The 144,179-nt window shown below is 44.4% G+C and overlaps 3 protein-coding genes, 1 non-coding gene and 1 pseudogene across 12 annotated transcripts; 3 read left to right on the forward strand and 2 right to left on the reverse strand.

Moving 5' to 3' along the window:
• The first annotated feature begins 7,037 nt into the window (after positions 1-7,037).
• LOC145509100 (cytochrome P450 4F3-like) lies at positions 7,038-27,154 on the forward strand. Of its 3 annotated transcripts, XM_081497054.1 has the most exons (14): positions 7,038-7,087; positions 7,422-7,649; positions 10,586-10,660; positions 11,199-11,343; positions 12,371-12,424; positions 12,517-12,644; positions 15,041-15,162; positions 15,589-15,859; positions 22,933-22,999; positions 23,183-23,312; positions 25,944-26,077; positions 26,173-26,237; positions 26,424-26,506; positions 26,896-27,154. In XM_081497054.1, exons 2-14 carry the CDS (start codon positions 7,452-7,454, stop codon positions 27,071-27,073), a joined length of 1,650 nt encoding a protein of 549 aa, XP_081353180.1. In that variant the 5' UTR covers positions 7,038-7,087; positions 7,422-7,451; the 3' UTR covers positions 27,074-27,154. The 3 variants fall into 3 exon arrangements, with proteins under 3 accessions (XP_081353180.1, XP_081353181.1, XP_081353182.1); XM_081497055.1 differs by lacking the exons at positions 7,038-7,087; positions 10,586-10,660 and having other exon boundaries at positions 7,431-7,649; XM_081497056.1 differs by lacking the exons at positions 7,038-7,087; positions 10,586-10,660; positions 11,199-11,343 and adding an exon at positions 9,478-9,622 and having other exon boundaries at positions 7,452-7,649.
• Positions 27,155-37,523: 10,369 nt separating this feature from the next.
• On the reverse strand, positions 37,524-37,595 carry TRNAM-CAU (transfer RNA methionine (anticodon CAU)). Its single transcript has one exon. It is a non-coding gene; the product is annotated as a tRNA-Met (tRNA).
• A 10,716-nt stretch (positions 37,596-48,311) lies between these two features.
• LOC145509099 (cytochrome P450 4F2) lies at positions 48,312-65,938 on the forward strand. Of its 3 annotated transcripts, none has more exons than XM_081497053.1 (13): positions 48,312-48,375; positions 48,759-48,957; positions 50,908-51,052; positions 53,846-53,899; positions 53,992-54,119; positions 56,995-57,116; positions 57,974-58,244; positions 59,703-59,769; positions 59,935-60,064; positions 62,995-63,128; positions 63,224-63,288; positions 63,445-63,527; positions 63,933-65,938. In XM_081497053.1, the coding sequence occupies exons 2-13, from the start codon at positions 48,760-48,762 to the stop codon at positions 64,108-64,110; spliced, it is 1,575 nt and encodes a 524-aa protein (XP_081353179.1). In that variant the 5' UTR covers positions 48,312-48,375; position 48,759; the 3' UTR covers positions 64,111-65,938. The 3 variants fall into 3 exon arrangements, with proteins under 3 accessions (XP_081353179.1, XP_081353178.1, XP_081353177.1); XM_081497052.1 differs by having other exon boundaries at positions 48,327-48,375; positions 48,593-48,957; XM_081497051.1 differs by having other exon boundaries at positions 48,341-48,512.
• Positions 65,939-75,103: 9,165 nt separating this feature from the next.
• On the forward strand, positions 75,104-95,956 carry LOC145510807 (cytochrome P450 4F2-like; annotated as a pseudogene).
• Positions 95,957-99,608: 3,652 nt separating this feature from the next.
• Positions 99,609-131,367, reverse strand: LOC145510331 (cytochrome P450 4F6-like). Of its 5 annotated transcripts, none has more exons than XM_081501174.1 (13): positions 131,300-131,367; positions 130,613-130,846; positions 122,565-122,703; positions 121,889-121,942; positions 121,678-121,805; positions 117,268-117,389; positions 116,040-116,310; positions 115,384-115,450; positions 115,060-115,189; positions 101,129-101,262; positions 100,982-101,046; positions 100,787-100,869; positions 99,609-100,576 (listed from the first exon to the last, which is right to left on the reverse strand). In XM_081501174.1, exons 2-13 carry the CDS (start codon positions 130,814-130,816, stop codon positions 100,402-100,404), a joined length of 1,572 nt encoding a protein of 523 aa, XP_081357300.1. In that variant the 5' UTR covers positions 130,817-130,846; positions 131,300-131,367; the 3' UTR covers positions 99,609-100,401. The 5 variants fall into 5 exon arrangements, with proteins under 5 accessions (XP_081357300.1, XP_081357295.1, XP_081357298.1 ...); XM_081501169.1 differs by having other exon boundaries at positions 122,565-122,709; XM_081501172.1 differs by having other exon boundaries at positions 130,607-130,846.
• Positions 131,368-144,179: the final 12,812 nt, after the last annotated feature.

Here is a 144,179-nt window from a genome sequence, read left to right on the forward strand (position 1 = left end):
AACCAGAATTGAAAGAGACACATGTACCCCAATGTTCATCATAGCACTGTTTATAATAGCCAGGACATGGAAGCAGCCTAGATGCCCATCAGCAGGTGAATGGATAAGGAAGCTGTGGTACATATACACAATGGAATATTACTCAGCCATTAAAAAGGATGCATTCGAATCAGTTCTAATGAGGTGGATGAACCTGGAGCCTATCATACAGAGTGAAGTAAGCCAGAAAGAAAAACACCAGTACAGTATACTAACACATATATACGGTATTTAGTCAATCGGTAAAGATAACCCTGTATGGGAGACATCAAAAGAGACACAGATAAATAGAACAGTATTATGGACTCTATGGGAGAGGACGAGGGCGGGATGATATGGGAGAATGGCATGGAAGCATGTAAATTATCATATGTGAAGTGAACCGCCGGCGAGTCCAGGCTCAATGCATGATACAGGGTGCTCGGGGCTGGTGCACCGGGATGACCCGGAGGGATGGGATGGGGAGGGAGTTGGGAGGGAGGTTCTCGAAAGGGAAAACATGTACACCCATGGTGGATTCATGTCAATGTACGGCAAAACAAATACAATATTTTAAAGGTAAAAAATAGAAAATAAACTAATTTAAAAAAAAGATGTTGGGTGGCGGTGGTTTAGTGGCTAAGTGGTGTCTGACTCTTTGTGACCCCATGGACTTTAGCCCACCAGGCTCCTCTGTCCATGGGATTCTCCAGGCAAGAATACTGGAGTGGGTTGCCATTTCCTTCTCCAGGGGATCTTCTGGACCCAGGGATGGAACCCACATCTCCTGCATTGCAGGCAATTTCTTTACCTACTGAACCATCAAGGAAGCCCCATTAAGATGTTAAGCCTCCTCAAATTGATCTACAAATTCTAAGTAATCCCAATCCTAGAAAGACTTTTTGTAGAAATAGATAAGCTGATCACAAAATCTACATGAAAATGCAAGGGACTTAGAATAGCCAATATATTTCTGGAAAAGAGCAATGTATAATAATTGAAGGATTTATAAGACCCCTTTCAAGACGTACAATAAAACAGCAGCAATCATGGCAGTGTAATACTGATCAAAGACTAGACACATAAATCAATGCAACTGAATATAGAGTCCAGAAATTAAAAAAAAAAAAACATGCAGGGCAAGTCAATGTGCAAATGATAGTCTTTTCAATAAACAGTACTAGAAAAATTGTACATCCACATGTAAAATAAAATCGTCAACACATACCTCACACCTTATACAAAACTTAACAGAACTAAATGACATAAAATTGTATAACTTTTAGAAGAAAATATATAAGGGCATCTTTGTGGCCTCAGGTTAGACAAAGAGTTCTTATATTTAATACCATAAGCATAATCATACCTAGAGGAGGGCATAGTAACCCACTCCAGTATTCTTACCTGGACAATCCCCATGGATGGCAGGCTGCAGTCCACGGGGTTGCAAAGAGTTGGACATGACTGAGCGACTAAGCACAGCACAGCACAAGTATAATCATAAAAAGAAAAAAATTGGACATTATAAAATTTCTGAATGTTTCTCTGTGAAAGAAACTTAAGATAATGTCAAGACAAGCCATACACTGTCAATAAAGATTTCCAAATTGCATATCTCATGAAGGACCTTTATGCAAAATACAATAATCAGAAGGTAAACGCCCCAAAATTAATGGGCAAGCATAGGGAATTCTACTCAATACCCTATAATGGCCTATCTGGGCAAAGAATCTACAAAAGAGTGGATATATGTATAACTGATTCATTTTGGTGTGCATTTGTAACTAAACAAAACATTGTAAATCAACTATACTCCCATAAAAAAATTTAATTAAAAAATTTTAAAAGTAAAAATGGGCAAATAGGTGCTTTACCACAGAAGATATATGGATGACCAATAGGCACATGAAAAGCTGTTCAACATCATTAGTCATTAGGAAATGCAAACTAAGATTACAGGAATGTATCATTGCACACCCATAATAATGGCTGGGGAAAAACTGAGTGACAGTACCAGGTGCCAATGAGTATGGGGAGAAACTGGAAATCTTATACTTAAATGACAGATGTTGTAAATTACATGTACATCTATGAAAAACAGTATGGAGATTCTTTAAAAACTTAAAAATAACAATTACCATATGAACCAGTAAAATTGAAATTAATGTCATTAGATATATCTGCACTCCCATCCTCACTACAGCATTATTCACAACAGACAAGATATAGAAACAGCCTAACTGTCCATCAACAGATGAAAAAAATATGGTATACATTAGAATATTATTCAGTCATGAGAAGGTTGAAAGCTTGCTCCTTTGTGACAACGTGGATGGAACATAAGGGCATTATGCTAAATTAAATGTTAGAGAAAAACAAATACAGGGAGCCTTCTGTATCTGTGGATTCTGCATTCACTGATTCAACCAACCATAGTTCAGAAATATTTCTTCCCCAGATATTTAATGAGTAGGTACTATGTGCCAGGCTTTGCTGTCACCCGTCTTGTCACATTTACCTAAATTGCTGGTGGGGTGGAGCAAGTTGCTTCACCTCTCTGAAATCTCCAGCTCCTCTTCTGTAAAAACAGGCAGTGAATTTGATCTTACAGGGCTGTCGGATGATTACAACAAAAACAATGACAACAGCAATAATGACTTCCTTTATTGAGCCCTTCCTCCATCCTATGCGTTTTACATGTGTTGTCTCTTTCAGTGATTTCCACCATCTTGGAAAGTGGTGCTAGTGAAATGCCCATTTACAGATATGGAAGAGGCTGAGCTTAGTGGTTCAGAGTATCCAGTGTGAAGCCTGGGGCAGAGCATGGTTCCACCAGCTGTATGGCTTTGTGTGAGTCACTCACATGATTTTCACGTCTCAGTTTCCTCAACTACATAAAATGAAAGCTGTTAATATACTTGTGTGTGTGTTAGTCGCTCAGTTGTGTCCGACTCTTTACAACACTATGGGCTGTAGACCATCAGGATCCTCTATCCATGGAATTCTCTAGTCAAGAATACTGGAGTGGGCAGCCAGTCCCTTCTCCAGGGGTCTTCCCTACCCAGGGAAGGGACTTAAAACAGATTCAGTGGCTTATGTTGGAAAATGCTGGTGTTGTGGCTACAATTACTACTCTAGGCTGCCTGCCTAGTTCCAGCACACAGTAGGTCCACAGTGAGCTGACTCCTCTGAGCACTGGGGACTCTTTCTCTTGCGTGTCCCAGGACGCTGCTTGGTTTATCATATTCTGGCTTTGCCTGCCTAACCCTGATGTGAATGGAACTGTCAGGAGGTGAAATCTACAGAGGGGAAGGAAATTCTGGGGGCAGCGTGCGCCCCACCCCACTGACAGTTTTAGGATCTTCCACTTGATTCCCCTGGCCAGTGTTGGTGGAGGAGGTTTAGGGTCTCCCCAGCATCCTACCAGTGTCAGGAGGACTCCTTCCTCTCTGCACTACTTTCCCAATCAGTAGCTCTGCCGGGAGCCCCATCCTTCAAGTTCTCTCTCACCAGAGACCATCCCACAGGGCCAGGAAGAGATGGTGCATTCATTGGAGATCCTTTGGGTGGTGCATCCTGAGTATGGCTGTATGATCCATGTGATGATACAAAGACCTCAACGTATCTCCCCACTGGGGTCACCATTTTGCCCGAGATTACATCTTTATAAGTATCCATGGATTAATTTGGGCTTCCCTGGCTTCCCCAAATTAACCCTCATCTTTAAAAATAAATTATTGGAGTATAGTTTATTTACAGTGTTATATTAGTTGCAGATGTTGAGCAAAGTGAATCAGTTATACATATATCCACTCTTTTTTTTTTCTTTTTAAAGATTCTTTTCCCACATGGGCTATTACAGTGTACTGAGTAGAATTCTCTGTGCTGTATAGTAGGTTCTTACTAGTTATTTATTTTATGTATAGTAGTGTGTATATATGACTGATGATGGAACCAAGGTCTGATGTTGTGAAGAACAATATTGCATACGAATCTGGAATGTTAGGTCCATGAATCAAAGCAAATTGAAAGTGATCAAACAGGAGATGACAAGAGTGAACATTGACATTTTATGAATCAGCGAACTTAAATGGGCTGGAAAGGGTGAATTTAACTCAGATGACCATTATATCTACTACTGTTTGCAAGAATCCCTTAGAAGAAATGGAGTAGCCATCATGGTCAACAAAAGAGCCTGAAATGCAGTACTTGGATGCAGTCTCAAAAATGACAGAATGATCTCTGTTCGTTTCCAAGGCAAACCATTCAATATCACAGTAATCCAAGGCTATGCCCCAACCAGTAATGCTGAAGAAGCTGAAGTTGAACAACAACAAAAAAAAGTATCCCTGGATTAACAGGGCATTGTCCCTTGTGAATGAGGGTGGAGCAGCGTGGCAGAGGGGAAAGGCTTAGGCCTGCTGATATGACAGACATGGGTTCCAGTTCTGCAACTTAGGCTAGAGGCTTGCCCTCTTTGAGCCTCAGTTTGCTCTTCCATTCATAGGTATCTCCCCATTTGTCATCACTTGGGTCTCTGCCTGATCCCAGAGTGTTGACACAGAGCACTGAGGGGAGGTTGATGTATTATCTTGCTGACAGAACTTCTGGCACACAGCAGGTGTACTCTATGTAGAGCACCTGACTCACAGAGCGAATATTTTATATACAGTACCTGGCACATAGTAGGCATGATTCTTTTAGAGCACCCAGCACATAGTAGATGTTCTTTGTGTATTATGTTGGGCATTCAACAGTCATGCTTTATGTAGAACACACTGGATATGATAGGCAGGATTTGTTTAGAGTACCCAGTATGTAGTGAGCTTCCCAGGTGACTCAGTGGTAAAGAATCCACCTACCAATGCAGGAGATGTGGTTCGATCCTTGGGTCAGGAAGATTCCCTGGAGGAGGAAATGGTAACCCATTCCAGTATTCTTGCCTGGAAAATCCCATGGACTGAAATCCCTGGCGGGCTACAGTCCATGGGGTCGCAAAAGAGTTGGACATGAGTTAGTGACTAAACAATAACCCAGCATACAGTAAGTACACTTTGTGTAGGATATCTAGCGTATATTCAATATACATGTGTCTGTGCTAAGTCGCTTCAGTCGTGTCTGACTCTTTGCGACCCTTTGGACCATAGCCCGCCAGGCTTCCCTGTCCATGGGATTCTCCAGGCAAGAATACTGGAGTGGGTTGCCATGCCCTCCTGCAGGGGATCTTCCTGATCCAGGGGCTGAACTCATGTATTGTAAGTCTCCTGCATTGGCAGGCGAGTTTTTTACCACTAGGCCCACCTGGGAAGGCCACATAGTCAATATGTTTTATGTAAGTACTTTGCACAGAGTAGGTTTATTTTATGTAGAGCAGTTGACACACAGCATGTATGCTTTATGTAAGGCATGTGGCACACAGTAGGCATATTTACATAGAGCCACCCACACATGGTAGGTGTGCTTTACATAGATGACCAAGCTCACAGCAGGCATGCTTTGTGTACAACACCTGGCATACAGTAGACAAGATTTATGCAGAGTACATGGCACAGTAGATGCACTTTATGTAGAGCATCTGACACATAGTAGGCATGCTTCATGTAGAATTTCTGACCCCCTGTAAGCATTCTTTTTGAGGTACCCAGCACAGAGTAGGCAATCTTTACATACAGTTGTCTGCACAGAGTAGGCTTACTAGATGTGGGCTATTGGCACATGTCATGGTCTGTGTATGGGTTGGAAAAGAGTTTCCAGACATGAGGCAGAATGAGAGGACAATAGTTTATTAGAGTAGGAAATGCTTTTAGAACAGCGGGCAGGCTCAGGGGAGAGCTGAACCCTTTCACAGGCTAGTAGCCAATTTTTATAGCCTCAAGACAGAAAATTCCTACTGCAATGGTGGCATTAGGTGATTGGTTAGGATGCCATGTGTGTATTCAGTTGTGTCTGACTCTTTGTAACCCCATAGACTGTAGCCCGCCAGGTTTGTCCATGGATTTCCCAGACAAGAATGCTGGAGTGGGTTGTTATAGAGTGGGTATTTTACCTAACATGGTGTCAGGAAACCGGTCAGTTTAGGTCCAGAGGTTCATGGCAACAGTTGCTATGAGACTTGGTCATTTGCTGAGCTTTCTGTCCTGTGACCTTGGCATAGGGCTCCACAACACACACTAGCACGAGTAGTAGTAGCTAGCCCTTTTCCTTCATTCCATCTTTTTGGGGGCTCTTGATCCTTACCATCTTCCTGTAGAACCCTTCTCAGTCCCCCTCTCAGAGTCTTATCCAACATCCCATTTCCCAGATGGGAAGACTGAGCCCACAGAGGGTACACATAGCCCACAATCAGAGCGAGGGCAGGGCAGAACACTCCCAGCTCTGCCCTCCCCTGTGTGGACCCTGCTCTCTCTAGGCCCCTCACAGCCTCCAGGGGCCCTCTTCCAAATGGGCCCTTTATCTTCTGAGTCTGATGCAGGTAATCCCCAGTCAGGCAGGTTTCTCTATTCCTATTCTGCAGCAGTCACGCCTCACCCCAGACCCTGGGCTGCTTGGAGACACAACCTGAACTCCTGCCAGGCTGTGTGCACCCCAAAAGCCAGAATTTTAACAGTTCTGAGCTTCCTGATTCCAGGCCTGGAAATGGTGTGTGAAGGCTTCCTGGCCCATGTGTGGAGAGGAGCTGCAGAGATCTTTGCCCTGCCCTCCTGTACGTGCTTTTGCCTGCCACACACTGGCCTAGGAAGTACAGGGGTGGCTGTGAACCTGGAGGCCCAGAGTCACCTTTGTCTGCACCACAACTTGCTCACATGGGAGGTGCTGAGTCCAGGAGAGCCAGTGTCCACACGGGGGCGGATCCTGAACTGATTCACAGGCAGCTCTTGGTAACACTGTGCTCCCCCTCCCCCCACCCTCTATTCAGACAGCTGCCAGGTGGGGAGGAAGTAAGGAAGCTGTGGGGATTGGCTGGCTTAGCCCTGCCCCTGGCAGCTTCCTCTAGATCTGGGGTCAGACCCAGCCATTCCAGGAGGAGGGCAGAAGAAGTTGTGTGGGACAAGCAAGCTCTTGACAGAACGTAAGGGGCTGGGTGAGGGTCCTGGCCCAAGGTGGGGAAGGCAGATGCCCAAGGCAGGGTGGCTCCAGGGAATGAGATGACCTGGGAGATTAGTGGATACCAATGTGTTTGTGTGTGTGTATCTATCTGTCTGTCTGTCCGTCTGTCTCTGTCTCTCCCTCTTCCTCTGAATTTCTGTTTCTCCCTCCCCTCTCCCAGCCCCTGTCTGTCTGTCTCTGAGCCCTTCTTGCCCGTCCCCAGCACTCCCCATCCCTGCCCCTCACTCCCTTGCTCCTCTCCATCTATTTGTCTCTGCCTCACAGCTCACCATCACTGCCTCTTCCTTCATCCTCAGGATTCACCCTCCACCCCATCTGACCACAGGATGCTGGAACTGAGCCTGTCCTGGCTGGGACTTGGGCCGGTGGCAGCCTCCCCATGGCTGCTGCTGCTGCTGGTCGGGGCCTTCTGGCTCCTGGCCCGCGTCCTGGCCTGGACCTACACCTCCTACAACAACTCTCGCCACCTCCGATGTTTCCCACAGCCCCCCAAACGTAACTGGTTCTTGGGTCACCTGGGCCTGGTGAGTGTGGGCAGCAGATTGAGTCTGGGAAATCAAGGTAGACGGACTTCCTGAGGGATCAAGAATGGGGCTCAGGTTTGGACTGGGGTCTAGGACAGCAAAGAAGATAGGGATGCCAAGGAACCCCCTCTTCCCTCACTCATTCACTCCTCTACTCTGCCATCAAGACCTTCCCCATATCCTGTCCTTCCAGTCCTAGCCTAATTTGGGGTCCATTCCCTGCCTAACTTCCATACATTATGCACCTGATAAGATTCACCGTCCAGCGTCTGCTCTGCACATGGCCCATATCCTTGTGTCTTGTTCTGAGCCACAGCTTTCCTAAGGGAAATAACTACCACCTCCCCACTCCCACCTACAGGAGCACAGATGCCTACCCTCTCCTCTTTCCAGGACCCCTTCCTCTAATTTAACTCTCATCTCTCCCCCAAAGATGTCCCAATGGGCCCGTTGCCCAATCTAGATAAAGTCAGCTACTCACTTCCTCTTTTAGAAGCCTTCTTAGACTTACCCCACCTCCACACCTGCCTAGCTTGTGCCCCAGATTGTGACTTATGACTTGATCCCACTCATAATTAATGAAACGGATAATTGTCCAATTACTTAGTAACCACTTCCCAGTTTGATGATAGTTTGGGGGGAGCAGACACTACAGTGCACAGTCCAGGACTGGAGCAATATAAGCACTCAAAATAAATGCTTGATGACCGAGGTGATCAACTTGCCATCATCTCCCTCTATCAAGGTCAAAAAGGTTATATTCAGCTCCCCCTATCTCCCAGACAAATTTTCCTTTCATGCCTGGGATGAGAACTACAACTTGAGGGAAGACTTATTGCAATTATTATTCATTAAGGCAAAGTTCACAGCGGAGGGTGTCCAAAGCTCACCGTGAAGATTTGCTGAGGTTCCAGATCTTCAAATGCCTCAGTGAGCCCTGGAAGCAGCAGGAATGTTAGTTACAAAGTTCTCCAGTTCTGCCCTCCCTGCCTCCAAGGGCTTGGCCGTGGGGACAGGTTCAGTCACTTTTCTGTGTGACTTCAGCTGAGAAACGCTCCCTCTCTGGGCCAATCTCATCTAGTGCTTTGAATCCTCACCTTAGAGCCTTGGGAGAGGGGAGCAAGTCAAAAAGGTGAAAGTGTTTTATGTCACCTGCCTAGAGTACCTGGGGGTATTTGTCAGGTTTGAATGGAGCATCATGAGGGAGAGGGTGCTTCACTAGGAGGTAACCCACACTTGTTCCCCTTTGAGGGGATATGGCATCAGTTTCTTCTTTTGAAAATAGCACAATTGAAGGGCATGCCCATAACTCTCAGAGAAACAGACAGGATGCACTCTGCACCAAGCCTGACCAGCAAAGGTTATAGATCATGTTCCCCTTTTGGTTAGTAGGCAGAGTTCATGTCTGTCCCTGGGGGATGGCCAGGACTTTAAGGTCAGAGGTCTGCAGAACCCTTTCCATGCAAGAAATCAGAAGCCGGGTGGAGCAGGAAAAACATGGGAGGGTGTTGGACCAAAGCCCAGTCACCCTGCTACCCACACAGCTGCCCACTGGGATCTCCTTCTTAGATTGCCCTTGTACTGGGACCACTCCCAGGACAAGAAAAATGTGTCTTATCAAGCCAAGATCTGCCTCCCTGTGGGCAGAGAGCCTGTCTTCTCCCTGTGCCCTGGGATAGACCCTTGGGACTTGGAGAGCCTCCAGGTCCCTCCCTCCCCCAGAGGGAAGAAGGAAGCAGAGATTCCCTCTATCTGTGTATGATCCCACACTCTGTCCACCGCAGTGGACTCTCCTTCTGCAGAGTGATGGCCCTTACCTTGCTTACAGGTCCCCCCCACGGAGCAGGGCTTGAGCAAAGTAACTGAGCTGGTGACCAACTACCCCCGGGGTTACTTGATGTGGATGGGCCCCATCATCCCCATGGTCATTTTCTGCCACCCTGACTTGATCCGGACTTTTGCCAGTGCCTCAGGTACCCAGGCAGAGCTTGTGGTGGTGGGTGCCGTGACTCACCTCAGGGCTTCCAGCCCCTCCCTGCCAAGCTTCCATGCAGCCCCTACAGGACCCCAACCCCCCTCCCCTCCTCTCCCACCATCTTCCTCTTTCCTTCATGTATTGATCACCACCATCTCTCAGCCTCCTCCTTCCTCTCACTGCCATTTACACCCCAACCTGGTGTCTTGGGTAAAAGACAGGACTTGAAGATTCAGATTGAGGCAGAGGGACCTGTGACCTGGTGTAGTCAGGAATTGGCCAGAGGGAAATGAGCTCTCCAAATCCAGAGAAGAAGCAAGGGTCTCTGCTGGGGAATGCTGGAAGGCTTCCTGGAGGAAGAGTTGGAACTGGGTCCAGAATGATGAGCAGAAATTTTTTAAAGCAGGGTATGGAGTGATGCTTGGGCATCCATAATGTCCCAGGTCCCCTGCCAGACCTTCCCTCAGTCCCCACCTATCCCTGGGTGCTGAGCAATGACGGCTTATGGCTGGTGTACATCTGAGTTGCTATTCCCATGACATCCACCTCTCTGGTAGGTCACTTTCTTTTCCCCTATCTTGGAGCTGGTCCACTTCTAGATCAGTGCCCTCCTTCTCCAGTTGCCAGGAATCTCCCTAAGGAGACTCCACCCCACCCTGGCTCTCTTCCCTTGTCCCCTGCCCCTCCCATCCGCAGACAGATGACCAGGCAAGCAGGGGAACAGGCAGCGTGTAACAGAAACCTGGGTTCAGACCCAAGAATGCAGAGTGAACATGAGAAGGGCCCTGGCTCTCTCTGGCTGCTGAAGTCTCCCTCAGCTGTTAGTGGTAGAAATGCCACCCTGTATGATCTATGGAAAGAAAAAGAATTAAGTGACTATGAAGCCCAAGGAGGGGTATCTTCAGACCCAGATCTATCCATGTCTATATAATGTCGTAAGAAATCTGTTTTCATTGTTTAGTTCTCTGTTCCTCTGTGGTGGCTTCCTTATCATCTTGGTAAAACTGAATCCAACAAGCTCAGCCCCCATGGAAAGGTGAGCTCATTGACAACATTTTCAGGAAAAGACATAGAATTTCTTTTTATTTCCCTAGCCTGTGTCATAGGACCCATTCCTGTGTCCATGAAACTCTGAGTACCCAGTCTTGGAGGTTGTTTAACGGTCCTCTAAGCTGTTGTTTTGAGGCTCAGAGTGATCTGATGGTTAAGAACACAGACCCTGGGTTCAGACAGATGTGGGCACGTGTCTCAGGCTTATTGTCTGAGAGAATGTGGGCAATAGACTCCATCGTTCAGAGCCTCAGTCTCCTTATCAGGAACATGGGGATGGAAGAGAAGTCAGGGGAACACAGTGTTTGGGATCCAAACAGGGAAAGACCCTTCCTATCCCTATAGTCAAGGGACCTCAATTATCATGTATGGAGGATAAGGGGAGAGAAGGTGGCAGGAGGCTGAGGACAGAGGAGCAGCTGCTGGTGGTGAGTCATCATCTCAGCTCTGGATCACTGCCCTGCAGGTCCTTCCCTCTGGCAGCCTAGAAGAATGTGAATTGGGTCCTATTTGTTCCTCTCCAGATTCAGAGCTCAGAGGAAGGTCTCCTGTACACACAGGGCCTGGCCAGCACCTATGGGGATGCGTGCTGCTGGTGGGTGGGGCCCTGGCATGCGATCATCCGCATCTTCCACCCCACCTGCATCAAGCCTGTGCTCTTTGCTCCAGGTAGACACCTCCCTGGCCTTAGCTTGTCCATTGCCATGGTCTCTGTATTGCCTCTAGTTGTACAAGTGACCAGGGTGCAGGCAGAGGGGGGCATAGCAAAGATGCCACTGTCCCCTGCTGCAGAATCCCAACTGCATGATCTCCAGTCATGTCTGTGCAATGTCTGCTGAATGGCCACGTCTGATCAGATTTACGTTTCTATGTGGATTTTAGTTACAGTTTGTGTATGTTATACATAGTGATACCTGGTATATGTTTAAATCTGAGTTCAAAGATGTTCTCAGTCATGTCCAAAGCTCATCTGCGGCCAAGGACATTTGAGGCATCTTGGAGCCTCTCTGGTTCTTGTCTGAGATGCTGTTAGAGATTGCCTGGTTCACCAATTGTTCACTTCTGGGTGTTTGTCTGAGGTATGGAACTCCAGGGTCACTCTGAGAAATGCCCGAGACCTTATGTGAGTCTTGTCTGATGCAGGTCTTAGGATATGTTTGAGTTTTGCCTGGTTCAGGTCTGTGTCATCAGTGTATTCAAGTCCTGTCTGGAGTCCACTTGGGGCACACTGAGGTCATATCAGATTGTCTTCAGGCCCATGGCAAAGCATTCTGTCATGTCATGTTGTGTCATTCATGGTGTGGCCTTGTTAGGACTTGTTAAGACATGGGACCATGTCAAATGTCTCAGGAGTGGTCAGAGCTGGGGCAGATGTGTTGTCCTAGGTCCCCATAAAGGTGTTTTGTAAAGTAATGGACTATGCTTGGGAGGTAGCAGATGCAATGTCCAGTCATATGTCAGGTTGGGGTGTGTCTAAGTACGTTGAGTTGTGTCTATGGGCTCTGTCTTTGCTCTGCTCTGTGCTGTGGCCTGGTCTGGTCTCCTCTCCCCACCCAGCTTCCTGTGCTCTTGGTCCCATTCTGCTATGTTGGGCTTGGAGGGGGAATGCAGATTCCTGGCCAGGAGCCTCCACTCCCCATCAAAAGACCCTCCCCTCTCCCTCTCCTTGGTCCCTGATGGTCCTCATTCATATCAGCTGCCATCGCACCCAAGGATGTGATCTTCTATGACTTTCTGAAGCCTTGGCTGGGTGAGTAACTGTTCACAAAGGGGGGTGGGGACATCCCTGGTGACCCAGGGGAAGATCTTCCTTTGCCCACTCCCCGTGGCTGTCTCTGCTAGGGGATGGGCTCCTGCTGAGTGCTGGTGACAAGTGGAGCAGGCACCGGCACATGCTGACGCCCGCCTTCCACTTCAACATCCTGAAGCCCTATATGAAGATTTTCACCAAGAGCGCAGACATCATGCATGTGAGTCTCTCGAACCCAGGGTCCCAGCTGGAGTCTTGGGGACAACGGGAACTCAGAGGCGTCTTGTCTGGATTTCTCCCTCTTCTGATTGGCTCGAGTCCATCGTTCTTCCTTTCTCAGCCTCAGTGTCCTTGGCTATATAAAGAGTGTAATATGATCCCTGCTTTGCAGGGTGGTCAAGATATCCTGCAAGCTGAGCTTCCCTGGTGGCTCAGATGGTAAAGAATCTGCCTGCAATACAGGAGACCCGGGTTCAATCCCTGGGTCAGGAAGATCCCTTGGAGAAGGAAATGGCACCCAGTGTTGCCATTCTCCGATGTTCTTGCCTGGAGAATTCCAGGGACAGGGGAGCCTGGCAGGCTAAAGTCCATGGGGTCACAGTCATACATAACTGAATGACTAACATTTTCACTTTCAAGATATCATAATGAAGCCACATCCCTGGCACATAGTAGATGCTCAGAAGGTGTTAGCTTCTATTTTATCTTCACAGAAGCCTTAGAATCTTGAGACATATTTGATGATAATAATGAATATCAGGCAGTAGTTATTTCTGAGTAATGAATCACTTGAAAACAATAAGGGTTTAGTATTTACAGCAAGACTGTGAATCAGTTGGCTGGTTTCTCTGGATGTGGATGGGGCCACTCATATACCAGTAACCAGCTGTGGGTCTGGTTGTGTACAACTGCACCCTGAAGCACTGCAAGACTCAAGACTGAAGAAAGAGCTGGAGTCAATAAAACAGACAGATGTCAGTGGTTTAATGGATAAGGGGATCTTACGTGTCTGAAGCAAGGTCCTGGAGTAATACCCCATCATATGTATCTGTGACTGAGAGCAAGTATGTCGGCATTTACCGATTAGGCTCCATGAGTAAGAGGAAATGTGAATAGGGTGTAGGTGAAGCAGGGACTGGTCAAGCGTGGGATGTACAGAGAATAAGAGGACAGCTGTCTTGGGTGTCCTGACCATACAGATAGGAAACATTGCTGGTCTGGGGTCAGTCCTCTCACAGGTTTGAAGCTTGATTGGCTGTAAGCTGATCTAGCATGACCTCGGGTAGGGTCAATAAACTTGCTTTCATGTGATTCTCTCCCTTCAAAAGGCATCTCAGGCTGGTTCACATGGTAGAGGCAGGGTATGAAAAGACTGAGAGGAAGCTGCAGTGCCCCTTGGGGTCTAGGTTTGCAATGATCACCTCGTCATTTTCACCACGGTCTGTTGACCAAAGAAAGTCCAAGGCCAGCTCAGAATCAAAGGATGGGGACAGAGGCTCCACCTCCAAGTAGAGATACTGAAAAATTACATTGCAAAGGGTTTTGATATATACATAGGAAAGTAAAGAACTGGAGCACAGGCTTTTGTGAAGTGCCTACAATTTTTTTCACACTTGCACGGTGACAAGGGAGCTTATTACTGTTTCTTGGATTCTGCCAGAATACAAGAGACTCCTAGGTCACAGACAAAGGACAGTTTATTACTCTTTGCACAGCAAACAGCATGTGCTTCTTGTTGGTTTTCATTCTTCTTCCAAGTCACTAAATCTCATGCAAATAACACAGGTGGGCTTATATGGATGTCTACTCATATAGTATGTTATATCACAGGGGAGGGAATATTAGGTTTAGGAACTCTGTGACATTTATAGAAGTTAGAAGCAAGCTTGATATTTTCCAGGGGGACACATTACCTCACTTCTCAAGGTTGTTTGCTACAAACACAACTCTGAGAAATGGCCCAGGTAAAGAACATAGGGGCCTTAGAATTTTTTGGCAAAACCAAAAAAAAAAAAACAGTGCAGGAGTACTCAGGGCCCATGGAGGACTATCTCTATCAACATAGGGATCATTTTCCTAATCAACTTATAACAATGAAAATGATGAAACCTAACATTTGTCAGCACTTACTTTATGAAAAGCTGACCAATGGTGCACAAAGTATGGGCTCAACAGGTAAAGAATTTGCCTGCAATGCTGGAGACTCAGGAGATGTGAGTTTGATCCCTGGGTTGGGAAATCCCCTAGGGGAGAAAATGGCAACCCACTATACTATTCCTGCCTGAAAAATCCCAAGGACAGAGGAGCCTGGGGGGCCACAGTCCATAGTGTCAGACACAGAGTTGGACACGACTGAGTAACTGAGCACACACTCATGCACACAAAGTATAGTAGGTAGAGTCAGGATTACAAAACCCAGATCTTCTGACTCCCAGTCATGGAGACTTCATGTCCTAATAGTAACAGTTTTCACTCCTATATGAGCCTGGTCCTCCCTGGGGGTGGGTGCCTGGGACCAGGAGACAGAGTCAAGTGAGTGCATCTTGGTATATGGGGTTAGGAAGGGGCACCAAGGAGGCAGTTCTCAGCCTCAGCTGTGTCCCCTTCTCTGTCCAGGCCAAGTGGCAGCGCCTGATCAAAGAGGGCCACACCCATCTGGACATGTTTGAACACATCAGCCTCATGACCCTGGACAGTCTGCAGAAATGCGTCTTCAGTTATGACAGCAACTGCCAAGAGTGAGTCTCACCCAAGGGCCTGGGGAACATGAGCCACAGGCCCGTGGGAGTAGATGGGTGAGGGAGGATTGACCAGGACAATCAGAAAGGTCTTCTTGGAGGAGGTGGGTCAGATCTGGACATTGAAGAACAAGAAGGAGAAAGAGAAGAAGCCATCCTTTTAGGTATGTAGAACTGTTTTATAAAGGCCAGGAGGCTAGGAGGAGCATGGTATGTGCAATAGTGAGGAGACATCTTGGAAAGAAGTATGGAGACATGAGTATCCTTATATCTTAAGAACATTCTGAAACCAAAGAGGATATGAACTTTCTCCTGAGCTTTCCAAAGAGCCATGGAAGGTGTTTGAGAAGAAGAGGGTTCTGTTCAAAGTTTATTTCAGACCTCACATATTTTGAATTGTTGCATTTTCATGCTCTCATCCTGTAGGAAGCCCAGTGACTATATTGCCGCCATCTTGGAGCTCAGTGCGCTTGTGGCAAAACGATATCAGCAGCTCCTCCTGCACATGGACTTCCTGTACTACCTTACCCCTGATGGGTGGCGCTTCCGCAGGGCCTGCCGCCTGGTGCACGACTTCACAGATGCCATCGTTCAGGAGCGGCACCACACCCTCCCCAGTGAGGGTATTGATGACTTCCTCAAGGCCAAGGCGAAGACCAAGACTTTGGACTTTATTGACATACTCCTGCTGACCAAGGTGGGCTCTTCTGGGATCTGAGTTCAAGAAGCAGTGCAGACCTTGGGAACTTGATTTAATCAAGGAACTTGAACTGGATGCAGAGGGTGCTGGAGAGCCATGTGAGATTCTTGTTGAAGGTTAGGGATAAGTTTTAGAGATGATCATGAGGAATGCACATGGCTTCCCTGGTGGCTCACACAGTAAAGAATCCACCTCCAGTGCAGGCGCCCAAGTTTGATCCCTAGGTCAGGAAGATCCCCTGGAGTAGGAAATGGCAACCCACTCCAGTATTCTTGCCTAGAGAATTCCACGGACAGAAGACCCTGGTGGGCTTCAGTCCATGGGGTTGCAAAGAGTCAGACAGGACTGAGCGACTAACACACACACACACGTGGGCTGCAGCCTTCAGGGGAGTGCTAAGTCTGAAACTGTGAAGGCCTGAGATTTTACTCTACTTCCAAATTAGTAAATTAGTCTACTACAGAAATAGACTGCATATATCCATGTATACATACAAAATCCTGGATCATAAGAATCCATTTATTTACTTACAGCAGTAACAGTAACCGGAGTAGGATGGTATCTCTGCTCCTCCATTCCCAAATTCCTCTGAGAGCTCCATGATTCCTTTATCTTTATGTAGCCATGCTTGACATTACATAACAAATACGTTCAGATTTTCTTAGTTTATTTTATTTTTTAATTAATTTATTTATTTTAATGGGAGGCTAATTACTTTACAATATTGCTTTTTGCCATATATTGACATGAATCAGCCATGGGTGTACATGTGTTCCCCATCCTGAACCCCCCTCCCACCTCCCTCCCAATCCCATCCCTCAGGGTCATCCTAGTGCACCAGCCTTGAGCACCCTGTCTCATGCATTGAACCTGGACTGGCAATCTATTTCACATATGGTAAAATACATGTTTCAATGCTATTCTCGCAAATCAGCCCACCCTCACCTTCTCCCACAGAGTCCAAAAGTCTGTTCTTTACATCTGTGTCTCTTTTGCTGTCTTGTATATAGGGTCATCGTTACCACCTTTCTACATTCCATATGTATGCATTAATATACTGTACTGGTGTTTTTCTTTATGACTTACTTCATTATGTATAATAGGCTCCAGTTTAATCCACCTCATTAGACTGATTCAAATGCATTCTTTTTAATAGCTGAGTAATATTCCATTGTGTGTAAGTACCACAACTTTCTTATCCATTAGTCTGCCGATGGACATCTAGGTTGCTTCCATGTCCTAGCTATTGTAAACAGTGCTTTGTTGAACATTGGGGTAAACGTGTTTATTTCAATTCTGGTTTCCTTGGTGTGTATGCTCAGCAGTGGGATTGCTGGGTCTTATTTCCAGTCCTATTTCCAGTTTTTCAAGGAGTCTCCACCCTGTTCTCCACAGTGGCTGTACTAGTTTGCATTCCCACCAACAGTGTAAGAAGGTTCCCTTTTCTCCACACCCTCTCCAGCATTTATTGCTTGTAGACTTTTGGATAGCAGCCATTCTGACAGGCGTGAGATGGTACTTCACTGTGGGTTTGATTTGCATTTCTCTGATAATGAGTGATGTTGAGCATCTTTTCATGTGTCTGTTAGCTATCTGGATGTCTTCTTTGGAGAAATGTCTGTTTAGTTCTTTGGCCCATTTTTTGTTTGGGTCGCTTATTTTTCTGGAATTGAGCTGCAGGAGCTGCTTGTATATTTTTGAGATCAATTCTTTGTCAGTTGCTTCATTTGCTATTATCTTCTCCCATTCTGAAGGGTGTCTTTTCACCTTGCTTATAGTTTCCTTCATTGTGCAAAAGCTTTCAAGTTTAATTAGGTCCCATCTGTTTATTTTTGCTTTTATTTCCATTACTCTGGGAGGTGGGTCATAGAGGATCCTGCTGTGATTTATGTCAAAGAGAGTTTTGCCTATGTTTTCCTCTAGGAGTTTTATAGTTTCTGGTCTTATGTTTAGATCTTTAATCCATTTTGAGTTTATTTTTGTGTATAGCGTTAGAAAGTGTTCTAGTTTCATTCTTTTACAAGTGGTTGACCAGTTTTCCCAGCACCACTTGTTAAAGAGATGCTTTCTCCATTGTATATTCTTGCCTCCTTTGTCAAAGATAAGGTGTCCATTTGTGCATGGATTTATCTCTGGGCTTTCTATTTTGTTCCATTGAATTATATTTCTGTCTTTGTGCCAGTACCATACTGTCTTCATGACTATAGCTTTGTAGTATATTCTGAAGTCAAACAGGTTGATTCCTCCAGGTCCATTCTTCTTTCTCAAGATTGCTTTGGCTATTCCTAAGTATTTTATTCTTTTCGTCACAATGGTGAATGGAATTGTTTCCTTAATTTCTCCTTCTGTTTTCTCATTGTTAGCATATAAGAATACAAGGGATTTCTGTGTGTTAATTTTATATCCTGTGACTTTACTATATTCACTGATTAGCTCTAGTAATTTTCTGGTGGAGTCTTTAGGGTTTTCTATGTAGAGGATCATGTCACCTGCAAACAGTGAGTTTTACTTCTTCATTTCCAATCTAGATTCCTTTTCTTTCTTTTTCTTCTTTGATTGCTGTGGCTAAAACTATGTTGACTAGTAGTAGTGAGAGTGTGCACCCTTGTCTTGATCCTGATTTTAGGGGAAATGCTTTCAATTTTTCACCAGTGAGGATAATGTTTGCTGTGGGTTTATCGTATATGGCTTTTATTATGTTGAGGTATGTTCCTTCTATGCCTGCTTTCTGGAGGGTTTTTATCATAAATGGATGTTGAATTTTGTCAAAGGCTTTCTTTGCATCTATTGAGATAATCATATGGTTTTTATTTTTCAATTTGTTAATGTGGTGGATCACACTGATTGATTTGCAAATATTGAAGAATCCTTTCACCCCTGGGATAAAGCCCACTTGGTCATGATGTATGATCTTTTAAATATGTTGTTGAATTCTGTTTGCTAGGATTTTGTTGAGGATTTTTGCATCTATGTTCATCAGTGATATTGGCCTGTAGTTTTCTTTTTTGTGGCATCTTTGTCAGGTTTTGGTATCAGCGTGATGGTGGCCTCATAGAATGAGTTTGGCAGTTTACCTTCCTCTGCAATTTTCTGGAAGAGTTTGAACAGGATAGGTGTTAGCTCTTCTCTAAATTTTTGGTAGAATTCAGCTGTGAAGCCATCTGGTCCTGGGCTTTTGTTTTTTGGAAGATTTCTGATTACAGTTTCAATTTCTGTGCTTGTGATAGGTCTGTTGCTGCTACTGCTGCTGCTGCTGCTGCTAAGTCGCTTCAGTCGTGGTTAACTCTGTGCGACCCATAGATGGCAGCCCACCAGGCTCCTCCATCCCTGGGATTCTCCAGACAAGAATACTGGAGTGGGTTGCCATTTCTTTCTCCAATGCATGCATGTATGCTAAGTCACTTCAGTTGTGTCAAACTCTATGCGACCCTATGGACAGCAGCCCACCAGGCTCCACTGTCCACAGGATTCTCTAGGCAAGAATACTGAAGTGGGTTGCCATTTCCTTCTCCAGATAGGTCTGTTAAGACTTTCTATTTCTTCCTGGTTCCGTTTTGGAAAGTTATAGTTTTCTAAGAATTTGTCCATTTCTTCCAAGTTGTCCGTATTATTGGCATAGAGTTGCTGATAGTAGTCTCTTATGATCCTTTGTATTTCTGTGTCATCTGTTGTGATTTTTCCATTTTCATTTCTAATTTTGTTGATTTGATTCTTCTTGCTTTTTTTCTTGATGAGTCTGGCTAATGGTTTATTTATTTTATCTTCTCAAAGAACCAACTTTTAGTTTTGTTGATTTTTGCTATAGTCTCCTTTGTTTCTTTTTCATTTATTTCTGCCCTAATTTTTATTATTTCTTTCCTTCTACTAACCCTGGGGTTCTTCATTTCTTCTTTCTCTAGTTGCTTTAGGTGTAGAGTTAGGTTGTTGATTTTATTTTTCTCATGTTTCTTGAGGTAAGCTTGTATTGCTATGAACCTTCCCCTTAGCACTGCTTTTACTGAATCCCATAGGTTTTGGGTTGTTGTGTATTCATTTTCATTCGTTTCTATGCATATTTTGATTTCTTTTCTGATTTCTTCTGTGATTTGTTGGTTATTCAGAAGTGTGTTGTTTAGCCTCCATATGTTTGTATTTTTAATAGTTTTTTTCCTGTGGTTGGCATCTAATCTTATCACATTGTGATCAGAAAAATGCTTGAAATGATTTCAATTTTTTTGAATTTCCCAAAGCTAGATTTATGGCCCAGGATGTGATCTATCCTGGAGAAGGCTCCGTGTGCAATTGAGAAAAAGGTGAAATTCATTGTTTTGGGGTGAAATGTCCTATAGGTATCAATTAGGTCTAACTGATCCATTGTATCATTTAAAGTTTGTGTTTCCTTGGTAATTTTCTATTTAGTTGATCTGTCCATAGGTGTGAGTGGGATATTAAAGTCTCCCACTATTATTGTGTTACTGCTAATTTCCCCTTTCATACTTGTTAGCATTTGCCTTACATATTGCGGTGCTCCTATGTTGGGTGCATATATATTTATAATTGTTATATCTTCTTCTTGGATTGATCTTTGAACACTATGTAGTGCCCGTCTTTGTCTCTTTGCATGGGCTTCATTTTAAAGTCTATTTTATCTGATATGAGTATTGCTACTCTTTCTTTCTTTTGGTCTCCATTTGCATGAAATATCTTTTTCCAGCCCTTCATTTTCAGTCTGTATGTGTCCCTTGTTTTGAAGTGGATCTCTTGTAGACAGCATATATGCTGGGTCTTGTTTTTGTATCTATTCAGCCAGTCTTTGTCTTTTGTTTGGGGCATATTCAATGGGTAAATGGGGGTGTTACCATTTACATTTAAGGTAATTATTGATAAGTATGATCCCATTGCCATTTACTTTGTTGTATTGGGTTCGAGTTTATAAACCTTTTCTGTGTTTCCTGTCTAGAGAAGATCCTGTAGCATTTGTTGAAGCGCTAGTTTGGTGGTGCTGAATTCTCTCAGCTTTTGCTTGTCTGTAAAGCTTTTGATTTCTCCTTCATATTTGAATGAGATCCTTGCTGGGTACAGTAATCTGGGTTATATGTTTTTCTCTTTCACCACTTTGAGTATGTCCTGCCAATCCCTTCTGGCTTGAAGAGTTTCTATTGCAAGATCAGCTCTTATCTTTATGGGAATCCCCTTGTGTGTTATTTGTTGCTTTTCCCTAGTTGCTTTTAGTATTTGTTCTTTGTGTTTGATCTTTGTTAATTTGATTACTATGTGTCTTGGGGTGCTTCGCCTTGGGTTTATCATGTTTGGGACTCTCTGGGTTTCTTGGACTTGGGTGGCTATTTCTTTCCCCATTTTAGGGAAGTTTCCAGCTATTATCTCCTCAAGTATTTTCCCATGGCCTTTCTTTTTGTCTTCTTCTTCTGGGACTCCTATGATTCAAATGTTGGGGTGTTTAACATTGTCCCAGAGATCTCTAAGGTTGTCCTCATTTCTTTTAATTCTTTTTTCTTTTTTCCTCTCTGCTTCCTTTATTTCCACCATTCTATCTTCCACCTCACTTATCCTATCTTCTTCCTAAGTTATTCTACTGTTGGTTCCCTCCAGAGTGCTTTTGATTCAGTTATTGCATTATTCATTATGATTGACTCTTTTTTATTTCTTCTAGGTCCTTGTTAAATATTTCTTGCATCTTCTTAACCCTTGTCTCTAGTCTATTTATCTGTAATTCCATTTTGTTTTCAAGATTTGGGATCATTTTTATTGTCATTATTCTGAAATCTTTTTCAGGTAGACTCCCTATGCCCTCCTCTGCAACCAGGTAGCTCTCCTCTGACATTCGCTCAATCCTTTGCTCTGCGAGCTGACCAGGCTGTGCCTTAGGTTAAACCTTTTCACGGGAAATTTCTCTCTCTCTTTTTTTTTTCTCTCTCAGGCTATCCCACAGTTTGGGTTGCTATCTCACGTTAGCGCCCTCAGATTGTCCTCAGGGCATTCAGGCCAGGTCTTTACCCTAAGCAATGCGGCCCGCCCCTCCCTGTTCAGCCCTCGCTCGCTGCTGGTGGTTGCGAGCCTCTGGGCTACTTCTCCACTGGGAGTTGTGGTTAAGCGCATATTCTGTAGGTTGGTTTTTTTTTTTTTTTCCCTCCTGGTTATGTTGCCCTCTGAGATTCCAAAACTTCCCACAGACCCTCTGGTGAGAGGGTTTCCTGGTGTTTGGAAACTTCTCCTCCTTCATGACTCCCTCCCCGGGATGAGTCTCCATCCCTAACTCTTTTGTCTTTTATATTTTGTTTTACCTCCTTTCGAAGAGAATGGGCTGCTTTCTGGGTGCCTGGTGTCCTCCACCAGCGTTCAGAAGTTGTTTTGTAGAATTTGTTCAGCATTCAAATGATCTTTTGATAATTTTGTAGGGGAAAAAGTGGTCTCCCCATCCTATTCCTCCACCATCTTAGGACCACCCCCTCCCAGTTTATTTATTTTAATTGAAGGCTAATTACCTTACAATATTGTAGTGGTTTTACCTCTAGTTTTTGAAATTTGGAACATACACAGGACTTCTTCCCCTTCTTTCCTATGTTCGAGGAAGTAAAGGAGAAGGAGAAAGAGAGAGGAGGGAGGGGAAGGGAAAATAGTGGAGATGAGAGAAGAAAAGACAAGAGCAGAGCAGAGATAAGAAGAGGTTGTTTTGGAGCTTAAACAGAACCTCTTCACTGAGAAGGCAAAGTCTGCCTGTTCTGCAGGTGTACAACCCATTCCTTATCTCCAGGAGGCATTAGGGATGGGTTTTAATCTCTATTTCTCTGGTAAACTTGTCATCAGTCATCCTATAACCCAGGTTACAACATGTAGAAACATGAAAAATATTTATGGATCATTGATTCCCTGTACCATGGATGCCACAGGCGGCAAAGGGGTCAAGGACAAGGTTTGTGGGTGGGACATCTGGTGGTACTGAGCAAAGGAGGTCTAGGACTTCAGGTTGAGCTTGGGCTTCTAGATGGATAATGGAGCTTCAGAAATTGTCTTAGTTTAGTTTCAGGGCCCTCAGAACTTGTGTGAATCTGGGAATCTTGCTTTCTCTCCAGGATGAAGATGGGAAGGGATTATCAGATGAAGACATCCGAGCTGAAGCTGACACCTTCATGTTTGAAGGTGAGGGTCCCAGTGTGGGACTACACAGGGGGATTAGTCTCTCCCCTAACCCAGGATCTTGGCAAGTGGACCCTGGATCACGCCATCCCTCCTCATCCCCCCATGGGCCTTAAGGTGAGGGTGCTGTCAACACTCAAGTGCTGAAGTAGCCCAGAGACCCAAGCCTCTCTGGATGCTCCTCAGGCCATGACACCACAGCCAGTGGCCTCTCCTGGGTCCTTTACAACCTTGCAAAACACCCGGAATACCAGGAGCGCTGCCGGCAGGAGGTGAGAGAGCTCCTGAAGGACCGTGAGTCTAAAGAGATTGAATGGTGAGTGCAAGTCTTTGTGGCCTTTTTCTAGCCCCTGCTTCCTGGCTTGGGAAGAGTGAAAATATTGTTGTGGATTCTGTCCTTATTTCTTAGTGGGAATGTGAGAAGATCCCAGAGACAGAGTCTGGGGAAAGTTTGCAGGTTTGGGGGATAGAAAGTCCTGCACTAACTAGCAACAATGTGTAAGGGCAGATGATACCAGTGAGCACCTATTCAGTAAATGAACTTTCCCTCCACTTCTTTTCTTTTCTCTCTGAAACCACATGTTTTCAAAAATCTTCACTCTATTTCCTCATATCCTAATTCCTCATATTATTTAGCCCAGGATTCAAAAGGAACACCTGAGGACTAAAGTCAATCAACTCCTTTCCAAGAATATCTGCATCTTCTTCCATCCATTCCCCACTTAGGAAACACCACTAAACTGCCTCTCTCTCCCCAGTTCTATGCCATCTCCAATTCTCCCTGCCTCATTGCGTGTCCTGGAGACTCAGGAAGGACCAGTCCCAGTCTTTGCCTTCCAGGATCTCCCAGCCTGGTGGAAGAATAGTTCCAGGTCAGGACACTCCCAGTGTGCATGGACCAGGCTGGGGTTTGATATGATAGGTTTGTGGAAAACAGATTACTTAATAATATTAACATGCTATTCCAAAGTGTGGAATGGATATCCATTTTTAAATATTCACATAATCTTTAGGCTTTTAATAGAGTCTAAAATTTTAGCATAGAGATCTTAGGCAGCTTTTGCTAAACAAACCCTTAGGTACACTTGTTCCTATGGTGAATCATATAGTCTATCCAGATTGAGAAACATTTATAAGTTCGTTTGGAGTATAGACATGCACATGTCTTCCAGATATTTTATATCATCACTATCTTTTCTTTCACCTATTACATTATTTCTAACGAAAAACTAATAATTTATGGGTATAAATTTCTTGCCCTGTGAACATAGTAAGTGCTAGATATGGTCTCATACCAAGAGGACAAAGAAAGATCATTTATAGTAAAAACTCTTGTAACAACTGGAGAGATACATGGAATAAGGTTAATTCAACATGGTCTTATGTCTTATAAGAAAATAACATATACACTAATCAAAGATTTAAAATAAAAAATAAAAGAACCTTGGGACATCCCTAGTGGTCCAGTGGTTAAGAATTCACCTTGCAATGCAGGAGACTTAGGTTTGATCCCTGGTTGGGGAACTAAGATCCCATGTGTGCAGTAGCAACTAAGACCACATGTGGCTAAACAGAGTCCATGGGCCCAATGAAAGATCCTGCCGGACCCAACGAAGATCTGATGCAACTAAGACCTGCTGCAACCAAACAAATAAATAATTTTTTCAGAAAATAATAAAATAAAGGAGTCTTAAAGGCTCTAGAGGAAACCAGGGGAAATTATTTTATAGCTCCAGAGTAGGAAAGGCCTTATTTTGGACACAAGTCCCAAGAGATGTACAAAAAGAGCTTGACACACTGTTACATGAAAAAGATACAGAGCAATGTGTATGGTGTACAACATGATACTGCATAATTATTCATGCAAAAAGGTATTCCTGGAAGGATACAGAAAAAATAACCACTAGTCAAACTGTGAGGAAGGGAAATGAATGATACTGAGACATGGGGTGGTGTTTTGTGGTTTTCTGATTTAGAACGAGCTAACTATATCAGCTATTAAGAATTTAAATCACCACACAAAATTAAGGGGATAAAGAAAAAGAATTCATTCCCCTTACTGGGTCTTATCTTCAATATTTGTACAAGTTTTCCAGTGAGTTGCTTCCTTGATAGCTCAATTGGTAAAGAATCTGCCTGCAATGCAGGCAGCCCCAGTTTGATTCCCGGGTTGGGAAGATTCACCGGAGATGGGATAGGCTACCCACGCCAGTATTCTTGGGCTTCCCTTGTGGCTCAGATGGTAAAGAATCCCCCTACAATGCGGGAGAGCTGGGTTCGATCCCTGGGTTGGGAAGATCCACTGGAGAAGGGAAAGGCTACCCACTTCCAGTATTCTGGCCTGGAGAATTCCATGGACTATACAGTCCATGGGGTCACAAAGAGTCGGTCGCAACTCTCACTTTCACTTTTTCCAGTGAATTCTCTTGTTTTCTAAGTATAAAACCAGTATCTGCCAAAAATGACACATTTACCCCCATGTTTCAAATGGCACTTCTCTCTTTTTCCCCCTTCTAAGTTCATTAGCTAGTATCCCTGGTGCTGTTATAAATAAGAGTAAACATTGAATCAGACTTTTTATTTCTTTCTCATTTGCCTTTTACTTTTCTGTCTTACCATAAAGAATATTTCATTTTTAAACAAATTGGTAAGCTTTCTTTTTGGTTGGTTCTTTGATGTTTTGCTTAGAAAAGCTTCTAAAAATACGTGGCTAAATTTTGTCCGGTACTTCTGTGATTTTTCTTTCTTTTTAGGAACCATCTTATTGAGCTGTGATGGACAAAGAAAAAGTTGTACATATTTAATGTATACAACATAATAGGTTTGGCACTATTTGATCCATCTGTGATTATGTTATAGACAGAAGGGATCTTATAGGGCAGTATGAGTGCTGGAGGATGGCATGTCTATTTTTGCTCCCTGGATAATTGTCATGGGGTTTCTTTAGGGACGACCTGGCTCAGTTGCCCTTCCTGACCATGTGCATCAAGGAGAGTCTGCGGTTGCACCCCCCAGTCACGGTCATCTCTCGCTGCTGTACCCAGGACATCATGCTTCCAGATGGCCGGGTCATCCCCAAAGGTGCTCACAATAACTATGGGATGAGGCTCCTGGTCAGAAAGGGGGCCCATCAGGCAGGTTGAACCTAATTCTGACTGGTTCCTCCTCTCCCACAGGTGTTATCTGCCTCATCAGTATTTTTGGGACCCACCACAACCCATCTGTGTGGCCAGACCCTGAGGTGATGCCTCTGCTACGTCATACCTCCATCATCTTGTCCATTCCCTTTGGGGGATCCACGGGAGACTACAGAATTCTGATTGGCAACACAGATATCACCTCCCTCCCATTATACACACATCTGCCTCTCTAAGGATGGACGTCCTGGGAGATACCACCCAGTAACCCTGTCTTGTCTTGGCCCCAGGTCTATGACCCCTTGCGCTTCGAGCCAGAAAACATCAAGGGGAGGTCACCTCTGGCTTTTATCCCCTTCTCAGCAGGTCCCAGGTGAGGGCATTGGGCATTTGAGGTGAGGATGGAGTAGTGGGGGCAGGGATCTGGGGCTGAGATTCCAGGCTTAACTGTAGGGGCCAGGAAGGGGGAAAATTTAAGACTGTGTTTCCCTCCCCTCCCCCAGACATAATGGCAAGGGCCTAGGGAATGGTGGGGGTCACAAAGAGGGGTCCACAGTGTGCTGAGAGGCCAGTTCCCCTGTGTTCTGGTCTGAGTTCAGGACTGGAGTGAGGGTAAGGGTCTGGGGATATGCAAGCCCACACAGGGGTTCCTGGCACAGTTAGCTTCCTTCTCTATCACTGTGCATGTAAGTTGTGGGCCGGGTGCTGAGGCACCCAGATGAGGGTTCCGGGTGCACTTAGAGCCCCCGCTCCCGCCCACAGGAACTGCATCGGGCAGACATTCGCCATGACCGAGATGAAGGTGGTCCTGGCGCTCACGCTACTGCGGTTCCGCGTCCTGCCAGATGAGGAGGAGCCTCACAGGAAGCCAGAGCTGATCCTGCGTGCGGAGGGTGGACTTTGGCTGCGGGTGGAGCCGCTGAGCACAGGGCAGCAATGACCCACCCACTTTCTGGCCTGAGATCCACCATGACCATAGACACCTCACTGCAGATTCCCAGGAATAAATCTGGGACTTCGCTGATGGTGCAGTGGTTAAGACTTTGTGCTTCCACTGCAAGGGGCATGGGATCCTGATCCGGGAGCTCCCGTCTGTCCCAAGCCTCATTGAGAGCCAGCAGGGGGCCCTTGGGGCCTGGAAGGATCCAGGCGGGTGGGTGTAGCTGTGAACCTGGTGGGGCAGGTGGGAGGTGGGAGTGGAGGGGGAGGAGGGGGTGGGGGAATGGGGGCAAATTTTGCTATGATAGCTGGAGCTCCATCTTGGATCATGAGGACAAGATGACTTTTTAAGGAAGGTGAAGCTAGATGCAGTCAGGGTCAGATGACTATGGATCCACCACTCCCTCCTTACAAACGTTTGCCATTTTTAGCATTTGGCTGGGTTGGGGGAACTCTCTCTCTAAGCCTCAGTGCCTTTATTACATAATAGTAATCACTTTATTGCTATGTTGTGGAGATCTATAAAAAGCTTGTGCAAAATGACTGACTCAGTATCTGGTAAGCATCCCTACTCAATGCGTGTTCATTTCCACACTTGTTTTTGCATCACTTTCTCTCATTTAAAATGCTTTAAAGTCATAAAAGTTATAGTGAAGTTTGGGGACATGCGGAAATCTGCTGTTGAAGAAAATTACCTTTAGAAGATTCAGCAAATTCAAAATCTCCGTAGTTAGATCTGTTACACAGTTACAAACTGCTCTGCTGTGAAACAGACTTGAAGCTAGAAACCAAAAAGAAACTTTTTCCCTCAGAGAGGCATGACCCAGGACTTCATTTTCTTTTTTTTTTTTATTTTTATTTTTTATAAATTTATTTATTTTAGTTGGGGGCTAATTACTTTACAATATTGTAATAGTTTTTGCCATACATTGACATGAATCAGCCGTGAGTTTACATGTGTTCCCCTTCCTGGACCCCCCACCCACCTCCCTCCCCATCCCATCCCTCTGGGTCTTCCCATTGCCCCGGCCCTGAGCCCTTGTCTCATGCATCGAACATGGAATGGTGTTCTGTTTCACATATGATAATATACATGTTTCAATGCTATTCTCCCAGAACGTCCCACCCTCACCTTCTCCCTCAGAGTCCATAAAATTGTTCTATGCATCTGTGTCTCTTATTCTGTCTCGCATATAGGGTTATCGTTGCCATCTTTCAAATTCCATATATATGCATTAGTATACTGTATTGTTGTTTTTCTTTCTGGCTTACTTCACTCTGTATAATGGGCTCCAGTTTCATCCATCTCAGTAGAACCGATTCAAATGTATTTTTTTTAAATGGCTGAGTAATATTCCATTGTGTATATGTACCACAGCTTCCTTATCCATTCGTCTGCTGATGGACATCTAGGTCCAGGACTTCATTTTCATTAGGATGTTCTAGGAAGTGGAGGGGAAGAGAGTCCTCAATAGTGAGAGAAGTTGGAGGGGGCAGGAGTGGGGCCACTTCCTTCAGCACCTGGGATAGCGGCTGCTCCAGGACTAGCCCCACTGAGGTAGCAGGGGGTCCTGGCATAGTCTTAGTATCAGACCCTTTTGGGATTCTACAAGCTTGGGTCAGAAGACTTAATGGTTGAATAATAAGAAATAAATCCTATAACATGAAATTAGTAAATATTTCATGTATTCTAAGCTGAAAATTGCATATGTTTTTCTTTGTCTTCAGAGTTCTTATTAAAATGTTTTTCTTTAAAAACAAAACAGAGGGGGGGAGAGCAGAAGATGGCGGAGGAATAGGACGGGGAGACCACTCTCTCCTCCACAAATTTATCGAAAGAACATCTGAACGCTGACCAAACTTCACAAAACTACTTTTGAAGGCTGGCTGAGGACGTCAGGCTTTCACAAAAACTGCGCATTATCTTCAAAAGAGGTAGGAGAAATTATAAAAGATAAAAAGAGAGACAAAAGAGTTAGGGACGGAGACCCGTCCCGGGGAGGGAGTCGTAAAAGAGGAGGAATTTCCAAGCACCAGGAAACCCTCTCACCGGCGGGTGTGGGGGAGGATTTTTTATCTCGGAGGGCAACGTAACTGGGAGGAAAAAATAAATAAAATCGACAGATTACGTGCCTAAAGCAACTCCCAGCAAAGAACCCCAGACGCTCGCATCATCCGCCACCAGCAAGTGGGGGCTGAACGGAGAGGAGCGGGCGGCATTGCCTAGGGTAAGGACCGGGCCCGAGTGCCCCGAGGGCAATCTGAGGGAGCTAACGTGAGATAGTAACCTAAACTGTGGGACAGCGAGAGAGAGAGAGAACTATCCCGCGAAAAGCCCAACTCTAAGGCACTGCCGGCCCGCTCACAGAACAAAGGACTGAGCGATACCAGAGGAGAGCTAGCCGGCTGCGGACCGCGCCATCCCCCGCCGGACACAGCGGGCAGGCGGGGCCCGCTAGAGCCGGAAAGGGGCAAACTCGGCTCCAGAGAGGGCACCCCCTACCAAACTGCAAACAGGCTCCCAGTTTTTAAGCAAAGACTGCCTGAGATCCCGGAGGGTCGACAGCAGCCGGGAGGGTCGCAGCCAGAGACCAGCTCCCCAGAACCGACACAAAGCACACCGGAGCCGGGCGCGCCCGTAAACCGAGGCGGGGACCAGGGAGGTGATAAGCCGCACCGCCCCAACAGGGGACAGCGCCCTCGCCAAACTCCTGGCCGCCTGGGCAGCTCCGACCGGGAACGGCACAAGCCGCGGGCAAAATCGAGTCTGCGCCTTTGTGGAGTAACCGGGAGCCTGAACCTGAGCGGCTTAGTCCTGGGAAGTGCACGCAGCTCAGGGCCCGCTCCCCGGCCGAGTAACCTGAAGCCTGAGCAGGGTAGACGGGGAAAGCACACACGCCGTGAGCGGGGGCGAACCCAGTGCGGCCGAGACACTGCGAGCTTACCACACACACGCCAGAATTGCAGTGTTCCTTCCTCCCCACAGCACGATTGAACAAGCGAACCTAAAGAGATCACCTCCACCGCTTTGTTGCAGGGCGGAAATTAGATACTGAAGAGATCTCCAAACAGAAGCCAAATAAACAGAGGGAAGTGCATTGGAAGGGACAGGCCAACAGATTAAGATCCCTGTAGCTAATACCGACTGCATTAAAAAGGACCTACAGATCTTGAAAAGTATAAGCAGGAATAAGGATCTATCTAAAACTGAGCAGATCCCACACTGCTCACAACAGCTCCAGAGAAAGTCCGGGATATATATATTTTTTACTATTATTTTTTTTTTTTAATTTTTTTTTTAATTTTTTTTTTTTTAATAAAAAAAAAAATTTTTTTTTTCTCTTCTTTCCTTTTTCTTCAAGTCCTCTATTACACCTTTAACTTTCATTTTCATAACACACTATTAACTTGCAAAAAAAAAAAACAACCCTATTTTTGAAGCAAACTACATACATATATCTTATACCTTTTGTGTTTTTTTTTTTTTAATGTTTTTTTCCTGTTCTACATTTTTTTACTGTTTCTTTTTTTACTGTTTTACTGTTTTTTTTTTCTTTTTACACTGTTCCCTTTTTTCTTTTTTTTTTCTCTTTTTTTTTTTTTAGATTGTAAGTTTTATAAGAGTCTAACCTCTACTCTAGATTTTTAATCTGTGTTTTACATATTTGATATCAACTTTGTACATTTAAGAACCCAATCTTTAGGACCCATTTTTACTCAGGAGTGTGATCACTGGCCTGATCACTCTCTCCCCCTATTGATGCTCTTTCTTCTCCCCCAGGGAACCTCTATCTCCCACCCTCCTCCTTCTCTTCTCAACCCAATTCTGTGAATCTCTGAGGGTGTTCTGGGTACCGGAGAACACTTCAGGAACAGGATACTGCCCAGATCTCTCTCTCCCCTCTTAATTCCTCCCTTTCTACTCATGCTCACCTCTGTTACCTTCCTCCCCCCTCTCTATGTATCTCTGTGAATCACTCTGAGGGTTCCAAACTGTGGAAAGCACGGAGGGAAGTGCTTACTGGCTAGATTGCTCTCTCCACATTTGAATTCCCCTCTTCCCCTCCTGGTCACTTCAACCCACCCCCCCCACCTCATCTCTCCATGTAACTCAGTGAACCTTTCTGGGTATCCCTCACTGTGGAGAATCTTTTCACCATTAACCTAAAAGTTTTATTATTGAGACTGTATGGAAGGAGAAGTCTTGAGGCTACTGCAAGAATAAGACTGAAAGCCAGGGGAAACATTAATTAATAAGAGACCATCCAATAGCCTCCATAAATTCACTGAAACCAAGCTCCACCCAAGAGATAATAAGTTCCAGAGCAAGACATACCACGCAAATTCTCCAGCAACGCAGGAACATAGACCTGAGCATCAATATACAGGCTGCCCAGAGGCACACCAAATCCATAGACATCTCAAAAATTAATACTGGTCACTCCATTACACTCAAGAGAGCAGAAATCCAGCTCCACCCACCAGAACACCGACACAAGCTCCCCCAACCAGGAAACCTTGACAAGCCACCTGTCCAACCCCAACCGCAGTGAGGAACCTCCACAACAAAGAGGAACTTCATACTACCAGAATACAGAAGGGCCACGCCTAACACAGCAATCTAAACAAGATGAAAAGGCAGAGAAATACTCAGCAAGTAAAGGAAAATGAGAAATGCCCACAAAGCCAAACAAAAGAGGAGGAGATAGGGAATCTATCCGAAAAAGAATTTAGAATAAGGATAATAAAAATGATCCAAAATCTTGAAAGCAAAATGGAGTTACAGATAAATAGCCTGGAGACAAAGATTGAGAAGATGCAAGAAATGTTTATCAAGGACTTAGAAGAAATAAAAAGGAATCAATATAGAATGAATAATGAAATAAAGGAGATAAAAGACACTCTGGAGGGAACCAACAGTAGAATAACGGAGGCAGAAGATAGGATAAGTGAGGTAGAAGATAGAATGATGGAAATAAACGAAGCAGAGAGGAAAAAAGAAAAAAGAATCAAAAGAAATGAGGAAAACCTCCGGGACCTCTGGGACAATATGAAACGCCCCAACATTCGAATCATAGGAGTCCCAGAAGAAGAAGATAAAAGGAAAGGCCATGAAAAAATACTCGAGGAGATAATAGTTGAGAATTTCCCTAAATTGAGGAAAGAAATAGTCACAGAAGTCCAAGAAACCCAGAGAGTTCCAAACAGGATAAACCCAAGGCGAAACACCCCAAGACACATATTAATCAAATTAACAAAGATCAAACACAAAGAACAAATATTAAAAGCAGCAAGGGAAAAACAACAAATAACACACAAGGGGATCCCCATAAGGATAACAGCTGATCTTTCAATAGAAACCCTTCAGGCTAGAAGGGAATGGCAGGACATACTTAAAGTAATGAAAGAGAATAATCTACAACCCAGATTACTGTACCCAGCAAGGATCTCATTCAGATATGAAGGAGAATTCAAAAGCTTTACAGACAAGCAAGAGCTGAGGGAATTCAGCACCACCAAACCAGCTCTCCAGCAAATGCTAAAGGATCTTCTCTAAACAGGAAACACAGAAAGGATGTTTCAACACGAACTCAAAACAACAAAGTAAATGGCAACGGGATCATACTTATCAATAATTACCTTAAATGTAAATGGGTTGAATGCCCCAACCAAAAGGCAAAGGGTTGCTGAATGGATACAAAAACAAGACCCCTATATATGCTGTCTACAAGAGACCCACCTCAAAACTAGGGACACACACAGGCTGAAAGTGAAAGGATGGAAAAACATATTCCATGCAAATGGAGACCAAAAGAAAGCAGGAGTCGCAATACTCATTTCAGATAAAATAGACTTTAAAATAAAGGATGTGAAAAGGGACAAAGAAGGACACTACATAAAGATCAAAGGATCAATTCAAGAAGAAGACGTAACAATCATAAATATATATGCACCCAACATAGGAGCACCACAATATATAAGGCAAATACTAACAAGTATGAAAGGGGAAATTAACAATAACACAATAATAGTGGGAGACTTTAATACTCCACTCATGCATATGGATAGATCAACTAAACAGAAAATTAACAAGGAAACACAAACTTTAAATGATACAATAGACAAATTAGATTTAATTGATATTTACAGGAGTTTCCACCCCAAAACAATCAATTTTACCTTTTTCTCAAGTGCACATGGAACTTTCTCCAGGATAGATCACATCCTGGGCCATAAATCTAGCCTTGGTAAATTCAAAAAAATTGAAATCATCCCAGCCATCTTCTCTGACCACAATGCAGTAAGATTAGACCTCAATTACAGGAAAAAAACTATTAAAAGTTCCAACATATGGAGGCTAAACAACACGCTTCTGAATAACCAACAAATCACAAAAGAAATCAAAAAAGAAATAAAATTATGCATGGAAACGAATGAAAATGAAAACACAACAACCCAAAACCTATGGGACACTGTAAAAGCAATACTAAGGGGAAGGTTCATAGCAATACAGGCGTACCTCAAGAAACAAGAAAAAAATCAAATAAATCAACTAACTCTACACCTAAAGCAACTAGAGAAGGAAGAAATGAAAAACCCCAGGGTCAGTAGAAGGAAAGAAATCTTAAAAATTAGGGCAGAAATAAATGCAAAAGAAACAAAAGAGACCATAGCAAAAATCAACAAAACTAAAAGCTGGTTTTTCGAGAAGATAAACAAAATTGATAAGCCATTAGCCAGACTCATCAAGAAACAAAGGGAGAAGAATCAGATCAACAAAATTAGAAATGAAAATGGAGAGATCACAACAGATTCCACAGAAATACAAAGGATCATAAGAGACTACTACCAACAGCTATATGCCAATAAAATGGACAACTTGGAAGAAATGGACAAATTCTTAGAAAAGTATAACTTTCCAAAACTGAACCAGGAAGAAATAGAAGATCTTAACAGACCCATCACAAGCACGGAAATCGAAAGTGTAATCAGAAATCTTCCAGCAAACAAAAGCCCAGGACCAGACGGCTTCACAGCGGAATTCTACCAAAAATTTAGAGAAGAGCTAACACCTATCCTGCTCAAACTCTTCCAGAAAATTGCAGAAGATGGTAAACTTCCAAACTCATTCTATGAGGCCACCATCACCCTAATTCCAAAACTAGACAAAGATGTCACAAAAAAGGAAAACTACAGGCCAATATCACTGATGAACATAGATGCAAAAATCCTTAATAAAATTCTAGCAAACAGAATCCAACATCATATTAAAAAGATCATACATCATGACCAAGTGGGCTTTATCCCAGGAATGCAAGGTTTTTTTAACATCCGCAAATCAATCAATGTAATACACCACATTAACAAATTGAAAGAAAAAAACCATATGGTTATCTCAATAGATGCAGAAAAAGCCTTTGACAAAATTCAGCATCCATTTATGATTAAAACCCTCCAGAAAGCAGGAATAGAAGGAACATATCTCAACATAATAAAAGCTATATATGACAAACCCACAGCAAACATTATCCTCAATGGTGAAAAATTGAAAGCATTTCCCCTAAAGTCAGGAACAAGGCAAGGATGCCCACTTTCACCACTACTATTCAACATAGTTTTGGAAGTTTTGGCCACAGCAATCAGAGCTGAAAAAGAAATAAAAGGAATACAGATAGGAAAAGAAGAAGTAAAACTCTCACTGTTTGCAGATGACATGATCCTCTACATAGAAAACCCTAAAGACTCTACTAGAAAATTACTAGAGTTGATCAATGAATATAGTAAAGTTGCAGGATATAAAATTAACACACAGAAATCCCTTGCATTCCTATACTCCAATAATGAGAAAACAGAAAGAGAAATTAAGGAAACAATACCATTCACCATTGCATCAAAAAGAATAAAATACTTAGGAATATATCTACCTAAAGAAACAAAAGACTTATATATAGAAAACTATAAAACACTGATGAAAGAAATCAAAGAGGACACAAACAGATGGAGAAATATACCGTGTTCATGGATTGGAAGAATTAATATAGTGAAAATGAGTATTCTACCCAAAGCAATCTACAGATTCAATGCAATCCCTATCAAGCTACCAATGGTATTTTTCACAGAACTAGAACAAATCATCTCACAATTTGTATGGAAATATAAGAAACCTCGAATAGCCAAAGCAATCTTGAGGAAGAAGAATGGAACTGGAGGAATCAACCTGCCTGACTTCAGACTCTACTACAAAGCCACAGTCATCAAGACAGTATGGTACTGGCACAAAGATAGAAATATAGATCAATGGAACAAAATAGAAAGCCCAGAGATAAACCCACGCACATATGGACACCTTATCTTCGACAAAGGAGGCAAGAATATACAATGGAGAAAAGACAACCTCTTTAACAAGTGGTGCTGGGAAAACTGGTCAACCACTTGTAAAAGAATGAAACTAGAACACTTCCTAACACCGTACACAAAAATAAACTCAAAATGGATTAAAGATCTAAACGTAAGACCAGAAACAATAAAACTCCTAGAGGAAAACATAGGCAAAACACTCTCCGACATAAATCACAGCAGGATCCTCCATGACCCACCTCCCAGAATATTGGAAATAAAAGCAAAAATAAACAAATGGGACCTAATTAAAATTAAAAGCTTTTGCACAACAAAGGAAACTATAAACAAGGTGAAAAGACAGCCTTCAGAATGGGAGAAAATAATAGCAAATGAAGCAACAGACAAACAATTAATCTCCAAAATATACAAGCAACTTCTGCAGCTGAATTCCCGAAAAATAAATGACCCAATCAAAAAATGGGCCAAAGAACTAAACAGACATTTCTCCAAAGAAGACATACAGATGGCTAACAAACACATGAAAAGATGCTCAACATCACTCATTATTAGAGAAATGCAAATCAAAACCACAATGAGGTATCATTTCACACCAGTCAGAATGGCTGCTATCCAAAAGTCTACAAGCAATAAATGCTGGAGAGGGTGTGGAGAAAAGGGAACCCTCTTACACTGTTGGTGGGAATGCAAACTAGTACAGCCACTATGGAGAACAGTGTGGAGATTCCTTAAAAAACTGGGAATAGAACTGCCATATGACCCAGCAATCCCACTGCTGGGCATATACACCGAGGAAACCAGAATTGAAAGAGACGCGTGTACCCCAATGTTCATCGCAGCACTGTTTACAATAGCCAGGACATGGAAGCAACCTAGATGTCCATCAGCAGATGAATGGATAAGGAAGCTGTGGTACATATACACAATGGAATATTACTCAGCCATTAAAAAAAATACATTTGAACCGGTTCTACTGAGATGGATGAAACTGGAGCCCATTATACAGAGTGAAGTAAGCCAGAAAGAAAAACAACAATACAGTATACTAATGCATATATATGGAATCTGAAAGATGGTAACGATAACCCTATATGCGGGACAGAATGAGAGACACAGATGCATGGAACAATTTTATGGACTCTGAGGGAGAAGGTGAGGGTGGGACGTTCTGGGAGAATGGCATTGAGACATGTGTATTGTCATATGTGAAACAGAACACCATTCCATGTTCGATGCATGTGACAAGGGCTCGGGGCCGGGGCAGTGGGATGATCCAGAGGGATGGGATGGGGAGGGAGGTGGGTGGGGGGTTCGGGAAGGGGAACACATGTAAACCCATGGCTGATTCTTGTCAATGTATGGCAAAAACTATTACAATATTGTAAAGTAATTAGCCCCCAAGTAAAATAAATAAATTTATAAAAAAAAAAAAAAAAAAAAGAAATTATAATCAAAAAAAAAAAAAAATAAAAAAAAAAAAAAAAAAAAAAAAAAAAAACAAAACAGAAAAGTGGGGGTAACTGCCCTGGTGGTCCAGTAGCTTAGACTCAGTGCTCGCAATGCAGGTAGCCCAGGCTCAATATATAGTCCACCTGCCGCAACTAAGAGTTTGCGTTCTGTAAATAAAGATTCTGCATGCTGCGACCAAGACCCAGAACAGGCAGATAAATAAGTAAATATTTATGAATGTTTTTCCTTTCCCCCAAATTATACCTTGTCATAGAAAAAACCACAGTGAAGAAAAAGTAAGAAAAAAAAATCATATCCATAATCCAAACATGCCAAAGTAATCACTTCATATTCTCTCACATATACTGCCAAATTTTAAAGTGAAAGTGTCAATCGCATCCAGCTCTTTGCGACTCCATGAACTGTAGCCTGCTAGGCTCCTCTGTGCGTGGAATTCTCCTAGCAAATCTACTAAAATTACTGGAGTGGGTAGCTATTCCCTTCTCCAGGGGATCTTCCTGACCCAGGGATAGAACCTGAGTCTCACACATTGCAGGAAGATTCTTTACTGACTGAGCCACCAAAGAAGCCTATGAAATACACTTTCTCAGAGGCCGCATGTACTCAAGACTCTACAAAATCTTTAGCAGAGGATGGTTTCGATCCATCGACCTCTGGGTTATGGGCCCAGCACGCTTCCGCTGCACCACTCTGCTCTGACTTTTTAACTTTAAATTTCTATATAATCTTATAACAGTAAAAATTTGACTTTACTTCTGAATGTATTACATTCACATATAATCTCCCTTTTAAAATTCTATTTTACTGACTAAAAGCACATGGAAAGATACTGAACGTCATGAGTCATTAGGGAAATGCAAGTCAATGCCACAAGGTGATATCACTTCACACCCACTAGGATGATAAAATCATAAAAATGGAAGATCACAAGTGTAGGTGAGGATGCACGGGTTAATTGGAACCCTAATATATTGCTGTTGGGAATGTAAGAGTGCAGCCACTATGGAAACAGCTTGGTGTTTTCTCAATAAATTAAGCCTAAAATTGCTCTGTGACCATACCATCCTATGCCTGGGCATGTATCCAAAAGAACTGAAAACAGACGTTTAAACAAAAAGTTGTATACAGCCCTTCAGTAGTGGCACATCCACAGTTGCCTAAAGTTGAATATTTGGGAAACAATTCAAATATCCATTAACAGATAAATGAATAAATAAAATAAGTTATATCCATAACAAGAAATGTTGTTGTTGAGTTACTAAGTCATATCTGACTCTTTGTAACCCCATGGACTGCAGCACAGCAGACTCCTCTGTCCTCCACTGTCTCCTGGATTTAGCTCAAATTCATGTCCATTGCATCAATGATGCCATTCAAACATCTCATCCTCTGCCGTTCCCTTCTCCTCCTGCCCTCAGTCTTTCCCAACATTAGGGTCTTTTCCAATGAGTCAGCTCTTTGCATCAGATGGCCAGAGTATTTGAAATTCAGCTTCAGCATCAGTCCTTTCAATGAATGTTAAGGGTTGAATTCCTTTAGGATTGACTGGTTTGATCTCCTTGCCATCCAAGAGATTCTCAAGGGTCTTCTCCAACACCACAATTCTAAAGCATCAATTCTTCAGCACTCAGCCTTCTTTATGGTCCAACTCTCACAGCAATACATGACTACTGTATAAACCATAGCTATGATAAAGGAAAGGAACTGGACACAAAAAGTCACATATTGTATGATTCCATTTATATGAAATATGCAGAATAGGCAAATCCATATAGATAGATCTAGGAGCTGGAGGCAAAACAGAGGGTGACTGTTAATGGGTACAGGTCTCCTTTTCAGGTGATGGAAATATCTTGGAACTAGATAGAGGAGAGGTGGTGGTTGCACAACACTGAATGTACTAGATGGATGAAATTGAACACTTTTTAATGCTATGAATTCTATAATTGAATAAATTTTATTTTGTGTAACTTTTACCTCAACAAAAAAAATGCTATTTTATCTTACATTTTTCTTGTTAATCTGGATTTTTCATTAAACAATATATCATGAACATCAATCCACAATGGATTCCACATGGACTACACAGTCCATGGAATTCTCAGTTGGTAAAGGCAGATTCTTTACCAACTGCACTATCAAAAGGAAGCCCAAGAATACTGGAGTGGGTAGCCTATCGCTTCTCCAGTGGATCTTTCCAACCCAGGAACTGAACCAGGGTCTCCTGCATTGCAGGCGGATTCTTTATCAACTGAGCTATCAGGGAAGCCCTATAATTGAATAAATTTTATTTTATGTGACTTTTACCTCAACAAAAAAAATGTTATTTTATCTTATATTTTTCTTGTTAATCTGGATTTTTCATTAAATAAGAAATATATCATTAATCTGGAATTTTTATTAAATGATAAATCATGAATATCCCTCCACAAAGTGCAATCATCATCTTGAAGATCTTTAAAATCTCTACGTGTTAAGTATTCAATCCATTCTTTATTTTCATAAATGATATTATGATAGAAAACAATTTAGTTTGTCTTCACTTTGCAAAAAATAATCTTTATGTACCTTGACAACTTGAGATATCATTATCAATTACTTAATGAGTTACTCTTAATCACATAACCTTTGATGTAGAAATTTTATTTCTATAGCAGTAGCATCTTACATGCATTCATGTAAGATGTGGGTGTATTAAACACTTTTCATACAACACATAAGACTTGATGACTCCACAGACCTTGATGCTTTTGGTCCTATTAACAGAAGTAGATCACTGGAAGGGAGAAGGTGATAACACTTCAGCTCCCCCAGATAAACCCTGATTTCATCCTCACCTCAGTCTTTCGGATTGGAGTGATTAACTCACTTGCTCAAGGTCAATTAATTGATGAATGGTGGAGTGGAGGTAAGTTTTGTTAGCTTGGCTTCAAAGGTCATGCCTCATCTCCCAAGGAAATAATTTTCAAGATATATCTCAGCCCCAAGTGCGTTAGATCAGTGGAGAGCCCCTAAAGGTTTAGTAGATGAGACTCTTTGAAGAGTGATGCTTAACTTATTAAACGTAATATTTTTGATGGAGAATACATTCACTCATGTAGAAAATAAGATGCTCAGTGAAAAGCATTGCTTCTCCATATGTACTTCATTTTCCCATTTTTTTTTTCATCTTTAAGTAAATGCTTTACTTTTTGTATAGGGCTTCCCTTGTGATTCAGCTGGTAAAGAATCTGACTGCAATGTGGGAGACCTGAGTTCAATCCCTGGGTTGGGAGGATCCAATGGAGAAGGGAAAGGCCCAGTATTCTGGCCTGGAGAATTCCATGGACTGCATAGTCCATGGGGTCACAAATAGTTGGACACATCTGAGCAATTTTCTGACTTTTTGTATATCATTTCATAGTATATTTATGCTGATAATATATGTTCTTAATACCTTCAGCCTCATCTTAAACAAGTATGTAAGTTTATCAAATTTATAAAAAGTAAAGATTGCTCTATTTGGTGTACAGTTCTAAGTTTTGAAGTGTCTAGAGTGGTATAGCCACCACTACCATAGTCACCCTTGATAATCAAAACATTTTCATCCCAACTCCTGCCAGTGATCTATTCTCCATCCTTATCATCTGGAATCTTTCACCTAACAATGCATTAATGATTCATTTATGTTGCATTATTCAGTACTTTGGTATTTTATTGCTAAGTAATATTCCATAGTATGATGTGCCACATTTTCTTCCACAGTTGGAAAACGTGGATTGTTTTCAATTTTGTCCTATTCTAAACAAAGCTACTGTGGATATTTGTATATAAGTGTTCATTGGTCTTGGAGTGGGATGGCTGGGTCATATTATATGTGCATGTTTAACATTAGAGGAAACAGCCAAACTATATTTCAAAGTGCACCATTTAAAATTTTTAATTAAAATTCCCAGCCTTATTGTGATATAATTGACACATAACATTTTGTCACTCAAAGGTGCGCAACACATTGATTCAATAGATTTATAACTTTGAAAGTGATGACCACATGATATTAGTTACTACCTCTTACCCCATCACATTCTTACATTTATCTTTTTCTGACCAGAACATTTAAGATCCCTCTCTCAGGGACATTCAAGCTTGTGACACAGTACCATGTAGTCACCATACTGTACATTATGTCCCCAAACTAGTTAACTTATAACTGAAAGGTTGCATCCTTTGATCAGTATCTCTTCATTTCTCAAACTCCCAGTAACCACTACTCTACTCGTAGCTTCTTTGAGCTTGTCTTTTTTAGATTCCACATATAAGTATTATCATACACTACAGTTATCCCTCAGTACTTGAGGGGGAGGGGAATGGAGGGATTGGTTCCAAGACTCCTTGTGGATAACCAAATCTGGGGATGCTCAAGCCCTTCATGTAAAATGGTGTAGTACTTGTATATAACTTACACATAACCTCCTGTATACTTGAAATTATCTCTAGATTACTTATAATGCCTTGTTGTTGTTGTTTCGTTGCTGAGTCATGTCCAACTCTTTTGTGACCCCATGGACTGTAGCCCACCAGGTTCTTCTGTCCATGGGATCCTCTAGGCAAGAATACTGGAGTGGATTGCCATTTCATACTACAGGGGTCCTTCCCAACCCAGGGACTGAATCCATGTCTCCAGCATTGATAGGCTGGTTCTTTACCACTGAGCCACCAGGGAAGCCCTTTTGATGCCTAACACAATGTAAACAATATGTAAATATTTGTTGGTGCACAGCAAATTTAAGTTCTGCTTTTTGGAACTTTTTGAACTTCCCCTCCTCCCCTCCCCCTGAATCTTTTTGGATTGGGATTGGCTGAATCGGCAGATGCAGAATCCTCAGATATGAAAGGATAGCTATATTTGTCTTTCTCTAACTTATTTCACTTAGCATAATGCTGCCAAGTCCAACCACGTTGTTGCAAACAGATTTTCCTTCTTTCTCCTGGCTGAATTATATTCCATTGTTTATTATCCATTTATCCACTGATATTGTGAGTAATGCTGCAATGAAGATTGGAAAGCAGATATCTCTAGGAAATCCTGATTTCAGTTTTGCTGGGCCATATGGTAGCTTTATTTTTAATCTTTTGAGGAACCTCCATACCGTTTTCCATAGGTGTCCATGTCATTGAAAATTCTTATCATTAATGTCTGAGAGTTCTGGTTGTTCCCCATATTCACTGACATCTGAATGTGTCAGTGTTTCCCCAGCCATTCTTATGGGTGTACAATGATATATTACAGTGAATCTGGCTGCCAATGCAGGAGATGCAAGACACATGGGATAGGTCCCCGGATCTGGAAGATCCCCTGGAGTAGGACACGGCAACTCACTTCAGTATTCTTGCCTGAAAATTCCATGGACAGAGGAGCCTGGCGAGCTATAGACCATGGGGTCACAAAGAGTCAGACACATCTGAGTGCGCACACACACACACAATAACTAATGATGTTGAACATTTTTTCATGTGCCTATTTGCCATCCATATACCTTCTGTGGTAAAGCATCTTTTCAAATCTTTTGCCCATTAATTTCCCTTGAATTGTCTACCTTCTGATTATTGGATTTTATATAAGTCGTTTATAGGATATATGATTTGTATGTCTTTTTTTCCAAGTGTGTGCCATTATTTCTTTCACAAAGCAAAATTTTTAAATGTTTATAAAGTGCAATTTACCATTTCTTTCATTTTATAATTTATCCTGATGATGTTATATATAAGAATTTTTTGTTTAACTTATGGCTGCAAAGACTCTCTTCTAGTTTTTTCTTCTAAAATTTTATATTTTTACATTATTTAATTCCATGATTCATATTAAATTGAATTTATATAAGGTGTGACATATAAATTGACTTTTTTTCATGTGAATGTTCAGTTTTTCCAGTACCAGTTATTGAAAAGACTGTCTTTTGTGCTTTGACTTGCCTTGTTTTTTTTTAAAGTTATGGACTCTCTGTTCCAGTCAATTGATTTATGTGTCTAGTCTTTGGCCAGTATCTTCACCCAGTCATATTACTGCTGTTTTATAATATGTCTTGAAAGGGGTCTCATAAATCCTTCAACTTTATTTTTCTTTTTTAGAACAATTTTGGCTATTTTAGGTCCTTTGCATTTTCATGAAAATTTATAATCATCTTATTTCTACAAAAGTTCCTCCTGAGACTGTGATTTCTCAGAATTTGTAGATCAGTTTTAGAAGACTTAAGATCTTACCAATATTGAGTTTTCCAGTCCATGAACATTGTATATCTCTTCACTAATTTGGGTCTTCTTGGATTTCTTTTATCAGCATCTTGAAGTTTTCATCCTGGAATTCATGTACATATTTTGTTAGATTTACACCTGAGTATTCCACTTTTTCCAGTTAATGATACTTGAAAAAATGGCATTTGAAAACATTTTCCGATTGTTTATTGCTAGTGTACAGCAGAGTTGACATATTTTTTCTGTAGGGACCCATATAGTAAATATTTTAGTGCTTGCAGGCCATATTCAGTTACTCCTCCTCCCCTTCCTCTCCTTCTTCTACAATTCTTTTAAAATATAAAATGATTCTTTGCTTATATATCTTATAAAAAGAGGCCACAGGTCAGATATGGTCCATAGACCATAGTTTGCTGACCCCTGGAATGTAAAAATAAAATTAATTTTTTATATTGACCGTGTATCCTGAAGTCTATTGCATCATTCTCAGTGGAATACAAATAATGCTGTTATTACATCAATCTTTAAAAAAAAAAAACCTTTGCTTCATCCCACTTTCCTACCAGTTAACGCAGAGTTTTCCCCACCATGGAGCTAACTCCTTCAAAGTGTTATCTGTACATAAGCTTCAAATATTTCCTCTTCCACTACAAATGGATTTTGACTTTCCACTAAGGGCTGTGATGGTGAACGAATGAGAGAGAGGAGGAAGAGAGGCATGGGGTCATAAGCCTCCTGTTTAATTCTCAAGACTCACTCAGGCCTGGTCCAGTAACTGGCTGCTGTGGGGTACCCATTCCACTCCTGTGTGTGTTGTAGACTCATTCTGCTAGAAGATTCAGAGACAACAAACTCTAAGACATTCAGTCTCCATGAGTGTGTGTGTAACTCTGTGACTATGTGTGGGACTGTGTGTATGCCTAGGTATCAGTGGGTGATGGTGTGTGTGTGACTGCATGTATGTAATTGTGTGCATGGGTACATGCATTAGTGTAATGTGCTTTGTACATGTATGTGCACATGTGCATAAGAGCATGTATGTAAATGCAAGCACATGTAGGTACATGTCACTGTGTTTATATGTGTCTATGTGCACACAGTGTGTATACATATGTGATTGTTTATGTAACTGTGTACATGTGTATATGTGTGTAAGGGTGTGAGTGTATGTATCTTGAAGTCACTGAACCACTCTAACAGTCCATACCACGTTATGTTCCTCACATCAACAGCTGTGGGAGGCTCCTACCTCTGTCCCCAGATCTCACCCAAGCAGTACTGGAAGGACATTATGGAGAAATAACACCCTTAAAAGCAACCCTGAATAAGGACTGGTGGGTGCATGTTCTCTTCTGTCCCCCAGGGACTAAGACCCAGGTGCCCACAATGTGAGCCTTCTCGCTGAAGCACCATTTACCTACTGCCTTCCCTTCACAGTCTCTCTTCCACAGTGCCCTACTGGCATTTCCTGGGATCACTTCCAAAGAAGCAACTTGCATTAGAAGCCTTGCCTCAGCATCACCTCAAAATAAACTATTTACACTTGAACCCTTTCATCAGGATCTACTTCCAGAGAATGCAAACTAAAACACACACATAAGCTTACTCCTCCAAACACAACAGCCTATTATTATTCCCATTTTGCTGAGGAGGAATATGAGGCACAGAGAAGGCAAGTCACTTCCCCAAGGTCACACAGCTAGAAAGGGACAATTGACCCTAGCATTGACCATGAGTCATCTGTTCCCAAGCAAGCACTTGTACCTTTCAAGGGAGTAAAGAACAGTGTACATTCACAGACTTCAAGATAGATGATGTCAATGCCAGTGGGGATCAAGGCTCATGGCTTGTGTCTGTGTCCTCATTCTGTCATAAAATAAGTGAAATAAAGGCAATTATTCAGGCTTAGTGATGACTGTGAGCCTGGGAGTGTTTTTATTAGCACTTAACTCATTTCAATTTATTTGAGTTTCACATTTGATTTTATTTGTCATTACCCTCAATTTTCAGGTTAGAAATTGAGGCACAGAAAGGTAAAGAAACCGGCCCAAATTCATTCACGGGGCCTGATTTGGCACCTGACGTTCTAGTTCTCAATCTCAATTCTCTCTGGTTTCTACAGATCCCATGGATTTCTTGCTGCCACCTGGTTGGCATAGCACTAAGCAAACAGTTAGCATGGTACTATGCACAACACTATGAATTTTTCCTTTTACAAATATGATTTGTAACTGCATAGATTACCGATCATAATGAAAAATGGTTTGCAGGCTTCATCTAAGAAAAGGAAACAATTGGTTAAATGTAGACATTTAACAGAATCATTGTTCCTCCTATTCCGCCCTCCCAATCCAGGTGTCAGGTATAATTTTTCAACATTTTCCATGCCTACACAAACATGGACACTCACATGACTGGTTTGCTGAGGTGTCCTATCCCTTTGGTCAATGTAATAGTCGGGTTCTGGCAGAGACCTCAAATGAGCTACATAAGAGTTGGTTTAAGTAGGGGCCATTTACAAAGTTGCCACTGCAACCCACTCCAGTCCTCTTGCCTGGAAAATCCCATGGATGGAGGAGCCTGGTAGGCTGCAGTCCATGGGGTTACTGGGAGTCGGACACGACTGAGCGAGTTCACTTTCACTTTTCACTTTCATGCCTTAGAGAAGGAAATGGGAACCCACTCCAGTACTCTTGCCTGGAGAGTCCAGGGATGGGGGAGCCTGGTGGGCTGCCGTCTCTGGGGTCACACAGAGTCGGACACAACTGAAGCGACTTAGCAACAATTTACAAAGTATGAGCCCTACAAACAAGGGCTATTGCATGCCATTGGTTCTACAAGCATTAAGGCATTAATTGAGGAATTAAGGACTGTCTTTCCCATACTCTCCTGCTCAGCAGCTCCTCTAGGAGCCCCATCCTTTAAGTTTTCTGTCCACCTGAGACAACCTCTCAGAGCAATTCTGGACAGGATCAAGAGCGGGCCAGGAGGAGATGGTATATCCATTGGAGATCCACTGGATGGTGTGTTCTGAATATGGTTCTATGATCCATGTGGTGATACAAGGACCTCAAGATATCGCCCCACTGGGGTCACCATATTGCCTGAGATTCCACCACTATAAATGTCCCTGGATTAACTGAGCACTGTCCCTTATAAATGGGAGTAGAGCAGCATGGCAGAGGGGAAAGGCTTAGGCTTGGGGATAGGGCATAGATTCCTTCCAGATCAACAACTTAGGCTCCAGGCTTGCCTTCTTTGAGCCTCAGTTTGCTCTTCTTTTAAATAGGTATCATCCCTCCTGCCATCCCTTGGGTCTTCTGCCTGATCACAATGTGTTGGCCAGGAGCACTGAGGGAAGGAGGAAGTATTATCTTTATCTTGTTGCAGAACATCTGACTCACAGTAGGTATACTTTACATAGAACACCTGATTCACAGAGAGAGGATTTTATGTACAGTACCTGGCACACAGTACACATGCTTCATGAATACCCAGCACACAATAGATGTTCTTTGTGTAGCATGTTGGCAACTCAGTAGGCGTGCTTTATGTAGATCACCTGGGATACAGTAGGCAACTTGTTTAGAGTATCCAGCGTACTGTAGGCACGCTTTATGTAGAGTACCTGACACACAGTACGCATATTTACATAAAGCACCGAGCATGCATTTGGTGCTGTTAACATAGAGTACTTGGCACATAGCAGGGATGCTTTATACAGAGCACCTGACACTGAGTAGGCCGCCTTCTGGAGAGCATCCAATACACAGTAGGCATGCTCCATTTGCAACAGCTGGCACAGAGTGAGCCAGACTTGTGAAGAGTACCTGACACACAGTAGATAGGGAGGAGATAAAAATCAGTCAGTCCTAAAGGAAATCAACCCTGAATATTCATTGGAAGGACTGATGCTGAAGCTAAAGCTCCAATATTTTGGCCACCTGATGTGAAAAGCCTATTCACTGGAAAGGACCCTGATACCGGGAAAGATTGAGGGCAAGAGGAGAAGGGGACAACAGAGGGTAAGATGGTTGGATGGCATCACTGACTCAATGGATATTAGTTTGAGCAAATTCAGGGAGATAGTGAAGGACAGGGAAGCCTGGCATGTTGCAGTTGATGGGGTTGCATGACTTGACAACTGAACAACAGCAAGGTGCATTTTATGTAAGCACCTGACACATAGAAAGTGTGCTTTATAGAGAGTTCCTGACACACTACAGGCATGCTTTTTGAGGTACCTGGCACACAGTTTTTACATACAGTTCTCTGCACAGAAGAGGTTTACTTTATGTGGAATATTGGCACAGACAAGCAAGAATACTAGGTGGCTTCATTCCATCTTTTGGGGGATCCTGATCTTCCCATCTTACTGTGGGACTCTCCTTGGTTCCTCTCTCAGGCTCTCATCCAACATCCCATTTGCCAGATGGGAAGGCTGAGCCCAGGGAAGGTCAGCACAGCCCACAGTCAGAGTGAGACTGCCCACTCAGAATCTCCCAACTCTGTCCTCCACTGAGCAGATCTTATTCTCTATGAGCCCCTTGCAGCTTTACCCTCAAGTCTCCAAGTGCCCTCTTCTGGCTGCGGGCTCTTTATCCCATGAGTCTGATGTGGGTAATGCCCATCCAGGCTGGTTTCTCTGCTCCTGCTCCCAGAAATCATGTCTCAAACAAGGCCTCGGGCTGTTTGGAGGAAGGACTTGAATACCTTTCCAGGCTGTGTGACCCAGGTGGTAAAAACTTCATGTCTCTGAGCTTATTGATTCTGTGCTGAGAGATGGTGCATGAAGCCCTCCTGGCCCATTCATGGAGCGGAGCCCCAGACATGTTTTGGGATAAGGCTGGAGCCAGGTCCTACTTACCTGCCACCTGAATATACTTTCTTTTCCCTGCTGTACCCTGACCTTGGAAGGGCAGGGCTGGTTGTAAACTGGGAAAACAAGAGTCACCTTTGCCCATACCCCAATGTGCCCACATGGGAGATACTGAGTCCTGAGGACTCGGTGTCAACAATGTGTGATTCTGAGCTGGTTCACAAGCTGCTTTCAATAGCACTGTGCTCCCCCTCCCCCAAACTTCTATTTGGGCAGCTGCCAGGCAGGGAGGAAGTAAGCAGGCTCCAGGGATTGGCTGGCTTAGCCTGGCCCCTGGCAGCTTCCCATAAGTTCAGGAGCCAAATAAAGCCATCCCAGGAGGAGAGGAGAGGAACTTGTGTGAGACAAGCCGCTCTTGACAGAAGGTGCCAGGCTGGGGGTCAAAAGGCTGGGAATCCTGGCCCAGGGTGGGGAAGGCTGCTACCCAAGGCAGGGTGGCTCTAGGGAAAGAACTGGCCTGGGAGATGAGTGAATACCAGTGGGCAACTAACACACATTCTTTGTGCGTGTTTGTATGTGTCTTTCTGTCTCTATATTTCCCTCTTCCTCTGAATGTCTGTGTTTCTCCCTCCTCTCTCCCAGCCCCTGTCTGTCTGTCTCTGAGCCCTTCTTGCCCATCCCTAGCACTCCCCATCCCTACCCCTCACCCCGTTGCTCCTCTCCATCTATTTGTCTTTGCCTCACAGCTCACCATCACTGCCTCTTCCTTCATCCTTAAGACTCAGCCTCCACTTTGACTGCCCCGCAGGATGCTGGAGCTGAGCCTGTCCTGGCTGGGACTTGGGGCAGTGGCAGCCTCCCCATGGCTGCTGCTGCTGTTGATTGGGGCCTCCTGGCTCTTGGCCCGCGTCCTGGCCTGGACCTACACCTTCTACAACAACTGTCGTCGTATCCGGTGTTTCCCACAGCCCCCAAAACGCAACTGGTTCTTGGGTCACCTAGGCCTGGTGAGTGTGGGCAGCAGGATGGGTCTGGGGGATCAGGGTGGATGGACTTTCTGAGGGTCAGGAATGGGGCTCAAGTTTGGACTGGGGTCTAGGACAGCAGAGAAGACAGGGAGGCCGGGGAGCCCCCTCTTCCCTCACTCATTCATTCCCCTGCTCTGCCATCAAGACCTTCCCCAAATTCTGTCCTTCCAGCCCTAGCCTGCTTTAGGGTCCATCTGCTGCATGCCTTGCACACATTAGTGCATCTCTGAGGCCAGGCTGCACAGAACCTGGTTCCCTGGGCTTTTCAGTCTCCATGGTGGCCTTGAGACCTCTACAAGTGTGCTGTCCAGGGTCTGCTCTGCATGTGACCTCTTTCCTGTGTCTTTTCACTCTGGGTTACAGCTTCCTCACAGGAAATAGCTATCACTTCCCCATTCCCAACTAAAGGAGAAGAGTTCCCACCCTCTCCCATTCCAAGGACCCCTTCCTCTAATCTTACACCCCGCCCTTCCCCCAAGATGTCCCATTAGGCCCCTCCCCCCCATCTGGATAAAGTTGGCTACTTACTTCCTCTTTCAGAAGCTTTCTTAGACATACGCCTTCTCCGCACCCACCTATCTTGTGCCCCAGACTTGGACCTTTGACTCGGTCCTAGTCACAATTAATTAAACAGTTAATTACCCAATTACTTATTAACATATCCCAGTTTGATGATCGTTCTGGGGAGGAGACACTACAGTGCCCTGTCTAGGGCTGGCACAAAATAAGCACTCAAAATAAACATTTGATGACCCTGGTGATGAACATGCCATCACCTCAGTCAAGGTCAAATGGGTGGATATCCAGCTCCCCCCATTTCCCAGACAGCTTCCCTCTCCTGCCTGGGACAAGAAATAAACTTGGGGAAGGACTTATAACAATTACTGTTCATTAAGGCAAAATTCACAATAGTGGTGTCCAAGGCTCATTGTGAAAAATTTGCTGAGATTCTGAGTCTTAAAATGGTCTTAGCAGGTCCTGGAGGCAGCAGGAATGTTACAGTGACTGCAGTTCTGCCTCCCCGCACAAGAGCTTGGCCGTGGGGGCCATTCTTGTTTACACTTCCTTCCTCCAGCCCCTCTTGATAGGTGACCTTGGCTGAGTCATGCTCCCTCTCTGGACCAATCTCATCTAGTGCTTTAAATCCTCACCTTAGGTCCTTGGGGGGGGGGGGCAATGCACAAATGTGAAAATGATCTGTCACCTGCCTAGACCACCTGGGGTATTTGTCAGGTTTGAACGGGGCATTGTGAGGGAGAAGGTGCTTCACCAGGAGAAAATCAACACTTCTTTCCCTTTGAGGGGATATGGCATCCGTTTCTTCATTTGTTTTTTTTTTTTTTCTTTCAAACTCTTATTTTTTTTTTCATTTCTTCATTTGTAAGTGGCACAGTTGAAAGAGTTGTCCATAGAAATGCACTCTGCACAGAGACTGACCAGCGAAGGAGTTCCTAGGTCACAGTTCTTAGCTGATTAATAGGCAGAGTTCATGTCTGTCCCTGGGGTCAGGCAGAGCTAGAAGGTCCCAGGTCTGCAGATCCTTTCCTATGCAAGGAAGCAGAGGCCGTGTGGACTGGCCCAGAGATAAAAGGATGTGGGACCAAAACCCAGGGAGAAGTCTGAGGCCACCCTGACATCCGCAAACCTCCCCCATAAAGATTTCCTCCTGTGGCCACCCCTGGGGCTAGGACAACTCCCAAGGCCAGAAAAAATTGCCTCCTCAAGCCAAGGTCCACCTCCCTGTGGGCACAGAGCCTGTCTTCTCCCTGTGCCCTGGGATAGACCCTTGGGACTTGGAGAGCCTCCAGGTCCCTCCCTCCCCCAGAGGGAAGGAGGAAGCAGATTCCCTCCATCTGTGTAGGATCCCACACTCTGTCCACTACAGTAGACTCTCCTTCTGCAGAGTGATGGCCCTTACGTTGCTTACAGGTCCCCCCCACGGAGCAAGGCTTGAGCAAAGTAACTGAGCTGGTGGCCAAATACTCCCAGGGATTTAGGGTCTGGATGGGTCCCATCACCCCCGTCATCGTTTTCTGCCACCCTGACTTGATCCGGACCGTCGCCAATGCTTCAGGTATCAGGCAGAGCTTGTGGTGGTGGGTGCCATGACGCACCTCAGGGCTTCCAGCCCCTCCCTGCCAAGCTTCCATGTGGCCCCTACAGGACCCCAACCCCCTTCCTCTCCTCTCTCTGCCATCTTCTTCTTTCCTTCATGTATTCATCATCCCAATCTCACAGCCTCCGCCCTCCTCCCTTCTCCCATTGCCGTTTACACCCCACCCTGGTGTCCTGGGTGAAAGACACCCCCAAACGTAAAGACTCAGATTAGAGCAGAGATATCTGTGACCTGGTATGGTCAGAAATTGGCCAGAGGGAGATAAGCAGCACAAACGCAGAGAAGAAGCAAGGTTCTCTGCTGGGGGATGCTGGAAGGCTTCCTGGAGGAGGAGTTGCTGAAACTGGATCTGGAACAATCATAAAAATTTTTAAAGCAGAGGGCAGAATTATGCAGTGGGCATCCATAACATTCCAGACCCCCTGCCAGGCATGCCCTCAGTCCCACCCATCCCCAGACCGAGAGCAATGAAGGCCTGTGGCTGGTGGAAGATCTGGGTTGCTATTTCCATGGCTATTTACCTCGCTGGTGGGTCAGTTTCTTTGAGCTTATCCTAGGGCTTGAACACTTCTAGTTCAGTGTCCTCCTTCTCCAGTCCCCAGGAATCTTCCTGAGGAGACTTCACCCAACTGTTGCTCCCTTCCCTTGCCCTCTGCCCCTCCCATCCACAGACAGATCAGGCAAGCAGGGCAACAAGCAGCATGTGACAGAGACCTGGGTTCAGGCACCAGAGTGCTGGGTGAACCTGGGAAGGGCCCATCCTCTCTCTGCCTGCTAAAGTCTCCTTTAGCTGTTAATGGTGGAAACACAACCCTACATGATCTACCAAGAGAAAGAGAATCAACTGGTTGTAAAATCCCAGGTGAGTGTCTTCAAGTCCAGGTGGATCCAGGTCTTAAACAGTCCATCAGAGATGGACAATCTGAAGACAAAGAAATCTGTCTCCATCGTTTAGTTCCATGTTCATCTGTGACAGCATCACTCTCATCCTGGTAAAGATGAAACCCAGAAGCTCAACCTTCATGCAACAGAGAGCTCATTCACAACACTTCCAGGAAAAGATACAGGGTTCCCTTTAACTTCTTTTGCCTGAGTCACAGGACCAATTCCTGCATCCCTGAAACTCTGAATTCCATGTCTTGGGGGCACAGCATCCGCTGAGCTATTGTTTTAGAGCTAAGAATGCAGGCCCTGGATTAAACAGTCCTGGACTAGTGTCTCAGATTTATTATCTGTAAGAATGTAGGTAAGTGACTCCATCACTCAGAGCCTCAGTTCTTATCTAGAATAAGGGAATGGAAGCGAAATCATGGGCACATGGTGTTTGGGATCCAAACAGGGAAAGGCAATGTCTATCCCACACCCAAGGGACTTCAAGTGTCATATATGGAGGATAAGGGGAAGGAGCCCTGGAGGAGGCTGAGGACTAAGCAGTTGCTGTTGAAGGTGATGCATAGACTCAAGTCGGGATCATTTTCCTGCAAGTTCTTCCCTCTGGCAGCCTAGAAGAGTATAAATTAGGTCCTATTTGTTCCTCTCCAGATTCAGAGCTCAGAGGAAGGTCTCCTGTACACACAGGGCCTGGCCGGCACCTATGGGGATGCGTGCTGCTGGTGGGTGGGACCCTGGCACGCGATCATCTGCATTTTCCAACCCACCCGCATCAAGCCTGTGCTCTTTGCTCCAGATAGACATGCCCTTGGCCACAGCTTGTCCCCTGTCATAGTCTCTGTGTTGCCTCTAGTTGTACAAGTGACCAGGGTGCAGGCAGAAGGGGGCATAGCAAAGATGCCACTGTCTCCCACTGCAGAATTCCACCTGCCTGGCCTCCAGGCATGTCTGTGAAATGTCTGCTGAATGGCCACATGTGGTCACGTTTATATTTCTACCTTGATTCTGGTTACAGCTGATATGTGTTATACCTGGTGACACCTGCTGTATTTTATAACTGAGCTCAGAGATGGTCTCAGTCACCTCTGGGGCTCACCTGTGGCCAAAGACATTTGAGGCATCTTGGAGTCTCACTGGTTCTTGTCTGTGATGCCATTAGAGACTGTCTGGTTCTCCTGCTGGTCACTCCTGGGGCACATTTTGGATTTATCTGCAGTCTGGGACCCAAGCCACTCTGAGGAATGCCTGAGACCTTATGTGAGTCTAGTCTGGTGCAGGTCTTAGGGTGGGTCTGGGTCTTGCGTGGTTCAGGTCTGTATCATCAATGTATTCAGGTTCTGTCTGGAGCCTGCTTGGGTCACACTCAGGCCAGGTCAGATGGTCTTCAGGTCCATGGCAGAGCTGTTGTGTCCTGTTAGGTTGTGTCGCACATGTTGGGGCCATGTCAGGGCATGTTAACACATGGGGCCATGTCAGATGTCTCAGGAGGGGTCACTGCTGGGGCAAATGTGGGGTCCTTGGCCCCATGATGATATTTTGTAGAGTTCTGGGTTATGCTTGGATGTTCAGAAGATGCTATGTCAAGGAATGCTGGGCATGTTGTGTCATGTTGAGATGTATCTAGGTACATAGAGTTGTGTCTGTGGGCTCTGCCTTTGCTCTATTCTGTGCTGTGCCTGGTCTGGTTCCCCCCTCCTCTCACACCCCTTCCACATTTCCTGTGCTCTTGCCTCCATTATGCTATGGCTGGCTTGGAGGGGGAATGCAGATTCCTGGTTGGGATCCTCCACTCCCTACCAAAAGCCCCTTCTCTCTCCCTCTCCTTGGGGAGAGGACCCTAATGGTCCTCATTCATGTCAGCTGCCGTCGCACCAAAGGACGTGATCTTCTATGAAGTTCTAAAGCCGTGGCTGGGTGAGTAACAGTTCACAAAGGGGGTTGGAGACATCCCTGGGGACCCAGGGGAAGGTCTTCCTTTGCCCACTCCCCGTGGCTGTCTCTGCTAGGGGATGGACTCCTGCTGAGTGCTGGTGACAAGTGGAGCAGGCATCGTCGCATGCTGACGCCTGCCTTCCATTTCAACATCCTGAAGCCCTATATGAAGATTTTCACCAAGAGCGCAGACATCATGCATGTGAGTCTCTTGAACCCAGGGTCCCAGCTGGAGTCTGAGGAACATGGAAACTCATAGACATCTTATCTATAATTCTGGCTGTTCTAAGTGGCTTTGAGTTCATTGTTCTTCCTTTCTGAGCCTCAGTTGCTTTGGCTATAAAATTAGTATAATGTGATCCCTGCTCACAGTCAGTAGAGATAACATATTGTAACCAGATCCCTGGCACATAGTAGGTGCTCAGAAGGCATTAGTTTCTATTCTACCTTGACAGAAGCCTTGGAATCTTGAGACATATTTGATAATAATAATGAATATTGGGCTAGTTATTTCTAAGTAATAAATCACTTGAAAACAAGAAGGATTTTAGTATTGACAACAATGGTCAGCCCAGGTAGCTCAGCAGTAAAGAATCCTCCTGCCAGTGCAGTGGCCACAGGAGACACAAGTTTGATCCCTAGGATGATCCCCTGGAGGATGAAGGGGCACCCTGCTACCATATTCTTTTGGGGATAATCCCTTAGATGGAGGAGCCTGGAGTCACAGAGAGTTGGACATGACTGAGCACACAGGCACACTGACAGCAAATCTATGAGTCAGTTGTTTGGTTCTTCTAGATGGAAATGGGGTCACTCATGTATCTGTGATTAGCTATGGGTCTGATAGTGTTGTGCTGCACCCAACAGGCCTGCAAGCCACAGAACTGAAGAAGGAGCTGGAGTAAGAAACAAACATCAGTGTTTTAATGGATACAGGGATCTTGCATTTCTGAAGCAAGGTCCTGGAGTTATACCCCACCACGTGGAGCAGACAGCAGGAGGGGCATGGCAGAAGTCTTCCCTAGCAGGGTGGGGAGTGGGAGGTAACCAGTTGTAGGGGAATTGATGTCAGGTTGTTTCATAAGTTACCAAGAAAACTAGTAGAGGATCCCACCCCCTCACTACCACTTTAATAAGCTATTATGATGGAGATACTTTGATATAAAGATGAGAGCAATCACTATATGGGGCTGAAGACAAGTGTGCAGAATTTACTCATTAGGCTCCATGATTAAGAGGAAGGCTGCCATGTGAATAGGGTGTAGGTGAAGCAGGGACTGGTCAAGCATGGGATGTACAGAGAACAAGAGGACAGCTGTCTTGGATGGCCTGACCATACAGATAGGAAGCATTGCTGGTCTGGGGTCAGTCCTCTCACAGGTTTGAAGTTTGGTTGGCTACGAGCTGATCTAGGATGATCTCAGCTGGGGTAACTAGACTTCCTTTCATGTGATTCTCTCCCTTCAAAGGGCATCTCAGGCTGGTTCAAATGGCAGAGGCAGGGTTTGAGAAGACTGAGAGGAAGTTGCAATGTGCCTTGGAGTCTAGGTTTGGGTTGGTCACCTCATCATTTTCACCACAGTCTATTGGCCAAAGCAAGTCCAAGGCCAGCTCAGGATCAAAGGATGCTGAAACAGGCTCCACCTCCAAGTAGAGTTACTGAAAAATTACATTGCAAAAAGTTTGGATACACACACAGGGATATGAAGAATTAGAGGTCAGGTTTTGTGAAGTGCCTGTAACTTTTCCATGCTTGCAAACTGACAAGGGAGCTTATTACTGTTTTATAGATTCTGCCAGAATACGTGAAACTCCTGGGTCATAGACAAAGGTTAGCCCAGCAAACAATATATGCTTCTTGTTGGTTTGCATTCTTCATCCAAGTCACCAAATCTCATGCAAGTGACACAGGTGGACTTCTATAGATGCCTGCTCATGTAGTATGTTGTATCACAGGGGAGGAAGTACTAGGCTTAGGGGCTCTACGACTTTTATAGCAATTAGAAGCAATCCTGATACTTGTCCAGGAGGAATCACTACCTCACTTCTCAAGGCTGTCTGCTACAAATACAACTCTGAGAAATGGGCCAGATAAAGAACATCAGGGCCTTCCAATTTTTTGGCCTACCCAGCAAAAAAGTGCGTGGGTACTCTGGGCCCACGAAGGATTAACTCTTCTAACATAGGAAACATTTTCCTGATCGATTTATAACAATGAAGATGATAAAACCTAACATTTGTTGTTGTTGGTTGGTCAGTCACTAAGTCCTGTCTGACTCTTTGCAACCCCGTGGACTACAACACACCAGGCTTCCCTGTCCTTCGCTAGCTCCCAGAGTTTTCTCAAACTCATGTCCATTGAGTCAGTGATGCCATCTAACCATCCCCTTCTCTGTCACCCCCTTCTCCTCATGCCCTCAATCTCTTCAAGCATCAGGGACTTTCCCAATGACTCCACTCTTCACATCAGGTGGCCAAAGTATTAGAGCTTACGCTTCAGCATCAGTCCTTCCAATGACTATTCAGAGTTGATTTCCTTTAGGATTGATTGGTTTGATCTCCTTGCTGTCCAAGTGATTCTCAAGAGTCTTCTCCAGCACCAAAATTTGAAGCATCAATTCTTCAGTGCTCAGCCTTCTTTATGGTCCAATTCTCACAGCCATACATGACTACTGGAAAAGCTATAACTTTGACTATAAGCACCTTTGTAGGCAAGGTGATGTCTCTACTTTTTAATACACTGTCTAGGTTTGCCATAGTGTTCTTTCAAAGAGCAAGTGTCTTTTAATTTCATGGCTGCAGTCACTGAATAACAATTGTTAGAACTTAACTTTATTCAAAGTTGACCAATGACACATAAGTATAGAGCACAGAGCCAGGATTCACAAACCCAGATCTCCTGGCTCCCAGCCATGGAGACTTTATATGCTAATAGTAACACAAGCCAAGTCCTCCCTGAGGCTGGGTGCCTGGGACCAGGAGACAGAATCTGAGGGAGTGCATCTTGGTGTTTGGTATTAGGGAGGGGCAACAGGGAGGAAGTTCTCTGCCTCAGCTGTGTCTCTCTCTCTATCCAGGCCAAGTGGCAGCGCCTGATCAAAGAAGGCCACACCCATCTGGACATGTTTGAACATATCAGCCTCATGACCCTGGACAGTCTGCAGAAATGCGTCTTCAGTTACGACAGCAATTGCCAGGAGTGAGACTCAGCCCACGGCCTGGAAACATAGACCCACTAGAGTAGATGAGGGAGGGAGGATTAACCAGGGTAATCAGAAGAGTCTTCCCGGAGGAGGTGGGTCAGAGCTGGACATTGAAGGACAGGGAAGGGAAAGAGAAGGAGGGATTCCTGCAAGTAGGTAGAACTGTTTGATAAAGACCCGGAGGTTATAATGAACAAAGTGTGTGCAATAGTGATGAGACACTTTGGAAATAAGGTTGGAGGAGTGGGCAGGTTATATCTTAAGGGCATGTGAAGCCAGATAAAGAGGATATGAACTTTATCCTGAAGTTTCCAGGAAGCTATGAAGAGGTTTTCAGAAGATGAGAGTCATGGTCAAATCTGAGCTCTGACATCTGACTCAGGAGAAGATTGACCATAATGTAGACCCTGGATGGTGTTGACAATGGATCTAAGGAGAATAGGGAAGTGAAAGTGAAGTTGCTTAGTCGGGTCCGGCTCTCTGTGACTCCATGGACTCCTCTGTCCATGGGATTTTCCAGGCAAGAGTACTGGAGTGGGTTGCCATTTCCTTCTCCAATTGACCTGCTAGCAGATGATCTGAGCTGAGTGGACAGTTTTGGAGAAAAGGGGGAGATACTTGGTAAGAGAGACAGGAGAAGCTGTGCTCCAGGTGCCTGGAGTATGGAGGCAGCTCATGGAGATGCGATGTGGGTTGAGAAGAGTCTGGAGCATCACTCTCCTGGCTCATCACCATACTGGATCTATGGGCCCACCTGTTCTTGGAGCCTCAGTTTCCTGAAGGGAGGTAGCCTTCGGCTTCTGGGCTTCAGGTGTTTTACGTTGTTGCCTCCCTTCATGCTCTCATTCTGCAGGAAGCCCAGTGAGTATATTGCTGCCATCTTGGAGCTCAGTGCCCTTGTTGCAAAACGACACCAGGAGATTTTTTTGCACATGGACTTCCTGTACTACCTCACTCCAGATGGGCAGCGCTTCCGCAGGGCCTGCCGCCTGGTGCACGACTTCACAGATGCTGTTATTCAGGAGCGGCGCCGCACTCTCCCCAGTGAGGGTATTGACGACTTTCTCAAAGCCAAAGCGAAGACCAAGACTTTGGACTTCATCGATGTGCTCCTGTTGACCAAGGTGGGCTCCTCTGGTTTCTTGTTCAAGAAGTAGAATGGACCTTGAGAACTTGATTTGATCAAAGAGCTTGGACTGGATGCAGAGGGCACTGGGGCCATGTGAAATGCTCATGGAAGGGAGGGGTGGGTTTAAGTTTTAAAGATGACCAATATGAAATACTGCCTGCAGGAGGGCTGCTGAATCTGAAATTGTGAGGGGCCTGAGATTTCACTCTACTTCCAAGTTAATAAGACAGGATATGTGCATATACATGTGTGTGAGCTCAGTCATGTCTGACTCTTTGTGACCTCGTGGATTGTAGCCCACCAGATTGCTCTGTCCATGGGATTTTACAGGCAAAAATGCTAGATTGGCTTGCCATTTCTTCCTCTAGGGGACCTTCCCGACCCAAGGATCAAACCCACCTTTCCTTGTATCTCCTGCATTGGCAAGCAGATTCTTTACGACTGAGCCACCTGGGAAGCCCTACATATCTGTATACTTGCATACGTATATATACATGTATATATACAGAACCCTAGAAAAGAGCAACCTATGTATTACTTATAGCAGTAACAGTAGTCAGAGTAGAATTGTAGCCCTGGTTCCCCATTCCCAAATTCCTTTGAGGGCACCATGATGCTTCTATCTTTATATGCAGCCATGCTTTCATGGAGGGGAAGTACTGCCAAGTTTTGAATTCTAGAACTCTTTTTTTTTTGACCACCCCATTTGGCATGCTGGATCTTAGTTCCCGAACCAGGGATGGAACCTGTGTCTCCTGCAATGAAAGTGTGGAGTCTTAACTATCAGACTTCCACTGACATTCTGATTTTTAGAACTAATGCAAGGTATATGCTCCCTTCTTCCCTACAGGGGTGGTCAGGGAGAGGGAAAGAGAGAAAGAAAAGAAGAAGGGAACAGTGAGGAGGGGAGGAAGGGAGAGGAGACTAGAAGAGATGAAACAATATGAGACAAGAGTAGAAAAGACAGACATTGTTCTGGAGTTTAAACAAATCCTCACTGGAAAGATATTGAAGTCTATAGATCTACAGGTTTATAACCCATTCCTTATCTTCAAGAGAGAAAAGGAATCTTTGAATTTATTGGCTTGCCAAAAACCCAAACAAGTTTTTGGCCAACCCAATACTATCATACAAAGTGAGCAAATGGCATTGGGGCAATGCTCAATCTCTTGTTTCTAAGTTAAGTTTCCATTCAGTCATCCTTTAACCCAGGTTGCATCATGTATAAACATGAAAGTATTTGTGGATCTTTGATTCCATTCACCAGGGACAATTTAAGAGGCAAGGTGGTCAAGAGGAAGTCTGTGTGGTGAGCCCTCTAGTGATAGTGTCCAGGAGTTCAGGGTGGCCTTGGGTTTCTAGACGGATGATGGAGATGTTCAAAGATTGTCTCAGGTTAGACTCAGGTGCCTTCAGAGCTGATGTGATGCTGGGGATCTTGCCTTCTGTCCAGGATGAAGATGGGAAGGGATTGTCAGATGAAGATATCCGAGCTGAAGCTGACACCTTCATGTTTGAAGGTGAGGGTCCCAGTGTGGGACTACAGAAGGGGAAAGAACTTGCTGAATGGACCCTGGGCCACCCTATCCCTCCCCATCCTCTCCATGGGCCTTAATATGAGGGAGCTGTCCGTGCTCTGGTGCTGAAGTAGCCCAGAGACCCAAGCCTTTCTGAACGCTTCTCAGGCCATGATACCACAGCCAGTGGTCTCTCCTGGATTCTGTACAACCTTGCCAAGCACCCAGAATACCAGGAGCGCTGCCGACAGGAGGTGCAAGAGCTCCTGAAGGATCGTGAGCCTGAAAACATTGAATGGTAAGTCCAAGTCTCCTGGTCTATTTCTGAGCCTCTCTCATTGGCTCTGTTGAGAAGAGAGAGTTGGTTGGTTCTGTCATCATTGCTTAATAGGAACATGATCAGAGACTTGGCAGGATCTAGTACCAGAATACATAAAAAATAACTATTAGGCAAACTGTGAGGAAGGGAAATGAGTGTTGTTGGGCCATAGCTGTTGTGTTTTGTGGTTTTCCAATTTTGAATAAGTTAACTGTATCACCTGTTAAGAATTTTAATTCAATTCAGTTCAATCACTCAGTTGTGTCCGACTCTTTGTGACTCCATGGATTGCAGCACACCACACTTCCCTGTCCAGCACCAACTCCTAGAACTTGCTCAAACTCACATCCGTTGAGTTGGTAATGCCATCCAGCCATCTCATCCTCTGTCATCCCCTTCTCCTCCTGCCTTCAATCTGGCCCAGCATCAGGGTCTTTTCCAATGAGTCAGTTCTTTGCATCAGGTGGCCGAAGTATTGGAGTTTCAGCTTCAGCATCAGTCCCTCCAATGAATATTAGAACTGCTTTCCTTTAGGATAGACTGGTTGGATCTCCTTGCAGTCCAAGGGACTCTCAAGAGTCTTCTCCAACACCACAGTTCAAAAGCATCAATTTTTTGACCCTCAGCTTTCTTTATAGTCCAACTCTCACACCCATACCTGACTACTGGAAAAACCATAGCATTGACTAGACAGACCTTTGTTGGCAAAGTAATGTCTTTGCTTTTTAATGTGCTGTCTAGAATGGTCATAGGTTTTTTTTCCCCAAGGAGCAAGCATCCTTTAATTTCATGGCTACAGTCACCATCTTCAGGGATTTTGGAGCCCCCCAAAAATAGTCTGTCACTGTTTCCATTGTTTTCCCATCTATTTGCCATGAAGTGATGGGACCAGATGCCATGAAGGTGATGTTTTCTGGAGCTCTCTTGCTTTCTCAATGATTCAACCAATGTTGGCAATTTGATCTCTACTTCCTCTGCCTTTTCTAAAACCAGCTTGAATATCTGGAAGTTCACGGTTCATGTACTGTTGAAGCCTGGCTTGGAGAATTTTGAGCATTACTTTACTAGCGTGTGAAAAGAGTGTAATTGTGCGGTAGTTTGAGCATTCTTTGGCATTGCCTTTCTTTGGGATTAGAATGAAAACTGACCTTTTCCAGTCCTGTGGCCACTGCTCAATTTTCCAAATTCGCTGGCATTTTGAGTGCAGCACTTTCACAGCATCATCTTTCAGGATTTGAAATAGCTCAACTGGAATTCCATCACCTCCACTAGCTTTGTTTGTCGTGATGCTTCCTAAGGCCCACCTGACTTCGCATTCCAGGATATCTGGCTCTAGTCCAATGATCACACCATCGTGATTATCTGGGTTGTAGAGATCTTTTTTGTATAGTTTTTCTGTGTATTCTTGCCACCTCTTCTTAGTATCTTCTGCTTCTGTTAGGTCCGTACCATTTCTGTCCTTTATTGAGCCCATCTTTGCATGAAATATTCCCCTGGTATCTCTAATTTTCTTGAAGAGATCTCTAGTCTTTCCCATTCTATTGTTTTCCTCTATTTTTTTATTAATAAATTTATTTATTTTAGTTGGGGGCTAATTACTTTACAATACTGTAGTGGATTTTGCCATACATTGACATGAATCAGCCATGGGCTTACATGTGTTCCCCATCCTGAACCCCCCTCGCACCTCCCTCCCCATCCCATCCCTCTGGGTCATCCCATTGCCCCAGCCCTGAACATTTGTCTCATGCATTGAACCTGGAATGGTGTTCTGTTTCACATAGGATAATATACATGTTTCAATGCTATCCTCTATTTCTTTGCATTGATCACTGAGGAAGGCTTTCTTATCCCTCCTTGCTATTCTTTGGAACTCTGCATTCAGATGCCTATATCTTTCCTTTTCTCCTTTGTCTTTAGCTTCTCTTCTTTTCTCAGCTATTTCTAAGGCTTCCTCAAACAACCATTTTGCCTTTTTACATTTCTTTTTCTTGGGGATAGTCTTGATCACTGCCTCCTGTACAACGTCATGAACCTCTGTCCATAGTTCTTCAGGTACTCTGTCTATCAGGTCTAATCCCTTGAGTCTATGTTAAGAATTTAACATACACTATTGATAACTAATAAGAACCTACTGTATAGAATAGGGAAACTCTACTCAATGCTCTGTGGTGACAGAGTGGGAAGAAAATAAAAAAAGAGGGGATACATGTAGCTGATTCACTTTTCTGTACAGTAGAAATAAATAAAATGTTGTAAACCAACTATACTCCAATAAAAACTTTTTACAAAGGAATTTAAATCACCACCCAAAATGAAGGGGATTAAAGAAAAAGAATTCAGTCCCTTTACTGGATATGCAATGTCTATAAAAGTTTTCCAGTGAATTCTCTTGTTTACTGAGTATAAAATCACTGCCAAAAATGACATATTCACCCCACATTTTGAATGGTATTATGCTCCTTTTTCCCTTCTAATTGCATTAGGTAGTGTCTCTAGTGCTGTAATAAATAAGAGTAAACATTAAATCTGATCTTTTACTCATTTGCCTTTTGACTTTGCTGTCTTGCCATAAATAATATTTTATTTTTATACAAATTTGTAAACGTGTTTATGGTTGGCTCTTTCATGTTTTGCTTTAAAAAGTTCTAAAAATATCTCACTAAACTTTTTCTGGTGCTTCTATGACATTGCTTTTTTTTCTTTATTTTTAAGAATCATTTTTTTTTATGTATGATGGACAAAGAAAAAGCTGTACATAAATAATGTATACAACCTAATGTGTTTGGAGATATTTAAACCAACAATCCAATTTTGTTATAGATAGAGAGGGTGTTATGGGGCACAAGGAGGGCAGGTGGTGTGTTTCTATCTTTGCTCCCTGGATAATTGTCATGGGGTTTCCTTAGGGACGACCTGGCCCAGTTGCCCTTCCTGACCATGTGCATCAAGGAGAGTCTGCGATTGCACCCCCCAGTCATGGTCATCTCCCGCCGCTGTACCCAGGACACTGTACTTCCAGATGGCCGGGTCATCCCCAAAGGTGCCCACAATGACTAGGAGAGGAGGTTCCTGGTGAGAAAGAGGGGCCAATCAGGCAGGTGGGACCTAGACATGACTGCCCCTTCTCTTCCACAGGTGTTATCTGCCTCATCAGTATTTTTGGGACCCACCACAACCCATCTGTGTGGCCAGACCCTGAGGTGATACCTCCCCCAGCCCCCACCTCCCTTGTCCTTGTCCACTCCCCTCAGGGGACCCAGGGGAGGGTGCAGGGTTTTGACTTCTGGCAAATTAGCCATCACCTCCCCCTACTATACAAACATCTGCCAAGTAGCCCTGTCTTGTCTTGCCCCCAGGTCTTTGACCCCTTCCGCTTCGACCCAGAAAACATCAAAGGGAGGTCACCTGTGGCTTTTGTTCCGTTCTCCGCGGGCCCCAGGTGAAGACAGCGGCCATCTGAGATGGGGGTGGAGAGGTGATGTAGGGGACTGAGGGTGAAATTCCAGGTTAACTGTGGGGGCCAGGAAGGGGGAAAACCATCTTAAATGGTCACTTTCTCTCCCCTCCCCCCAAACATTATGGTAAGGGTCTGGGGAATGGTGGTGGGCTCAAGGAGGTGTTCATGGTGTGCTGAGGGGACCCGCTCCCCTGTCTACTGGTCTGAGTTCAGCACTGGAGAGTGGACTAGGGTCTGGAGATATGCAAGCCCACATAGGGTTCCAGGCATGGTTAGCCTCTTTCTCTATACTGTGGGTAGGAATGAGGGTTGTGGGCCAGATACCAGGTGCTTTGGGGTCCGGGTGAGGGTTCCGGGTGCAGTCAAAGCCCCCACTCCCGCCCACAGGAACTGTATCGGGCAGACATTCGCCATGACTGAGATGAAGGTGGTCCTAGCGCTCACGCTACTGCGGTTCTGCGTCCTGCCGGACAAGGAGGAGCCTCGCAGGAAGCCAGAGCTGATCCTGCGTGCGGAGGGTGGACTTTGGCTGCGGGTGGAGCCACTGAGCACAGGGCAGCAATGACCCATCACCCTCTTGCCTGGGATCCATCGTGACCCTAGACACCTCCAGATTCCCAGGAATAAAACTATGCTTGTCATTTCTGTTACAGTCACATTGAGAGCCAGCAGGGGCCCTTGGGGCCTGGGAGGATCCAGGGGGGTGGGAGTGGCTGTGAACCTGGGAGGTGGGGGAAGGAGGGAGGGGAGGGGGAATGGAGGCAGGTATAGTTATGATAGCTGGAGCTCCATCTTGGATCATGAGGACAAGACTACTCTTTAGGGAAGGTGGAGCAGAGAGCTAGATGCAGTCAGGATCAGATGTCCCTGGATCCACCACTCTATCCCTACAAAGGTCACCATTCCAGCCTGCCATTTACTAGCTGTTTGGTTTGGGGAAAATCATATCACTCTCTAAGCCTCAGTGTCTTTATTACATAACAGTAGCCACTTCATTGCCATGTTGTGAAGATTTATAAGCAAGCGTGTGCAAATGACTGACAATATCTGGCAAGCATCATCAATAAGTGTTCATTTCCTCCCTTTGTTTTGCATCATTTTCTCAAACTTAAAATGTTTTAAAGTTACATTTAAGTTTCAGGACTTATGAGAACCTGCTGTTGAAGAAAATTGTCATCAGAAGATTCAGTAAATTCAGAATCTCCATAATTGCATCTGTTACATGGTTACAAGCTGCTTTGATGTAACACTAGTCTGAAGCTAGGAGCCGAAAAAAATTTCCCCTCAGGGAAGCATGACCCAGGATTTTGTGTTCATCTAGATGTGCTAGGAAGTGGGGGTCAAGAGGGTCCACAATAGCACAACGGTGAGAGGTGGTGAAGGGGGCAGGAGTGGGGCCATTTCCTTCAGCACCTGGGACAGCGGCTGCTCCAGGACTAGCCCCACTCAAGCTGTTAGGTGTCCTGGGATAGAGTCAGTCTCAGACCCTTTCAGGGCCTAGAAGATTGGTTGGTTGCAAAAATAAGAAAGAAATCTTGTAAAATGATAAAAGTAAATATTTAATATATTGTAAGCTGAAAATTGCATATATTTTTCTTTTCCTTCAGTTCTTTAAAATGTTTTTCTTTTTGCACAAATGATACCCTGTCATAGAAGAAACTATAGATAAGAAAAAGTAACAAATAAAAATCATATCCATAATCTAAACATGTCTAAGTAATCTCCAATCATATTCTCTCACATATTCTGCTAAATTTAAAATTCTATGTAATCCTTGTTGTTGTTGCTGTTCAGTTGCCCAGTTGTGTCCAACTCTTTGTGACCCCATTGACTACAGCACATGTAATCCTTATATCAGTAAAAATTTGACCTTGCATCTAAATGTATTACATTTACATGTAATCTCCTTTTTTAAACTTCTTCTTAATAAAGCTATTTTACTTACTAAGAGCACTTCTTCAGTGGCTCAGCAGTAAAGAACTCACCTGCCGATGCAGGAGACACAGGTGTGATCCCTGGAGGAGGGTGTGGCAACCCACTCAAGTATTCTTCCCTGAAAACTCCCATGGATGGAGGAGCCTGGCATATTAAGTCCCTGGGAGTCTCAAAAAGTCAGATATGACTGAAGCAACTGAGCATGACACAGCACTAAGAAGCACATGGAAATATACCTAACATCATTAATTGTTAGGGTAATGCAAATCAATGCAACAATGTGATATCAGGTCACACTCACTAGGATGACAAGAATATAAAACAATAGAAAATAACAAGTGTTGGTGAGGATGTGTCATTGGAATCCTCATACATTGCTGTTGAAAATGTAAAATGGTTCAGCAACTGTGGAAAATTATCTGGTGTTTTTCCTCAATAAATTAAACCTCTTGTTCCAACTCTTTGTGACCCCATGGACTGTATCTCACCAGGGTCTTCTGTCCATGGAATTCTCCAGGCAAGAATACTGGAGCGGGCATTATTAGAGAAATGTAAATCTAAACCACAATGAGGTACCATTTCACACCAGTCAGAATGGCTGCTATCCACAAGTCTACAAGCAATAAATGCTGGAGAGGGTGTGGAGAAAAGGGAACCCTCTTACACTGTTGGTGGGAATGCAAACTAGTACAGCCACTATGGAGAACTGTGTGGAGATTCCTTAAAAAACTGGGAATAGAACTGCCATACGACCCAGCAATCCCACTGCTGGGCATACACACCGAGGAAACCAGAATTGAAAGAGACACGTGTACCCCAATGTTCATCACAGCACTGTTTACAATAGCCAGGACATGGAAGCAACCTAGATGTCCATCAGCAGACGAATGGATAAGGAAGCTGTGGAACATATATACAATGGAATATTACTCAGCCATTAAAAAGAATACATTTGAATCAGTTCTATTGAGATGGATGAAACTGGAGCCCATTATACAGAGTGAAGTAAGCCAGAAAGAAAAACACCAATACAGTATACTAATGCATATATATGGAATTTGAAAGATGGTAACGATAACCCTATATGCGAGACAGAATAAGTGACACAGATGCATAGAACAGTCTTATGGACTCTGAGGGAGAAGGTGAGGGTGGGACGTTCTGGGACAATAGCATTGAAACATGTATATTATCGTATGTGAAACAGAACACCATTCCAGGTTTGATGCATGAGACAAATGGTCAGGGCTGGGGCAATGGGATGACCCAGAGGGATGGGATGGGGAGGGAAGTGGGAGGGGGGTTCAGGATGGGGAACACATGTAAGCCCACGGCTGATTCATGTCAATGCATGGCAAAAACCACTACAATATTGTAAAGTAATTAGCCCCCAACTAAAATAAATAAATTTATTAAAAACAAAAAAAGAATACTGGAGTGGGTTACAATTTCCTTCTCCAGGGGATCTTTCTGACCCAGGGATTGAACTCAGGTCTTCTGCATTGCAGGCATACTCTTTACTGACTAAGCTACAGGGAAGATCTCAAATTAAACCTAGAATTACCAACTGACCCTGCCATCCTGCACCTAGGAATGTACCCCCAAAGAATTGAAAACAGGTGTTTAAACAAAATGTTGTGCACAACCCTTCATAGTGGCACCATCCACAGTTGCTGAAAGTTCAACTTTGGGAAGCAATTCAAATTTCGATTAACAGAAAAATGAATAAATAAAATGAGGTATATCCATAACAAGAAACATTATTGAGTCATAAAAAGAAATGAAGCAGAGACTTCCCTGGCAGCCCAGTGGTTAAGACTCCATGCTTCCAATGCAGGGGGTGTGAGATTGATCACTGGTTGGGAAACTAAGCCATGTGCCATGGCCAAAAAAATTGTTTTAAAAAAAGTTCATTCATACAACATGAATGAACTTTGAAAACAGGCTAAGTGAAAGGAGTCGGACACAAAAGGTCACATATTGTATGATTCCATTTATATGAAATGTACAGAATAGGTAAATCCATAGAGATAGATCTAGGAGCTGGAGGAGGAAACAGAGAGTGACTGCTAATGGTACAGGTCTCATTTTCAGATGACAAAAATACCTTGGAACTAGATAGAGGAGAGGTGGTGGTTGCACAACACTGTGAATGTACTGGAGGCATGGATTTGAACACTTTTAAGGTTATGAATTTTGTGAATGTATGAATTTTATGTAAGTTTACCTCAACCAAAAATTTTATCTTACATTTTTCTTGTAATCTGGATGTTTCATATACTAATATATCATGAACATCTTTCTAGAATATACACTCATCATCTTGCGGTCTTTAAAATCTTTAAATGTTAAATATTCAAGCCACTCTTTATTTTTGATCTCTTTATGAATTCTCTTTATGCACTTTGCTGCTGCTGGAGCTGCTGCTAAGTCGCTTCAGTCGTGTCCGACTCTGTGTGACCCCATAGACAGCAGCCCACCAGGCTCGGCCATCCCTGGGATTCTCCAGGCAAGAACACTGGAGTGGGTTGCCATTTCCTTCTCCAATGCATGAAAGTGAAAAGTGAAAGGGAAGTCGCTCAGTTGTGTCCGACTCTTCAAGACCCCATGGACTGCAGCCTACCAGGCTCCTCCGTCCATGGGATTTTCCAGGCAAGACTACTGGAGTGGGTTGCCATTGCCTTCTCCTATGCACTTTGATGGCTTGACATATCACTACCAATTGTAAATTGAGTTACTTGTAATCACACAGCTTTTGGAGTAGAAATTTTATTTCTATAGCAATATTATACATTATATACATTATATGCATATTATATACTATGTATTATATATATTATTACAGAAAATATATATATAATATTATATTACACATAATATATAATAAAATAATAATATAAAATAATATAATGTATTATTAATATCATATATCATATACCAGTATATAATTATATATTGATATATAATACATATTATATTATTATATATGATATATAATATTATTTATATAATATATATGATATTGTATAATATATAATTATATTATATATATTATATTACATATATATTACATAAGTATATGTTATATATTATATAATATATAATATAAATACATAATAAAAATATATAATATATAAATATATAAAATATATATTATACAAATATAAAAATATATATAATTATAATATATATTATAATTATATAATATAATTATAAATTTATATATTAATAATTATATTATATATATAATAATATATAATACATATTATATGAAATGCAATATTACATATATGCAATATTATACATATAATATATATAATGCATTGTATATTCACTATATATTTTATATAATATATAATTATAATTATATATTATATAATTATAATATATATAATATATTTATTAAAATATATTTAATAACTATATTTTATATTACATTATAGTTATATAATTATAAATTATGTAATTAGATTAATATTATATAATATTCAGTTCAGTTCACTTCAGTCGCTCAGCCGTGTCTGACTCTTTTGAACCCCATGAATTGCAGCACGCCAGGCCTCCCTGTCCATCACCAGCTCCCGGAGTTCATCCAAACCCATGTCCATCGAGTTGGTGATGCCATCCAGCCATCTCATCCTCTGTCCTCCCCTTCTCCTCCTGCCCCCAATCCTACCCAGCATCAGGGTCTTTTCCAATGAGTCAACTCTTCGCATGAGGTGGCCAAAGTATTGGAGTTTCAGCTTCAACATCAGTCCTTCCAATGGACACCCAGGACTGCTCTCCTTTAGGATGGACTGGTTGGATCTCCTTGCAGTCCAAGGGACTCTCAAGAGTCTTCTCCAACACCACAGTTCAAAAGCATCAATTCTTCGGTGCTCAGCTTTCTTCACCGTCCAACTCTCACAACCATATATGACCACTGGAAAAACCATAGCTTTGACTAGATGGACCTTTGTTGGCAAAGTAATGTCTCTGCTTTTAAATATGCTATCTAGGTTAGTCATAACCTTCCTTCCAAGGAGTAAGCGTCTTTTAATTTCATGGCTGCAATCACCATCTGCAGTGATTTTGGAGCCCAAAAAATAAAATCTCTGTTTCCACTGTTTCCCCATCTATTTCCCCTGAAGTGATGGGACCAGATGCCATGATCTTAGTTTTCTGAATGTTGAGCTTTAAGCCAACTTTTTCACTATATAATATATATAATATAAATTAATATACTATATTATAATAATATATAATATATATTATATGCATGATTATATAATATATTAATATTATATATAAAATATATATTATATACTAATATATTATATATTAATGTATTATATATTATGTATATATATTATATATTATATATACACATATCATATATTATATATAATTATATATTATATAATTATATATATTATATATAATTCTAATATATAATATATAATTGTATATATAATTATATATTAATTCTAATATATAATATATAATTGTATATATATATAATTATATATAATATATAATTATATATATTTTATTATATATTATTATATATAATATATAATTATACATATTTTATTATATATTATATATAATATATATAATATATCATGTGTGTATTATATATATTTGATATATTATATAATATATAAATTATATACATTTTATATATTATATAATTATATGTATATAATGTATATTATATATTGTATAGAATTATTATATATAATATAATATATATGTTATATATAATATATAAATATATAATATAAAACATATATTATAATTCTATATATTATATTATATAATTATATATTATATATTTTATATTATATATTATGTATTACATGTATAATTATATTATTATATATTTGATATATTATATATAATATTTATATTATATTATGTCTAATTATATATATTTATATAATATACATATTATAATAATGTTATGTATTATAAAATATATGCCATATATTTATATATATATGATTTATATGATATATATGACATATATGATATATATTATATATATCAATTTATTATATATTATACTTATTATATTATATTATATGTATTATATATACTATATATAATATAGTGTATATTATATTTAATATTTAATATTTTATATTTTATATAATTATATATAAATATTATGTATAATTAATAATATATATTATATATTTATTTATAGTTGTATATCATATATATCATATATATTATATATTATATTTAAATATTATATGTATATTTTATATATTATATTACATATTACATATATCATATATATTATATATTACATATATATTATATAATCATTATATAATATAATCATTATATAATATTGTCCATTATTCTATTATATTGTCCATTATATATATTATATATATTGTCCATTGAATCTGTGATGCCGTCCAATCATCTCATTCTCTGTGGTCCGCTTCTCATCCTGCCTTCAATCTTTCCCAGAATCATTCTCTTTTCTAGTGATTCGGGTCTTCACATCATGTTGCCAAAATTTTGAAGATTCATCTTCAACATCAGTCCTGTTAATGAATATCCAGTATTGACTGGTTTGATCTCCTTGCAGTCCAAGGGACTCTCAAGAGTATCCAACACCACAGCTCAAAAGCATCGATTTTTTGGCATTCAGCCCTCTTTTTGTGAGAGTTCTGCTTGCTCCCACACTCACTGGCACCTGGAGGTTTCAGTTTTACCCTAACCATTCTTCCGGGGTGGGGAGTAATATGTCACTCTGATCTTAGTTTGCATTTCCTAATGACTAATGATTTGAACATTTTTTTCCATGTGCCTATTTGTCATTCACATATGTTCTGTAGTAAAGCACCTTTTCAAATCTTTTGTCCATTAATTTCCCTAGGATTGTCTATCTTCTTATTGTTCAATTTTATATACAAGTCCTTTGTCAGATATGTGATTTGTGAGTCTTTTTTCCTAGTGTGTTGCTGGTCTTTATCTTAAATTTCTTTCACAGAGCAAAATTTTTAAATGCTTATAAAGCATAATTTATCAATTTTTCTTTTTACAGTTATGCTTATGGTGTTATGGGGCTTCCCAGGTGGCGCTAGTTGTAAAGAACTCACCTGCCATTGTAAGAGACACCAGTTTGATCCCTGGGTCAGGAAGATGCCCTGGAGGAGGTCATGGCAAGCCACTTCAGGCATGCACACACTTGGTTTAACTTAAGGCCACAAAGATTCTTTGATAGTTTTTCTTCTAAAAATTAAAAATTTTTACATCATTTAGTTCTACGATTCATACTAAATTAAATTTTTGTGTAAAGTGTAGGTTGACATTTTTTTACAAGTGGATGTCCAATTTTTCCAGTGCCATTTGTTGAAAAGACTATTCTTTGTACTTTGACTTGCCCTGCATTTTTTAAAATTTCCAGACTCTATTCTGTTCCATTGGGACTTCCCTAGTGGTACAATGGATGAGAATTCCCCTGCCAATGCAGGGGACATGAGTTCAACCCCTGGTCTGGGAAGATTCCACATACCAGGGAACAACAAACTGGTGCACCACAGCTACTGAGCCTGTGCTCTGGAGCCCACGAGCCACAACCAGTGAACCAACGTGCCACAGCTGCTGAAGGCTGCACACTCTAGAGCCCATGCTCAGCAAAAGGAGAAGCCCCTGCAGTGAGAAGCCCACGCACCACAACTAGAAAGTAGCTTCCACCCACTGTAACTAGAGAAAGCCTGTGTGCAGAAAGGAAGACACAGCAGAGTCAAATAAATAAATAATTTTTTTAAACTTTTTAAAAAATATTCTATTCCATTGACTTATGTGTCTGGTCTTTGGCTAGTATCACACATTACTGGCCAAATTACTGGTTACAGTTGTTTTATAGTGTATTTTGAAAGGGGTTTTATAAATTCTTCAACTATGTTTTTCTTTTGTAGAACAATTTTGGCTATTCTCTTTTACATTTTCATGTAAATCTTAAATTTTTTTCTATAGTTTTATTTATTTATTTATTTATTTTTGGCTGTCCAGTTATGCATAACACTAAAAAATTTTTCCTTTTAAAAACATAATTTGTAACTACATAGATTAGCAATTATAGTGAAAAAATGCTTTGTAATCTTCATCTAAGAAAAAGACACCCTCAGTCTCTCAGAGCCTCTTGAGGAAAGTGAAAGAGGAGAGTGAAAAAGCTGGCTTAAAATTCGACATTCAAAATATGAACATCATGGTATTCAGGTCCCATCACATCATGGACAATAGATGAAGGAAAAGTGGAAACTGTGGCAGACTTTATTTTCTTGGGCTCCAAAATCACTTAGGATTGTGACTACAGCCATGAAATTAAAAGATGCTTGCTCCTTGAAAGAAAAGCTATGACAAACCCAGACAGCATATTAAAGAGCAGAGACGTTACTTTGCCAACAAAGGTCCATACAGTCAAAGCTACAGTTTTTCCAGTAGTCATGTATGGATGTGAGAGCTGGACCATAAAGAAGGCTGCTCACCAAAGAATATGTGCTTTTGAATTGCGGTGCTGGAGAAGACTCTTGAAAGTCCCTTGGACTGCAAGGAGATCAAACCAGTCACTCCTAAAAGAAATCAACCCTGAATATTCATCGGAAGGACTGATGCTGAAGCTGAAGCTCCAATACTTTGGCTACCTAATGCAAAGAGCCAACTCATTGGAAAAGACCCTGATGCTGGCAAAGATTGAGGGCAGGAGGAGAAGGCAACAGAGGATAAGATAGTTAGATAGCATCACTGACTCCATGGACATGAATGTGAGCAAACTTCTGGAGATAGTAAAGGACAGGAAAGCCTGGCATGTTGCAGTCCATGGGCCACAAAGTGTTGGACATGACTAAGCAACTGAACAATGACTGCTAAACCCAGAACTTGATCCTTTCCAATAGTTCAGGAAGGAAAGGTGAAACACCAGCCAGCAGGCAGCCTCCATGTTTGTTCCAGTGACCTGAGGGTGACTCCCAGGAAATGTGTCTTCATGGTGACACAAAAGTAGACCTACTCATCTGTTTGGTGTGCCAACTATGTACCCCTCACTGCACCAAATCCTTTGTTCTTTTTAAAATTATGCTTTAGTGATAGAGGTTCTAGCAGCTCAGTGTGGGAGAAAAAGGCATACATAGAGACTCCAATTTACTTCCTCCAATTCCACTGTGTTGTATGGATTTCAGATTTTTCACAATGCATATACAAATGTACACACATACACACGTGTTCATAAGTTTGGTTTATACTGGAATCTTTACTCACATACCATTTTGAAATACTTTCCCCTTCTCTCTCTGCCTGTATCTGGTAGAACACAAGCAACTCTCTGTGAGGTTTTATCAGCTCATTTTACAGATATGAAAACTGAGACACAGAGGGCTAATGGACTGTGCCCAAGGCTGTTGACTCACAGAGTGACTGCCACTACTGCACTGGTACAGGCAAGCCCACTGCATGGCTCGGGATGGGGGTATAGGTACCCCTGGAGAAGAAGTAAGGGTGAGTGGCTCCCCTCCTTCCAACACTGACTTGGGGGCATTCTATAAGACAGGCTTGTATGATTTGGCATCTGAGATGTTCCTTGCTTTTTGAAAAACCACTGGGAACAGTACAGCTTCCAAAGGTTCTGAACAGAAGGTTTTCACCTGTGGCTTCCTGCCCTCCATTCTGGCTCCCTTTCTTCTTCTACCATTGGATCGAGATGGCAGGGGAACCTGATTAAGCATCAATTCTTTGGCTCTCAGCCTTCTTGGTGGTCCAACTCTCACATCCACACATGACTACTGGAAAAACCATAGCTTTGACTAGATGGACCTTTGTTGGCAAAGTGCTACCCCTGCTTTTTAATATGCTGTCTAGGTTTGCCATGGCTTTTCTTCCAAGTTGGGAGGCTGGAGCAAGTTGCTTCACCTCTCTGAATCTCCTGCTCCTCTTCTGTAAAAATGGACTCAAGAAATTGATCTTGCAAGGCTGTTGGATGATTACGTCAACAACAACAGCGATAACAATGACCTGCATTTATTACAGGGCTTCCCTGGTAGCTCAGCTGGTAAAGAATCCACCTGGAGTGCAGGAGACCCCAGTTCAATTCCTGGGTCAGGAAGATCCCTTAGAGAAGGGAATGGCTATCCACTCCAGTATTTATTAAACCTTTCTTCTATCTTATGTACTTTACAAGCATTGTATCTTTTAGTGATCCCACCATCTTGTGAGCTAATGAATTTACAGATACCAAAGGAGAACTTCAAGGTTCATGGTACCCAATCTGAAGTCTGCGGCACAGGCTGTTTCCAACACCTGTGTGACTTTGGGTGAGTCATTCACATGGTTTTCAGCCTCAGTTTCTCCTGTGTGTCCCAGGTCTCTGACTGGTTTATCTATTCTGGCTTACATCCTACACCCTGATGTGGATGGACCTGCCAGGAGGAAAAGTCTAGCCCAGCAGAGGGAGAGTGCACCCCACCCCACCCCCCGAGGACATTATGATCCTCCACCTGAATCCCTCAGGCAATGTTGAAGAGAGAGAGGTTTGGAGTCTCCTCAGCATCCTATAGGGACTTACTTTCCCCCCTCTCCTGACCAGTAGCTCTGCCAAGAGCCCCATCCATCAAGTTCTCTCCCACATGTCAGTTCTGGACAAAATCAAGGAAGGACCAGGAGAGGAGCACCAGATCCACTGCGTGGTGCATCCTGGGTGTGAGAAGATGATCCACATGATGATACAAGGACCTGAAGATATCTCCCCACTTGGGTCTCCAAATTGCCTGAGATTCGACCATTATAAATGACCCTGGATGAGGTGGGATCCTCTGGAGAGGAAGGTGACTATCCACTCCAGTGTTTTTGCCTGGAGAGTCCCAAGGACAAAGGAGCCTGGCAGGCTACAGTCCTTGGCGTCATGGAGAGTCAGAGATGACTGAGCAACTAACATTAATAAATATCCCTGAATTAACAGTTCATTGTCCCTTATGAATGGTGGTGGAGCAGCATGGGAAGGGAAAAGGCTTAGGTTTGGTGGTACAACAGACCTGGGCTCTTTCCAGCTCTGCAACTTAGGCTAGAGGCTTGCCCTCTTTGAGCCTCAGTTTGCTCTTCCGTAAAACAGTTATCTCCCCACTTGCCATCACCTGGGTCCCTCTGCCTGATCCCAGGGTGCTGGCCCAGAGCCCTGAGGGGAAGATAATGTTGTCTTGCTGGCAGAACATCCCGCACACAGTGGGTGTACTTTATGTAGAGCACCTGATTCACAGAGAGAGCATTTTATGTACAGTACCTTGCACACAATAGACATGATTCTTTTAGAGTGCCCAGCACAAAGCACATGTTCTTTTCATAGTATGTGAGGCACTCAGTAGGCATGCTTTATGTAGAACACACTGGATATGATATACAGGTTTTGTTTAGAGTACCCAGCATATAGCAGGCACACTTTATGTAGAGTATCTAGCATAGAGTTGGCATGCTGCTGCTGCTGCTGCTGCTGCTGCTTCTGCTGCTAAGTCGCTTCAGTCGTGTCCGACTCTGTGCGACCCCATAGACAGCAGCCCACCAGGCTCCGCAGTCCCTGGGATTCTCCAGGCAAGAATAATGGAGTGGGTTGCCATTTCCTTCTCCAGTGCATGAAAGGGAAAAGTGAAAGTGAAGTTGCTCAGTCGTATCTAACTCTTAGCGACCCCATGGACTATAGTCCACCAGGCTCCTCCGTCCATGGGATTTTCCAGGCAAGAGTACTGGAGTGGGGTACCATTGCCTTCTCCAAGAGTTGGCATACTTTATCTAAAGTACTTTGCACAGAGTAGGTTGATTTTATGTAGAGCAGGTGACACACAGCTGGTATGCTTTATGCAGGGCACCTGACACACAGTAGGCATAGAGCATTCAGCACAGAGTAGGTGTGCTTTCCATAGATGACTCAGCACACAGTAGACACGCTTTATGTACAACACCTGGCATACAGCAGACAGGATTGATGCAGAGTCCTTGGCACACAGTAGATGAACTTTACCTAGAGCATCTGGCACCATGTAGGCATGCTCAGTGTAGAATTTTTCACACATTTTAGGCATGTCTTTTGAAGTACTCAGCACACAGACACTCTTTGCACACAGTTTTCTGCCCACAGTCAGCTTACTATATGAGGAGTAATGGCACACACTAGCATGAACGTTAGTAGTCAGCCCTTTCCCTTGATTTCATCTTTTTGGGGGATCCTGATCCTTCCCATTTTATTCTGGAACCCACCTTGGTCCCACCCCCCAGCTCTTGTCCAGCATCCCATTGGTCAGATGGAAAGACTGATCCCAGAGATGGTGGGCACAATCCACAGTCAGAATGAGGCTGCCCACTCAGAACCCCGAAGCTCCATGTTCCCTTGTATGGACACCGCTTTCTCAGCTACTCGCAGGCTTCCACTTCATGTCTTCAGGTGCCCACTTCTGGCTGAGGACACTTTATCCCCTGAGTCTGATGGAAGTAATCCCCAGCCAGGCTGGTTTCTCTGTTCTTGCTTCCAGCAGTCATGTCTCAACCCCGGCCCCGAGATGCTTGGAGGAAGGACTTGAAAACCTGCCATGCTGTGAGGCATGTGTGAAGCATGTCTCTGAACTTCTTGATTCTGTGCTGAGAGCTGATGCATGAATCCCTCCTAGCCCATGGATGGAGAGGAGACCTAGAGATGTTTTGGGACAATGCTGGGTCAGCCCTTCCCACCTGATATCTGAATGTTTATGCTTTGACTTGCTGCACCCTTGCCTTGGAAGCCCAGAGTCATCTTTGCCCACACCCCAACTTGCCCATATGGAAGATGATGAATCCTGAGATTCCAGTGTCCACAGTGTGTGATCCTAAACTCTCAATAACACTGCAACCTCCTTCTCTTCACCTTCCACTTGGGTAGCTGCCAGGTAAGGGGGAGGTAAGCAGGCTTCAGGGATTGGCTGGCTTAACCTGGACCCTGGCAGATCCCTCTAGGTCAGGGGCCAGATAAAATCTTCACAGGAGGAGGGGATAAGAAGTTGTGTGGGGAAGCTGCTCCTAACAGGTGCCAGCCTGGGAGTCAAGGCACTGGGGTGTCCTGGTATGAGGTGGGGAAGGCAGCTGCCCAGAGCAGGGTGGCTCCAGGAAATGAGCTGGCCTGGGAGATGAGTGGATACCAGTGGGTAACTAACTGTCTGTCTCCCCCTCTTCCTTTGAATTTCCCTGGTTCCCCTTCCTTCTCCCAGCCCCTGTCTGAGCCCTTTTTGCCCGTCCCCAGCATGCTCCATCCCTGCCCCTCATTCCCTTGCTCCTCTCCATCTATTTGTCTCTGCCTCACAGCCCATCACTGCCTCTTCCTTAATCTTCAGGTGCTCACCCTTCACCCCATCTGACCACAGGAAGCGGGAGCTGAGCCTGTCCTGGTTGGGACTCAGGCTGGTGGATGCCTCCCTGTGGCTGCTACTGATGATGATCGGGGCCTCCTGGATCCTGGCTCACGTCCTGGCCTGGATCCATGCCTTCTACAACAACACTTGCCACCTCTAGTGTTTCTTGCAGCCCCCAAAACTGAACTGATTCTTTGGTCATCTGGGCCTGGTGAGTATGGGCAGCAGGATGGGTCTTGGGGATCAGGGTGGATGGACTTCCTGAGGGTCAAAAATGGAGATCAGGTTTGGGCTGGGATCTAGAACAGCAAAGAAGCCAGGGAGACCTAGAAGATCCTCTTCCCTCACTCATTTATTCCTCCACTCTGCCATTGAGACCTTTCCCACATCCTGTCCTTCCAGCCCTAGCCTGCTCTGGAGTCCATTTCTTTCCTGCTTTGCACACATTAATGCATCTCTGCGACTGGGCTGCACAGATCCTGGTCCTCTGGCCTCTCCCGTCTCCATGGTGGCCTTGAGACCTCCTTAAGGGTGCTATCCAGGGTCTGCTCTGCATGTGGTCCATTTCATGTTCTGCACGTGGCCCATTTCATGTGTCTTTTCACTCTGGGTTACAGTTTCCCCCAGGAGTTAGCTATCACCTCTCCATTCCCACCTACAGGGGTAGGACTACAAGGGTAGACCTCTCCCCTTCCTGGGTTCCCTCCTCTTAATTATTCCCCTCTCTCCTCTCAAGATGTTCCAATGGGCCACTCACCCAGTCTGTATGTGAAAGTGTTAGTCGCTCAGTTGTGTCCGACTCTTTGTGACCCCATGGACTGTATAGCCCACCAGGATCCTCTGTCCGTGGAAATCTCCAGGCAAGAATACTGGAGTAGGTTGCCATGCCCTTCTCCAGGGGATCTTCCTGACCCAGGGATCGAACTTGGGTCTTCTGCATTGCAGGCAGATTCTTTACTAACTGAGCTACCAGGGAATCCACCAGTCTGTATATAGGTGGCCAAAATCTTCCTGGGCTTCATTGACCATGCAAAAGCCTTTGACTGTGTAGATCACAACAAACTGTGGGAAATTCTTAAAGAGATGGGAATACCAGACTACCTGACCTGCCTCCTGAAAAACCGTATGCAGGTCAAGAAGCAACAGTTAGAACTGGACATAGAAAAATGAACTGGTTCAAAATTGGGAAAAGACTATGTCAAGGTTGTATATTGTCACCTTGCTTTTTTAACTTATACACAGAGCACCATGCAAAATGCCAGACTGGATGAAGCACAAACTGGAATCAAGATTTCCAGGAGAAATATCAACAACTTCAGATATACAGATGACACCACCCTTATGGCAGAAAGCGAAGAGGAATTAAAGAGCCTCTTGATAAAGGTGAAAGAGGAGAGTGGAAAACCTGACTTAACATTCAAACTCAACATTCAAAATATGAAGATCATGGCATCCGGTCCCATCACTTCATGGCAAATAGATGGGGAAACAGTTGAAACAGTGAAAGACTTTATTTTCTTGGGCTGTGGATGGTGACTGCAGCCATGAAATTAAAAGATGCTTGCTCCTTGGAAGAAAAGCTATGACCAACCTAGACAACACATTAAAAAGCAGAGACATTACTTTGCCAACAAAGTTCCATATAGTCAAAGCTATGGTTTTTCCAATAGTCATGTATAGATGTGAGAGTTGAACTGTAAATAAAGCTGAGCATCGAAGATTGATGCTTTTGAACTGTGGTGTTGGAGAAGACTCTTGGGAGTCCCTTGGACTGCAGGGAGATCCAACCAGTCAATCCTAAAGGAAACCAGTCATGAATATTCATTGGAAGGACTGATGCTGAAGCTGGAACTCCAATACTTTGGCCACCTGATGCAAAGAAATGACTCATTGGGAAAGACTCTGATACTGGGAAAGATTGAAGGCAGGAGGAGAAGGGGACGACAAAGGATGAGGTTGTTGGATGGCATCACCAACTCAATGGACATGAGTTTGAGTAAGCTCCAGGAGTTGGTGTTGGACAGGGAAACCTGACATGCTACAACCCATGGGGTTGTAAAGAGTCAGACACAACTGAGAGACTGAACTGAAGGAAAGGAAAAAACCTACAACTAAGATTACTCTACCCATCAAAGGTATCATTCAGATTTGATGGAGAAATCAAAAGCTTTACAGATAAGCAAACATTAAAAGAATTCCTGAGGTCTTGAAATGGTCTCAGCAAGCCTGGAGGCAGCAGAAATGTTACCAAGTTACTGTAGTTCTGCCCTCCCCAGTTAATCACGATGATGTGACCACTCACCTAGAGCCAGACATCCTGGAATGTGAAGTCAAGTGGGCCTTAGGAAGCATCACTACGAACAAAGCTAGTGGAGGTGATGGAATTCCAGTTGAGCTATTTCAAATCCTAAAAGATGGTGCTGTGAAAGTGCTGCACTCAATATGTCAGCAAATTTGGAAAACTCAGCAGGACTGGAAAAGATCAGTTTTCATTCCAATCCCAAAGGAAGGATATGTCAAAGAATGCTCAAACTACCGCACAATTGCACTCATCTCACGTTCTAGTAAAGTAATGCTCAAAATTCTCCAAGCCAGGCTTCAGCAATATGTGAACCGTGAGCTTCCAGATGTTCAAGCTGGTTTTAGAAAAGACAGAGGAACCAGAGATCAAATTGCCAACATCTGCTGGATCATCGAAAAAACAAGAGAGTTCCAGAAAAACATCTATTTCTGCTTTATTGACTATGCCAAAGCCTTTGACTGTGTGGATCACAATAAACTGTGGAAAATTCTGGAAGAGATGGGAATACCAGACCACCTGACCTGCCTCTTGAAAAACTTGTATGCAGGTCAGGAAGTAACAATTAGAACTGGATATGGAACAACAGACTGGTTCCAAATAGGAAAAGGAGTATATCAAGGCTGTATATTGTCACCCTGCTTATTTAACTTATATGCAGAGTACATCATGAGAAATGCTGGGCTGGAGGAAGACAAGTTGGAATCAAGATTGCTGGGAGAAATATGTTAATAACCTCAGATATGCAGATAACACCACCCTTATGGCAGAAAGCAACAAAGAACTAAAGAGCCTCTTGATGAAAGGGAAAGAGGAGAGTGAAAAAGTTGGCTTAAAGCTCAACATTCAGAAAACTAAGATCATGGCATCTGGTCCCATCACTTCATGGCAAATAGATGGGGAAACAGTGGAAATAGTGAGAGACTTTATTTTGGGGGGCTCCAAAATCACTGCAGACAGTGATTGTAGCCATGAAATTAAAAGACACTTACTCCTTAGAAGGAAGGTTATGACCAACCTAGACAGCACATTAAAAAGCAGAGACATTACTTTGCCAACAAAGGTCCTTCTAGTCAAGGCTATGGTTTTTCCAGTAGTCATGTATGAATGTGAGAGTTGGACTACAAAGAAAGCTGAACACCAAAAAATTGATGCTTTTGAACTGTGGTGTTGGAGAAGACTCTTGAGAGTCCCTTGGACTTCAAGGAGATCCAATCAATCCATCCTAAAGGAGATCAGTCCTGGGTGTTCTTTGGAAAGTCTGATGTTGAAGCTGAAATTCCAATACTTTGGCCACCTGATGCGAAGAGCATCATTTGAAAAGACTCTGATGCTGGGAAAGATTGAAGGCAGGAGGAGAAGGGGATGACAGAGGATGAGATGGTTGGATGACATCACTGATTCAATGGACATGAGTTTGGGTGGGCTCTGGGAGTTGATGTTGGACAGGGAGGCTTGGTGTGCTGCAGCTCACGGGGTCGCAAAGTTCAGACACGACTGAGTGACTGAACTGAACTGAACTGCCCTCCCCTCCAAGGGCTTGGCTATGTGGTGTAGTTTTGGTCCCTTTTCCTTCCTGCAGCCCCTCTTGCTATGTGACCTTGGCTGAGTCACTCTCCCTCTCTGGACCAATCTCATCTAAAGCTTTTAATCCTCATCTCAGGGTCCTTGGGGAGAGGGGAACAAATCACAAAGGTGAAAATGACTTGTGTACACCTGCCTAGAGCACCTGAGGGTATTTGTAAGGCTTGAATGGGGCATCCTGAGGGAGAGGAATGCTTCACATGGTAGTAACTTCTTCCCATTTGGGAGGATATGGCTTCTGTTTCTTCACTTGTAAATGCAAAAATTGAGGAGTGTGATCTTAGGTTGAGAGATAGACAGGATTCACTCTGCACAGAGCCAGCCCAATAGAGATGGTCTATAGACCAGAGTTGTTCTCCTGATTGATAGGTAAAGTTCATGTCTGTCCCTTGGGATCTGCCAGGCCTGGAAGGTCCCAGGTCTGCAGACCTTTTACCATGCAAGGAACCAGAGATCATGTGGACAGGCCAGAACATGAAAGAATGTGGAAACAAAACCCAGAGAAATGTCCTGAGGCCACCCTGAACTCACAAACCTCTCCAAAGGGGATCTCCTCCTGTGGCCACCCCAGGGGCTGGGACCACTCCTAGGACAAGAAAGATTTGTCTTCTCAATCCAAGGTCAGCCTCCCTGTAGGCAGCGAGCCTGTCTTCTCCCTGTTCCCTGGGATAGACCCTTGGGACTTGGAGATGCTCCAGGACCCTCCCTCCCTCAGAAGGAAGGAGGAAGCAGAGATTCCCTCCATTTGTGCAGAATCTGACACACTGTCCACTGTCTACTGCAGACTCCTTCTGGAAAGTGATGGCCCTTACTTTGCTTGCAGTTCCTACCCACGGAGCAGGGTGTAAAGAACTTCAGTCAGCTGGTAGCCAACTATCCCCAGGGGTTTATGATCTGGCTAGGTCCCATAACCTCCACCATCATTTTCTGCCACCCTGACATGATCTGGAGCATCGCCAATGCCTCAGGTATCCACGCAGCACTTGTGGTGCTGAGTGCTATCACACTTTTGAGAGATTCCAGCCCCTCCCTGCCAACCTTCTCTGTGGCCCCTACTGGATGCTGGCCCCTCCTCCCCTCTTCTCTCTCAACCACTTCTCTCTCCTCTCTCTTCTCTTTCTTTCCTGTGTTCACCAACCCCCATCTCACTGCCTCCTCCCTCCTCTTACTACCATCTACACCCACCTCGTTTTCCTGAGTAAAGGACACCCCCAATCTTGAGGACATACATCTGGACAGAGAGATCCCTGACCTGGTGTAGGCAGGAATTGGCCAGAGGGAGAGAGGCTATGGCAACCAAGAGAGAATCTTGCTAGGTTCTCTGCTGGGGCATGCTGGAAGGCTTCCTGGAGGAGGAGGTACTGGAACTGGGTCTGAAACAATGAGCAGACACGTTTTAAAGCAGGGGGTAGAGTGATGCAGTGGGCATCCACAGCATTCCAGGCCCATGCCGGACCATCCCTCAGTCCCACTCATCCCCAGACCCAGAGCAATGAAGGCTTCTAGCTGGTGCAGGATTTGGGTTGCTACTTCCATGACATTCACTTCTCTGGTGGGTCCATTTCTTTTACCCTATCCTGTGGCTCAGCCACTCTAGTTCAGTGCTCTCCTTCTCCAGGCCCCAGGAATCTCCCTGAGGAGACTCTACCCCACCCTGTCTCCCTTCCCTTGCCCTTTGCCCCTCCCATCTGAGACAGACCAGGCAGCAGGGGAATGGGAAGCTTTTGATAGAGATCTGGGTTCCAACACCAGAATGCTGAGTGATTCTGAGAAGGGTCGTGGCTCTCTCTGGCTGCTGAAGTCTCCTTTAGCTGTTAGTGGTGGAAACTCAACCTTGTGTGATCTACACAAAGAAAGAGAATCAACTGACTGTATATTCTAAGAAGGGATGTTTCCAGGTCTTAAACAGTGTCATCAGAAATCTGTCCTCGGGGACATCTCTGGCAGTCCACTGGTTAAGCCTCCATGCTTCCAGTGCAAGGGGCACGAGTTTGATTCCTGGTTGGGAACAAAGATCCCACACGCTGCATAGCATGGCCAAAGAAAGAAAGAAAGAAATCTGTCTCCATCATTTAGTTCTGTGATGCTTCACCCCCACCCTGGTATACGTGCATCCCTGAAAGCTTAACCTCTATGCAAAAGTGAGCTCATTCACAACATTTCCAGGAAAAAATTCAAGATTCCCTTTAATTTTCCTCACCTGGGTCATAGAACCGAATCCTGTGTCCCTGAGATTCTGAGTGTCCAGTCTTGGCAGGCATAAGGTTCTCTGAGATGGCATTTTCAGGCCCACGGAAGTTGGATAACTAAGAACTCAGGCTCTGGATTCAGACAGTCCTGGGCTGGTGTCTCAGGTTTACTGTCTGAGAGAATGTGGATAAGTGACTTCATCATCCAGACCCTCAGTTTCCTCATCTAGAATATAGAGATGGAAGAGATATCAGGTGAACATTTGGGATCCAAACAGGGAAAGACCCTTCCTATCCCTGTTACCAAGGGACCCAAAATATCATGTATGGAGGATAAAGGGAGGGAGCACAGCAGGAGGTTGAAGACAGAGGAGCAGCTGCTGGAGGTGATTCTTAGGTACAGGGGTGAATCACTGCCCTTGTAAGTCTTTGACTGTGGCAAACTAGAAGAGTGTGAATTGGATCCTATTTGTTCCTCTCCAGATTCAGAGCTGGGAGGAAGGTCTGTACACATAGGGCCTGGCCAGCACCTATGGGGATGTGTGCTGCTGGTGGGTGGGGCCCTGGCATGCGGTCATCCACATCTTCCACCCCACCTGCATCAAGCCTGTGCTCTTTGCTCCAGGTAGACGCCTCCCTGGCCATAGCTTGCCCATTGCCATGGTCTCTGTGTTGCCTCTAGTTGGGCAGGTGACCAGGATTCAGGCAAAGGGGGCATGGAAAAGATGCCACTGCCTCTCTCTCACCTGGACTCCCACCTGCCCGACTTCTGTGAAATGTCTGTGCAATTTCTGCTGTGTGGCCATATCTGGTCACCTTTAATTTCTACCTGGACTCTGGCTACAGCTGGTGTATGTTAGACCTATTGATACCTGGTATACATTTACACCTGGGCTCAGTCAGAGATGTTCTCAGTCATGTCTGGAGCTCAGCTGTGGCCAAGGACATTTGCAGCATCTTCGAGTCTCTCTGGTTCTTGTCTGAGATGCTGTTAGAGACTGTCTGGTTCTCCACTTGGTCACTCCTGGGCCACATTTGGGGTTTGTCAGAGATCAGGGACTCAGGGTCACTCTGAGAAATGCCCAAGACCTTATGTGAGTCTTGTCTGCTGCAGGTTTTAGGGTAAGCCTGGGTCACACCTGGTTCAGATCTGTGACATCAGTGTTTTGGGGTCCTGTCTGGAGTCCATCTGGGTCACACTGAGGTCAGGTCAGATTGTCTTCAGGTCCATGGCCGAGCTGTGTGTCACGTCAGGTTGTGTCATTCATGGTGTGGCCTTATTAGGACATGTTAACACTTGGGGCAGATATCTCAGGAGGGGTAAGAGTGCAGGGGCAGATGTGGTGTCCTAGCTACCTGTAAAGGTGTTCCATAAAGTTCTTGGCTGTGGTTGGGTGTTCAGAATATGTAGGACAATCTAGGAGCCATGTCCAGTCATGTTAGGCCATATTGTGTCATGATGGGATGTGTCTAAGCTCATAAGGTGGTATCTGTGGGCTCTGCCTTTGCTTTATTCTGTCCTGCAGCCTAGTCTGGTCCTCCCTCCTCCCATTACCCCTCCTTCTAGCTTCCCGCGCTCTTAACCCCATTCCTGCCATGCTGGGCTCGGAGAGGGAATGCAGATTCCTGGCTGGGAGCCTCCAATCTGCACCAAAATTCCCTCCCCTCCCCTTCTCTCTGGCCGTTGATTGTCTTCATTCATATCAGCTGCCATCACACCGAAGGACATGTTTTTCTACAACACTCTGAAGCCCTGGCTGGGTGAGTAATTGTGAGCGAAGGGGGTTGGGGACAACCCTGGGGACCCAGGGGATTGTCTTCCTTTGCCCACTCCCCTTGGCTGTCTCTGCTAGGGGATGGGCTCCTGCTGAGTGCTGGTGACAAGTGGAGCAGGCACCATCGCATGCTGATGCCCGCCTTCCACTTCAACATCCTGAAGCCCTATATGAAGATTTTCACTAGGAGCACAGACATCATGCATGTGAGTCTCTTGAACCCAGGGTTCCAGCTGGAGTCTTGGGGATAATGGGGACTCAACAACATCTTGTCTGGAATCTGACTCTTGTGGGTGACTTTAAGGCCATGGCTCTTTCTTTCTGAGCCTTGGTTTCCACAATTGAAAAATGAGGATTATGTGATCCCTACTTTGTAGGATGGCCAAGATGATGTAATGGAGTCATATTCCTGGCATATAGTAGGTGCTCAGAAGGTGTTAGTTTCTATGTTTCCCTCACAGAAGGCTTGAAATCTTGAGACATGGTTGATGATAATGAAGAATATCATGTAGTCATTATTCCAGAGTAACAAATCACTTGAAAACAATAAGTGCTTAGTATTGACAAGTTTGTGAGTCAGTAAGCTGGTTCTTCTGGACATGGATGGGGCCACTCATGTTTCTGTGATCAGCGGGGGTGATCAGGTGGTCAGCTGGAGGTCAGATAGGAAGACTTACTGATCTGAGGTCAGTCCTCTCTTACCTTTGTGGCTTGGCTGACTGCAGGTTGATCTCTGATGACATCAGCTGTGACAATTGGATCTCCTTTCATGTGATTCTCTCCCTTTAGAAGGCATCTCAGGCTTGCTCACATGTCAGAAGCAAGGTTCCAACAGACTGAAAGGAAGCTGCAATTCTCCTTGGGGTCTAGGTTTGGGATGACCACTTCATCATTTTCACCAGTCTATGGTGATGGCCAAAGCAGGTCCAAAACCAGCTCAGAATCAAAGGATAGTGAAAGAGGTCCCCACCTCCTAAGAGAAGTTACTGAAAAATTACACTGCAAAGGGTTTGGATATACATGTGGGAATGAAGAACTGGAGGTCAGGCTTTTGTGAAGTGCCTGGGATTTTTTCCATACCTGCAAGCTGACAAGAGAGCTTGTTACTGTTTCATGGATTCTGCCAGGAGACATGAAACTCCTGGGTGAGAGAAAAAGGACAATTTATTACCCTCAAAAGGCAAACAACATGTGCTTCTTGTTGGTTTGCATTCTTCTTCCAAGTCACTAAATCTCATGCGAGTGACACAGATGGGCTTTGATATATGCCTGCTCATGTAGTATGCTGATGTGTATGCCTGCTATCCCCACTCCAGTCCTCTTGCCTGGAAAATCTCATGGACGGAGGAGCCTGGTAGGCTACAGTCCATGGGGTCGCTAAGAGTCGGACACGACTGAGCGACTTCACTTTCACTTTTCCCTTTCATGCACTGGAGAAGGAAATGGCAACCCACTCCAGTATTCTTGCCTGGAGAATCCTAGGGACGGCGGAGCCTGGTGAGCTGTCGTCTATGGGGTCGCACAGAGTCGGACACGACTGAAGCGACTTAGCAGCAGCAGCAGCAGCATGCCTGCTATTGTATTATGGTGGGGTTGGGGGGAGATTAAAAGACTCTGTGACTTTTACAGCAATTAGAAGCAATTGCCCCTAATACCTGTCCAGGAGACATTACGTCACTCCTCAAGGTTGTTTCCTAAAACTCTGAGAAATGGCCCAGGTAAAGAATATCAGAGTCTTGCTTTTTTTTTTTTTTTTGGCATACGAAGCCAAAAAGTACAAATGTACACAGGACCCATGGAGGATTACCTCTCTCAACATAGGGGCCTTTCCCTCATCAATTTCTAGCAATGAAGATGATGAGGTCTGACATTTGCTGTGCAGTTACTTTATGCACTAAGCTGACCAACAGTTCACAAAATGTAGTGGGAGGAACCAAAGTTATATTAATAGCAGGTCTCCTGACTCCCAGGCGTGGGGACTTCATGCCTTAATGTGACAACTTCCACTTCCAGTCAAGCCTGGTCATCTGTGAAGATTGGTGCTTAGGACCAGGAGGCAGGGTCTGGGGAGCGCGTCTTGATGTTTGGGGTTAGGGAGGAGGAAGTTTCCAACCTCAGCAAGGTCCCCTTCTCTGTCTAGCCCAAGTGACAGCACCTGATTAAAAAGGGCGACATTCATCTGGACATGTTTGAACACATCAGCCTCATGACCCTGGACAGTCTGAAGAAAGGCGTCTTCAGTTTTGACAGTAATTGCCAGGAGTGAGTGCTTGGCCCAGGGCCTGGGGATATGAGCCCTAGAACCAAAGGAGTAAATGAGTGAGATTGAGGTGGACAATCAGAAAGGCCTTCCTGGAGGAGATGGGTCAAACTGGACATTGAAAGACAGGAAAGGGGAAAGAGAAACAGCAAACCTTACAGGTAGGCAGAACTGTTTGATAAATGTTAGGAGGTTAGAATGAGCAAAGTATGTGCAACAGTAAGGAGACAATTTGGGTATGGGTATAAGGTGGACGAAATGTCTTAAGGACATTCTGAAGTCAGACAGAGGATATGAACTATATCTGAGGTTTCCTAAGAGCCATGGAAGGTGTATGAGCAGATGAGGGTTGAGGTCAAAGCTGAGCTTGGACATCTGACTGGAGAGAAGACTGACCACAGTGTAGACACTGGATGATGTTGACAACTGGATGTAAGGAGACTAGGGAAGGCAATATTGACCAGCTGGGAGAGGATAAGGTCTGAGCCGAGTGGACAGTTTGGGGAAGGAGTAGGGGACAGATACTTGGTGAGAGAAAGGAGAGAAGCCTGATGTCTAAGCTGTGCTCTGGGTGTCTGGGGCATGGAGGCAGCTCACGGAGATGGGATGTGGGTTGAGAAGAGTCTAAAGAGTCACATCTCCTGGCTCATCCCCACACTGTATCTGTGAACCATCTGTTCTTGGAGCCTCAGTTTCATGAAGGGGGATAGCCCCCAGCTTCTGGGCTTCCAATGTTTTAAGTTGTTGCCTCCCTTCATGCTCTCACCCATCAGGAAGCCCAGTGAATATATCGCCGCCATCTTGGAGCTCAGTGTGCTTGTGGACTTCCTGTACTTCCTCACCCCAGACGGGCGGCGCTTCCGCAGGGCCTGCCACCTGGTGCACAACTTCACAGATGCCGTCATCCAGGAGCAGCACCAGCCCCTCCTCAGTGAGAGTATTGATGACTTCCTCAAGGTCAAGGTGAAGACCAAGACTTTGGACTTCATTGATGTGCTCCTGCTGACCAAGGTAGGCTGCTGTGGGATCTGAGTTCAGGAGGCAGAATGGACTTTGATCTGGTCAGAGATCTTGGATGGGCTCATAGGGTACTGGGGAGCCACAGGAGGTGCTTGAGAAAGGGAAAAATGGGTCATGGGCCCACCTCCCAGAATATTGGAAGTAAAAGCAAAAATAAACAAATTGGACCTAATTAAAATTAAAAGCTTTTGCACAACAAAGGAAACTATAAGCAAGGTGAAAAGACAGCCTTCAGAATGGGAGAAAATAATAGCAAACGAAACAACAGACAAACAATTAATCTCAAAAATATACAAGCAACTCCTACAGCTGAATTCCAGAAAAATAAACAACCCAATCAAAAAATGGGCCAAAGAACTAAACAGACATTTCTCCAAAGAAGACATACAGATGGCTAACAAACACATGAAAAGATGCTCAACATCACTCATTATTAGAGAAATGCAAGTCAAAACCGCAATGAGGTACCATTTCACACCAGTCAGAATGGCTGCTATCCACAAGTCTACAAGCAATAAATGCTGGAGAGAGTGTGGAGAAAAGGGAACCCTCTTACACTGTTGGTGGGAATGCAAACTAGTACAGCCACTATGGAGAACTGTGTGGATATTCCTTAAAAAACTGGGAATAGAACTGCCATATGACCCAGCAATCCCACTGCTGGGCATACACACCGAGGAAACCAGAATTGAAAGAGACACGTGTACCCCAATGTTCATCACAGCACTGTTTACAATAGCCAGGACATGGAAGCAACCTAGATGTCCATCAGCAGACGAATGGATAAGGAAGCTGTGGTACATATACACAATGGAATATTACTCAGCCATTAAAAAAAATACATTTGAATTGGTTCTATTGAGATGGATGAAACTGGAGCCCATTATACAGAGTGAAGTAAGCCAGAAAGAAAAACACCAATACAGTATACTAATGCATATATATGGAATTTGAAAGATGGTAACGATAACCCTATATGCGAGACAGAATAAGAGACACAGATGCATGGAACAGTCTTATGGACTCTGAGGGAGAAGGTGAGGGCGGGACGTTCTGGGACAATAGCATTGAAACATGTATATTATCATATGTGAAACAGAACACCATTCCAGGTTTGATGCATGAGACAAATGCTCAGGGCTGGGGCAATGGGATGACCCAGAGGGATGGGATGGGGAGGGAGGTGGGAGGGCGGTTCAGGATGGGGAATACATGTAAACCCATGACTGATTCATGTCAATGTATGGCAAAAACCACTACAATATTGTAAAGTAATTAGCCCCCAACTAAAATAAATAAATTTATTTTTTAAAAAGTGGGTCATGGATAAGTTTTAGACATGACCAGGTGAAACTGGTCTGCAGGGGAGTGCTAAGTCTGAAACTGTGAAGGTCTGAGATTTTACTCTACTCCCAAGCTAATAAGTTGTCTACCACAGAGGTAGACTGTATATATACATGTACACATACATGCATACATGGGCTTCCCACATGGCTCAGTGGTAAAGAATCCACCTGCAATGCAGGAGCTGCAGGAGGCATGGGTTCAATTCCTGGGTCAGAAAGATCCCCTGGAGGAGGAAATGGCAACCCACTCCAGTATTCTTGCCAGGATAATCCCATGGACAGAGGAGCCTGGTGGGCTACAGTGCATGGGGTCACAAAGAGTTGAACATGACTGTGAGACTGAGCATGCATGCATACATATATATACACATATATGTATGTGTGTATACACGCACACACACACACACAGAAGGAAGCCTGGATCAGAGCAGCACATTTATTTCTCACAGTAGAAACAGTAGTCAGAGTAGAGTTGTAGCTCTTGTTCCCCATCCCCAGATTCCTTTGAGGGCACCATGATGCTTTTACCTGTACATGCAACCATGGTTGCATCACAGAACAGGTACCTCTGGATTTTGAAATTTGAAACTTATATAGGACAGCTGATATATCTTCTCCTTCTTCCCTTCTTCCCCTTTCCCTTCACCCTAGTGGCTTCACCCTTCACCCTTGTGGCTCAGCTGGCAAAGAATCTGCCTGCAACGTGGGAGACCCAGGTTCGATCCCTGGGTTGAGAAGATACCCTGGAGAAGGGAAAGGCTACCCACTCCAGTATTCTTGCCTAGAGAATTCTGTGGACTGTATAGTCCATGGGGTCGCAAAGAGTTGGACACGACTGAGCGACTTTCACTTTCACTTTAGAGAGTGAGGGGAAAGGGAAGAGAGAGATGAAGAGAGAGAAATAGGGGGGAGAGAGGTGGTTCTGGAACTTAAACAAATCCTTATCAGTGAGAAGGCAAAGTTTATAGGTTCTATACATTTCTAATCCATCCCTTATCTCCAGGAGACTAAAGAATCTCTGGATTTACTATCAGTCATTGGTGTCCCAAATGGCTTTGGGACAATGTTTAAACTCTAGCTTCCATAGCAAGTTGTCATTCAATCATCCTGTAACCTAGGTTGCATCATGTATAAACATGAAAGTTCTTATGAATCTTTGATTCTCTTTACCTTGGATGGCATAGGAGGCAAGGAGGTCAAGGAGGAGATCTCTAGATGGAGCCTCTGGTGATAGAGTGCACGGGAGGTCTAGGATTTCAGAGTGAGCTTGAGTTTCTGGATGGATAATGGAGTTTCAGAGATTGTCTCAGTTTAGGCTTAGGGGCCCTCAGAGCTAGTGTGAATCTGGGGATCTTGCTTTCTCTCCAGGATGAAGATGGGAAAGGATTGTCAGATGAAGATATCTGAGCTGAAGCTGACACCTTCATGTTTGAGAGTGAGGGTCCCAGTGTGGGACTACAGAGCAGAGCATGGGTCCCTCCATTACAGGGACTTGGTGTGTGAACCATCCCCCATGCCTCTCCATCCTCCCCATGGTCCTTTCTATTAAGGTGCTGTTCACCATCTGGTGCTGAAGTAGCCCAGCCACCCAAGCATGTCTGGCTACCCCTCAAGCCATGACACCATACCCAGCAGCCTCTCCTGAATCCTGTACAACCTTGCAAAGTACCCAGAACATCAGGAGCATTGCTGGCAGGAGGTGCAACAGCTCCTGAGGGACCGTGAGCCTAAAGAGATTGAATGGTGAATGCAAGTCCTCATGGTGTTTTTCTGAGTCCCTCTCACTGGCTCTGCTCCCTGGCTGGGGAAGAGAAAAAATCTTTTTGTGGACTCTGTCATTGTTTCTTAGGGGGAAGACCCAGAGACAAGGTCTGGTACACAGCATGTATAGTAGGAGGAAGTTTGCAGCCTTTTGAGATAGAAAGACCTGGATTTCTGAGATAATCAGTGACAATGTGTGAGGGTAGATGATACCACTTAGCACATATTCAGTAAGTGAAATTTCCCTCTACTCTTACTTTTCTCTCTGAAATTACATGTTTTCCAACATCTCCACTCCCTGAATGTTTCCTCATATCCTGCTCCTTAATTTCTCATAGTATTTAGTCCAGGATTTACATGGAACTCTTAGGAATTAAAGTCATTCAACACCTGTCCAGGTATACCTGCATCTTCCTCCATCCAGTCCCCATTCAACAAACACTGGCACACTTCTTCCCTCTTCTCAGTTATATGACATCTCCAATTCTTCTCAGCCATTTTGTGTCCTGGAGACTCAGAGAGAACCTAGACCCAGTCTTTGCCTACCAGGATCTCCTAGTCTCATGGGGGAATAGTCAAGAAACTCACTGTATACCTGGGCAGAGCTTCAGTTTAGAGTAAGACAGACAAAGTAGAGGGTGGAAAAAAAGTGCCTTATCTCAGACCCTGAAAGTTGATCAGTAGAGAGGTGGGTGCATTTGAGGTAAGGTCAACAAGGTAGCTGGTCAAAAATGGAGAGATGGAGGCAGAAGGGGAGAGAGAGGGAGAGAGAAAGGAGGAAAGGAGGGGGTTGATATATGATTGACCCGTGGAGCATAGATTACTTCATAATATTAACACACTGTCCCAGAGTGTGCAGCAGATATCCAATTCTGGATATTAAAATAATACTTGGTCTTTTAGTAGAGTCTGCAATTCTAGCATAGAGATCTTGGGCAGCTTTTGCTAAATAAACCCTTAGGTACTCTTGTTGCTATGGTGAATAATATAGTCCATCTGGATTGAGAAACATTTACAAGTTCATTTGGAATACAGATATTCACATTTCTTGTTAAATTTAATCCATGTATTTTATATCATCATCTTTTCTATTTTTTCTAATAGAAAAATTAATAATTTATGGATATCAATTTCTTGCTCAGTGAACTTAGTAACTGCCAAATATGGAGTCTCATATCAACAGGAAAAATAAATATCATCTTAATAATAAAAACTTTTCAAACAACAGGGAAACTACATGGAAAAAAAGTTAATTCAACCTGCTTCTCATGTCTGGCAAGAAAATAACATCTACACAAATCAAAGATTTAAAATATATAATAAGGGAGTCTTAAAGGCTCTAGAGGAAACTATGGGAAGTTATATTACAGCTCCACAGTAAGAAGGCTATATCATGACACAAATCCCAGAGGGTGTACGATAAGACATTGATATGCTATTACATGAAATAGATACAGAGCAGTAGGTATGGTATAGAGTATATAATTTATACTATACCTACACTATACTATATATATACAGTTTTTAATGAAACAAAACCTTTGATATATACAATGGAGTATTACTCAGCCATTAAAATGAGTAAAAAATGCCATTTGCAGCAACATGGATGGACCTAGAAATTGTCATACTGAGTGAAGCAAGTCAAACAGAAGGAGAAATATATAACATCCTTTATATGTGGAATCTAAAAAGAAATTATACAAGTGAACTTAATTACAAAACAAAAACCGACTCACAGACTTAAAGGATGAACTTATGGTTGCCGGGGGAAAGATGGGGGAAAAGGATAGTTAGGGAGTTTGAGATAGGCATGTACACACTACCATATTTAAAATGGATAATACATAAGGACCTACTGTACTGGAACTCTCCTCAATGTTATGTGGTAGCCTGGATGGGAGGGGAATTGATGCATGAATATGTATGGCTGAGTCCCTTTGCTGTACACCTGAAACTATCACAACATTGTTCACGGCTATACCCCAATACAAAATAAAAAGATTTTTTAAAAAATGCCTCTGGGAGGATACATAAAAATAACCACTAGGCAAACTGTGAGGAGAAATGAGTGCTGTTGGGCCATAGGGGTGATATTCTGCATTGTTCCAACTTTGAACTAAGTTAACTATATCATCTATTAAGAATTTAAATTAAAAAAAAGAATTTAAATCATCACACAAAAAGAAAGAAATTTTTTTAAAAAAGAATTAAGCCCCATTACTGGATCTTACCTTCAATGTTTATGAAACTTTTCCAGTGATTTCTCTTCTTTTCTAAGTACAACATCACTATGTGCAAAAAAATGACACATTTTCCCCCATGTTTCAAATGGTATTACTCTTTTTCCCCTGTCTAATTTTATTAGCTAGTATCTCTAGTGCCATAACAAATAAAAGTAAATATTGAATCTGCTTCTTTTGTTTCTTATGCATTTGCCTTTTGATTTTGCAGTCTTGCCACAAAGAATGTTTTGATTTTATACAATTTTGTAAATATTTTTATTGTTGGCTTTTTGTAATTTTTCTCAGAAAGGCTTCTAAAAATATGTGAGTAAATTTTGTCTGGTACTTCTGTGGCACTACTTTTCTTTCTTTTTAAGAACCATTTTATTGAAGTATGATAGACAAAGAAAAGGCTGTACATATTTAATGTATACAACATAATGAGTTTGGAGCTATTTGATCCATCTGTGATTTTGTTATAGGAAGAGGGGATCTTATAAGGCAGTAGAGGGTTGAAGGGTCTCTGTTTTTGCTCCCTTGATGTCACATGGTTTCCTTAGGGATGACCTTACCCAGTTGCCCTTCCTGACCATGTGCATCAAGGAGAGTCTGTGGCTGCATCCCTCAGTCATGGTCATCTCCTGCTGCTATACCCAGGATATTGTGCTTCCAGATGGCCGGGTCATCCCCAAAGGTACCCATAATGACTAGGGAAGGAGTTCCTGGTGAGAAAGAGGGACTCATCAGCAGGTTGGACTTAGTCCTGACTGGCTCCTCTTCTTCCACAGGTGTTATCTGTTTCATCAATATTTTCTGGACCCACCATAACCCATCTGTGTGGCCAGACCCTGAGGTGCTGACCCCCTCCCCTTGGGGGATGCAAGGAAGGGCAAAGAGTGCTGACTTGCATAGAAGACATCACCTCCCTCCATTATACACTCATCTGCCTCTCTAAGGATGGACATCCTGGGAGATCCCACACAGTAGCCCTGTCCTGTCTTGTCCCCAGGTCTATGACCCCTTCTGCTTCAAGCCAGAAAACACCAAGGGGAGGTCACCTCTGGCCTTTGGTCCCTTCTTTTCGGGGCCCAGAGGAGGGTAGTGGGCATCTGAGGTAGGGATGGGGGGGTGGTTCTGGGACTTAGATTCCTGGCATAACTGTGGTGCAGAGGAGTGGGGAAAACAAAGATAGAGTTCTGGCTCTCCCCCTTCCACTCCTCCAGACGTAATGGGTAAGAGTCTGGGAATGGTGGTGGGCCCAAAGAGGGTATGTGTGGTGTGCTGAGACCCCCATTTCCCCGTCTGCTGATCTGAGTTCAGGACTGGAGCGGGGGCCAGGTTCAGAGAATATTCAAGCCCATGGAGGGATCCCAGGCACAATTAACCTCTACCTCTGCAGTCAAGGATGGGGGTTGCAGGCCAGATTCTGGGTGCAATGAGGCCGGAATGATGGTGCAGTCAGAGCTCCCACTCTAACCCACAGGAACTGCATCGGGCAAAGACTTGCCATGACCGAGATGAGGGTGGTCCTGGCGCTCACCCTGCTGTGCTTCCGAGTCCCGCCAGACAAGGAGTCACACAGGAAACCAGAGCTGATCCTGCCTGCTGAGGGTGGACTTTGGCTATGGGTGAAGCCGCTGAGCACAAGCCAGTAGTGACCCACCCTCTTCTGGCCTGGTATCCAACAAAGGATATAGGGAGACCAATATTTTTCATTGAGCATCTTATTTTCTACATGAGTGAACGAATTCCCTGTAAAAAATATTAAATTTAAAATTTTAGACACCACTTATCAAAGAGTCTCATCTTGTAAGCCTGCACAGGTTCTCCAGGTAATATGACAAAACTGGAGCTGAAACACACGCTGAAAATCATTTCACTTTCTTGGAAGGTTAAGCATGACCACTGAAGCCAAGCTGATAAAATTTACCCCCACTCCACCACTCATCAATTGAGTGACCTTGAGCAGGTGAGTTAATTTCTCCGATCCATAAGACTGGTGTGAGGATGAAATCAGTGTTTACCTGAAGGAGCTGAAGTGTCATCACTTTCTTCCTTCCAGTGGTCTACCTCTGTTAATAGGACCAAAAACATCAGTGTCTGTAGAGTTATCAGGCCCTATGTGTTGCATAAAAAGTGTTTAACCACACCTACATAAATGTATGTGTATCTATTGCTAAAAAATAAAATTTCTACACTCAAAATTATGTGATTAAGAGTAATTCAATATGTGATTGGTAGTGATATTTCAAGTCATCAAGGTGCATAAAGAGAATTCTTGTAAAGTGAAACAAACTAAATTATTTTCTAACATTATGCCGTTTACAAAAATAAACAGTGGCTTGAACACTTAACACTTAAAGATTCTAAAGACCCCCAAGATGATGACTGTATGTTGTGGAAGTATGTTCACAATACATTATCATATGAAAAGTCCAGATTAACAAGAGAAATGTATGGTAAAATAGCATTTTTTTCTTGTGGCAAAATTCACACAGCATAAAATTTACCATTGTGACCATTATAAAGTGTTCGAGTTCATGCATCTAGTACATTCACAATGTTGTGCAGTCAACAATTCTACTAGTTCCAAGATATTTTCATCATCTGAAAAAGAAACTTTATACCTAGTAGCAGTCACTCTCCATTTTCTCCTCCACCCTCCAGCTCCTGGATCTATCTCTACGGATTTACCCATTCTGCACATTTCATATACGTGGAATTGTACAATATATGACCTTTTGTATCCAGTTCCTTTCATTTAGCATAATGTTTTCAAAGTTCACTCATGTTGTAGCATGTATCAGTGCTTCATTCCTTTTTATGACCCAATAATATTCCTTGTTATGGATATACTTCATTTTATTTATTCATTCATCTGTTAATGGATACTTGAGTTGTTTCCCAAATATCCAACTTTTGGCAATTGTGCATAGTGTCACTATGGAGAGTCATGTAGAAGTTTTTGTTTGAACACATATTTTCAAGTCTTTGTGCATACCTAGGCATGGGATAGGACTTCCCTGGTGGCTCAGACGGTAAAGCATCTGCCTACAATGCAGGAGGACCCAAGTTTGATCCTTGGGTCAGGAAGATCCTCTGGAGAAGGAAACGGCAACCCACTCCAGTACTGTGCCTGGAGAATTCCATGGATGGAGGAGCGTGGTAGGCTACAGTCCATGGGGTCGCAAAGAGTCGGACACGACTGAGCGGCTTCACTCACTCACTCAGGCATGGGATGGCTGAATCATATGATAATTGTAGGTTTAATTTACTGAGGAAATACCAGGGGCTGTTTTTCACAATGGTTGCACCATTTTACATTCCCAACAACAATGTATGAGGATTCCAATTACTCCGCATCTTCATCAACACTTGTCCTCCATTTTTTTATATTCTTACCATCTTATTAGGATTTGCCTGGTAGCTCAGATGGTGAAGAATCTGTCTGCAATGCAGGAGACCCCAGTTTGATCCCTGGACCAGGAAGATCCTCTGGAAAATGTTATGGCAACCCACTCCAGTATTCTTGCCTGGGAAATTCCATGAACAGAGGTTACAGTCCATGGGGTCACAAAGAGTCAGATACGACTGAGTGACTAACACTTTTACTTTCACCATTCTATTGGGTGTGAAATGGTATCCCATTGTAGCATTGACTTGCATTTCCCTAACGACTAATGATGTTTAACATATTTCCATATGCTTGTTATTCAGTAAAACAGCATTTTAAAAGGATATCACATGTAAATGTAATGCACATATGTAAAATCAAATGTTACTTGTATAATTATTACACATAAAAGTAAATTTGACAATATATGTGACAGAATATAGTGATTACTTTGACATGTTTGAATTACAGATAAGATTTTTAATTCTTATTTTTTTATTTTCTTCTATAACAAGGTATCATTTTGGGGGAAAGAAAAGGATTTTTGTTTTTGTCTTTTTTTTTGGTTTTATTTATTTATTTATTTTTTAATAAATTTATTTATTTTAGTTGGGGGCTAATTACTTTACAATATTGTAGTGGTTTTTGCCATACATTGACATGAATCAGTCATGGGTTTACATGTATTCCCCATCCTGAACCGCCCTCCCACCTCCCTCCCCATCCCATCCCTCTGGGTCATCCCATTGCCCCAGCCCTGAGCATTTGTCTCATGCATTGAACCTGCAATGGTGTTCTGTTTCGCATATGATAATATACATGTTTCAATGCTATTGTCCCAGAACGTCCCACCCTCACCTTCTCCCTCAGAGTCCATAAGACTGTTCCATGCATCTGTGTCTCTTATTCTGTCTCGCATATAGGGTTATCGTTACCATCTTTCAAATTCCATATATATGCATTAGTATACTGTATTGGTGTTTTTCTTTCTGGCTTACTTCACTCTGTATAATGGGCTCCAGTTTCATCCATCTCAATAGAGCTGATTCAAATGTATTTTTTTTAATGGCTGAGTAATAGTCCACTGTGTATATGTACCACAGCTTCCTTATCCATTTGTCTGCTGATGGACATCTAGGTTGCTTCCATGTCCTGGCTATTGTAAACAGTGCTGTGATGAACATTGGGGTACACGTGTCTCTTTCAATTCTGGTTTCCTCGGTGTGTATGCCCAGCAGTGGGATTGCTGGGTCATATGGCAGTTCTATTCCCAGTTTTTTAAGGAATATCCACACAGTTCTCCATAGTGGCTGTACTAGTTTGCATTCCCACCAACAGTGTAAGAGGGTTCCCTTTTCTCCACACTCTCTCCAGCATTTATTGTTTGTAGACTTGTGGATAGCAGCCATTCTGACTGGTGTGAAATGGTACCTCATTGTGGTTTTGATTTGCATTTCTCTAATAATGAGTGATGTCGAGCATCTAAGAAAAGGATTTTAAATAAGAACTCTGAAGGCAAAGAAAAACATATGTAATTTTCAGCTTAGAATATATTAAATATTTACTCATTCCATGTTACAGGGTTTCTTTCTTATTTTGCCACCAGTAAGTCGTCTGGTCCCTGAAAGACTCTGAGAGTAGGACTCTATCCCAGAAACCCCTGCAGCCTCAGTGGGACAAGTCTGGGGCAGCCACTGTCCCAGGTGCTGAAGCAAGTGGCCCCACTCCTGCCCCCTCCACCTCCTTTTATTATTGAGGACCCTCTTGATCTCCATTTCCTAGAACATTTAGGTGAAAATGAAGTCCTGGATCATACCTCTTAGAGGGAAAACAAATTTTTTTTGGTTCCTAGCTTCAGACCAGCTTAATATCAAAGCCCCTTGTAATTACATAATAGATGTAACTATAGAGACTTTGAATTTATTGAATCTTTTAATGACAGTCTTCTTCAGCAGTATTTCCACATGTCTCAAATCTTAAATATACCTTTTATGACTTTAAAACATTTTAAATTTGAGAAAGTGATGCAAAAAGAAGAGAGGAAATGAACCCTTATTGAGTACTGATGCTTACCAAGTATTGTCAGTCATTTCACACATGCTCGCTTACAAATCTCCACAACATCGCAATTAAGAGGCTACTATTATGTAATAAATGAGATGGTTGGATGGCGTCACCGACTCAATGGGCATGGGTTTGGGTAGACTCCAGGAGTTGGTGATGGACAGGGAGGCCTGGCGTGCTGCGGTTCGTGGGGTTGCAAAGATTCGGACACCACTGAGCGACTGAACTGAACTGAACTGATTATGTAATAAAAGAAAATAAACGATTTTCCCCAAACTAAACAACTAGTAAATAGCAGACTAGGATGGCGACCTTTGCAGTGGGAGAGTGGTGGATCATCTGACCCTGATTGCATCTGTCTCTCTGCTCCACACTTCACTAAAGAGTAGTCTTGTCCTCATCATCCAAGATGGAGCTTCAGGTATCATACCAATACCGGCCTCCAAGCCCCCTCCCTCACCTTCTGTCCTGCCTCCCACGTTCACAGCCACGCCCACCCGCCTGGGTCCTCCCAGGACCCAAGCGCCCCCTGCTGGCTCTCGATGAGACTGGGACAGACTTGACAGCACAGTTTTATTCCTGGGAATCTGCAATGAGGTGTCTATGGTCAGGGTGGATCCCAGGATAGAAGGTGGTGGGTCACTACTGGCCTGTGTTCAGTGGCTCCACCCGCAGCCAAAGTCCACCCTCCGCGCGCAGGATCAGCTCTGGCTTCCGGCGTGGCTCCTCCTCATCTGGCAGGACACGGAACCTCAGTAGTGTGAGCGCCAGCGCCACCTTCATCTCATTCATGGCAAACGTCTGCCCGATGCAGTTCCTGTGGGCATAAGTGAGGACTCCGACTGTGCTGGGAAACCCCATCATGTTCCATCATGCCCAGAAACTAACTGGGACACCCCTCCCCTCTGCAGGGATGGACAGGGAGGCTAACGGTGTCTGAGACACCCCCTCCACGTGGGCTTGCATGTTCCCTGAGCCCCAGCACCATCCTCAAGCCATCCCCACCTCACACACCAGCTGGCCTTACCTGGGCCCCGCTGAAAAGGGAATGAAAGCCAGAGGTGATCTCTTCTGGGGGGCTTCTGGATCAAAGCGGAAGGGATTGAATACCTGGAGGACAGACAGAGGCAGGGCTACTGGGTGGGACATCTCAGGATACCTGGACACCCCCAGATGTGAATAGAATGGAGGAGTGCCTGGTTTTCCCAGTGGAGGGCAGCACCTCAGGGTCTGGCCAGACTGATGGGTTGTGATGAATCCCGAAGATGCTGATGACACAGATGTTCCCTATGGCAGAGGAGAGAGTGGTCAGGTTAAGGTCTCAGCTGATGAGACCACCAGCCTCCCTCACCCCCATTGTTCTGAGCACCTTTGGGGATGATTCGGCCGTCTGGGAGCACAATGTCTTGGGTACAGCGGCGGGAGATGACCGCGACTGGGGGATGCAAACGCAGACTCTCCTTGATGCACATGGTCAGGAAGGGCAACTGGGCCAGGTCGTCCCTAAGTAACCCCCAGACAATTATTCGGGGAGTAAAAACAGAGACACACCCCCAGCCCTCTTACTGCCCTAAAGACCCTCTCTCCACCTCCCTCTGATGCACTGCTATAACAAAATTAATTCCAGATGAACCAAAGATTTAAGAATTAGGATATCAATAGCTCAAGTTACTATTAATGAAGAAAACAGCCTGGTATTTTTAAAAGAATTTCTGAACAAAACACAACACTCCCAGCATACCTTTTAAAGTGTTAACATATTTGCATTTTAAAGCTTTTTGAATTGTATAATTAGCTTACAATGCAAAAAAAGTCTATAATGGACTTATAAGTTTATTTGAGTAAGTTCTACTCCACACTGTATAGTGAGACAACCTAATATTATTAAGGTGTCAATTCTTTCTAAATTAATCAGCATATTCAATGTAATTAAATAAAAATCTAGTTGGTTAGGAGGTGAGGGGGACTTGGCAATCTTCAATTTGAAAGAATTGGAGTTCATCAAGAGCTAGGTCAGTTTGAAAACAGAAGATCAATATGGAATCTAGGGGGCTTCCCAGGTGGCGTTAGTGATAAAGAACCCTCCTGCTAATCCAGGAGACATAAGAGACTCAGGTTCAATCCTTGGGTCTGGAAGATCCTCTGGAGGAGGGCATGGCAACCAACTCCAGTATTCTTACCTGGAGAATCCCATGGACAGAGGAGCCTGGTGGGCTACAGTCCAAAGGGTCACAAAGAGCCAGACACAACCAAAGTGACTTAGCAGGCATGCATGCATGGGATCTAGAAAAATGGTACTGATGAGCCTATTTGCAGGGCCAGAACAGAGATGCAGATGTAGGGAATGGACTTGTAGACACAGTGGGGCAAGGAGAAGATGGGAAGAATTGAGAGAGTAGCACTGACACATATACAGTACCATGGGTAAAATAGATGGCCAGTGGGAAGCTGCTATATAACACAAGGAGCCCAGCCTGGTGCTCTGTGATGACCTAGGAGGGGTGGGATGGGGAGTGGGAGGAAGGGGATATATATATATATATGGCTGATTCACATTGTTGTACAGCATAAACTAGCACAACATTGTTAAGCAACTATCCTCCAATTTAAAATTTTTTAAAAAAGAAGAAAATAAAAGATAATAGAAGAACCCAAGATTTCCCAGCTGGTGCTAGTGGTAAAGAACCCGTCTACCAGTAAAGGAAACCTAAGAGATGTGGGTTCAATCCCTAAGTTGGGAAGATCCCCTGGAGGCAGATATGGCAATCCACGTCAGTATTCCTGCCTGGAGAATCCCATGGACAGAGGAGGCTGGCGAGCTACAGTCCATAGAGTCGCAAAGAGTCAGATATGACTGAAGCAACTGAACACACACAGAAGGACCCAACCTACCAGATATTAAGACCTATTACAAAAGTGTAGTAATTTTTAAAAAGCACGGTATTGTTGCAAGAACAGTAAAGCAGACTCATGGAACAGAATAGAGAACTTGGAGATCAAACATGAACTGGTGAAAACTGCACCTGGAAAGGAGGCCCTGTAAACCCCTGAGCAGTGGATGGATCATTGGTAGAAAGTATTCAGACAAGTGGTGATGTAGGAACAGAGCTAAATCCTCAGGAACAGTGTAGTGGTTAGGAATCTGCACTTGCACTGCAGGGGACCTGAGTTCAAACCCTGTTCCAGGAACTGAGATCCCACAAGCCCTGTGGCTCTACCAAAAAAATTTTTTAAAAGAACTAAATCCTCATCTACTCAATATATAGAGTGGGGACTTCCCTGGTGGTCCAGTGGTTAAGAATCCACTTTGCAATGCAGGGGATGTGGGTTCAATCCCTAATTGGAGAACTAAGATTCTGTGTGCTGAAACTAAGACCCAACACAGCCAAATAAATAAATAAATTTTTAAATATATACATATACACAGAGTATAATCTCCTCTTATATGTGAAAGGTAAAGCCATAATATTAGAAGGCAATATAGGAGATATCTTCATGATCTAGGTGTAGGAAAGAATTCTTAAACTCCCAAAAGTACAAACTGGAAGACAAAAAAAAAAATGGATAAATATGCTTAGAATTAAGGAGCTCTTCTAGTTAATAAAAGATACCAGGGGACCAAATTAACATTTATTACAGATGAGATATCTGCAATAAATATATAGGTCTAGAAAAATATCTTGAATATACACAGAATTCCCACAAATCGACAAGAGAGGTGGCAGGGCTCTGGGAGAAAAGTAAGCAGAGGACGTGATCTAGGAATTCATGGAATTTCAAACGCTGAGATTTCAAACATGAAGAGATGCTCGGAATAACTGGTATCAGAAAAAGGGCAATTACATAGCAAATAGATGTTCAGTTCAGTTCAGTCGCTCAGTCGTGTCTGACTGTTTGTGACCCCATGGACTGTAAGACACCAGGCTTCCTTGTCCAGCACCAACTCCTGGAGTTACTCAAACTCATGTCCATTGAGTCGGTGATGCCATCCAACCATCTCATCCTCTGTTGTCCCCTTCTCCTCCCGCCTTCAATCTTGCCCAGCATCAGGGTCTTTTCAAATGAGTCAGCTCCTCACATCAGGTGGCCAGAGTATTGGAGTTTCAGCTTCAACATCAGTCCTTCCAATGAACACCCAGGACTGATCTCCTTTAGGATGAACTGGTTGGATCTCCTTGCTGTCCAAGGGACTCTCAAGAGTCTTCTCCAACACCACAGTTCAAAAGCATCAATTCTTTGGCATTCAGCTTTATTTATAGTCCAACTCTCACACCCATACATGATTACTGGAAAAACAATAGCTTTGACTAGACCTTTTTTGGAAAAGTAATGTCTCTGCTTTTTAATATGCTGTCTAGGTTGGTCATAACTTTTCTTCCAAGGAGCAAGCGTCTTTTAATGTCATACTTCACATCTATTTGAGGCAAGAATTAACGAGGTGGTTAGTGGTAAGGGGTGGTTAGTGGTAAGGAGTGGCTGAGGTTGTGCAGGTAGAGTGCTGGGCACTGAAATGTGGAGGTGTGGCCAGGGACCACCAAGCAGAGGGCATCAGCATTGTCAAGGAAAGGCAATGTGTCTTTTACAGCACAGCAAGCTGGCTCCTGGGTAGATTCAGAGAGCTTCTAAGACAGGTAAATAAAGACACAATACACAATACACAAAGATGTTCATTGAGTGATGTGATGGGAGCATCCTGGATATCCAGTACTAAGGGATTGGAGAGGGAAGTACAAAGGGCTATTCTGGCCAACTGTGTTAACCAGATCTTCATTACTTGGAAATTCCACAAAGTGAGGAGTATTTGTATTCTTGCATGTGCATTTTAGAGATTTTTGTTAGTTATATAAAAAATAAATGTATTCTTTGATATATTTGGTTGATAAATATTAATCTGAAGTTTTTCATGTTCTTTGCTATTTTGAGTTCCATTATATATTCATGAATAAAGTCATTAGCAGAGGAAATAAAAAACAAATAAATATAGGGACAGACTGAACAATGTCTGGAGGGACACAGGAAACCATTGAAAGAAAGAATGGGATTGGGACACTGGCATATGACAGAGGTTTATATGAGGTGGTGGATGTGTTAACTACCCTTATTGTAATCATTTTCCAATATATACATATATCAAGTCATGTTGTATACCTAAAATGTACATAATGTTATACATTGATTATGTCTCAATAAAGCTAGGGGTAGGGCTGATGGGAGGCTTAAGTTCATTGTAAATCCTTTCATGCCTGCTGTTTGGATTTTAACCAAGTGCATAATTTTTCGAAGTTGGGGGAAGCGCAAAAACATTTTTCCACCTTACAGGACTGCTATGCTGAGCAAAACCTTGAAGTTGAGGGCATGAACTCCTTTCTCTAGTCCTATACTTCTTCTCCATCCTTCAGTCCTTGGCCCAGAATCTTCCCCTGGACCCCCAGACTACAGCTCACTCCCTCCAATTTGCCCCTGTAGCTGCGAAGAGATATTTCTTTTTTAAAAAAAAAAAGAAGATTTATTTTATTTATTTTTGGCTGCATTGGCCTCATGGCACATGGGATCTTAGTTCCCTGGCCTGGGATCCAACTCACATCCCTTGCATTGGAAGGTGGATTCTTAACCACTGGACCACCAGGAAAGTCCCTGCTAAGAGATATTTCTAATACTCATATCTGACCTGCCCCTCCCCTGCTCGAATATCTCCCAAAGCTCCCCATTGCCCTCCTGCATTAGTCATGGATCTCCCTTCAAGAAAGGACCTGCTGGAGAGCTACAAGGAGAGCTGTCAGCCGACAGCCTCCAGCTATAGGATCTCTGGGCTCTGCTGTAACATTCAAGCCAAGTCCACACTTTCCTAGGCAGCTCACAGTCAATGACTGAGCATACTACTGCCTGACCATTTCTGTCCAACTTGACTTTTCCTTAATGGTGGCATATCTGTCAATTTCTATCTTTCATCCAATGTTGGCTCCCTAAAGGACTTGAAATGATACCTTTAAAAATTCTTAACATGACTTTCAAAACATTTAAAGAACAGCTTCCATTACAAGTTCCAACCTTACTGGGAGCCACTTTGATACTCACACTGTATGTTTCACAAGTATCCAGCCACTTTTACTTCCAAACTCAGGCTCACTCCTGGCCTTTGCACAAGATATCCCCTTGGCCTGGGCACTGTCCACTACCTACACCCAGAGTGGTGAATTCATACTCACTGTTTTACTATCAAGCCTTACCTACTTTCCTCTCTGCCCCAGCAGAAAAATCCCTGGACTAAGATGGCAGAGAAATAGGATGGGGAGACCACTTTCTCCCCCACAAATTCATTGAAAGAACATTTGAACGCTGAACAAATTCCACAAAACAACTTCTGAATGCTGGCAGAGGACACCAGGCACCCAGAAAGGCAGCCCATTGTCTTGAAAAGCAGGTAGGACAAAATATAGAAGATAAAAAGAGAGACAAAAGAGTTAGGGATGGAGATCCGTCCCGGGGAGGGAGTCATAAAAGAGGAGAAGTTTCCAAACACCAGGAAACCCTCTCACTGGTGGGTCTGTGGTGAGTTTTAGAATCTCAGAGAGCAACATAACTGGGAGGAAAAATCAATCAATCAATCAATAAAACCCACAGATTATGTGCCTAACGGCAACTCCCAGCAGAGAAGCAGCCCAGACACTCGCATCCACCACTAGCAAGCGGGGGGCTGAACAGGGAGGTATGGGCTGCACTGCTTAGGGTAAGGACTGGGCCTGAATGCCCTGAGGGCAATATGAGGGAGCTTACGTGAGATAGCAACCCAAACTGTGGGATAGCCAGAGAGGGAGAGAGAGAAAAGAGAGAGGGGGAGAGAGAGAGAGAACTTTCCTGCTAAAAGCCCTAACCTAAGGCACTGCCAGGCCGATCACAGAATGAAGGACTGAGCCAGAGGAGACCTAGCCAGCAGAGGACTGGCCCATCCCCTGCCAGAGCCTGGGAGGCAGGCGGGCTGCAGCCAGAGCAGGAAAGGGGCAAACTCAGCCCCAGAGACGGCATTCTCTACCAAACTGCGAGCAGGCTCCCAGTTGCCAACCAAGTCTTCCTGGGATCCTGGACAGTTGACATTCGTCAGGAGGGTCACAGCCAGAGATCAGCGCCCCAGAAGAGACACAGCACACCTGATACGGTGCTCCCGCTGCTGGGATGGGGGAGGTGAAAAGACGCACTGCACCTAAGGAGAGTGTGCTCGCCAAGCACCTGGTCGCCCGAGCTGCTAGGACCTGGGAAGGGCACAAAACGCAGGCCCAACTGAGTCTGTGTCTTTGTGGAGTACCCAAGAACCTGAACCTGAGCGGCTTAGACCTGGGAAGTGCACGCAACCCAGGTCCCACTTTAGACAGTTCTGCTGCAGAGCAACCTGGAGCCTGAGCAGTGTAGACTGGGAGGGCACACACACCGTGAGCCGGGGCAAACCCAGTGTGGCCCAGACACTGTGAGCACTCCCCACACACACCAATGATATTTGTTTGCAGTGTTCCTCCCACCCCACAGCACGACTGAACAAGTGAGCATAAATAAGTGACCACCTTCACCCCCTTGTGTCAGAGTGGAAATTAGACACTGAAGAGACTTGCAAACAGAAGAAGCCAAAATAAACAGAGGGAACCGCTTTGGAAGTGACAGGCACAACAGATTAAAACCCTGTAGTTAGCACCGACTATATTGGAAGTGGCCTATAGATGTTGAGAAGTACAAGGGGGAACAAGGAACTATCTGAAACTGAACTGACCCTACACTGCTCAACTCCAGATGAATTCCTAGATACATTTTTACTATCATCATTTTTTTAATTTTTTATTTTTTTTATTTTTAAGTCCTCTATTACTCCTTTAATTTTCATTTTTATAACCTACTATTACCTTGCAAAAAAAAAAAAGACCCTATTTTTAAAGAAACCTCATACACATTTTTTATAATCTTTGTGATTTTCTTTTGAGAGTCTAACCTCTCTAGATTTTTAACCTTTGATTTTTGGTATTTGGTATCAATTTTGTACCTTTGAGAACCCAATCTTCAGTACCCACTTTTACTTAGGAGTGTGATTACTGGCTTGATTGCCCTCTCCCCCTTTTGACTCTCGTTTTACTCCCCTAGGTCACCTCTATCTCCTCCCTCCCCCTTCTCTTCTCCACCCAACTCTGTGAATCTCTTTGGGTATTCGGGCTGTGGAGAACACTTAGGGAACTAATTACTGGCTAGATCTTTCTCTCTCCTTTTGATTCCCCCTCCTCTCCTCCTGGTCACCTTTATTTCTTTCCTCCCTCTTCTCTTCTCTATGTATTTCCATGAACCTCTCTTGCTGTTGCAGGCTGTAGAGAGCACATAGGGATTTGATTACTGGCTAGATTGCTCTCTCCCCCTTTTTACTCCCCTGCTTCTCCTCCAGGTCACTTCTACCTCCCTCTTCCCTCTTCTCTTCTCCATGTAACTCAGCAAACATTTCTGGGTGTCCCTCATTGTGGAGAATCTTTTCTCCATTAACCTAGATGTTTTATCATTGGTGCTGTATGGATGGAGAAGTCTTGAGGCTACTGTAAGAATAAGACTGAAAACCAGAGGCAGGAGGCTTAAGTCCAAAACCTGAGAACACCAGAGAGCTCCTGACTCCAGGGAACATTAATCAACAAGAGCTCATCCAAAAGCCTCCATACCTCCACTGAAACCAAGCTCCACCCAAGAGCCAACAAGTTCCAGAACAAGACATACCACGCAAATTCTCCAGCAACACAGGGACATAGCCCTGAGCTTCAATATACAGGCTGCCCAAAGTCACACCAAACCCATACACATCTCAAAACTCACTACCAGACACTTCATTGCACTCCATAGAGAAGAAATCCAGCTCTACCAACCAGAACACTGACGCAAGCTTCCCAAACCAGAACACCTTGACAAGCTACTCATCCAACCCCACCCACAGGGAGGAACCTCCACAATAAAGAGGAACCACAAACTGCCAGAATACAGAAAGGCCACCCCAAACACAGCAATCTAAACAAGATGAAAAGGCAAAGAAATACTCAGCAGGTAAAGGAACATGATAAATGCCCACCAAACCAAACAAAAGAGGAGGAGATAGGGAGTCTACCTGAAAAAGAATTCAGAATAATGATAGTAAAAATGATCCAAAATCTTGAAAACAAAATGGAGTTATAGATAAATAGCCTGGAGACCAGGATTGAGAAGATGCAAGAAATGTTTAACAAGTACCTAGAAGAAATAAAAGAGTCAATCAATAATGAATAATGCAATAAATGAGATCAAAAACACTCTGGAGGGAACCAAAAGTAGAATAACTGAGGCAGAAGATAGGATAAATGAGGTAGAAGACAGAATGGTGGAAATAAAGGAAGCAGAGAGGAAAAAAGAAAAAAGAATTAAAAGAAATGAGGACAACCTCAGAGACCTCTGGGACAATGTCAAATGCCCCAACAATCAAACCATAGGAGTCCCAGAAGAAGAAGACCAAAAGAAAGGCCATGAGAAAATACTTGAGGAGATAATAGATGAAAACTTCCCTAAAATGGGGAAGGAAATAATCACCCAAGTCCAAGAAATCCAGAGAGTCCCTAACAGGATAAACCCAAGGCAAAACACCCCAAGCACATAGTAATCAAATTAGCAAAGATCAAACACAAAGAACAAATATTAAAAGCAACAAGGGAAAAACAACAAATAACACACAAAGGGATTCCCATAAGTATAACAGCTGATCTTTCAATAAAAGCTCTTCAAGCCAGAACGGATTGGCAGGACATACTTAAAGTGATGAAAGAGGAAAACCACAATCCAGATTACTGTACCCAACAAGGATCTCATTCAAATATGAAGGAGAAATCAAAAGCTTTACAGACAAGCAAAAGCTGAGAGAATTCAGCACCACCAAACCAGCTCTCCAACAAATGCTAAAGAATCTTCTCTAGACAGGAAACACAGAAAGGGTGTAAAAACTGGAACCCAAAACAACAAAGCAAATGGCAACGGGATCATACTTATCAATAATTACCTTAAATGTAAATGGGTTGAATGCCCCAACCAAAAGACAAAGACTGGCTGAATGGATACGAAAACAAGACCCCTATATATGCTGTCTACAAGAGACCTACCTCAAAAGAAGGGACACATACAGACTGAAAGTGAAGGGCTGGAAAAAGATATTTCATGGAAATGGAGACCAAAAGAAAGCAGGAGTCGCAATACTCATATCAGATAAAATAGGCTTTCAAATAAAGGCTGTGAAAAGAGACAAAGAAGGACACTACATAATGATCAAAGGATCAATCCAAAAAAAAGATATAACAATTATAAATATATATGCACCCAACATAGGAGCACTGCAATATGTAAGGCGAATGCTAACAAGTATGAAAGGGGAAATTAACAGTAACACAATAATAGTGGGAGACTTTAAAACCCCACTCACATCTATGGAGAGATCAACTAAACGGAAAATTAGCAAGGAAACACAAACTTTAAATGATACAACGGACCAGTTAGACCTAATTGATATCTATAGACATTTCACCTCCAAACAATGAATTTCACCTTTTTCTCAAGTGCACACAGAACCTTCTCCAGGATAGATCACATCCTGGGCCATAAATCTAGCCTTGGTAAATTAAAAAAAAAATAATTGAGATCATTCCAAACATCTTTTCTGATCACAGTGCAGTAAGATTAGATGTCAATTACAGGAAAAAAACAACTATTAAAAATTCCAACATATGGAGGCTAAACAACATGCTTCTGAATGACAAACAAATCACAGAAGAAATCAGAAAAGAAATCAAAATATGCATATAAATGAATGAAAATGAAAACACAACAACTCAAAACCTATGGGACACTGTAAAAGCAATGCTAAGGGGAAGATTCATAGCAATACAGGCTTACCTCAAGAAACAAGAAAAAAGTCAAATAAATAACCTAACTCTACACCTAAAGCAACTAGAAAAGGAAGAAATGAAGAACCCCAGGGTTAGTAGAAGGAAAGAAATTGTAAAAATTAGGGCAGAAATAAATGCAAAAAAAAAAAAAAGAGAGAGAGAGACAAGAGCAAAAATCAACAAAGCTAAAAGCTGGTTCTTTGAGAAGATAAATAAAATAGACAAACCATTAGCCAGACTCATCAAGAAACAAAGGGAGAAGAATCAAATCAACAAAATTAGAAATGAAAATGGAGAAATCACAACAGACAACACAGAAATACAAAGGATCATGAGACTACTATCAGCAACTATATGCCAATAAAATGGACAACTTGGAAGAAATAGAAAAATTCTTAGAAAAGCATAACTTTCAAAACTGAACCAGGAAGAAATAGAAAATCTTAACAGACCCATCACCAGCACGGATATCGAAACTGTAATAAGAAATCTTCCAGCAAACAAAAGCCCAGGACCAGACGGCTTCACAGCTGAATTCTACCAAAAATTTAGAGAAGAGCTAACACCTATCCTACTCAAATTCTTCCAGAAAATTGCAGAGGAAGGTAAACTTCCTAACTCATTCTATGAGGCCACCATCACCCTAATACCAAAACCAGACAAAGATGCCACAAAAAAAAGAAAACTACAGGCCAATATCACTGATGAACATAGATGTAAAAATCCTTAACAAAATACTAGCAAACAGAATCCAACAACATATTAAAAACCTCATACATCATGACCAAGTGGGCTTTATCCCAGGGATGCAAGGATTCTTTAATATCTGCAAATCAACCAATGTAATACACCACATAAACAAATTGAAAGATAAAAACCATATGATTATCTCAATAGATGCAGAGAAAGCCTTTGACAAAATTCAACATCCATTTATGATAAAAACCCTCCAGAAAGCAGGAATAGAAGAAACATACCTCAACATAATAAAAGCTATATATGACAAACCCACAGCAAACATTATCCTCAATGGTAAAAAATTGAAAGCATTTCCCCTAAAGTCAGGAACAAACAAGGGTGCCCACTCTCACCACTACTATTCAACATAGTTTTGGAAGTTCTGGTTACAGCAATCAGAGCAGAAAAAGAAATAAAAGGAATCCAGATTGGAAAAGAAGAAGTAAAACTCTCACTGTTTGCAGATGACATGATCATCTACATAGAAAACCCTAAAGACACCACCAGAAAATTACTAGAGCTAATCAGTGAATATAGTAAAGTTGCAGGATATAAAATATTAACACGCAGAAATCCCTTGCATTCCTATACATGAACAATGAGAAAACAGAAAGAGAAATTAAAGAAACAGTTCCATTCACCATTGCAATGAAAAGAATAAAATATTTTAGAATAAATCTACCTAAAGAAACAAAAGACCTGTATATAGAAACCATAAAACAATGATGAAAGAAATCAAAGAGGACACAAATAGATGGAGAAATATACCATGTTCATGGATTGGAAGAATCAATATACCGAAAATGAGTATACTACCCAAAGCAATCTATAGATTCAATGCAATCCCTATCAAGCTACCAATGGTATTTTTCACAGAACTAGAACAAAGCATCTCACAATTTGTACGGAAATTCAAAAAACCTCGAATAGCCAAAGCAATCTTGAGAAAGAAGAATGGAACTGGAGGAATCAACCTGCCTGACTTCAGGCTCTACTACAAAGCTGCAGTCATCAAGACAGTATGATACTGGCACAAAGACAGAAATATAGATCAATGAACCAAAATAGAAAGCCCAGAGATAAATCCACGCACCTATAGACACCTTATCTTTGACAAAGGAGGCAAGAATATACAATAGAGAAAAGACAATCTCTTTAACAAGTGGTTCTGGGAAAACTGGTCAACCATTTGTAAAAGAATGAAACTAGAACACTTTCTAACTCCATACACAAAAATAAACTCAAAATGGATTAAAGATCTAGACATAAGACCAGAAACTGTAAAACTCCTAGAGGAAAACACAGGCAAAACACTCTCTGACATAAATCACAGCAGGTTCCTCTATGACCCACCTCCCAGAGTAATGGAAATAAAAGCAAAAATACACAAATGGGACCTAATTAAACTTGAAAGCTTTTGCACAACAAAGGAAACTATTAGCAAGGTGAAAAGACAGCCTTCAGAATGGGAGAAAATAATAGCAAACGAAGCAATGGACAAAGAATTAATCTCAAAAATATACAAGCAACTCCTGCAGCTCAATTCCAGAAAAATAAATGACCCCATCAAAAAGTGGGACAAAGAACTAAACAGCCACTTCTCCAAAGAAGACATACAGATGGCTAACAAACACATGAAAAGATGCTCAACATGACTCCTTATCAGAGAAATGCAAATCAAAACCACAATGAGGTACCATTTCATCCCAGTCAGAATGGCTGCTATCCAAAAGTCCACAAGCAGTAAATGCTGCAGAGGGTGTGAAGAAAAGGGAACCCTCTTGCACTGTTGGTGGGAATGCAAACTAGTACAGCCACTATGGAGAACAGTGTGGACATTCCTTAAAAAACCAGAAACAGAACTGCCATATGACCCAGCAATCCCACTACTGGGCATACATACCAAGGAAACCAGAATTGAAAGAGACTCATGTGCCCCAATGTTCACTGCAGCACTGTTTATAATAGCAAGGACATGGAAGCAACCTAGATGTCCATCAGCAGACGAATGGTTAAGGAAGCTGTGGTACATATACACAATGGAATATTACTCAGCCATTAAAAGGAATACATTTGAATCAGTTCTAATGAGGTGGATGAAACTGGAGCATATTATACAGAGTGAAGTAAGCCAGAAAGAAAAACACCAATACAGTATACTAACATATATATATGGAATTTAGAAAGTTGGTAAAGATAACCCTATATGCGAGACAGCAAAAGAGACACAAATGTATCAAATAGTCTTTTCAACTCTATGGGAGAGGACAAGGGCGGGATGATATGGGAGAATGGCATGGAAGCGTGTAAATTATCATATGTGAAGCGAACCGCCAGTCCAGGCTCAATGCATGATACAGGGTGCTTGGGGCTGGTACACTGGGATGACCCAGAGGGATGGGATGGGGAGGGAGGTGGGGGGTGGTTCTGGAAGGGGAACACATGTACGCCCATAGCAGATTCATGTCAATGTTTGGCAAAATCAATACAATATTGTAAAGTAAAACAATTTTTAAAAAAAGAATAAAAAAAAAAAAGAAAGAGACACATATACCCCAATGTTCATTGCAGCACTGTTTATAACAGCCAGGACATGGAAGCAACCTAGATATCCATCAGCAGACGAATGGATAAGAAAGCTGTGGTACATATATACAAAGGAATATTGCTCAGCCCTTAAAAAAATGCATTTGAATCACTTCTAATGAGGTAGATGAAACTGGAGCCTATTATTCAGACTGAAGTAAGTCAGAACAAAAAACACCAATACAGTATACTAATGCATATATATGGAATTTAGAAAGATGGTAATGATGACCCTATATGCAAGACAGCAAAAGAGACACAGATGTATAGAACAGACTTTTTGACTCTGTGGGAGAAGGCGAGGGTGGGATGATTTGAGAGAATAGCATTGAAACATGTATATTATCATATGTGAAATAGATCGCCAGTCTAGGTTTGATGCATGAGACAAGGTGCTCAGGGACGGTGCACTGGGATGACCCTGAGGGTGGGAGAGGGGTTCAGGATGGGGAAAACATGTACACCCATGGCTGATTCATGTCAAAGTATTGCAAAACCCGCTACAATATTGTTAAGTAATTAGCCTCCAATTAAAATAAATAAATTTTTTTAAAAAAGAAAAATCCCTGGAATAGACTATTACATGGGAATCAGAAAAAAGAACAAAAAATAAGAGAAATGAGAGTCTTTTCGGGAAAAATGCAACTTCAGGCAGAAAAGTAAGAGAGGGGGAAAAGTTCATATACTGAGTATATATTGGGTGGCATCTGTTCTACACATATTATCACAGTACTCCAAATAGCACTGTGGGGGAGAGATTCCCCATCCCATCCCCAATTTATAGAGGAGAAAAATGGTATTCATAAAAGGAAACTGATTTTATTAAAGTGACATAGCAAGTTAGTAGGGACATTAATGTGGATGCTCAGATCTTTCTGTCCCAGAAGCCTACAAATTTTCACCTGCTCTTCAGACTAGGTATCAGACCCTGCCTCCAGGCTCTGCTCCTATTCCCACTGAGCAATAATTATAGAATCAACAAAAGAAATCTTTCCCAATTCCCACCTGGAGAGCAGAGACAGTGGGAAGGTTTCAGGAGCACATCATGAGGACTGGCACTCACCATTCAATCTCTTTAGTCTCGCGGTCCCTCAGGAGCTCTTGTACCTCCTGCCGGCAGCGCTCCTGGTATTCTGGGTGCTTTGCCAGGTTGTACAGGATCCAGGAGAGGCCACTCGCTGTGGTGTCATGGCCTGAGGGGTAGCCAGACAGGTTTGGGTCTCTGGGCTACTTCAGTACCAAAGGGTGGACCATGCCAAGCCACCCTTCCCCACCTCCCCACAAAGAAGATGGGAAGTATAGGCAAGATGGGGTGATCCAGCACCCATCAAGTCCCCGGGATGAAGAGACCCCTGTCCATTCTCTAGTCCTACCCTGGGACCCTCACCCTCAAACATGAAGGTGTCAGCTTCAGCGCGGATATCTTCATCTGACAATCCCTTCCCATCTTCATCCTGAACAGAAAGCAAGATCCCCAGAGTCACACCAGCTCTGAGGACACCTGAGCCTAACCTGAAATTGTCCCTGAATCTCCATCATCCAAGCAGGATCCTTCCCTCTTCATCTCCATAGCCCACTCCACCCCATAGGTCTCCTCCCTGGTGGCCTGCCTCCTGTTTACTCCTTCCAGGCAGCCTTCTACACAATCACATCTGAAATGTCTCTCTGACCTGCCCCTCTCTTCCTCAAGCATCCTCTATGACTCCCTAGCACTCTCTGGATCAAGTCCAAGTTCTTTAATCAGACCTTTGAAACCAAGATCCAGTCTACGTCTTAAATTGAGATCCCAGAGAAGCCCACCTTGAGGCTTTCTGGGTGGCTTAGCAGTAAAGAATCTGCCTGCAGTGCAGGAGCTGTAGGAGACATGGGTTGATTTCTGGGTTGGGAAGATCCCCTGGAGGAGGGCATGGCAACCCACTCCAGTGTTCTTGTCTGGAGAATCCCATGGACAGAAGAACCTTGTGGGCTACAATCGATAGGGTCACAAAGAGTTGTACATGACTGAAGCGATTTAGCATGCACGCACACACACAAGAAGCCCACCTTGGCCAGCAGGAGCACATCGATGAAGTCCAAAGTCTTGGCCTTAGTCTTGGTTTTGAGGAATTCCTGGGAACCCTGACTAATTAGAGTACGACGCCTCTTCTGGATGACGGCATCTGTGAAGTCGTGCACCAGGCGGCAGGCCCTGTAGAAGCGCTGCCCATCAGAGGTGAGGTAGTACAGGAAGTCCACGTGCAGGAAGATCTGCTCAATTCGTTTTGTCACCAGGGCACTGAGCTCCAAGATAGCAGCAATATATTCGCTAGGCTTCCTACAGGGTCAGACGAGAGAAAGCCTTAAGAAGCAGTACTGTGGGACTTCCCTGGTGGTCCAGTGGTTAGGGCTCTGTGCTTCCACTGCAGGGGGCACAGGTTGGATCTCTGAGTGGGGAACTAAGATCCCACAAGCTACATGGCATGGCCAAAAAAGAAGAAGTACTGTATATCTGTGGGCCATCTCTTCTTAGAAACTCTGATTCCTAATAGGAAGTCTTGGGAACCCTGATAGGAGATATCAATAGCTGTGCGCTTCTGGATTTCAGATGTTTTAAGCTATTGCCTCCCTTCATGATCTCATACTGCAGGAGCACTTCTGGTCAGTTACCCAAGGCCACATCTCATTCAATCACATTTCTCTCTCTGACACCCATCTCTGTGAGCTCCCTCATGTCCTAGACATCAGGGCAGAGTATGGGAATCACCCTCATCTCTCCTCTCTCCCACACAATACCTGAGCCTGCCAATATCTTTCTCAGTTTCCCCCAAATCTGCCCCATTTTCTCCACCAAGCTCAATCTTCCTCCCCTCTGTGGTCTCCTCACATCCTGTGTCTACACAACAATCAGTCTTCTCTCGAGTCAGATGTCCAAGCTCAACTTTGACCAAGATCCTCATGTACCCAAACATCTTCCACCCAGGAAACCTCAGGATGAAATTCATATCCTCTTTGTCTGGCTTCAGAATGTCCTGAAGATAGAACTGCCCATTCCTCCAAGATGTCTCCTCACAGCTACGCAGGCTCTGTTCATCCTGGCCTCCTGGCCTTTATCAAGCAATTTTGCCTACCTGCAAGAATCGCTCCTTCTCTTTCCCTTCCCTGTCCTTCAGTGTCCAGCTCTGACCTATCTCCTCCAAGAAGACCCTTCTGTTTACCTTGGTCTGTCCTCCCTCACCCATCTACTCCCAAGGATCTATGCCTCATGTTCCCCAGGCCCTGGGCTGAGACTCACTCCTGGCAATTGCTGTCAAAACTGAAGACACATTTCTGCAGACTGTCCAGGGTCATGAGGCTGATGTGTTCAAACATGTCCAGACGAGTGCTGCCCTCCAAGGCCAGGCGTTGCCACTTGTCCTAGACACAAAAGAGAGCAAGGTTAGGGCTGGGACTTCCCACTCATGAGTCCCTGCCCAATCCCAGCCACCTGGTTGAATTCCCTGAGACCCAGCCTTTTGGTCCTGTGCTCCAAACACCCATCCCCAGGGAAGACCAGGCTTGAGTGAGAGTGGAATCCCCTACTATCAAGACATGAAGACCCTACAGCTGGGAGTCAGGAGACCTGGACTCAAGGTCCAGCTCCGCCTCTTATGTTCTGTGTGCCCTGGGTTAACTCACTGCTTTCCATTTGGCTTTTCCACTATCCAATTTTTAGTAGCAGTTAAGATGACCTGTTCAAACTACTTTGCAATTACACTCATTTCACATGCTAGCAAGGTTATGCTCAAAATTCTTCAAGCTAGGTTCCAACAGTATATGAACCAAGAGCTTCCAGAAGTATAAGCTGAATTTAGAAAAGGTAAAGGAACCAGAGGTCAAATTGCCAACATTCATTGGATCACAGAGAAAGCAAAAGGATTCCAGAAAAACATCTAATTCTGCTCCATTGACTACATGAAAGCCTTTGACCAGGTGGATCATGACAAACTGGAAAGTTCTTAAAGAGATGGGAATGCCCGACTACCTTACCTGATGCTTGAAAAACCTGTATGCAGGTCAAGAAGCAACAGAACTGGACATGGAACAATGGACTGGTTCAAAATTGGGAAAGGAGAACAACAAGGCTGTATATTGTCACACTGTTTATTTAATTTATATACAGAGTACATCATGCAAAATGTCAGGCTGGATTAATCACAAGCTGAAATCAAGATTGACAGGAGAAATATCAACAACCTCAGATATGCAGATGATACCACTCTAATGGCAGAAAGCAAAGAGGAACTAAACAGCCTCTTGATGAAGGTGAAAGAGGAGAGTGAAAAGCTGTCTTGAAACTCAACATTCAAAAAACTAAGATCATGACATTCAGTCCCATCACTTCATGGCAAATAGATGGGGAAAAGGTTGAAACAGTGACAAATTGTATTTTCCTGGACACCAAAATCATTGTGGATGGTGACTGCAGCAGTGAAATTAAAAGACATTTGCTCCTTGGAAGAAAAACTATGACAAACCTAGACAGTGCGTCAAAAAGCAGAGACATCACTTTGCTGACAAAGTCCGTATAGTCAGAGCTATGTTTTTTCCTGTCAGTTCAGTTCAGTCACTCAGTCGTGTCCGACTCTTTGTGACCTAATGAACCACAGCATGCCAGGCCTCCCTGTCCATCACCAACTCCCAGAGTTTATCTAAACTCATGTCCATTGAGTCGGTGATGCCATCCAACCATCTCATCCTCTGTTGTCCCCTTCTCCTCCTGCCTTCAATCTTTCCCAACATCAAGGTCTTTTCAAATGAGTCAGCTCTTTGCATCAGGTGGCCAAAATATTGGAGTTTCAGCTTCAACGTCAGTCCCTCCAATGAACACCCAGGAATGATTTCCTTTAGGATAGACTGGTTGGATCTTCTTGCAGTCCAAGGGACTCTCAAGAGTCTTCTCCAACACCACAGTTCAAAAGCATCAATTCTTCTGCACTCAGCTTTCTTTATAGTCCAACTCTCACATCCATACATGACTACTGGAAAAACCATAGCCTTGACTAGATGGACCTTTGTTGGCAAAGTAATGTCTCTGCTTTTTAATATACTGTCTAGGTTGGTCATAACCTTCCTTCCAAGGAGTAAGTGTCTTTTAATTTCATGGCTGCAATCACCATATGCAGTGATTTTGGAGCCCCCAAAAATAAAGTCTCTCACTGTTTCCACTGTTTCCCCATCTATTTGCCAAGTGATGGGACTGGATGCCATGATCTTAGTTTTCTGAATGTTGAGCTTTAAGCCAAGTTTTTCACTCTCCTCTTTCACTTTCATCAAGAGGCTCTTTAGTTCTTCTTCACTTTCTGCCATAAGGGTGGTATCATCTGCATATCTGAGGTCATTGATATTTCTCCCGGCAATCTTGATTCCAGCCTGTGCTTCATCCAGCCCAGCGTTTCTCATGACATACTCTGCATATAAGTTAAATAAGCAGGGTGACAATATACAGCCTTGACGTACTCCTTTTCCTATTTGGAACCAGTCTGTTGTTCCATGTCCGGTTCTAGCTGTTGCTTCCTGACCTGCATACAGGTTTCTCAAGTAGTCATGTACAAATTTGTGAATTGGACTATAAAGAAGTCTGAGGGCCGAAGAACTAATGCTTTCAAACCGTGGTGCTGGAGAAGACTCTTGAGAGTCCCTTAGACTGCAAGGAGATCAAACTCATCAGTCTTAAAGAAAATCAACTTGAATGTTTATTGGAAGGACTGATGCTGAAGCTGAAGCTCCAATACTTTGGCCACCTGATGTGAATAGCTGACTCATTGGAAGAGACCCTGATGCTGGGAGAGATTGTAGGCAAGAGGAGAAGGGGTTGACAGAGGATAAGGTGGTAGGATGGCCTCACTGACTCAATGGACATGAGTTTGAGCAAACTCCAGGAGATAGTAAAGGCCAGGACAGCCTGGTGTGCTGCAACCCATGAGGTTGCAAAGAGTCGGACCCAACTTAGTCACTGAACTACAAAGATGACCTGCATTGGTGTTGTACAAACCAAGTTAGAATATCTGCTTCACTACACAAAGCTCACTTACTAATGAGCTATCTTGGGCAATCTCCCTAACCTCTCTAAACTTCCATTTCATTATCCTTAAAGTGGCAATTATAATCATCTCTACCTAATAGAATTGTGAAAATAAATTAGACAGCACATGCCATGGACCTGGGTCACTGTTCCATTTCCTTCTCCAGGGGATCTTCCTGACCCAGGGATCGAACCCATGCCTCCCGCATTGCAGGCAGACTGTTTACCCTCTGAGCTACCAAGAAAGGCCCTTCTGATATACAATAAGTGTTAAATAACTTTTAACTATCATCATCATCTTCATCACTATCATAGTGAGAGACAACTGCAAACAGGTCCCCATTTCTTCATCCTTCCCTTTAACTTCACCCTTTGCAATGAGATTTCACAGCTCTTTCATTAGGAGGTGCAACCTCTTTCTCCACCTGTTGAATCTGGACTGAGCTAGGACTTGCTTCAGTTAACAGGAGGTGGTGTGCTAGTTCCCAAACTAAATTTCAAGAGATATTGCATGTTTCTGCTCATTCTCTTGGAGCCCAGCCTCCACCACGCAGTCAAGCTCAGGTGATGAGGGCTACCAGAAGACGAGAGACAAATGCAGGAGTCCATTGTCCCACCAAGGCTATCCTAAACCAGCTGACTGCTAGCTGAGCTCTGAATACATGCCAAAGCTAAATCTAGAACAGCAGAGCTGTCTACATAACACACCCATGACCACAAATGCATGCATGATACCAACCAGGATGAGAAGAATGACTCAACTGATGTATCATCTCATGAACAGTAATAAACACTAATTCTTTCAAGTCCACGAGTTTTAAGGTGGTATGTAATGCAGAAAGAACTACTGTGCAATGTTCATCATTTCTGTTCTGAATTTACAGAGCTTCCATGAGGCAGACTAGCAACTAAAACTTTCTGAGTACCTAATATGTGCCAGGAACCTGATTCCATTACATCATCTTGATCACCCTTTTGTTGCTGTTCAGTCACTAAGTCGTGTCTGACTCTTTGCAGCCCCATGGACTGCAGCATGCCAGGATTCCCTGTCCTTCACTACCTCCTGGAGTTTGCTCAAATTCATGTCCATTGACTCTAACCATCTCATCCTCTGCCGCCTTTATCTCCTTTTGCCTTCAATATTTCCCAGCATCACAATCTTTAAAAAGGGGTAGCTCAAATGGTAAAGAATCTGCCTGCAATGCAAGAGACCCCAGTTCGATTCCTGGGTTGGGAAGATCCCCTGGAGAAGCGATAGGCTACCCACTCCAGTATTCTTGGGCTTCCCTAGTGGCTCAGCTGGCAAAGAATCTGCCTTCAGTGTGGGAGAACTGGGTTCGATCCCTGGGTTGGGAAGATCCTTTGGAGAAGGGAAAGGCTACTCACACCAGTATTCTGGCCTGGAGAACTCCATGGACTGTATAGTCCATGGGGTCGCAAAGAGTAGGACACAACTGAGCGAATTTCACTTTCACTTTCATCCCAGTTTTACAGATGAGGAAACTGAGGCTTAGAGAGGAAAATCAGTGACCCCCCTCCCCAAAAGCCATTCAGCTGAACCAGGATTCCAGATCATATGTGTTTGAGCCCATTTCCCCTTTCCCAAGGCTCCAGCTGGGACCCTGGGTTTAAGAGACTCACATGCATGATGTCTGTGCTCTTGTTGAAAATCTTCATATACGGCTTCAAAATCTCGAAGTGGAAGGCAGGTGTCAGCAGGCGACGGTGGCTGCTCCACTTGTCACCAGCACTCAGCAGGAGCCCATCCCCTAGCAGAGACAGTCACAAGGAGTGGGCAAAGGAACCTCTCCCTGGGCCCCCAAGATCATCCCCTTCACTCACAGTTACTCACCCAGCCAGGGCTTCAAGAAGCTGTAGAAAAACATATCCTTGGGTATGATGGTGGCTGACACAAGAAATAGAACATCAGGGGCCATGGTGGATTGGGGGGAAGGAATAACTTTTGGTGGGGGATGGAGGCTCCCAGGAAACGGTCTGAATTTCTCCTCCAAGCCCAGCATAGCAGGAATGGGGCCAAGAGTAGAGGAAGCTGGGAGGAGGTAGGAGGTTGGGGGGGGTGCACAGAGGGGGATCAGACCAGGCTTCAGCACAGAGTGGACCCCATCGACACAACCTTATGTGCTTAGACACACCCCAACATGACACGACACGTCCCAGCACACCTTGACATGGCTCCTACGTGGTCCAGCATGTCCTAAATACCCAAGCACAGCACAGCACTCTGCAAAATGTACCTTTAAGCACAAGGACACCAGGCTTGCCCCAGCACTCTCTGACCTCTCCTGGAACATCTGGCATGGTGGACCAACAGTGTTGATTTTCCACCACCCAAAACTGAAAAAAGACTTTGGCAACCAGAGAGAACTGGAGACTTTCCCAGAGTCACCCAGCAGGTCTCTGTCAATGCTGCCCATTCTCCTGCTCAAACTGGTCTGTCCAGGAGTGGGAAGGGCTTAGGAGCAGGGGCCAGGGAAGAGGCTGGAAGGGGGTACTCCTGGGAGAGATACCTGAGGCCTGGAGCAGAGGGGCAACGAAGTTAGGGTGGACAAGCCGCAGGATGGGGAAGAAGGGCCCCATCCACCAGAGGTGAACGTCGCGGAAGTAGTGGCCCAGCTCCTCCACCAGTCGCATGCCCTCCTCATTGCTCTGCGCCTGGGAACAGGTGGGGTTGAGGCCAGGCTTGGCAGGAGGTGCCAGAAGCTACACCCTCCCACTTCATCCCCCTACCCACCACACCCACTCACCCCCTTATCCTCTTCTACCTGGATTGTTGATCTATACTCTCTCCATCTCAGTCAGCTTTTCTCTGTTGGTCTCCGTCTTTTTTTGTGTCTCTCTATGTGCCTCTCTCTGTCCCCTTATTCTCTTCATCTCTGTATTTTGACTGAGAGAGAGGAGGGAGTGGTGGGGGACAGAGAGAAAGAGGGCAGGGGAGAGAGGTGGGAGGAGATAATGGGTAGATGGATGGCTAGATAGATAATCTACTAATCTACTAATCATTAGATGATGGGTGGATAGATGGATGAATAGAAAGATGGATGGATGGATGACTAGATGATGATTGGCTAAATGATAGATGGATAGGTATAGATAGATGGTAGGTGAACTGATAGATGATGGATGCATGGATAGATGGAAAATATATAGATAAATAAGCAGATATGACAGATGTGATAGAAAGTGGGTAGATGGATTGATAAATAGGTAGAAGATAGATATGTTTGTATCTGTGTATATGTATTTTCTTTTGCTCCATTTATGTCTCTGTGTGTCATTCTCTCAGTCTCTCTCCCTCACTCTTTCTCTGTATCTCTCTTTTGCTGCCCCTATTTCTCTGTCCATCTCTCCAACTTCCCATCCCTGTTTCTCCTCATCTCCACACCTTCCCTGGCTCCCTACTGCTCTCAGAATCAATCCCCTGCCCCTACCTGGTCTCAAAGCCCCTGTCTCCCTACTCTCCTCTCCACCTTTTCTCTCTCTGCATCACTCTAGCTGCCCTAAACCCCTCCCTAAGGCTCAAAAGCCAGGTGCTCACTCTTGCACTTCCAGGCCTTTGGGTGCATTAGTCCTCTCCACAGAATATACTCTCACTTCTTTGCTTAAAAAAACATGCCTATTAATTATTCCAGACCCACTTCCAACTTTTCCTCCAAGAAGTCCCCCAGCCTGCCCCAATGGCAAAAGCCCTGCTTCCTGTCTGGGCTCCCCCAGCCCATGTCTCTCCCTCAGACACACCCAGATCACACAGGATCAGGGGTATCTCTAATCCTGTGTGACCAAGATTGGAGGGTCCTCCATAGCAGAGCCCGGAGCTCAGTCTCTGCAAGGATCCCCAAGCAATGTTCAGAACACCAGAATGAGGTTGGCAAATAAATGAAATGGGGGAAAAAAAGATGGCCAAGGGTGCCCAAGAGCAGGAGGGGCCCTGGAACCTGCGGGAAATGAACAGAAGTTTGCCAGTGAGGGGCTCACAGCCCTTGGAAACTACCATGGCACCCACTACCATCTGTCCCAGGCAGACACCTGTGGTGTTGGTGACAGATCAGGCAATGTCATGGTGGCAGAAAATGATGAGGAAGATGATGGAGCCCAGCCAGATTGTAAGTCCCTGGGGGCAGGTGAGTGAAGCGGAGTGAAGTCCGTCAAGCCCTGCACTGTTGGGAGGACCTGCAAGAAAGGCAATAGCCATCACTCCCCCAGAAGAAGCTGCTGCAGTGAACAGTGTGTGGGAACCTGCACAGATGGAGGGAATCTTTGCTTCCCCTGCTTCTTCGTGCCAGAGATGGGAGGGACATGGAGGCTCTCCAAGTCCCAAGGGGGCATCCCAGGGCACAGGGAGAGGACATTCTCTGCCTACAGGGAGGATGACCTTATCTCAAAGAAATGGATTTTTCTCATCCTGGGAGTGGTGCCAGCCCCAGGGGTGGACACAGGAGAAGATCCCTATGGAGGAGGTTTGTCAGTAGCAGGGTGGATTCAGGACTTGTCCCTGGGTTTTGAATCCACATCCTTTCATGTTCTGGCCCATCCACATAGCCTCAAACTCCTTCCATGGTTGAGGATCTACAGTTCTGGGACTTGCCAGCCCTGGATGACCCCAAGGGACACAGGTTAACTCTGCCCATCAATCAAGACAGCCCCTCTCACCTCTGAGCCCCTTCTGCTGATGAAGCTCTATGCATAGTGCAACCTCTCTGTCAAGCTAGCTAGCTACTGGGTTGGCCAAGAAGTGCGTTCAGATTTTCCATAACTTCTTATGGAAGGCTTGAACGAACTCTTTAGCTAACCAAATATCTATCTAGATACAGATATCTATCTAGTACATCCTGTCTATCTATTTCTCACAGTACATCCTAGCTATCTATCTCTTTCCTGAACCTATGGACACTCCCATGCTGCTACTATTGCTCTTTAGTCTCTCAGTGGTGTCCAACTCTTTATAATGCCATGGACTATAGTCCACCAAACTCTTCTCCCCATAGAATTTTCCAGGCAAGAATTCTAGAGTGGGTTGCCATTCCCTTCTCCCAGCAATCTTCCCACCCCAAGATCTTCCCAAGAAGCAGGGATAGAACCTGCTTCTTGGACACACCCATAAATCATGCCAATTACAAATGAAGCAACTGAAGCCATATCCCCCAAAAGAAGAAGAAGGGAGAGTTGCTTTCTGGTGAGGCACCCTCTCTAGTCCCTCAGGACACCCCATCCAAGCCCCAGGTGCTCCAGGCAGGTGAACATAAGTCATTTTTACCTTTGTGACCTGCTCCTTGCTCACTGGGGACTTCCCAAGTGGCACTAGTGGTAAAGAATCTACTTGCAAATGCAGGAGACACAGGTCCAATCCCTAGGTCTGGAAGATCCTACTCAAGTATGCTTGCCTGGAGAATCCCATGGACAAGGGAGCCTGGTGGACTATATATAGTTCATAGGGGTCGCAAAGAGTTGGACATGACTGAGTGACTGAGAACACACACACTCTGTTCCCTGAGGACCCTGAGGCATTTGATAAGTTCAGCTCAGAGAGGGAGAGGAACTTAGCCAGTCACACAGCAGAAGATATTGGAGGAGAAAAGCATGATTAAGACCAGCCTCCACAGCCAAGCCCTTGGACGGAGAGTCAGAAGGGTAACTTTGTAGCGTTCCCACTGCCTCTAGGGCTCTCTGAGAACATTCCAAGTGAAAGGGTAACAGGCAGGAAGGCCAGGGGTCTCCAAACAGAGGAAATAGGCTGCAAGTGTCAGACATTTTTTATCTCTCTCTTAAGCGGCAGGAGGAAACAAACTAGTGATATATATTTTTTTCCCTTCTCTATACAAATTTAAAAGGAGATTTTTCTTAAAATACTGTGTTGCCATAATGACACCTGGTTCCACCTGAAGTTAACCATTCTCAAACCTTGAGTTAACCAATGCATTTTTCGTATGGAAATGTTTGTCTTAAGCTATGTTAATACACTATGCATTTACCCCAGACTCTGTCTTCAAGTAGGTTCTGCCTAATGGCTCAGAATCGACTTGACAAACCAGTATGTTATACTCAGACATTGTTCCCCTAATCTATGTAAACGAAACTATTTGCATGGTAATCTGCCTTTCCACAAGATTCCAGCCAATCGTTTTATGGGCCAGGATGACTCGTCTGGTGCCAAGATTATCCCAAAATACATCTTACGGATGAGGGGCCTGGTGCCATTCTGAGTTTTAAGACATTCCTTTCTTTCATTAACAGACTGCTAGTAACTATATAACATCCAGCTAAAAACTAGCAGGGGTGTATTCTTTCTGCCACCTTCTGATGTCTATGTCAGAAGCTCTCTCTATCTCTATACTTTAATAAAACTTTATTACACGAAAGCTCTGAGTGATCGAGCCTTGTCTCTGGCCCCAGATTGAATTCTCCTCCGAAGGCCAAGAATCCCGATGTCTTTTCATGGTTCAGCAACAACCTTTCACAAGCCCTGTAATCCCAGGAAAGCTTTACAATGTGCTTGGGACAAACTATTCTGTGAGATGCTGGTCTGGGGGAGGAGGAGAGAGGAGCTGGACACTTGTGCCTTTGGCCTTGGATGAAAAAGGGAAGTGATGGCAAGTTACCCAGGCCTCCACCACAGTATTACCAAACATTTGTTAAACAGGCTGGACCACTGTATATATCATGTTTGTCCCCAGAGCAAACATGTAGTGTGAGAGATGGATAATAAATAAGTAACTGGACAATTAACTATTTAACCATGAGCAGGGCCAAGTCCATAAAACTGTGCTCATTTCACATTCTAGCAAGGTAATACTCAAAATCCTTTAAGTTAGGCTTCAACAATACATGAACTGAGAACTTCCAAATGTATAAGCTGGATTTAGAAAAGGCAGAGAAATCAGAGATCAAATTGCCAACATCAGTTGGATCATAGAAAAAGCAACAGGATTCCAGAAAAACATCTACTGCTGCCTCTACACTAAAGCTTTCGACTGTGTGGATCTCAGCTAACTGTATAAAATTCTTAAAGATATGGGGATACCAGATCACTTTACCTGTTTCCTGAGAAACCTGTGTGCAGGTCAAGAAGCAACAGTTAGAATCGGACATGAACAAAAGACTGGTTCAAAATTGAGAAAGGAGTAAACAAGGCTATATATTATCACCCTGCTTTTTTAACTTACATGCAGAATACATCATGAGAAATGCCAGGCTGAATGAACCACAAGCTGGAATCAAGACTGCCTGGACAAATATCAATAACCCCAGATGTACAGAGGATACTATCCTAATGGCAGAAAGCAAAGAGGAACTAAAGAGCCTCTTGATGAGGGCGAAAGAGGAGAGTGAAAAAACTGGCTTAAAACTCAACATTCAAAAAATTAAGATCATGAATTCTGGTCCCATCTCTTCATCGCAAAGAGATGTGGAAAAAATGGAAACAGTGACACATTCTATTTTCTTGGGCTCCAAAATCACTGCAGATGATAACTGCAGTCATAAAATTAAAAGATAGTTGCTCCTTGGAAGAAAAGCTATGACAAACCTAGACAGCACATTAAAAAGCAGAGACATCACTTTGCCAACAAAGATCCATATAGTCAAAGCTATGGTTTTTCCAGTAGTCAAGTACGGATTGGAGAGTTGGACCATAAAGAAGGTTGAGTGCCAAAGATTTGATGCTTTTGAACTATCGTGTTGGAGAAGACTCTTGAGAGTCCTTTGGACTGCAAGGAGATCAAAACAGTCAATCCTGAAGGAAATCAACCCTGAATGTTCATTGGAAGGACTGATGCTGAAGTTTTGAAGCTCCAATACTTTGGCCACCTGATACGAAGAGCTGGCTCATTGGAAAAGACCCTGATGCTGGGAAAGATTGAAGGCAGGAGGAGAAGGGGACGACAGAGGATGAGATGGCATCATTGACTAAATGGACATTAGTTTGAGCAAACTCCAGGAGATAATGAAGGACAGGGCAGCCTGCTGTGCTGCAGTCCATGAGGTTGCAAAGAATTGGACATGACTTAGAGACTGAAAAACAACAACAAAAGGGCAATGTCAGAGATCAGAGTCTGGGGGAGTCAGAGGAACCTTAGAGAAGATAGTTATACTTGAGCCAAAAATGGAAGGATAAGGAGGAATCCAGGGGCTAAACACAGGAAGGGGAGTGATTCCTGCAGCACAAGAAAAAAACCTGCAGTGGGAAGAGCTTGGCTCACTGAAGAGATAAAGCTCAGAGTGACCATGACATGCACAAGGCTAAGGAGAACTGCAGGTGCCAGCCTGGAAACATTTAGTCTTTATCTTCAGAGCGATAGGCAGTCATCGAACAGCCAAGAAACGGCATGACCTAAACTGAATTTCAGAAAAGTCTATCCAGGGCTAAAAAGAGAAAGAGGATAGAGGGGATGACAGTGGCAATGAGGAGACCAGAGAGTAGGCTTGGCAAGGATTCCTGGAGAAAAATGATGGTGGATGGGGCCATGGGTGATAGGAGATGCAGAGAGGGGACAGACTGAGGACAGATTGTGGAGGCAGCACATTTGGACTGGGTACATGGGCAAGAGAAACAAGCAGACTCATGGGCCCCAAAGTATGGGATGTGGACAACTAGAAGGATGGACTAGACTGAGGGCAGGGGCAGGATTGGGGAGGGAGCCATGAGTTCAGATTCTAACCAAAGAATGAGGTGTTTATGAGACCCTCTCCCTTCACGTGAGAAGAGGAGGAAGGAGCTGGATGACCTTAGAATCAGGAGAGATGTGAACTTGAAATTCACTTACGGAGGAGACTGACGGTCACCTTACAAGTTGGAGTCCTAGGTGAGGAAATGTCCTCAGAAGAAACAGAAGGAGAAAGGGCTAGAATGCTGGGGGTGAGGGTTCCTCACATGGAAAGATGGAGCAAAGGACGAGCCAAGAGGAGACAGAGGGGCCATGCGGAGGTAGAGGAGAGACCAGAGGAGGGTGTGTCCTGGAATCAAGAGGAAAAGCAGGTTTCAGGAGGACAGGGTGATCCACAAGCTCAGAGAGCTGCTGGGAGTTGGATGAGATGGGGCTGGATGGATGGGATGGGATGGGATGGGATGGGATGGGATGGGATGTGGAGACCTAGAGATTACAGCCATCTGGCGGAAGCAGATGCCAGATGGATGTAGGGACCAGACTGGAGCAGGAGAAAGCAAACAGAGAAATGGAGGCAGTGAGTGAAAACAACTCTGAGACAGTAGATCAGAGGTTTTGTTCAGAAGAAAGCCCACTGGGATTGGGCAGGTGGGGATGTTCATGTCACCTCTTTGTCCTGTTTTGTGACCTCTAGCATCATTGTGGAGAAGAGATCAGAGTACTTGGAGGGTTTAGCTCTTATCCAAAGAGTCATGAAGGAAAGCCCAATTGGCCAGACACTGCAGGCCAAGTACAAAGGATGAGAATCTAAGCTAAAGGTATCCAAGGCAGTAGGATGGAAAGGAAGCCATTGGACTGGGGTGTAGAAGGGATTGAATATCCTGGCAGGATCTAGGATAGGAGATGAAGAAAAAAGAACCTCGAAGGAAGAGGGGTTGTGATCAGAGAATGCAATCCTCAGATCAACGATTTTGGAGGTGGTGCCCTTACAGGTGATGACAAAATCCTAAGTGTGATTGTGGCAAAAGGGGGCTGACTCAACGCAGAGGAAAGACCTCTGAGGATAAGACTAGGAAGGTGGGTCAGAAGCCTCCTTCCAGGAAGTTTGACCATTAGAGCAGAGTGATTCTGAAAAAGAGAGTGGTCCACTTTTATCCAAGTTGGGCAACAGGGCTCACTGATGCTTCTTGCAGGTGGAAGGCAAGATAGGAAAAGGAAGGTGCCTGAGGAAGAGAAGGAGAGACTGTCCACACATTCCCCATGAGGGGAAGATGGGGTGGGGGTCACAGTGAATTCCTATGGGGAAGCAGAAGTCCACAGAGGAGTAGACACTGGCCCAAGGCCCAACTGGAACAGATCCTGAACAGTGGCTCTGAGGAGGCCTCAAGACCAGCCGTGCAGTCTGTGGGGATACCACAGGGCCCAGCTGTCTGCAGCCCACCCTGAGAGCCCCTCAAATGTGCACAAATGTGGGGAAGACAAGCAGGAACATGACCCAAAACAGGCTTGGGGTGAGGAAGGCATTGGGGAACAAGAAAGGCACTGGGGGGACTTCCCTGGTGGTCCAGTAGCTAAGACTCCATGCTCCCTGTGCAGAAGGCCCTGGCTCAATCCCTGGTCAGGGAACCAGATACTGCATTCTGCAATTAAAGCTCCCACATACAGCAAAGAAGATTGAAGATCCTGCTTACCGCAACTAAGATCCAATGAGTGAAATAAGTAAATTTTAAAAAAAAAAGAAGAAGAAGAACAAGAAGGAAGGCATTGGAGCATAGCATGGACAGAGAAGAGAGGACTGGACCCAGTGGGTGGGAGGTGAGGCAAGAGGTTTCCCTCATTTCTGTGCCACCATAGATCCCAGCCTAATCCCAGACTCCCAGCTCTCTGAGCCCCATTCCTGACCCTCAGGAAGTCTATCCACCCTGATCCCCCAGACCTGTCCTGCTGCCCACACTCACCAGGCCCAGGTGACCCCAAAACCAGCTCCGTCTGGGGGGCTGTGGAAAACATCGAAGGCGACAGCAGTTGTCATAGAAGGTGTAGATCCAGGCTAGGATGCGGGCCAGGATCCAGGAGGCCCCGACCAGCAGCAGCAGCAGCAGCAGCCATGGGGAGGCAGCCACTGGCCCGAGTCCCAGCCAGGACAGGCTCAGCTCCAGCATCCTGTGGTCAGTTGGGGTGGAGGGTGAATCCTGAGGATGAAGGAAGAGACAGTGATGGTGAGCTGTGAGGCAGAGACGGATAGAGGGAGAAGAGCAAGGGAGTGAGGGGCAGGGGTGGGGAGTGCTGGGGACGGGGTGAGAAAGGCTCAGAGACAGGCAGACAGGGGCTGGGAGAGGGGAGGGAGAAACGGAAATTCAGAGGAACAGGGAGAGAGAAAGAGAGACTGAGAGAGAAAAAGAAAAGGAAAGGAAAGAAAGGGAAGAGAAATGAAAGGAAGAGAGAGAAGAGAAGAGAGAAAGAAAAAGACAGATGAAGAAACGAATTAGTGGAAGGTTGCCAGGAGCTTGAGTTGCGAGGGAACCACCATCCCCGGGGGGAAGAAGGGGGTGTGCAGCTCTCTTTCTGGAGCCACCCTGTCTAGGGCAGCACCCACTTCCTGCCCCAAGCCAGAACCCTCGGCCCCAGCAACACCAGCCCGGCACCTTCAGTCAGGAGCGGCTGGTCCCACACAACTTCCTCCGTCCTCCTTCTGGGAGGTCTCTTTCCCTCTGGCCCAACCTCTGAACCGGGGGGAGGCTGGGCTTGGCTGAGAGCCAGTCCCTGCATGCCTCCTCCCCAACCTGGCATCCGGCCCAAGACCTCAAACCGGAGGTGTTTGGCCAGAGAGACCAGCTCAGGGTCACATGGCGCAGATCCTGAACTCTCAGGACTCAGCACCTCCCGCGTGGGTTTGTTGGGGTGCGGGCAAAGGTGACTCTGGGCCCCCAAGTTTACAACCGCCCTTGCCCTTCCAGGGCTAGGGTGTGGTACTCAAAGCATGAACGTTCAGGTGCCAGGTAAGCAGGGCCTGGCCCAGCCTTGTCCCAAAACATCTCTGCAGCTCCTCTCTATGCATGTGCCAGGAGGGCATCATCCATCATTTTTCGGCACAGAATCAGAAAGCTCGGAGATCTGAAGCCTCTGCCTTTGGGGCACAGAGCCTGGCAGGAGTTCAAGTCCTTCCTCCAAACAGCCCAGGGTGTGTGTTGAGCCATGACTACAGGGAGCAGGAACAGAGAATCCAGCCTGACTGGGAATTACCCACATTAGATTCAGAGGAAAAAGGACGCAGTCGGAAGAGAGCATCTGGAAGCATGAGGTGTAAGGCTTGCAAAGCACTCGTAGAGAGCAGGGTTCACACAGGGAGGGTGGAGCAGGGAGGTCCCGAGTGGGGAGCCTCACTCTCACTGTGGTTTGTGCCCACTTTCTCTGGGCTTCCCTGATGGCTCAGATGGTAAAGAATCTGCCTGTAATGCAGGAGACCCAGGTTCGATGCCTGGGTCAGGAAGATCCCCTGGAGGTGGACATGGCAACCCACTCCAGTATTCTTGCCTGTAGAATCCCATGGACAGAGGAGCCTGGCGGGCTACAGTCCTGGGGTTACAGAGTCGGACACAACTGAGTGACTAACACCTTCACTTTCTCTGAGCTCAGCCTTCCCTTCTGGGACATGGGATGTAAGCGTTAAAGGGGAAACAAATTCTTCCAGATCCCATTCCCAAATTTCCCTGTAAAGTGGTCTCAGCCCCCCCGTGAGCTCTCCTCATGTTCAGGCTAAAAGATGAGGGTGGGTTTGAAGAATGCAGCTGCTGAATGAAAGAAGCTCAGACAGACATTCTTCCTGCATCTCAGAAAGCTGGCTGCTGCTGCTAAGTCACATCAGTCGTGTCCGACTCTGTGCGACCCCATAGACAGCAGCCCACCAGGCTCCACCATCCCTGGGATTCTCCAGGCAAGAACAATGGAGTGGGTTACCATTTCCTTCTCCAATGCATGAAAGGGAAAAGTGAAAGTGAAGTCGCTCTGTCATGTCCGACTCTTCACGACCCCGTGGACTGCAGCCCACCAGGCTCCTCCGTCCATGGGATTCTCCAGGCAAAAGTACTGGAGTGGGGTGCCATTGCCTTCTCCATCAGGAAGCTGGAGAGATGCCCAAATTTCCTCTACCACCTCTGCTACCCCCTACTTCTTCTGGGTCTACCTGATCTGGCTACGGGAGGCTTCAGGAGGCTTCATGTGGCTTCAGGTGCCTGGTCCTTGTTGTTTAGTCGCTAAGCCATGTCCAACTCTTTGCGACCCCATGGACCATGTAGCCAGCCAGGCCCTTCTGTCCATGGGATTCTCCAAGCAAGGATACTGGAATGGGTTGCCATGCCCTCCTCCAGGGGATCTTCCCAATGCAGGGATCAAACACGCATCTCCTGCATTGGCAGGCAGAGTCTTTACCACTGAGCCACCTGGGAAGCCTGGAGCCCCCAGCTAGTTTGGATGCACTGTCCTAGACTCTTCTCTGCTGAGGTGGATCCAGCCACTGACAGTTCCATCCAGAAAAGAGCCAGGAGGAGGGTGGGAGCATGTGAGAAGCAGCAGGGCTAGCCAGAGAGGGGTGGGGAGAAGCAGGAAGAGAGAAGAGGAAACAGGGGTCCAGAGAGGTGCGATAACTCTCCCCAGCCACACAGAGGAGTAATTAACAAGACAGCACTAGTGAAAGTGAACTTGGGCATATATTCGGAACTCATTAAAGTTTAAGGAAGAAAGGGACCTTTTATAGCTACGAGCTGTAAAACCTGGCCACCCAAAATGGGGTCCCCAGACCAGCAGCACTGGTAATACCAGCAACATCTAGGAAATGCAGAACTTTGGGCTCTAACACACAAAGATGATGGCTGCAAAATTTCTGCCATTGTCCCCAGTGAGAGGAGGAGTTAATTTGTCTTCTCCTTGAATCGGGCCTGACACTGTTTAACTAACATTGTGTGATCAGGTGGTACCATGCCAGTTATGGGCCTTAGACTGGTTTGGCAGCTTAAATTTACAAGTTTTTTTTTTTTAATGTATATAATTTTATTTATTTATTTATTATTTTGGGCTGTGCTGGGTCTTCATTGCTGCATGGGCTTTTCTCTCATAGGGGATACTCTCTAGTTATGGTGTGGGGGCTTATATTGCAGTGGGGCTTCTCTTGTTGTGGCTCTAGAGCATAGGCTCAGTAGTTGGGGTACAGGGGCTTAGTTGCTCCTCAGCATGTGTGATCTTCCCAGACCAGGGATCAAATCCATGTCTACTACACTAGCAGGCAGATTCTGTACCACTGAGCCACCAGGGAAGCCCTACGTGCTATTCTTGAAACACAGTCCCTTGGAACTCAGTCACCATGCGATAGACAAGCCCAAGCCGGGTGGAGAAGCTCTGATCAGCAGCCTTGGATTATCTCCCAGCCGACAGTCAGTGTCACCTGCCGGCCACAAGAGGGAGCCATCTGTATGGTCCAACCAGCTGATGTCACAGCCTTGGGTGACATCACAGGGTTCCCAGTTAACATGCAGAATCATAAGAGAAAATAAAGTTGCCATTGTTTTAAGCCACGAAGATTTGGGGGCTGATTAAAAAGAACGACATAATGCCATTTGCAGCAACATGGATGGACCTAGAGACTGTCATATTGAGTGAAGTAAAGGAGACAGAGAAGGACAAATGTCATATGACATCCCTTACATGTGGAATCTAAAAAGAGATGATACAGATGAACCTACTTACAAAGCTGAAAGAGACTCACAGACTCAGAGAATACATTTATGGTTGCCAGAGGGAGGGATCAGTGAGGATGAGGGGGAGGGATAGTAAGGGAGTTTGGGATGGACACGTACACACTGCTATATTTAAAAGTGAAGTGAAAGTGAAAGTCACTCAGTTGTGTCTGACTCTGTGACCCCACGAACCATACAGTCCATGGAATTCTCCAAGCCAGAATGCTGGAGTGGGTAGCCTTTCCCTTCTCCAGGGGATCTTCCCAACTCAGGGATTGAACCCATGTCTCACATTGCAGGTGGATTCTTTACCAGCTGAGCCACAGATAACCAAATGGACCTACAGGGAACTGCTCAGTGTTATGTGGAAGCCTGGATGGGAGGGGAGTTTGGGGGAGAATGGATATATGTAGATGCCTGACTGAATCCCTTAGCTGTCTATCTGAAACTATCACACCATTGTTAATCGGCTACACCCCAAAACAACATTTAAATAATTAGAAAAAATATTTTGGGGGTATTCATTACACAGTGACAGATCATTACTATAGGATTGTACTTACCTAATCAGAATTTATGTTTTAACCAGATTCCAGGGATGCTTGTGCTTGTTAAAGTTTGAGAGTCACTGCTTTAAGAGACCTAAGTCAGGCTCTGCAATACATGTCAGGGAACCTACCCCGTCTGTCTCTCACTTTTTTTAATCTGTAAAATCAGGAGAAAAATCTGTCCTTGCCAGGCCTGGGTGGCTGTGTATTTACTGAGTGTCTACTATGTTCTAAGCACAATTCTAGAGGCTAGGATGTAGCTATAAGCACAGCAGACATTGTCTCTTCTGTCAAAGGACTCCTCTAAGGGAGAGAAGGGCAATGATCAGATAAATGATCAAGAATTACCAGACAGTGATAGGGACACGAGGGCTTCCAGGAGGAGGTGACCTCTGAGTGGGACCCAGATGAAGAGCAGGAGTGGACTGAGTGGTTAAAAGGGCCGCACAGTTACAGAGTGAAGTGCCCAGCAGTAGGCACAAGCAAGCCTGTCCTTGTCCTTTCAGTACCCACACTGTGATGGCAGTTGCCAAGTCCTTGGGGGAACCAGCCAAGGTGAAAATTTTGGTCCAGCATTCTGTCTAGAAGCTGGTGTTAAAGGCTACTTCACCACATGGCCAAGAACCCCAGCAGGCCTAGGGGCTACAGGAGGAGCAGGATCCATCACCCGGCTTCCTGGATCAGATGGTAGGAGAATAAAGGGATCCAGCACAGGGGGACAGGAAGCCTCAGATGGGGCCCTTCTGCTCTGTGCCTGAGGAGACTGGAGCGTCTCCAGTGGTTTCTCATCAAAGAACATCTCAGCTGCCAAATCACACAAGTCTGGCTTACAGAATATCCCCTAGCCAGTGTTGAAGAAAGGAGCCACTCTCCCTCTGTCCCTTTGCCAGGGGTCCTTCCACCCCCACCCAGAGCCAGGCAGTGGGCAAGCCTGTGCCAGACCAGCTGTGGTGGTTGCTTGGAATCACCAGCCACTGGCACAGTCCATCACCCCTCTGAACCTCGCTTTTCACATCTGTTAAATGGGTTGATAGAACCTCACAGGGAGTTGCAAGCATCCCGTTAGACACAGGCAGAAAGAGTAGGAGAAAGTATGTTTCAAAACAGTTTGCAGGAAGCACAGTGATTAAGAATCCACTTGCCAATGCAGGAGACGCAGGAGGCATGTGTTCAATCCCTTGGTCGGGAAGATCTCCTGGAGAAGAAAATAGCAACCCACTCTGGTATTCTTGCCTGGAGAATTTGGTGGACAGAGGAGCCTGGCAGACTATGGTCCACGGGGTTGCTAAGAGTCAAACTCAACTGAGCACAGAGCGAAGGTGAGATTATAAACAAAACCTGTGAATGCGTGTGTGTGTGTGCACATGTTTGTATATGCATTGAAAAAATCCAGAAGAATCCACACAACACAGGGGAACTGAGGGAAGTAAATTGGAGTCTAGAATGAATTTTTCGCCCACATTGAGCTGCTAGAACGTTTATCACTAAAGCACAATTTTAAAAAGAAATAAGGATTTAGCACAGTGAAAGGCACATAGCTGGCCACACAAAACAGATGAGGAGTTTTTATTTGTTGTCATAATAAAGACACACCTCTCAAGAACCAGCCTGGAGTCTCTCTAGAACAAACTTGCAGGCTGCCTGCTGGCTGGCATTTCACCTCTCCTCCCTCAGCTATTAGAAAGGAACAAGTTCCAGACTCAGAAGAACTGACTGAGTTCAAGTCTCAGCTCTGCTACTCACTGGCTGTGTGACCTTGGGCAAGTCAATTGCCCTCTCTAATCTTCATGTTCTCCTCTGCAGTTCAAGAGAGGATTTATATCTCCCAGGTGGCTCATTCCTCAACAACAAGCTGTACTTGCCCATCCACTCTATACCAGGCACAGGGCTGGGACCCAGCACATGGGATGAACAAGACAGACAAGGTCTCTGGATCACTGAGCTCACATCTAGTGGAGGAAGTCAACAGGAAATAAGACCAAGTTGGATGGTGGCAGAAATTAGGGAAATTGAGTGAGACGCACTAGAACGTGACCAAGAGGACTGCTCTGGACTGGGAAGTCAGGGAGGGCCTCCCTGAAGAGGTGGCTTTCGAGCAGAAACCTGAATGACATGGAAAAGTGGGTCATGAATAAGAACCCCCCCTGAAGCCATACCAGGACTATAAAGATCTGGCACGGGATGGGACACACATGTTCATTCTTGCTTCTGTCTTCAAATGGGCTAAAATAATCAGGGCTGGAGGGAGCAGCGGGAACCAGCCATACTGGAGACCCACAGTGGAGCTGATGCAATCTGACTCAACACTCCCAGCCCTGAAGCAGGTTTGAGATCAAAAACCAACAGGTCCCTGGGGCCGCACTGTAGGCAGAACCAGATGGCAGAGCTGTCAGATTTCTGGCTCACGTGGCAGAAGATCAAATAAACTGGCTTGGGAGCCAGAAAGCCTGGAGGAAAACTTCGGAAAAGTACAGAGAACACACGCAGTTAGGAAAAACCACTAGGGCGTATTATTGTTGGCAATATAATCATGAATAGTCTCCTTCCTCCCCACATCCCTCCTCCTCCCCTTCCTCCTCCTCCTCTTCATCATCATCATTTGCCCCGTCTGCTTACTGGGTAATAATTGTTCACAAAAACTAGCCTGACCACCAAGGACCACCCCAAGCCACAGAAGGGAGGCTTGGAGAAATGACCCTTTTGGAAGTCGAATGCTATAAAAAGAGATCATTTGTCCCCTTCTAACTCCCCAAGTAGTAAATTAAAGATAGCAGTAAACTCTTTGCCATCCCTTCCCTTAAGAGATTATGATGATTTTCTTTTTGTGTGTCAGCTAGACTAGGCCAGTTGTCGTTGTTGTTATTCAGTCACTAAGTCATGTCTGACTCTTTGCGACCCCGTGGCCTGCAGCACGCTGGTCCTGCATCCTGTCCCTCACCATCTCCCAGGGCTTGCTCAGATTCAAGTCCATTGAGTCGGTGATGCCATCCAACCATCTCATCCTCTGCCACCCTCTTCTCCTCCTGCCTTCAGTCTTTCCCAGCAGTAGGGTCTTTTCCAATGAGTCAGCTCTTTGCATCAGGTGGCCAAAGTATAGGCCCCAGTTACTAAACACTTATCTAGGTGTTGCTGAGAAGATGTTTTTTTAAGTTTGCCAGGGAGCTAAAGTTTATCATTTTAAGTTACTAAACTTCCTGGAGGTTTATTATACAATAAAAGTTAACAAACAGATATAATTCCCAACATGTTTAGAATCCTCAAAAAATAGTTATGTGTGCACAAATGTGTACATTGAAAATGCTCTTACATGCAGTTTTGTAAAACGAAAAAGAAATCACACCACACTGCGGGGCTGGTGGTTGGGGAGCAGGAACAGAGTGAAAATGTTTCCCATGTAATACTTGGAGAGAAAGGAAGGGGGAGAGAGGGAGAAGGAGAGAGGAGATAAATAATAAAGTGCTTACAACAGTGTTCCTTGGCACACAGTCACCACCAAGCATGGTGTTTGCCGTTATTCCTCTTATTTTATGACAGAATGAGGACATGAGCACAGGGCAAGAGCTTTGGGTCCATTCAGTACACACATCAGTGACTTACCGGCTGTTTACAACCCTCACCCCATTTATTCCCTGAGCCTTTGTCAAGGAGGAGACTCCCAGAGGGCAGAAAGCACTGAGCTTGGGGTCAGACAGCGCATGGTCAATGCCTACCTTTGCCTGATCTCCAGCTGTGTGACCTTGAACAAGGGACTTGCCTTCTCTAAGCCTCACTTCCTTCTTGGTAGAAAGAGGCATAAGATTAGGTCTACAGATGGTAAAGACTCCACCTGCAATGAGGGAGATTCAGGTTCGATTTCTGGATCAGGAAGATCCCCTGTTGAAAGGAATGGCAACCCACTCCAGTATCCTTGCCTGCAGAATCCCAAGGACAGAGGAGCCTGGTGGGCTACAGTCCATGGGGTCCCAAAGAGTCGGACACAAGTGAGCAACTAACACTCACATGGGAATTAGAGAAGCAAACCCATATATGTGTCTTAGTTTGGGTTCTCCAGAATTTAACACTGATGTAAAGATTCAAGTGAAAATACTTTATTTGGAAGTGACCCTGAGACAAAAATTCAACTGTAAGTTGTTTCTTCAGGAGGTGATTCTAGAAAATGTCAGTAAGACAATGGGGAAGTGAGACAGAAAAGAGAAGGCAGCAGGTAAAGGATGCTTTATCAAGGAAGCTTACACTATGAGTACCTGGGGCTCAGTCCCTCTGGGAGACAGCAGAGAACATGTACCCCCCACCTTCCAGTCCTTACCTAGCTAGGGCTGCTTCCAAAGGCATTATTTCTCCAGAATGTCCTGCCTGAGGGAAGTTTGGACAGCAGCTCCTGCAATAAGCCCAGTCTGATGTGAACAGTTGCATTCATTCAGTGAGTGCAATTCTCTTCGCTCTTCCCAACACACCCATCCACACATATGCACACACGGATGCATGCACCCACAATCTCACACAGCACACAATCACACACTGTGCACACATTTTGACTCTTACACACGTAAACACACTCACATACTTGCACACAGTCACATGGATGCTCACATATTCACTCAAATGAACCCTAACATACCAAGTCACACACGACCTCGCGTGCACTCTCGCTCACACACTAAACTAGTGGCGACCAGACGCCTTCGAGCCTGTTGTTCCCGGACTGTCCAGCAGAGGGAGCGTCCGACACATTCAGGAGAGGAAAGAGATCTAAAAGCAACTAGTGACCCCACCAGGCCTTAAGACCCATACACATGGGTGCACCTGCGTCTCAGGGACTTTGTCTCTTTCCCCTCCTTGTCTCTTTCATTCACCATCCACAGCCTTTAGCGGAAAGTCAATCTGCATTAATTACAAGGATGATGATCCTGTAAAATCCACACGATAAGGGAGAACGGAGCAGCAGAGAGGGGCAGTCATGCGCCGAAGCCCATAGCTAGGAGGGGGCAGAGCCGGGGTTTGAACCAAACCTCTTGACTCCCAAGGCCAAGTTATTTTTGCTGGTAGATGACAAGGTTGCGAGGGGAAGGGTGGGGCGAAAGATGTCCTTGCGATATTTAGGGAATTGTATGCGACTGGAGACCCTCAACCTGAACAAGGATGTGGAAGACGGAGCATCATCAAAGCCAAGCGGCGCCTACCGGGCCCGGAATCGCAAGTTGCCCACTTAGACCGCGAGTAGCCTCTGACACGGGATTCCGATCGACGACCCCACTTTACGCCACCTGAGGGCGCCCCAGGATCGGCTTCCCAGGTTTGCCTCCGCTCTTCCATGCCCCCAACCCCACCCCATTCCCTAGCACACTCCTTTCCAGGCAAAGAGGGGCTAGAGACCCCGCCAGGACAAGGAGCCCGAAGCATGGGGTAGAAAACGATTCCGGGCCCCCTCTAAGGTCCCAAGGACATCGTTGTATGATTCGGGGTGAGTCATTTCATTCTGGGGAACTCAAGTTTCCACCTCCGTGAAACGAGACCGTGGGAATGTGCTCAGTTGCTAAGTCGCCTGCGACTCTTTTGTGACCCCATGGATTGTAGTCCGCCAGGCTCCTCTGTCCATGGAATTTCCCAGGCAAGAATACTGGAGTGGGTTGCAGTTTCCTCCTCTAGGGGAATCTTTCCGACCCAGGGATCCAACCCGCGTCTCCTGCTTGGCAGGCAGATTCTTTACCACTTGAGCTACTTAGGAAGCCCAAAAAGAGATAGTAACAGCACACTTGAGAATTAAGTGAAAATATCTGGGAAGGGCACACAAGAAGTATTCAATCGATGTATACCTCATTATTAATTTGGAGACACCAGGGGCTTGGTCCTTGAGCCCCTCCTTCGTGTACTCACAAGCTCGCCAGTGTGTACACGTGCACACAGGCACACACACACACCAAGGGATCCCTCCTAGCCCTGAGGCTGTTAAAACAACATCCAAACACTGTGCCTCCCCAGATGTACATCACCAGCCCTGGACTCGCCCAAATTTAGAACCCATCTATCCAACTGCCAGGTTGACTTCTCCAACTACCCCCACCCAAACAAACATGCTGATCTCAAACCACCTCCCCCATTCCCCCCCCCAAAAAAACACTCCATTTGGGATCCTCCATCTCAATTGATTGCATTTCCATCTTTCCAGGTGCTCAGACCCAAACCTGGTCTTCCCTCATAGCTCAGTTGGTAAAGAATCCACCTGCAATGCAGGAATCCGCCTGCAATGCAGGAGACCCGGGTTCGATTCCTGGGTCTGGAAGATCCCCTGGAGAAGGAAATGGCAACCCACTCCAGTGTTCTTGCCTAGAAAATTCCATGGACAGAAGAGCCTGGTGGGCTACAGTGCACGGGGTCGCAGAGAGTCGGACACAACTTAGCGACTGAACCACCACAGACCCAAACCTGGTGTTGTCCCATTCTCCCAAACCCCACATTCCATTTATCTGCAGACCTGCCAGTATGACCATCATGAAACAGTCATTTCTCATCATAATCCAGCCGCGCTAGTCACCTCTACAGCCCCCAGCTTGGGCAGAGCCACCATCATCTCACCACCACCACCACCACCCTGCAGCAACCAATCTGATTTCCCTCATCTCATCTTGCCACAGTCTCTATTCAACATAGCAACCCACGACTGTCAGATAACATTTTTTTAATATTTGTTTATTTATTTGGCTGTTCTAGGTCTTAGTTGCAGCATGTGGAATCTTCAAACTTCTGTTTTGTGGCATGTGGAAACTCTAGTTGCAACCTGTGAACTCTTAGTTGTTCCCTGACCAGGGATCAAACCCGTGTCCCTCCATTAGGAGCATGGAGTAGTCTGAGCCACTAGACTACCATGGAAGTCCCTGTAAGACAAATCTTGTCCCTCTTTTGCTCAGAACCCTCCATGGCTCCCCATTCTGTCACAATGGAACTCAAAATCCATCCAGTGACCTCCAAGGCTGTGTGAATTTACTTATTTATTTGCTTGTTTATCATCTGTCATCTGTTTCCCCCACTACCACCACCACCAGAATGTCAGCAATGCAAGGACTCAAACACTCCCTGGCTCACAGCAGATGCTCAAAAAAATATATGATGAATTAACATGATTACTGTAGTCACTGTCATCGTCCCACTTCTATAGGAGGTGGTGCAGTAGTAAAGAATCTGCCTGCCAGTGCAGGAGGCACAAGAGACTCAGGTTCAATCCCTGGGTCAGGAAGTTCCCCTGGAGTTCATTTCAGTTCAGCTCAGTTGCTCAGTCGTGTCTGACTCTTTGTGACCCCATGAATTGCAGCACGCCAGGCCTTCCTGTCCATCACCAACTCCCAGAATTTATCCAAACCCATGTCCATCGAGTCAGTGATGCCATCCAACCATCTCGATAAAGGACAGAAATGGCATGGACCTAACAGAAGCAGAAGATATTAAGAAGAGGTGGCAAGAATACACAGAAGAACTGTACAAAAAAGATCTTCACGACCCAGATAATCACAATGGTGTGATCACTCGCCTAGAGCCAGACATCCTGGAATGTGAAGTCAAGTGGGCCTTTGAAAACATCACTACGAACAAAGCTAGTGGAAGTGATGGAATTCCAGTTGAGCTATTTCAAATCCTGAAAGATGATGCTGTGAAAGTGCTGCAGTCAATATGCCAGCAAATTTGGAAAACTCAGCAGTGGCCACAGGACTGGAAGAGGTCAGTCTTCGTTCCAATCCCAAAGAAAGGCAATGCCAAAGAATGCTCAAACTACCACACAATTGCACTCATCTCACATGCTAGTAAAGTAATGCTCAAAATTCTCCAAGCCAGGCTTCAGCAATACGTGAACCGTGAACTTCCAGATGTTCAAGCTGGTTTTAGAAAAGGCAGAGGAACCAGAGATCAAACTGCCAATATCCGCTGGATCATCGAAAAAGCAAGAGAGTTCCAGAAAAACATCTATTTCTGCTTTATTGACTATGCCAAAGTCTTTGACTGTGTGGATCACAATAAACTGTGGAAAATTCTGAAAGAGATGGTAATACCAGACCATCTGACCTGTCTCTTGAGAAACCTGTATGCAGGTCAGGAAGCAACAGTTAGAACTGGACATGGAACAACAGACTGGTTCCCCTGGAGTAGGAAATGGCAACCCACTCCAATATTCTTGCCTGGAGAATCCCGTGGACAGACGAGTCTTGTCGGCTCCAGTCCATGGGGTTCCAAAGAGTCAGACACAACTGAAGCGACTTAGTGCACGCGTGCGCGCGCGCACACACACACACACACACACACACACACACCCTCTGCATAAAACCTGTACTGTGACATGGCCCAAAGATCCTACACTGTTGGGCCCTGCCCACCCTTCCTCCATTCCAGCCCCACTCACTAGATCCAGCCACCCTAGCCCCTTTGTGAGTTCCATGAGCACACCACACTCTCTCACCCCAGGACATTTGCAGATGCTGTTCCTGCTTCCTGGAATGCACTTCACTCCCTTTTCAACACTCACCTTCTACTCCAGCTTCAGCATCACAGTAGCTCTCCTTGAGCCACCCTCCATCCCCTGCTATGCTTGCCCAGCACCAAAGCCTCTCTTTTGCAGCACTTGTCACAAGTTATAAATACATTTACCCATGGAATTATTTGTCCAACACATGTCCCCCATCCTCCGGAGGGCAGGGATTTGCCTGGTGTTGTGCTCCCAGCCCAGTGCCATTGGACACTTACTAAGCAGTATGTTGAAATAAGAGGCTTCCCAGGTGGCACTAATGGTAAAGAACCTATCTACCAATGCAGGGGACAAAAGGGTTTTGATCCCCTGGAGGAGGGCATGCCAATCCACTCCAGTTATTCTTGTCTGGAGAATCCCATGGACAGAGGAGCCTGGCGGGCTACAGTCCCTAGGGTCGCAAAGAGTCGGACACCACTGAAGAGACTTGGCACACATGTACATGTTGAAATAAACAAATGCACAAACTGTCCCAAAAAGCCCAAGTTTATGTCCGAAGACAAATGGCTTCCCATCCTCCTAGCCCACAACTTCCCAGCTGTCCAGGACCCCTCATTTCCTTGCTGGAATCCAGGTGTAAGGATCGGACCTGGCTAGGGAATGGGTGATGGAAGCTGTCTGCATCCTTTGCTTATATTCTACAAAATTCAGGACACTCGCCAAAGGGGTTTTGAGCAAGGGAAGAAGGAAGGGGCTTGAGAGGGAGAGTCTGGGCTTACAAGTCGACAACAAACATCCG

This window comes from Giraffa tippelskirchi, chromosome 6 (assembly GCF_054371585.1).
Source record: "Giraffa tippelskirchi isolate mGirTip1 chromosome 6, T2T-mGirTip1v1.2.pri, whole genome shotgun sequence".
In the NCBI taxonomy this organism is placed as follows: Eukaryota; Metazoa; Chordata; class Mammalia; order Artiodactyla; family Giraffidae; genus Giraffa; species Giraffa tippelskirchi.

Excerpts from the sequence above, each read along its gene's own strand:
- LOC145509100 (XM_081497054.1), top strand. The coding sequence starts at position 7,452 with ATGCTGGAACTGAGCCTGTCCTGGCTGGGACTTGGGCCGGTGGCAGCC. Across the intron at positions 12,425-12,516 it reads CTTTCTGAAGCCTTGGCTGG|GGGATGGGCTCCTGCTGAGT; the intron begins GTGAGTAACTGT and ends TGTCTCTGCTAG. Across the intron at positions 23,000-23,182 it reads TGACACCTTCATGTTTGAAG|GCCATGACACCACAGCCAGT; the intron begins GTGAGGGTCCCA and ends GATGCTCCTCAG.
- LOC145509099 (XM_081497051.1), top strand. The coding sequence starts at position 48,475 with ATGAGTGAATACCAGTGGGCAACTAACACACATTCTTT. Across the intron at positions 53,900-53,991 it reads AGTTCTAAAGCCGTGGCTGG|GGGATGGACTCCTGCTGAGT; the intron begins GTGAGTAACAGT and ends TGTCTCTGCTAG. Across the intron at positions 63,129-63,223 it reads TGGCCGGGTCATCCCCAAAG|GTGTTATCTGCCTCATCAGT; the intron begins GTGCCCACAATG and ends TCTCTTCCACAG.
- LOC145510331 (XM_081501169.1), bottom strand. The coding sequence starts at position 130,816 with ATGCTGGAGCTGAGCCTGTCCTGGCTGGGACTCGGGCCAGTGGCTGCC. Across the intron at positions 122,710-130,612 it reads TTTGGGGTCACCTGGGCCTG|GCGCAGAGCAATGAGGAGGG; the intron begins GTGAGTGTGGGC and ends ACCTGTTCCCAG. Across the intron at positions 115,451-116,039 it reads ATGTGCTCCTGCTGGCCAAG|GATGAAGATGGGAAGGGATT; the intron begins GTGGGCTTCTTG and ends CTTTCTGTTCAG.